Raw genomic sequence first — 143,697 nt, 5'->3', positions numbered from 1 at the left:
TGGTGGTGCATATCTTTAATCCCAGCATTCAGGAGGCAGAGGCAGGCGGATCTCTGTGAGTTCCAGGATATTCAGGGCCACACAGAGAAACCCTGCCCCAAAAAAACAAAACAAGAAGAGAAAAACAAAGCAAAAAGATGTTCCATGATGAAAACAAAAATAACATTTTGGGGGCCAGCAGTGCAGCATGGTGGTGGTGAGCCTCCCAGCGTGTTCAAGGGCATATGGCTCAGGATCCAGTCCCTAGTGCTGCAGATAAAGAGACAGCAGGCTTTGATGCTGCTGTCAGTGTATGAGATGACGAGAGAGGGGACAGTGTTATCAAAGCGCAAACTGGGGGGGGGGGCGCCACGTCTTTAATCCCAGCACTTGGGAGGCAGAGGCAGGCGGATCTCTGTGAGTTGGAGGCCAGCCTGGTCTACAAGAGCTAGTTCCAGCGCAGGCTCCAAAAGCTACAGAGAAACCCTGTCTCGAAAAAACAAAACAAAACAAAGAGTATTCTACACATGTGCGCAAGTGCCCTACTGAAACCCATTGTTTTGTACGGTTAAATTCGGTTTCTAGAGCAAGGAATTACAAGCCTGTAGTCAGAAGCCTGAGGCAGAGGGCTTACTGAAAGTTCAAGGTCAACCTGAACTACAAACTAGAGACCCAGTCTCAGAAATACCTCTGTCCCCCTAAAATCTCCAACCGGACAAAAAGCTACTATAAAAAGAATGGAGAGTGAGGGAACCTCAGTCTGAGGAAAAGGGAACCCTCACCCCTGTTGGTGAGAATGTGAACTGGGGCAGCCACCGTGGAAAGAGTACAGAGGTTCCTCATTGCTAAAAGTAGAATCGCTGTCACGTGATTCAGTGATACCAGCCCTGGGAATACACGAAAGGGGCCTGAGTCAGCACACCACAGGCCTGCAGCTCTGCTCACGGCTGTTAAGATACAGGACAGGCAAGATGTCCATCAGCAGACAAACCAGGGGGGCCGGGGGCGGGGGACGGTCCATAGACACAAGAGATGCTGTTGTTTGTCTTCTCACTCCTAGTCCAGCTGACCTGGAACTTAGTCCGAGCTAGCTCTGTGCTCATTACTGTAGCCTGTCTACCTCAGCCTCCTGAGTGCTGGGATTACAGGTATAAGCCCCGTGCCATAGAGAATCAAATGACATCATTTGCAGGGAAATGGATGTAACTGGAGATTGCCAAGTTAAGCAAAATAAGCCAGACCCAGAGAAATATTGCATGCTTGCTCTCATTTGAGGAACTAGATTTAAACACGCACATACACACACACATACACACACACACACACACGCACATGCACAAATATAGAACGGGGACCATGTGAGAGGAAAAGAACGTGCTAATGGGATAAGAAAGACAAAGTATTGTATTTTTCATTCAGATGTAGATCTAGATTTAATAATTATGTACGTGTATAATAATATTTATGTATTTTATATATAATACGACATGAAAGAGGAAGGGGACTTGTGGTTGGAGAGGAAGGTACCAGCTGGAAAATGGGGATTTTACAGCAAAGGCTAGACTGTGTTAGATAAATAAGAAAAAAAGCACAAGGATACGTATGTCCTGGTATGAAAACATCATGATGAAACTCATTTATTTCTATTTTATTATCTTTTAGAGACAGAAGCTTACTATGTAGTTCTGATAGGCCCAGAACTTGCTATTTTAGACCAGGCCAGCCTGGAACACACCAAGATCTTCCTGCCCCTGTCCCCGTTCCTGTGAGTGCTACGGTTAAAGGACTATGTCAGCACCCTACAAAACGCAATTTTCCCATGCCTTTTATTTTATATATAATACATATATTTGTGTGGCTATATGTATATACATATATTTAGTTTTTAGAGACAGGGTTTCTCTGTAGCTTTGGAGCCTGTCCTGGAACTAGCTCTTGTAGACCAAGCTGGCCTCGAACTCATAGAGATCCACCTGCCTCTGCCTCCCAAGTGCTGGGATTAAAGGCGTGCGCCACCACTGCCCATATATTTTTTGAGATTTTAATTACATTATTCTCCCTATTCCCTCCTCCCTCTAACCTCTTCCATGTAAACCCCCATCACTCTCTTTTAAAACTCATGGCCTCTTTAATTGTTGTTACATTTGTGTGTGTGTATGCATGCGTGAGTGTGTGTGCATGTGTATGCATGCATGTGTGTGCTCAGAATGTAGAAATGCAGCCTTCTCAGTCCATATAATGTCACTTATTTATACTTGTTGTCAGTACTGACCTCGCATCCCTTAGTCCTCTACAGTTCTTTGTCTAGGATTCCCCGAGGATCGCCCTTTCCATGTTGTTGGCATCCTTATTCGGGTCTTGTTTAGGTAACAGTGTTTGTGAGACTTCATGACAGTAAGCACTCTGCTTTTTTTCTTTAAGATCTATTTATTTATTATATAGTGTTTTGTCTGCATATATGCCTGTAGGCCAGAAGAGGGCACCAGATCTCATTTTTAAATGGTTGCTGGGAATTGAACTCAGGACCTTTGGAAGAGCAGGCAGTACTCTTAACCTCTGAGCCATCTCTTCAGCCCGTTTTTTTTGTTGTTGTTGTTGTTGTTTTGTTTTGTTTTTTTTGAGAAAGGGTTTCTCTGTGTAGCTTGAGTGCTGGGATTAAAGGAGTGCACCACCATCACAGCAGGCATCTCTGATATTTCTAGGATACAGTCTCACAGCAAATTCCTTGGTCCCGTGGCTCTTACAATCTTCCTGCCCCCTCTTCTGGAACTATCCCTGAGCCTTAGGGAAGGAGTTGTTTGTAGATGTTTCGGTTGGGACTGGGCTTCACCACTCTGCATTTCAATTGGTTGTGGTTTCCTGTAAGGGTCTCTGTCTATTGCAAAATGAAGTTTCCTTGGTAAGGGTTAAGGACTACACTTATCTATGGGTATAAGGATAAATATGTAGGATGCAGTTAGGAATTATGCCAGTTTAGTAAGCTGGTAGTTATAGGTTCTTCTCCAAGATCCACGACTTCACTAGTCCAGGGTGGTAGGCTATGTTTCCAATACCAAGCATGATTTTCCTCATTTAGTGACCCTAAGTCCAATTAGAAAGCTGTTTGTTATCACCCAGGTGTGTGTGCCACTATTGCACACTTAGGGATATCACACCATGCTGGCTATTGTTGTGATAGGCATCATATCTGGGAAGGAATACTTCAAGTGTGCACGGTGCCTTCTGGTTCCACAAAAAATGGTCCTCAGGAAGGAGGCTTTCAGACCAGATCCAGCTCTGAGCTTCTGAGCCTTGTGTCCAAAGTGTACGATATTCTCAGTAATAGGGTCTCACCTTCTGCTGCCAGAGGGACAAGGATGTCAGCAGTAGCCTGGGATGTAAGTATATATTGCCCCGGAACAACTACCAAAATAAAACAAACGAAATGTACAGTTGATGCAGTTAAAATACAGTACATGTGTTTATTTAAATAAGGCACTAAAAGTGTTCAAATAATGCCAACATAGGCAGGTAAAGAAAACAGAGAGGTAACAACATCTAAGGCAAATGACTGAATCCCCAGGAAAACAAATAACAAAACAGTAGGTACCCAGCCCTTAGGAGGAATGGGATAGACAGACTCCCAATGGATGGACACAACTGGGAGGATTGAAGTATATACCTTTATGAGTGGTGTATGTGTATTTTTAATTTTAAAAGTGTTTTTGAGATGGGTTATTACTGTGTAGCTCTAGCTGGCCTTGATCTTAATATGTAGACGAGGCTGACACAGAGATCAAACTGCCTCTGCTTCCCCAGTGCTGGAGTTACAGTTGTGTGTATTACCGTGCCTGACCTGGCTTGATTGTGATTGTGTGTGTGTGCGTGTGTGTGTGTGTGCGTGTGTGTACGTCAGAGAACAATTTGCTGGAGTTGGTTCTCTCCGTCCACATATGGGTCCAGGGAATGAACTTAGGTTGTCAGGCTTGGCAGCAAACACCTTTTACCAGCTGAGTCATTCCTCTGGCCCATCACTTTTTGAGACAGGTCCTTCACTGACTCTGGAGTTCACAGATTGGCTAGCAGCCAGCTAGCTGACTCCAGGAATCCACCGTCTTTGCCAAGCCAGCACTGGGATTACTGGCACACACTGGCTTACAAGCAGGTTCTAGGGTCCTACCCAGGTCCTGTGCTTGTGGGGTAAGCACTTGATGGGCTGAGCCACCTTCCCAGCTCCTATGCATGTATTTTTTATATGTGCATGGATTGCTTCGATACTGCAAAAGAATTCCCTCCACCAGGATACCACCATTTTAAGTGAGGTTGAGTGTGGGTCCATGTGAATTCAAGAGCCAAGAGAACCCCCATTTTTGTAAACTGAGGTGCCAAGAGCAACTCCTTGTTTAAAAATCTGGTACTTGGGGACTCCTAGATTAGTGTCCTCACAAGTGTAGGTTTGGGAGTTGAAGGCCACCAGAGAAACAAAAATGGGGAGTGGAAGTAAGGTTAAAGTTGTTTGTTTGTTTGTTTTGCATTTTTCGAGACAGGGTTTCTCCGTAACTTTTGGTTCCTGTCCTGGAACTAGCTCTTGTAGACCAGGCTGGCCTCGAACTCACAGAGATCCGCCTGCCTCTGCCTCCCGAGTGCTGGGATTAAAGGCCTGCGCACCACCGCTCGGCTGTTTTTTAAAGCCCTGACATGCTGCCCTCTAGAGGCAGAATAAGAAGGTTGGAAATAGCCCCACTTATAAGTCTCCACACCCTCATTCCTATGGCCGTTATTTGGGGATGCCTTCACACCCCCATTCTCCCAGCCGTTATTTGGGGATGCCTTCACACCCCCATTCTCCCAGCCGTTATTTGGGAATGCCTTCTGCCATCCTCAGGATCAATTGAATAAGGATAAGAAATACGGGCAAGTGATTTACGTGTTTATTTATCGAGACAGGCTTTCACCATGTAGTCTTGGCTGGCTTGGGATTTGCTGTATAGACCATGTAGCCCTCGAACTCACAGAGATCGCTGTCTCTGTTTCCTTGAATGCTGGGTTTAAAGGTGTGAGCCATCATGCCCGCCCCACTCCTCACCCCCTTTAAAAAAACATTATTTCTTTCATGTGTAGGCTGTGTGCCTGCCATCTGCCTTCTCCCTCTGTCTGGATCAGGCTGATGTTAGGCGTGGACTAGTATAGATTGGCAGAAGGTCTCTGCAGAAGGCCGACCTGGATCCCTGAACTCTGGAGAGAAGAGGAAGGCTGGTCTGAATATTAACATATCAGCCACCAGAGGGCAGTGCTGGATCTCATCAACGGCCCTGATAAATCCCCCCTCCGTCCCTGGAAAGTGCACAGACCTTGGCTATCCTCAGCCCAGGCTTCTTTTCTGAAATATCTGAAGCACCTCATTCGATCCTTGAGCCTCTGTGTGAAGGGACAACATCGACCTTGAAGCCAGTCTCGGTTCCCTGACTGGTAGGAATTTTGGAAAAAATACCAGGATAGGCCACAAGAGGGAGATAGGGAGCTGAGCGCTTGGTTTCAAGGATGAACTATTTTCAAAAAGACTACAAAAGGAGGGCTTAGTGATGCACGGCTGGAAACCCCAATGCTCAAGAGATAGAGGTTGGACGATCGCCCAAATTAGGGACCTGAAATACCCTGACTCAGAATAGAATAGGGATAGGCAGGTTACATAGTGAGACCTTGACTGTGAAATAAAATAAAGATTAGGGGTTTGATTTTATACAGAGAGACTGTATAGCTAAGCTATACTGCTCTTGCAGAGGACCTGAGTTCTGTTCCCAGCACTATGCTCACGCCACTTGTAACTCCAGCTCCATGGGATCCCATGCCCTCGTCTGGTCTCCATGGGCACCTGTGCTCACAAGACACATATCTATATGAAGACACACATACACACGCATAATTTTTAATTTTTAAAAATTAATTAGCTTATTTATTTACTTATTTCAGGTTTTTTTGAGACAGAGTTTCTCTGTGTAGCCCTGGCTGTCCTGGAACTTACTCTGTAGACCAGGTTGGCCTCAAACTAAAGAGATCTGCCTGATTCTGCTTCCTGCGTGAGGGATTAAACGAGTGCACTACCATCTGGCAATAAAATATTTTTTAAACAAACCAGGAATGGTGGCGCAGTCCTTTAATCCCAGCACTCAGGAGGCAGAGGCAGGAAGATCTCTGAGTTCGAGGCCGGCCTGGTTTACATTGTGATTTCCAGGACAGCCAGGGATACATAAAGAGACTGTCTCAAAAAAAAAAAAAAAAAAAAAAAAACAATAGGGGCTCGAGAGATGGCTCAGTGGTTAAGAGCACTGGCTGCTCTACCAGAGGTCCTGAGCTCAATTCCCAGCAACCACATGATGGCTCATAACCATCTGTACTGAGATCTGACGCCCTCTTCTGGCCTGCAGGCGTTTATGCAGGTGGAACAGTGTATATGTAATAAATCATTTTTTTTTTAAAAGCAATAAAAAAAGAATAGGGTGCTGTGTGGAGGCCCAAAGAGGCCAAAGATCAGAGAGTTTGGGACTTGTTTTTAGTTCATTCAAGGTTATTGTGCTTCTAACTCAAAGGCTCCACATAGTTGTGAAACAGAGAGCTCAGCTTTCACCGTCAACAGGTGTGGCTAGGTGCCAGCCCTTGTGCTCCTGGAACGGGGAAGTCATTGTTTCCTGCCTAAAACAAAAGTCTAAGGATCCAACTAAGTTCTAGTTCCCTTTGTGGAAATAACTTGGGATTGTAGCCAGGGAGTGATTTGCCTACAGAGTGTTTGGTCTAGGGCGTGAGTCTAGGGCATACATGTGGTAGACATACGTACATACGGCAAACACTCTACAGGTAAAAGAAGAAAAGCAGTAAATCTAAAATAAAGTAAAATGAAAACAGGCCTTTTTGTGCTTATTGATCTCAGAGGCCAAGGGACGGCTGGTGAGCGTGGCTGTGCCAATGGGTCTGTGTTTTGTTAGGGTCGCAGAACAGATCGGAGCCCCTGAATAGCTCACACAGCAAAGCTCACAGCATCAAGAAAGACCTGCTCATAATTGTCCGTTTTTGTTTGGTTATTTGTTTTTACTCTTTGCTCTTTGGGGGCCCACTACCCAGCTCCCAAATAAATACACAGAGTCTTATTACTTACAAATGCCTGGCCTTAACTTATTTCTAGCTAGATTTTCTTAATTATCCCATTTCTCATCTTCTCAGCTTTGCCTCTGGCTTTTACCTTTCTCTATTCTGTATACCTCTCTTTTCTTCCTACTCCGTGGCTGGCCCCTGGAGTCTTTATCTCCTTCTCCTTTTCTCGCTCCTCTTTCTTCTTTCTTCTCCTGTTTATTCTGTCTGCCAGCCCTGCCTAGCCTCTCTCTCTCTCCTGCCTTGCTATTGGCCATTCAGCTCTTCATCAGACTAATCAGGTGTTTTAGGCACTAAAGTAACACAGCTCTACGGAGTTAAACAAATGCAACATAAAAGAATGCAACACATCTTTGCGTCATTAAACAAATGTTCCACAGCCTAAAATAATGTTACACATTTTTTACTTATATTCCACAACACCCAGCACAGGCCCTTGGCAACTTGGCAAAGGCTCTGAACTTGAGCCTCAGCTAGAAAGACTAGCCTGTTTGTCCAGCCTCAGGAAGATGGACACATGCTGGTCCGGGCGTGCTGTTTTACTTCCCAGTCTTCTCCTGAGCCCTCACCACCCTGTACAGCTGCTCTGTATGTGCGCTCACTGCCTCCCTCTACTGGAGACAACAAGCTAAAGCAGGGCTCTATGTTTCTTCCTGGGGTGTGGCTATGGCTGTGAGCAGTGCTCAACTTCTGCCATAGGCTCTCCTGAGTGAGTGAACGAACCACAGCGACAGCGACAGGCGGATGCGGAGTGCTAAGGAGCATCTGTGCCCAGAGCCCCGCAGCCCGGGCAACTGGTCTTTTTGTAGCTGTTACATCTCTGTCCCGGGGGGTCGCCTTGCTCGTGAGTCTTTGCACCTGGGGTCGTTCCCCTCCTAGAAGCATGGATTTGGTCTTCATTCCACACCACGGCTGAGAGTCCAACCTGCCCATTCAAAAGATGCTGAGGGTTCCAGATAACCTGTGAGCTGCCCCACTTCCACTCTTCATAGTAGCTGAGTTTCTTTCTAGACATCTGAGAAACGGGAAGCACCGTCATGTATGGCGGGTTTTGAGTAGGCTGGCGAGAGACACGATCCCATTTCTCCAAGACAAAGGTTGCTGTCTTCTGTAACTCCAGGTTGCTCCCACTTCAAACCAGCGTGGTGGAGGGTGAGGACCAGGTGGAAAGTACCTTTCCAGGGGGAGAAAAGAGCAGGGCTGGGGACTTTCAACCTTATTATGAAACAGGTCACACGTACAAGAGAAAATGTCACTCATGCCAACAACCTGAAACAGCAAAACCCATGTGCCCATCACTCAACTCAGAGTGCACTCCCAGCCCCACCCCGGGGTCCACATCCCCTCCTACCAGAAGGAGACACGATGTTGGGATTTTCTCTTTCTTTTCCTTTCTTCTCCCCTGACCTCTGAACCTCTCTGTGTCTTGACCGTGTCTTGAGACTCAAACTCAAAATGTAGTTGAGGAGCACTTTGACCCTCCTGCTTCTGCTTCCTGAGTGCCAGGATTGGCACCACTACATTCAGTTCTATGCGATGCTCAATGCTGGGGCTCAAGTCTAGATCTTTGTGCACACCAGGCAGGCACTTTACCTGCCCCCTCCTTTTAGTTAATCATTTCTTTGTTATTCTTTTTTTTTTTTTAATGTTTATTTATTTATTATGTATACAATGTTCTGTCTGTGTGTATGCCTGCAGGCCAGAAGAGGGCACCAGACCTCATTACAGATGGTTGTGAGCCACCATGTGGTTGCTGGGAATTGAACTCAGGACCTTTGGAAGAGCAGGCAATGCTCTTAACCACTGAGCCATCTCTCCAGCCCCTCTTTGTTATTCTTTAAAGTTTCATCACATATGAAAATATATTGATAATATATATTATTTCATTTTGCCTATGGGGGGGCTGCAGGGAACTTTTTGTTTGTTTCTTTTATGGATACAGGTGTTTTGTCTGCCTGTATGTCTGTACCACATGCGTGCCGGGTGTCCTCAGAGACCAGAAGAGGGCCTCGGATCCCCTGGGACTGGATTATAGACTGTTGTGAGACACCATGTGGGTGCTGGAAATGGAACCTGAGTCTTTTGGAAGAGCATCCAGTGTTGTGGGAGATTCGTTTGCTCTGTTCCCCAAAACTGTCAACAAACTGAACCTTGATTTGGAGGACGGAGTCCACGCTCAGCTGACCAGAATAAACCACAGAGTTTTTGTGGCTGACTCAGATGGGGAACAAACACATGGAGGAAGGAGGAGAGGCTTAGAGGTTTCTTGGGCCCTTTTGGATCTTGGAAAAGCAGAGAGGAGGGTCAGCTGGGCTTTTTTCCATTGCTTTGTGGATCTACCAGGTTCATACCCTACTATCTGACTCTTAAGTTTTTATTAACAATAGAATAATTTAGATAATTGTTACAGTCCAGGACTCTTAACCACTTAGACATCTCTTCAGCCCCCAGGTGCAGTGAACTTTACTGATAGTATTGGAAAGAATGGGCTCCTGAAGTCACCTCCTCTTCTGGGAGCTGGGATGGAAACTGTGAGAGGAGATGCTCAGTGCATTGGAGACGCAGTGCATTGGAGGAAGGGACTTTCCAGGAGCTGAGGTCCTCTCTCTTCCCCTCTTGTTCTTGCTGGGTGGGTGGTCCAGGGCTTCTTACTCGTTGGAGGCCATGGTCCACCACCTTGTTTCTATAGCTGAATTCTTTGTCATACCAGAAAATGAGTCTGTCAAGTAGCCTTTGAGAGCAATGTTACCAATCACCAAGGACGAATACTGTCACTGTTGAAGTCACAAGAGACAGCCTGGATTCCCTGTCGAGGTCCCCGCATGCCTGCTTCATCACAATTTTGATGTTATCACATTGGGCAGCTCTCTCCAGGCAGCAGGGCAGATTCATGATGGACATACTGGAGTGTGAAAGGCCATGCCAGTGGGTTTTCTGCTTAGCTCTGGGATGACTGCCCACAGCCTTGGCTTCACCAGTAGATGTAGGGATGATGTTCTGGGGATTCCCCCAAATAATCACACCTCAGTTTCCCAAAAGGGTGGCTCTCAGTCTTCTGGGGGGAGTTGTTATTGGTGTGGTCTGTGATCATTAGTCCCTCAATAATGCCAAAGTTGTTGTGGTGGTTTGATTCAGAGGACTCAGAGGATGGAGTTCACGCTCAGCTGACCAAAACAAACCAAAGGGAGTGGCACTAATAGGAGGTGTGGCCTTGTTGGAGGAAGTGTGTCACTATAGGGGTGGGCTTTGAGGTCTCATATGTTCAAGCTACACCCAGTTATACAGACTACTTCCTCTTGCCTTCAAGTCAATATGTAGGACTCTGAGCTACTTTCCCTAGTATTAGGTCTGCCCCCAAGCCACCATGTCACACCATGATGATAGTTAACTAAACCTCTGAATTGTAGGTGAGTCACCCCAATTTAATGCCATAGTCACCATATCTCTTGACAGCAATAGAAACCCTAACTAAGACAGTTGTCATGGATGACCTTGGCCAGAGGGATGGTCTCAGTTTTCTGTTGCTGTGATGAAATACTCTGACCAAGGCAACTTATAAAAAAGAGAGTTTATTGGGGCTCATAGTTCGAGAAGGTTAGAGGCCATGATCATCAGGAGTATGGCAGCAGGCAGACAGGTAAGGTTGCTGTAGCAGTAGCTGAGAGCTTACATCCTGATCTATAGGCACAAGGCAGAAACACAGAGAGGGGGGAGAGCTAACTAGGAATTTCATGGACTTTGAAACCTCAATATCTGACCCTAGTGACATTCCTCCTCCAACAAAGTCATCCCTAACAATCCTTCCCAAACAGTTCCACCAAATGGGGACCAAACATACAAATATATAAACCTTTGGGGGCCATTCTCAATCAAACCACAGGAGCTAAGCACTTACTGGTGCAGGTAGCATTGCTGATGATCTTTTTTTTTTCTTTTTATTTATTTATTTATTTATTTATTTATTTATTTATTTATTATGTATACAATATTCTGTGTGTCTGCAGCCAGAAGAGGGCATCAGATCTCATTTCAGATGGTTGTGAGCCACCATGTGGTTGCTGGGAATTGAACTCAGGACCTTTGGAAGAGCAGGCAGTGCTCTTAACCTCTGAGCCATCTCTCCAGCCCCCTGCTGATGATCTTGAGTGAGTTGTCATCCTCCTCATGGTTCACATCCATCACACACATGGATACATCCGCGGAAGAGGCAGGGATGATGACCTTTTGTCTCCGCCCATCTACAGGGCCCCCAGCGTTCTCCATGGTAGTGTGGACAGCAGTAGACTCCACAGCAGACATCACCCCATTTGGTGTTGGCAGGCTCTCAGTCCTGGAAGATGGAGACTGAATTAGCCAAAGTGACTCCAAGAAGGTGTGCAAAGGCTGACGTTGGGCTAATGAATGCAGATCAACATGGGACAGGCAAGGTGACCCTTCGCTGTCAGTGAACTCCTTAGGGGACCTCTTGCAGGCCCCCATGTCAAATTTGATTCAATTACTCCCTGTCAGCATGAGGGGGACTCCTCCACAGAGCAATTCTAAGACTTAATACCTGTTTCGAAAAACCATACTGCCCTGGATGACAGAGCAGCTTCAGGAAATAAAACATTCCTCCAATCCCAGAAACAAGCCATAAATCAATGTATGCTTCTGAGGAAAATTATAAAAGGTATTATTAGGAACAGTCACTTACCATTCAGGTTGAACATAAGCAGTATACAAAAAACTGCTGATCTCTCAAAGGTACCAACATCCCTCCCTTTAAAATGGTAAGGTATTATTAGGAACAGTCACTTACCATTCAGGTTGAACATAAGCAGTATACAAAAAACTGCTGATCTCTCAAAGGTACCAACATCCCTCCCTTTAAAATGGTTAACTGACAAACCTGTCTGGGTGGAACAATTGCCTTTGGCATCAGAAAAATTACAGGTGTTAGGGTGGCTGATACTAGAGGAGCTAAATGCTCAACATATTGACGAATCAACCAGTCCATGGAATTCCCCTAAATTTGTCATTAAAAAGAAATCTGGAAAATGAAGAATGGTAACAGATCTAAGAGCTATTAATAAAGTGATCCAACCAATGGGATCTTTACAGCCTGGAATTGCCTTGCCTTCTTTATTACATAAGGGATGGTCTATTACAGTGATTGACTTAAAAGATTGCTTTTTTAGTATACCTTTACACGAGAAAAATTTATAGAGAAAAATTTGCTTTCACAGTGCCTACTTATAATAATTCTCAGCCTGTTGGAAGGTGTAAATAGAAAATTCTAGTTATTCTATTGTGGAATTGTGTTTCACAAGGGAAACAGCCCCACCTAGTGTTAATATTTTGTACAACAGCCATGGAAATAATTCATAAACAGTTTCATCAATCTATAATTTATCATTATATGGATAATATCTTACTAGGTGATTCAGACTCAGATACCTTAGGAAAAAAAATGATTGAAGAGGAAAAGAAAATTTTGTATTGTTGGGGAATATAAATTGCTCCTAAAAATACAAAAAGGAGATTCTATTAATTACCTATGATATAATATAGGTTTACAAAAGATTCAACCACAGAAAGTACAAGTCAGGAGAGATCAGTTGTAAACTCTTAATGATTTTCAAAAATTTCTGGGAAATATTGTCTGGCTATGTCCCACAATTGGATTGACAACTCAAGAACTAAGTACTTTATTTCAAACTTTTCAAGGTGATAAGGACTTCAATAATCCAAGAAAACTATTAGTTGAGGCTGAGGGAGGATTGGCTTTGGTAAAGGAAATAAAGGATGCACATGTGATTTCTTGGATCCAGGGCTTGATTGTATCCTGGCCATACTCTCTTCTATGAATTCTCCTACAGGAATCCTTATGCAGAGAGAAGAGACTATCTTAGAATGGGTATTTTTACACACAAGCAAAGTAAAAAATTAAAGACCTATGTACAAAAGTTTTCTGAATTGATTCTGAAAGGAAAATTGAGACTTCATTAGTTATCAGGGATAGACTTAGCCGAAATTGTGGTACCTTTTACTAATGCTGAAATTGCCTCGTTATGGGTAGAAAATGAACACTGGCAAAGAGTTCACATTAATTTTTGGGAGAGACTAGCGACAAATATCCCAAAAGAAGGAGACTTTTAGTTTACAAAGAGAACTAATTAGATCCTTCCTCGTGTTGTATGGGGAACACCAAACTTTTGGAGCCCCTACATTCTATACTAATGCAAATAAATCAGGAAAGGCAGGTTATAAGTCAGGAAATTGTAGTAGCATTTCAATTGTATTTTAATAAATAAAGCTTGCCTGGGGATTGGGAGAGTAAAACAGCCTCACTGGTCAGTCTTACAGCCAGGCAGTGGTCACACACACCTTTAATCCCAGTAGCCACACTAATTGCCATAGAAACCAGGCAGTGCATGCTTTTAATCCCAGTGGTGCGTGCCTTTAATCCCAGGACTAGAGAGGATTATAAAACGAGAGGAAACAGTTCTCAGGCACAGTCTCATTCTGAGATTCCTGGAAGCAGGATCACCATTTTGGACTGAGGTTGAAGTAAGATCCAGTGGCTGACTGCTTTGCTTTTCAGGTCTTCAGGTTGAACCCCAGTTTCTCTGATTTTTATTAATTGTGCTTCAGGAAATTTAAGTAAAATGGCTCAAAACCCTTATGATTCTGTTCAAAAGTCATAATTACATGCTATTCTCATGGTATTATTATATTTTCCAGAACCTCTTAATATAGTTACTGACTCTTGGTATGCAGAAAGGGTCGTTTTTTCATATCGAAACCACTGAACTTATTTCAGATGATTCAAAATTAACTTTGTTATTTATTCAGTTATAAGAAATAGTCAGAACTGGAAATCACCCCTTGTATGTTGTATATATCAGGTCCCATACAGGCCTAGCAAGCCTTCTAGCATAGGGGAATGATCAAATTGCTCAGCTATTGGTAGGAATTAAGCTAGAAGCCTCAGAATTTCATAAGAAATACTATGTTAATAGCAAAAGTTTGAAAAATTATTCCTCTATTACTTGACAACAAGCCAAGGAAATTATCAGGGAATGTCCTGTTTGTTCTTTGTATAATCAAACTTCATTACCTGCAGGAAATAACCCAAAGGGTACTCAAAGAAATAAAATGTTGTAAATGGATGTGTTTCATTTTGCAGTTTGAAAAATTAAAATACGTACACCATGCCATAGATACATATTCAGGATTTCAATGGGAAACTGCTTTAAGTTCTGAAAGGGTTGATTCTGTGATTACACACCTAGTAGAAGTCAAGACCATTATGGGAATACCTGTACAAGTTAAGACTGACAAAACTCCAACATATAAACTGTTTCATATAAGATGAAACAGTTTTTTTATATTACAACATAAAGCATATTACAGGTGTACCACACAATCCCACAGGACAAGCATCTGTAGAAAGATCTAATCACACTTGAAAAGTTATACTTAATACACAGAAAGGGGTAATAAAGACCCCAGAGATAGATTACACAATGCTTTACTGACTTTAAATTGTTTAAATGCTAATGAGAAGGGAACAACAGATGCAGAGAGACATTGACTAGTAGAAAAAACTACTGCTGTATACTTTAAAGATGTGTTGACCGCAGAATGGAAGCCAGGATGTGTGTTGGGGAAGAGGTTTTGTTTTTATTTCCACAGGAAAAGAAAAGCTATGGATACCATCAAAATTGATGAAGACTAGATTTGAAGAGGAGAGGCATCTTGATTAGGAGAGGTGATAGTTCATCAACAGCATGATTAGGAGAGGTGACAGTTCATCAACAGCATGACCATTCAATCTGCACTAACTTCAAGACTAATAAATGCCTTTCATTTGATCAGACATAACCCCCCCCCCCAAAAAAAAGAAATTCCCCCAAATTAGGGTTGGGGCAGGGTTTTGTTTTTGTCTTCCCAGGAGAATAAAAGCATCCAACTAAGGAATCCAGATAACACTGGCCAAATGAGATATCTGAAGACAAAGAATGAATCATCCAGAGAAAATTTCCCAAGAAAAAGAGTAAATTGGCCTAATGATGTAGCACATTTCCAACAGGATAAAATTTCATGAATCTTCCCAAACGGTTGTTTCTGCTGTTCTCTACAGACGTATAAGGCAAATGGTCTTTTTGTATTCACAATTCAATTAAAATTAAAGCTGGCTTTGGAGTTGGAATATGGCTCTCTCCTTCTCTAAACCCAAGCATGCTTGTTAAAGGAAAATCCAAAATCTCTGTCTCATGTCAGAAGAGCCACCTGATATGGGACAGAAGAAAAACCAAATTTAAGGGCTATAGTCACTAATTTCATAATCCTTTGGTTTCATTCTGACTCTTTAAAACTTTTCATAAGATATAATCTCAAAATTATTAAGATTAATATATATGTGTAAACTTCTGTTGTGATATTAATGGTCATATGGAGCAATAATTAATTCTAGAAATAGGCTTCATCTAGCTTTCTGTATGAGATTTCAGGCTTGAGTCTGAATCAGATAACTAGGAATTAAGCTTGTATACCCCAGATGTATTTAATAAATTATGATCCTTTAATTTCTCCAAGATCTGCTCCATATGGCATTTAAAATGTTTAAGTTTTCTGCAGTTAACTGTGACCATTCCTAACAGTGACCTTTGAAGTCTCCAAAAGGATGAGGAGCCCCACCGTGATGATTCCACGTGGATTGTGGTGACATCACACAAAGATCAGCTTTGAATGACAAACTGCTCCAGACAATTTCAAAGTGGTTAGCTGAGACGGCTCAGCCTCACAGACTACTCCAGCCAGGACTTCAGATAATCCCTGCACTTTCCTTTACCCCTGAACAACAGCTATCTCTCCCAGGACTTGATCATTATCTCAACAGGTCCCCTAAAGATGCTGTCACTCCAGACAGCAGGAAGTAATTTAAAGAACATGTTGCCTATATTCTCAAGGTGGGGTGGTGGTTTTTGGTTATCCTGTGGATTATGGGTATTTATCATTGTTTGGGGGAAGTTGGTTACAGGTTGTTATTCGTCATAGTCAGGGAGGAAACTAAGCAAAGGAGATTAGATTCAGTCATCTCATTCTGAAAAGGAAAGGGAGATATAGAAATGATAGGATAAAAAGGTAGATTAGTGAATTTACTTTGAAACTGAAAAATCAGCTACTAGTCTTAAATTTAAAATTATTTTGCTTTAACATGCTGTATATATGTTTCTACTCTTGTTTAAGGTATTGTACTTATGCAGTTCATTTTAAAATGTTAAGTTCTACTTCTTAAAGACAATTATTACAAACTGTTTAAGCTAGTTAGGTAGTGAGTCATTGATAACAAATTTGTGGCCATGTTAGGTTAGGTATGTTTTCTTTTTTTTTTTTTTTTTTTTTTTTTGGTTTTTCGAGACAGGGTTTCTCTGTGGTTTTGGAGCCTGTCCTGGAACTAGCTCTGTAGACCAGGCTGGTCTCGAACTCACAGAGATCCACCTGCCTCTGCCTCCCAAGTGCTGGGATTAAAGGCGTGCGCCACCACCGCCCGGCTAGGTATGTTTTCAAGGTCAGACATATATATATATATATATATATATATATATATATATATATATATATGGTCTTCAAACACTTCAAAGACCTATGGGATATGGCATTTAAGATGTTTTAATAACATAAGGCTTTTCATGACAGTGAGACACATCTGCTCCTGGCAGCATCAATTTACTTCAAAAAAAAAGGATGATGGGCATTGAAGAACCTCCATGTGGAGTTTGCTTTCACTGTGTCAAAACTAGCCACCGGGCAAGAGACTGCCCTTATCTTGACTGTTGACAGTATACTGTTCAAACTGGACAAGCAGGACAAAAAAGAAAGTGACTGCTGAACTTTGCCAAGACAAGGTAGAACAGTTCTTCAAAATTCCTGCTAAAAAAGTCTGTCAGATATTCTAGGCCTGTAGATCAAAGATGGATGCCCCAACATTGCAGAGGAATATTGGGTGACTGTCCAGGAAGCCAAATGTTTCTGTTGTTTCTATAATTTTGGAAGTTGTTTGCTATGCACTTCCTGTTTACTCAGGTAATATATCTTTCTTGGGTCTCTGATGGGGTTGAATACTAAATAATTAAAGTTATAGTTTTCTTTGTTACCAAATTCAGAAAAGAAACTGACAAAGAGAGGTGTAAAGAATATAAGGTTGAGAGAGATAACAGCCTAAATTGTTTGCATAAGGAAATGTTTTAAGGTCTAAAAAGATCATTTTGGGTTGGTAATACAAGTTAGGATAAAAAGTATGGTTTAAGTATAAAACTTTGAACTCCCTAAAACAGGCTAGATAATGGAATAATTTCTCCACATTTGTCAAAGGAAATGGGATAGATATTGTAAATGTAATTCTTAACCTGATTTTTGTTCTTATTATACATAGTTTTACTGTGTCAGAGTTAAACCCTTTCCTTTTTATTTAGACAAAAGGGGGAAATGTTGCAGAATATTTGCTTACACTATGAAGAGATAAGTTTTTGCTAAGGTATCATCTGATTGGTTTAATAAAAAGCTGAATGACCAATAACTAAGCATGAGAGAATAGGCAAGATTTCTGAGCAGAGAGAGGCCAAAGGGATGAGTCTAGGCACAGGAGAGATGCCAGTGGGGATGAGGAACAAGTCAGGACACAGGAAAGGTAACAAGCTGCAAGATAGAATAAAGATTACTAGAAACAGGTTAATTAAGTTATAAGAGCTAGTTAGAAAAAAGCCTAAGTTAAGGCCAAGCTTTCATAATTAATAATAAGTCTACATGTCAGCTGTGTGGTGGTGGCACACGCCTTTAATCCCGGCACTTGGAAGACAGAGGCTGTCGAATCTCAGTGAGTTCAAGGCTAGCCTGATCTACAAAGTGAGTTCCAGGACGGGACTGTTACACAGAGAAATCCTGCTTCAAAAAAAAAGCCTACATGTTGTTGTTTGGGATGGAGAAAAAGAAAGTCCAACTCCATCTCCCTTACACCCTTTCTCTTTCCCCAAACTGCTCTGCCGGCCTTGCTAAGCACATCCAACTAAGCAGAACGTTCTCAAGCCGCCACACCGGTGGTTCCAGGAGATCCTTTGTCTAACAACATAGAACAAATTGTTTCAATCAACTGAACTGCAACTTTCGAAACCTCAGTCTCCCCTGCTATCTCACCCCTGACACACCTACCTTTTGTGCGATGTAATTAAATATAATGCTGAGGGCTAGGGAGTGTATATATGTGCGGTGGTATACATATGCGAAGCCCTGGGTTTAATCCTGAGCATCCAAAAAGATGCTACAAATAGAATATGAGATAGACAGAAAATCTGGGTACAATGCGGCTTTTAGTTAAGTTCAGTATCTCCACACCACACTTAGAGTTCAGGGAAGACAGCATAGGTGGGGATGCTACTCTAGTTGAATAATTCTGTTTAAATCTGAAATCACCCCAGAATTTAAAAACTTTACTTAGGCCTGGAGAGATGGTTAAGAGCCTTGGCTGCTCTTCCAAAGGACCTGGGTTTCGTTCTATTCTCAGCACCCACCCGTTGGCTCACCATGATCTATAAATTCCAATTCCAGGGGATCCAATGCCCTCTTCTGACCTTCTCTGATACCAGACAAGTATGTGGTGACAGACATACATTCAGGCAAAAATATTCATATGCATAAAATAATAAAATTTTAAACATTTATTTAAGTGGGAAATGATGGCATATACCTGTAATCCCAGCATTTGGGAAGCAGGAAGAGCCAGATTATTTTGACCAACCGACATCGTGTTCAAGACCAGCGTGGATGACATGAGACCCTGCTTTGAGGAGGTGGGGGGCTCCTGGCTAGGCTTTATCTAGAGCACATGTTGGGTTGAAATTCAGGGTCACAGGGTGCTTGCACCTGAAATGGTTGCTACTAGGAACTGGCTTTCAAAAGTACCAGTTTATTCCCTCGGGTGATGTGTCAGAATTCCTTTTATTTCACATCTGGGCAGATGTGTAGTATCTGACTTTTTGATTTCTGCCAGTCAGGTGGGTGGGACGTGTTATCTCCCTGTGGTTTAATTTTGCATTTCCCTGGCAACTAACTCAGTGTGCATCTCTTCCTGTGTTTACTGACCATTTGCATTTCCTGTTCTGAGCAATGCTGACTCATGCCTTTTACTCTTTTTTTTTTTTTTCTTGAGTGGGTTATGTATCTTTTTCTGATTAGTTAGGAGAACTTTGTGGTGATGCTTTCTGGAAACTGATCCATTGTCTTTAATATTTTTCCTACCTTGTGGCACATCTTCACAAATGTCAGACTGGATGATGTTGAATGAGGTGATTGTTTCCTTCATAGTCTGTACTGGGAGGGCTTCCCCCTATTAATCCCTCCGTGGGGTGGGACTGCCTGCTTCTCCAGCACTCTCAGCTCTCTTTAGCCTCTCCTGGGTCCTTGGAGGTGGACCTCAGTGGATAAAATTAATGAGTTCTTTTCCTTTTTAAACTCCTTATTTATTTATTTAGTGTGTAAACATTCTACATGTATATCTGCAAGCCAGAAGAAGGCATCATGGTAATCACCTATTATAGATGGTTGTAAGCCATGGTTGCTGGGAATTGAACTCAGGACCTCTGGAAGAGCAGCCAGGGCTCTTAACTGTTGAGCCATCTCTCCAGCCCCCTTTAGATTCCTTTTTAAATTATGTTTACTTAGCCCGGTGTTGGAGGGCATGTGTGCCACAGCATACAACTGGAGGTCCACAGTTGGTTTTCCTGCTTTCTGTGTAGGTTCGGGGGTCATCAGGTTCAACAACAAATGCCTTTGTTCGCTGAACCATTTCACAGCCTCATTGTGGAAGAGTTCTTTGTCCATGGATTTGGCAGTGGGTTGGCCAGCACTGAGCAGTGATTAAAGGGTGGGAGGAACACGGAGTCAGGATGCTTATCTTGACTCCTCCTTGTAAACCGAGACTGCTGTTTTGTTCCCAGCTGCCCAGACCCAAATAAGCACATAGAAACTATATTAATTATAACACTGCTTGGCCTATTAGCTCAGGATTCTTATTAACTAACTTTTACATCTTAAATTAACTAATTTCTATTAATCTATATATTACCACAAGGCCGAGACTACCGGCAAGTTTCTGGAGTCTGTCTCCTTCAGCAGCTACATGGTATCTCTCTGACTCTGCCTACTCTCTCTCACCTCTTCCAGCCTGGCTATATTCTGTCCATAGGCCAAAGTAGCTTTATTCATTAACCAATAAAAACAACACATATACAGAAGGACATCCCACATCATCTCCCCTTTTCTATCTAAATAAAAAAGGTTTTAACTTTAACATAGTAAAATTACATGTACAAAACAGTTATCAAGCAAGAATTATAGTTACAATATTTAGTCCACTTATATTTGGCAAATTAAAGAAACTACTCTATCATCTATCCTATCTTTGTGAGTTTTTATATCTAGTTTATTCTTTATCATAACTAAGGAAAACTATAACTGTCTTCAACTCTTCAAAGACCTCAGAAGGATATATTACCTAAGTAAACAGGAAGTGCATTGTAAGCAACTTCCAAAGTTCTAGAATTGACAGAGACATCTTGCTGCCTAGATAGTCACCCAAAGTTCTTCTGGAATGTTGGGGCATCCATCTTCAGCCTACAGGCCCATAGTATTCAGCAGATTTTTCCATGAAGCAGGAAATTTAAAGATTTGTTCTGCCTTGTAATGACAAAGTTTATCAGTTGCTTTCTTCTGTGTCCTGCAGAATGCCTGGCAGTTTCTTTTCTTTTCTTTTTTAGAGGGGATGTTTTGAGACAGGGTTTCTCTGTAGCTTTGAGGCCTGTCCTGGAACTAGCTCTTGTAGACCAGACTGGTCTTGAACTCACAGAGATCTGCCTGCCTCTGCCTCCCAAGTGCCTGGATTAAAGGCGTGCACCACCACTGCCCAGCCTGTCTGACAGTTTCTTCTGTGAAGCAGGAACCCTGAAGGACCATTCCATCTTTTGGAAGGTTTAGCAATCACTTATCTGTGGGTCCTGCATGTCCAGTTCATATAGCATATCATTAAGCAGTCCAGGCAAGAGCAGTTTCTTGCCCAAATGTCTAGCCATGTCACATTGAAGGCAAATTCCATATCAAGTTTCTTTGATGCTATCAACCTCTCTGAAGTAGATTGATGCTATCAGGAGACGTGTCTCGCTGTCAAGAAAAGTTTAAGTTCTTAAAACATTTTAAATGCCATATTCTGTAGGTCTTTGAAGTGTTGAGGATTATCTGTCTAACTGAAATATATCTCTGTTTATATGTAGAAAACCTAACATGACTAAAAGTTTGATTGTTATAAATGACTATCTATTAATCTGTATTCCTTAATTTTATATTATATTTTTTAATGAGCTGCACAAACATATACCCTAAACAAGAGCAGAAATACATATACACAGTGTAACAAAATTGACCTTAGTTTGTATCAATAGACCAAGATCCATACTAATGTAAAGTATTCATCTATATCATATTCCCCAATATTATTTTTTTAGAAATTGACCATGACCATTATGATTTATAATTAACCCCTTTAAAATGAAAATAAACATTTATAAATAATCATTTTGGGAATTTGGGTATAGTTTTCTCCAAACTGCTTCCTGCTATTTGCTGGGTGCAGTATTTTTAGGGTTCATGGGGACCTTTCAGGGGGTCTCCTTCCATCAAATCATATTAGCCTAGAAGGAATCCACAGGTTCTTATCTTCTGTGGAAACAAAAACCGAACCTATTTTCTAAAGTAACATATCCTTAGAATCAAATTTTGAAGTCAAGATACCTTTAAGATATATATGTTGTTTTAGCTTAGCAGTCTAGAATCAAATGTTTCTCTGTAGTCACAGTCAAAAAATTCAAAGAAAGCACAATAATATACATAATCCAAACTGTTTGTGTGTTTTTCATTTTTACGCAACGTTTTTACTCTATTGTTTTTTAATATTTTTTTACTCCTTTAATTTACGTCTGTCCTCTTATTTTTTTAAAACTATTTATTTCTTTTTTATAACTGTCTATACTCTTTTCTCTCTCATTCCCAAGCCTACATACATTTTTAAACACACTGTGACCCATTTATAGGTTCATTTCTTTCTGAATCTGTCTTTATTGGCTACTGTAATCATTTTCTGATCAGGAGCACCTTTTTTAAAAAATATTTAATGCTAAGCAGGCATGACTAGGACTAATTCCATGGCCCTGCCTGTTTGCTTCATCCTGTCCAATATGGCAGAGGTATGTTCACTGCCTCTGCTAGCCATGTTCACTACCCTAGGTCCAGGGACGCAGCGGGTCTATGTCACCATTAAGCAACTAGTAGCATGCTGCTCACAAACTCGATTTAAATGCTCAGTCTCCTGAAAGAGTCAGAGCTGTTCATGCTGCCAGCATGAACCAGGAAGCCATCTCTCAAAGAAGCCACACAGTTTTTGCTGCTAATGCCAAGTCAGGACACCTTCTCTTAAAGGAGCCATGCCTCTGTTCGCCACCAGCAAACAGAGTCTATCTGGAAAAAAAAAAAAATGCAGCTACCAAGAAGCTGCACTTGGCTCCCATTTTTGTGGGTCTAGAAGCCTTCTTGTTTTTCTTAACCCTTTTTTTATGTCTAATGTGGATTCATGCCCCAGACTGTGGGCGCCATTTTGTAAACAGAGACTTCCCTTTTGTTTGTGGCTGCTCACACCTGAATAATCACACAGAAACTATATTAATTATAACACTCCTTGGCCTATTAGCTCAGGATTATTATTAATTAACTCTTACATCTTAAATTAACCCATTTCTATTAATCTATGTATCACCACAAGGTTGTGGTCTACTGGTAAGTATCTTATGTCTGTCTCCTTTGGCAGCTACATGGTGTCTCTCTGACTCTGCCTACTCTCTTTCTATATCTCTTCCAGCCTGGCTATATTCTACCCTGCCATAGGTGAAAACAGTTTTATTCATTAACCAATAAAAGCAACACATATACAGAAGGACATCCCACATCACCTCCTCCTCCTCGTGAAGTCATTGCAGGCTGTCCAGGTGTCTTAATTGGAAGTCCCAGTGTCACAAAGTGCCCCTCCACACATAACTCTCTGCACCCCTGAGTCTCAGAAGTAAATGACTCGTCTGGTACCACTCCTGTGGCTATTAGCTCCAGATAGGTTTCTTTCCCTACATCCTGGTCTCATTTTTAGGAATTCCCTCATTAACTACTCTCTCAAGGTATTCTGTGAGATGGCTCGTTCCAATGTCAACTTGACACAACCTAGAATCACTTGAAAAGGGAGTCTCAATGTGGAACCTACCAGTGCCTGGCCTGTGGCCATGCTGGCCTGGGGGTTGTCCTGATCACCTTCATTGATGTGGGAAGATGCAGACCGAAAGTGTCAGCACCAGTTTTGAGCTCTCCACTGTAGACTAGAAGTTAGGTGAGTACTAAGCATGTATGCATTCATTTCTCTCTGCTCTTAAAAAAAAATGGTTCTTTGAAAATTTCCAACAATGTTTTGCTCATATTCAACCCTCCCCAACTCTTTTCAGATCCGCCCCCTTGCCTACCCACCCGATTTGTATTTGGGTTTTGTTTTGTTTTGCTCTTCAGCCCATCAAGTCTAGTTTGTGCTGTCCATATACTCTTGGATATGTGGCCCTCCACTGACACATGGCCAACCCACCAGGGGCTACATTCTTGCAGAACACTGACTCTTCATCTCGCAACACCTATCAGTTGCCAATAGTTCCTCTGCTAGAGGTGGGACTTGGTGCCGATCATCTCTCCATGCTGAAGGTTGGTCAGGCTTACACGGGTCTAGTGCATACTGTCACAATTGCTGAGTTCACATATGTAGCTGTCCTACTGTGTCTGTGCTTCCTTGGAATCACCCACTACCTCAGGGGCTTATGCTCCTTCCACTTCCTCTTCTGTAATGATCTCTGATCCTTGGGGAGGGGTGTATGATATAGATGCCCCATGTAAGGCTGAGCATCCCACAGTCTCTCATTCTCTACACCTTGACCAGTTGTGGATCTCTGTGTTAATCTCCAACTACTGCCAGTATAAGTTTCTGGAGAGCTGAGAGATGCATTGTATAGGAATTATGGTAAGTCATTAGGAGTCAGTTTAATGCTATGTTTGTGAATAGATGGGTCATAGTCCCTACTATTATTCTGCTAAGTAGAGAGAGTATTAACCTGGCCGCCTCTCCTCTTGACTGGATGTGGCATGACGAGTTATTCCTGTTGCCTTGACGTCTCTGCAGTGATGGACCGTAACCTGGACTGTGAAGGAAAATAAACCCTTTCTCCCCTGGCTTCCTTTTGGTCAGCTCATTTTATCACAGCAGTGGAAATGAAACTGAGACATCCAGTGTAAAGTTTCTAGTAGTGTCTTGCCAGGAATGCTCACCCAGAGGGCAACATGTGGGAGCTGTCTCTCTATCATGTGGGAACCCAGGATTGAACTTCGGTTATCAAACTTGGTGGCCAGCCCCGGAGCCATATCACCAACCCCATCTCCCTCTTACTATGTCATCATTCTAGTGGTTAATTTTCTCTAGAAAACCCTGACACAGGAAGTAAGACTATAAAAGGACATCATATGTCATCAGGGAATTTCAAGTTAAAGCCAGAGACCACTATACACTTATTGGAATGGCCCAGATCCAAAATCCTGTCGACACCAGATTCTAGTGACGATGCACACCAAGCAGAAACTCTGATTCGTTGCGGGTGTAGATGCAGCGTGGTGCAGGGAACGGTGGGCAGTTTCTTGCAGAGCTAAGCAGGCTTTCACCAGACTCCACAGAGTGTGCTTTTTGTTTTCTATCCAAAGGAGGGGGAAATGTACATCGATTGAAAAACCTACATATGGATGTTCATAGAGGCCTCATTTATAATGACCAAACCTGAAAGTAATCACAATGTCTGCTCAGTGGATGGATGCCCGCCATGGGACATCCAGTTCACAGAATGTTAAGTTCAGTGTTAAAAAGGACACCTGCTCAACTATGTTCATAGCAGCATTATTCATAATAGCCAGAACGTGGAAACAACCTAGATGCCCCTCAACTGAAGAATGGATAAATAAAATATGGTACATTTACACAATAGAGTGTTACATAGTTGTTAAGAAATAATAACATCATGAAATTTGCAAGCAAATGGATGGAGCTAGAAAAAAATCATCCTGAGTGAGGTAACCCAGACCCAGAAAGACAAACATGGTATGTGCTCTCTCATACATGGACACTAGATGTAAAGCAAAGGATAACCAGGCTACAACCCACAGCTCCAGAGAAGCTAGGTAACGAGGACCCTAAGAGGGACTCATGGATCCCCCCTGGGAAGGGGAAATAGATGAGATCTCTTGAGTAAACTGGGGATAGGGGTGGTAGAGGGGAGGGATTGAGGATGAGAACGTGAGGGAATGGGATGGTTGATTTAGGGGAGGGACAGAGTGGGGGAGCAGTGAAAGACAGATCTTGATAGAGGGAGCCACTATGGGGCTAGGCAGAAACCGGGTGCTAGGGAGATTCCAGGAATCCACACGGATGACCCCAGCTAAGACTCCTAGCAATAGTGGAGAGGGCGCCTGAAGCGGCCTTCCCTGTAATCAGATTGGTGACTACCCCAACTGTCATCATACAGTCTTCATCTAGTAACTGATGGAAGCAGATGCAGAGATCCCCAGCCAAGCACCAGGCCAAGTTCAAAGAGAGAGAGGAAGGATTATATGAGCAAGGCGGAGGCAGGAGGGAATCTGTCAAGATCATGAAGAGGAACACCACAGAAACAGCCAACCCGAGCTCGTGGGAATTCAACAGCTGGGGAGCCTGCATGGGCCCGAGCTAGGCCCTCTGCATGTGGCCGATAGTTGTGTAGTTTAGTCTGTTTGAGAGGCCCCTGGCTGTGGGACCAGGATTTATCCCTGGTGCATGAACTGGCTTTGCCTTGTTCAGCCTTGATGCCGGGGAGAGGGGCTGGGTCCTGCCTCGACTTAATGTGCCAGGCTTTGTTGACTCCCCATGGGAGGCCTTACACTTTTGGAGGAGCAGATGGGGGGCTTGGGGGAGAAGATGGGTGGGAAGGGGAACTGTGGTTGGTATGTAAAATGAATAAAAAATTTTTAGGAGCCGGGCGGTGGTGGCGCACGCCTTTAATCCCAGCACTTGGGAGGCAGAGGTAGGCGGATCTCTGTGAGTTCGAGACCAGCCTGGTCTACAAGAGCTAGTTCCAGGACAGGTTCCAAAGCCACAGAGAAACCCTGTCTCGAAAAACCAAAAAAAAAAAAAAAAAATTTTTAGGAAATGGCCAGTCGGTGGTGGCACACGCCTTTAATCCCAGCACTCAGGAGACAGAGCAGGTGGATCTCTGTGAGTTTGAGGCCAGCCTGGTCTACAAGAGCTAGTTCCGGGACAGGCCCCCAAAGCTACAGAAAAACCCTGTCTCAAAAAACCAACCAACCAAACAAACAAACAAACAAAAACCAGACTCGGCCTGGGGCAAGGCCTCACCATGTAAAATGCCTGCCTGGAAAGCACGAGGAGCTGAGCATCTGAGCACCCACATGTAAAAACCAGGCAAAGCTGGCACACATCTAGGGGGCAGAGTTGGGGGAGGAGTCAGGGATTGCTGGGCAGCAAATGTTACACAATGGTGAGCTCCAATCAGTGAGTTTAGTGAGTGACCTTGTCTCAAAAACTAAATTGAGGGGCAGTAGAGGAAGGCACTCAATGTTGACCTCTGGCCCCTGCACGTACTCACACGCGTGCATGTACACACTCACATACTACACACAGAGAGAGAAGAAATAAGAGACACTGGAGATGTATCTTGGTGGTAGGTGGTAGAATGCAGACCTAGTGTGTTCAAGGTCTTGAGTTCTTGTCCTGGGAAGGCAGGGGGAGGGGATAAAGGGGAGGAAGGGTTCAATGCAAAAGGTGTGGAGGGCTCTGCCGGGTGACTAAGCAGGAGGAGTGTGAGTTCAAGGTCAAGGCCAGTCTAGGTTACGTAGAAAAACCTGTCTAAACACACACCCACACACACACAAAGCCCAAATATGAATCACTAGTGAAAAGAGCCAACCTGAAAAGTCTCTCTGTGCATCATCCTGGAAGCATTAAAGCTGTCAGCACCGTGCGATAGCAGTAGTTGTCAGTGCTTGGGCAGGCAGGAATGAGTAGGCAAGGCACAGGAGGTTTCTGGGTCAGTGAAATGACTGGGTGTGATTACAGCAGTGGTAATCTGTTATTACACATCATGGGTCTCTGGGTTTTGTGGGTCTCTCTACCCATGGAATGTACGCCACCCAGAGGGATATAGTTAACCATGAACTTGGAGTGTTAATTATAGGTCAACGTTGGGTCAACAGTTGACAGTGGGCAGGAAAATACAACTACCAGGGCTGGGGAGAAGGCTTAGCTGTTAAGAGAGCTCGCTGACCGTACAGGGACCCCAGTCTGGTTCCCAGCACCACATTAGGTGTTTCACAACCACCCATAACTCCGGCTCCTGGGAGTCTGATGCCTCTTCTAGCCTCTGTTGGCATCTACACTTGAGCACACATACCCTTCCAGAGACACATAACATATACATAAATACAAAAGAAAAATCTTGGGGCTGGAGAGATGACTCAGTGGTTAAGAGGCCCTCTTAACCTTTTGCAGAGGACCTGAGTTCGATTCCTAGCACCCACATGGCAATCCTCAACTGTCTGTAATTCAGGTTCTAAGAGAATCTGACACCCTCTCTGGCCTCTGTGGGCATCAGGTATGCATAACGTGGAGGCAAAGCACACATAAGAAATAAAATGCACATTTAAAAGAGACAGCTGTTCCAGAACAGGTAGAACGGTATACAAAAGGCACAAAGGGATCTGGAGATGCAGCGTGGTTGGTAGAGTGTTTGCCTAGCATGCTTGGAGCCCTGGGTTCAATTCCTAGCGTGCTATGAACCAGGTGTGATGGCACTGCCTGCAGTCTCAGTGCTCAGAAGGTGGATCAGTAATTCAAGGTTGCCCTTAGCTATATTAAGAATTCGAGGGCTAGAGAGACGATGGCTCAGTGATTAAGAGCACTAGCTGCTCTTCCAGAGGTCCTGAGTTCAATTCCCAGCAACTACATGGTGGCTCACAACCATCTATAGTGGATTCTAATGTCCTCTTCTGGCCTGCAGGTGTACATGCAGAACACTCATACATAGAATATAAATAAATAAAATTTAAATAAAAAGAACTTGAGGCTAACCTGGGCTACATGAGAAGGTGTAAAAAAAAAGGCAAAGGTATGAAAATTCATGGGGTGTTCTAGAAAGAGTCATTATTCCTACTGAGCAATAATTCTTCAATAACTACTTTCTACCTAGAGTGTTTATTCATAGGTGATTTTCCATCGAAATTTTTTGAGAGACATATTTTTAATTAATTAATTTATTTTATATATATGATATTCTGCCTACATGGATCCTTGTGGGCCAGAAGAGGGCACCAGATCTCATTACAGATGGTTGTGAGCCACCATGTGGTTGCTGGGAATCGAACTCAGGACCTCTGGAAGAGCAGCCACTACTCTTATCCTCTGAGCCATCTCGCCAGCCCCCTGAGAGATATATTTATATTCCCCAAATATTACATTTTTTGAGACAAAGCTTCATGATGTAACTTAGGTTGGCCTCAAACTCACTGTGTAGCTCAGACTGACCTAAATTTCAGTCTTCCCTCCTCACCCTCCTGATGCTGAAATTACAGGCATGTGCCATGTCTCCTATCTAATATTGCAAGCTTTTGTTTTGTTTCTTTAAATTCTTATAAATTTATTTATTTTACATGTATGAAATTCTTGCCTGTATGTGTGTGTGCACCACATGCATTCCTGGTGCCTGCCAAGGACAGAAAATGTGGTGATCCAGTATGAGGAAGACATCTCTTCCATTCTCAGAGACTGGGACTTTTGCTGGACCTCAAAGCTGAGCTAATAATACACCCAAAAGTCACTTAAGACTTAAGTCTGCTAGCAGGGAATGGTGGCACACACCTTTAATCCCAGGACTCGAGAGGCAGAGGCAGGAAGATCTTTGAATCTGAGGATAGCCTGGTCTACAGAGGGAGTTCCAGGACAACCAGGGCTACACAGAGAAGCCCTGTCTCAGAGAGGAAAAAAGACCAAATGAAGCCCTTTGTCAGGGACAGACACACAACAGATGCAGGGACAGATTCACAAATCAGTCCTTAGGCAGGCACAGATCAGACTCATGCAACAGACAGGAGGTGGAAGGTACAGAGATGAAGAAGTAGGGAGTTTAACTCAGTACTCATTCTTGGTCACATGACTCCAAGGGGAAGCTCTTTCATTTCTTTTATTAATGTGATCCTGATACTTTGTTGGTGACTCAGAGTTACTCACTAATGTGCTTAATCCTTGCAAGCAAACCATTTTCTGGCAACCTCCAACCTGGAGTTAGGGATGGCTGTGAGCCACATGGACCAGAACTCAGGTCCTCTGCCGGCACAAGTGCTCTTAACCACTAAGCCATCACTTCAGACCCTGGATTGTGTCTTTGAGATGGGTCTCCTCATATATCTTAGGCTGCTTTGAACTTGAAGTCATCTTCCTATCTCAGCTTTCCAAGTGTGTACCGCCATGCCTAGCTAACAGTTCGCCTTTTTAAATAAAAGAATGAAGGCAGTCAATGGAGAAAACTTGCTATAGTTTGGACTTAAAATGTTCACCCAGAGGCCCAGGCTTACCCCAACCTGTGGTGCTATTAGGACATTTTGGGACTTTTCAAAGGTGGGAGCTATTAGAGGAAGTTGGATCATTGCAGGCTTGTCGTTGAAGAGGATTGTAGAATCCCACCCTTCCTCCTCTTTCTGTTTCCCTGACACCATGGGGTAAAGAGTTTCTTTTCCCGTGCACTGCTACCATGTTGTGCTGCTTACAGACCCAAACAGCAGGGTCAATCAAGCAAGGGCTAATGCCTGCAAAACTGCAACCCTAAATAAACACTTCAGTTGTAAAGTTAGTTACCTCTGGTATTTGTTACAGTAACAACAGAAAAACCAACCTCAAGTCTTTAGGTTCATCCTCAGTACAATCGCTCCTCCTGATAAGGCAGGCCTGTGACCCAGGTACCAGAAGCCTGAGACAGAAAGATGGCGGATTTCAAGACCTGTCTGGACCACACAGTGAGTTCAAAGGTAGCCTGGGCAACTTAGTGTGACATTGTCTTAAGAAATTAAAATAAGAAATAATAATTTCTTTATAATTTTATAAGAAAATTTTTATCAAATTTTATAAAAACCTTATAAGGCACTCATAAAATAAGAAATTAAAAAGAGAGCTGGGAATATAGCTCAGTGATTGAACGTGTCTGAGGTGTGCAAGGAAAAAGCAAGCAAATACAGTTAATAGCACATCAGAATTCTCTGTCTCTCTCTCTCTCTCTCTCTCTCTCTCTCTCTCTCACACACACACACACACACACACACACACACCTGGAGAGGTTCTGAATATCAACTAGAGGACATGTAGCATATTATATAAACAAAGCAACAACCACACTTGCTACTCACGATCAGGAAGCATTGCTTTAAGCATTACCTCTTTAATGGGGCATGGTGGTTCGTGTTTTTAATTCCAACAACTTGGGAGTCCAAGGCAGGAGAATCATGAGTTTGAGACCAAGTCCAAAAAATACCCTGGACCCTGCATACTAAAATACCAACCTGCCCGGCCAGGTGGTCCCACTGATGCAAGAGCAGCATGACTTTTTTGGAGGGGTGGTAAACAACCATGGTTTCTGATCATATTTAAGGCCTGCTCTACAGGGGAGAATGCATTGTTTGGCACTGTAAATCTAGTCAGAAGCCCATGGACCCCAGAAGTCATAGACCCTCCGGGGAACCTTCTGTTGTTTTACTGAATGATCACGTTGTCAAACTGCCTTCTATGCTTGTATGTATGTTTCTACCATAGAGTAGTGTTGTTTTTATCTGTCATCGGAGAAGCTCTTTTCTTGTAGTAATGCAGAGAGTCCTAACTGCTCAATGTGCTGAGAATAAGTGACTGTGTATGTTCATTCCTGAATGAGACACCTGTAACACACACACACATCAAAGCTTAAGGAACAAGATGAAGGTGTGTTCACCCCTAACGAGATACCTGTAACACACATACATGCACACACGCACACACACACACACACATGCACACACACATCAAAGCTTAAGGAACAAGATGAAAGAGGGGGCGGCAAGAATGTGAGCGCCGGAGACTGTGGAGGAGTACAGGGAAATGTTCTCTTCTGGATATGACACGGCCAGTGTCCTCGACCTCACAGCGGGAGTGGGTTATCTGTACACGATCGAGCCAATCAGAGTTTCAGCATGAGTGAGGAGGGAAACTCGCAAGGCTCCTCTCCTAGGAGGGTCTGTTGGTGGCTGCTGGGGGAGGAGAACAAGTTTTCTTGGGGGATGTGGCCACGGGTAGGCGGCCCATGCTTGAGTGGATGCCACATACCCGTGAGCATTGGGGCAGCACTAACTGGACTCAGCGGGTTAAAAAAGAAGAGGGGGGAAGATTTGAAATTGGGAGGAGGACATACGGGGGAGCCCAGGAGGAGTTTGAGCAGGAGTAGGTATGACCAAAATATATTACACAGAGGTGTGAAATTCTCAAGGAAAAATATTATATTGAAAAATAAAATTGAACATGTAAGTAAGCATATAAATAAACATACCTTTATTTTATCACAATTTAAAAAGCCAAGTACATGCTTTAAAAAAAAATACTAAGGAGCTGGGAGTTGCTCCCATGGGTAAGGGTGCTTGCCGGGTAACCCTGAGGACCAGAGTTTGAGTCTCTAGCAACCGCATAAAAAGCCAGACATGGCCATGCCTGCCTGTAACAACAATGGGGCTAATTGAGCAGAAACAGAGGGTTCACTGGGGCTTGCTGGCTGCCAGTCTAGCCAAAAATGGGAAATTCCATGCTCAGCAAGAGACTCTGTCTCAAAGGAAGGAGGTGGAGTGATGGAGAACAACACCCAGCATCTTCCTCCGGCCCCCACAGGCCCATGCACATACAACACGCATGCTCAGACATTTCGTGTTGTAAGAAATGGGATGAAGAGTTAGAGTGAGATATAATACACAAAAATGTTCCTATTTGAAAGAAAAGACACGAGGTTCCTGGGCAGAGTTCACCATTATATGACTTGGGAAGGAGCTTGAACAGTATTAGGCCACAGAGGTTTTTATGCCCAGTGACATGGGGACTCAGTGACTCTTGTAGCTAGAGCTGGGGAGACATGACACTCAGCTTTGTGGGGAGAGAGAACTTCCCCTGGGCACAAAGCCATCAACAAAAACATTTCTAGTTTCCTTCGGGAGCTGGGCTTGAACCTGATCAGCCAAATTCTCAGTAGTTGGGAGAAATTAAACTATGGGTTCCCAAACCTGCCCGTCTCGGGTAAGCTTTAACACACATGTTAATTCTAGATCCAGTCCTGAGGGAAGGACCCATATATTCTCTCTCCTCTCTCTCTTTCTCTCTCTCTCTCTCTCTCTCTCTCTCTGAAAGCGGAGGCCAGCCATCAACCTCAGGTGTCCTTCCTCAGGATACCATCCACCTTGCTTTTTGAGACAGGATCTCTCATTGATCCAGAACTCACCAATTCATCTAGGGTGGAAGACTAGAGAACCCCAGGGTGCGCCCATCTCTGCCTCCCAGAGCTGGGATTACACGCATGGCCCCCACCGTACCCTCCTTTCTGCAGTGCGTGCGCAGCAAGTACTTCACCAGCGGAGCCATTTCCCCATTCGTTCATCCTCTCATTCATTCCTTTGCTCTTAAACTCACTCATCTAGTCATACAGTTTGCGCAGGGAGATCCAGGCTCAGTCCCAGCCCCTGTCCCGGCTCCTAATATCTCTACCAAGTCCTGCTGGGTCACTTCCACCTTTGGAACTCCCAGAAACTCTAAGGAGCTAGGGTGCTCAGCCAGCATGTCCTCAGACCCTCCTCTGAACATCATGCAGGGACACTGTATGCCTCCAGCATTAGAAAAGACCAGTAGCAAACTGATTGAGAGTTGCACCTTTCACTTTATTAGAATATCGCATAAATTGCAATAAATATTAACTTACTCAATCCTTAAACACATCATAAATAATATGGACATCTTACAGAATTAAATAAAAGCAAACATCTATTTTTCCTGGAGTAAACTAGAGGGAGACTTCTTCAGTGACCCAGAAGCCTGAATCACATCGCAAGCATTTGGTGCTTTCTGCTTGTGTGGGCTCCTAAAGTTGCAGTATACACAAAGCGTTTACTTTGCTTCTAAAGTTCAGTTACACCGAAAAGCAAGGTCCAACATGTGGTTGGCTCTCATTCTCACTGCACTGAGATGGCCTTTTCCTTCTCCAGTATCTGGCTACTCCAGGCACAGAAGGACGATCCTGACACAATCGGGTTCGTACATAAGAGCATAAGAAAAGTTAACCTCATGGAAATTGGGAGTAGAAGTGGGGTTTCTGGAGACTGGAGAGAACAGCAGGGAGTTGAAGAGAGGCTGGTAATGGGCACTACCCTGAAGTTAGACAGGAGCAGGAAGCCCTGGTGTGGTAGTCCCCACCAAGAGAGCTACCGTCTATCTCAGACGGCCAGGAGAAAGGATGTTGGAGTGGGGGGTGTGATCCTCCTGCTTCTGAATGGATCAGAGTCACCCTTGACTATACACTGAGTCTCCAGAAAGGGGGCGAGGGCTAGGGGATGTAGCTCAGTTGAGCCCAGCCTGAACTACACCAGTTTCTGTTACAGATATACGAGAAGAATGTTAAATATTTGGTTATATGCAAATGATCAGTATTTGAGAACATAGATAGGTTTAACTTGACTACATGGAAACAGTGTGTGGTAACCCTTAATTTTTCAATCTTGTGGCTTTTATGCATCAGTTTTAAAAAAATAACTGCAAATCAAATCTGAAGTCCTGTCTTCACGGAGTCCTGTCTCAGTCCTCCATTGTCCACTCTGTACTCAGCACACCAAGAAATTCCTGCAGGTAATCCAGGAACTGCCGTGTTCTCCGCCTCTCCTCTCCACACCGCTCCTGTGAAAAGAACAGACTGTCATCAGCTCCTGGAGAAGCAGGTGCCGCCAGACCCGCAGGGATCTCGGGAAACTTACTTTCTGGCGGTCAATGTATTTCTTTATTAACGACAAGTTTTGGAATAGTGTTTCCACAGTACCGCCACGGACAGTCTGATTCTTCAGCACGTCTAGCCCCTGGAAGATTTCTCCAATGCACAGCTGGTGCTGAAAGAGGAAGGTTATCAAAAGCCAAGTGGAACAAGGTGAAGCACCAGCTGTATCAGCCAGCCCACAAAGTACACATAGTTCAAAATATCATGCTATATGCAAGGAATGTGTGCAACTAAAATGCATCAGTGTTTAAAAAAAAAAAAGGAAAGCAGGTCATTGGAGAAGTGGGGTTTATCTGTAATCCCAGCATTCAGGAGGTGGAGATAAGAGGATCAAGACCAAGGCTAGCCCCTGAAACACAGAGTTTGAAGACAGCCAGTGCTGTTGGGTCTGTTTCAAAAAGAAAAATCAAAACCAAAGTTAGGCTTTGATCTGGAGAGATGGCTCGGTGGTTACGGTCATTGACTGCCCTTGCAGACGACCTGAGTTCAGTTCCCAGCACCCTTGTGGTGACTCACAACCATCTGAGTCCTGGGACTAAAGGTGAGTGGCCCCACACCCAGCCCAATATTTCTTTTGAATTCCTAGAAAGGCTGGTGATTCCTTTCTATCTAGAATAATGAAATAATGTATTTTACACTAGAATATATATATATATAAAATTACATAGTCATATTCATTTAACCAAGTAGAAGTTACTAATAGAGAGATTCATTATACTTTTTATGTCTACCAATCATTGCCTAAGAATATAGCCCTCTGAGCTGGCGAGGTGGCTCAATGGTTAAAAGCACTTGATGCTCTTGCTGAGGACGCAGGTTCAGTTCCCAGCACCCACATGACCCACAACCATATGTAGTTCCAGTCCCAGGCGATCCAATGCCCAATTAGCTTTCGGGGGCACCAGACACATGTGTGGAACATATACATATATGCAGGCAAAATATTCACACACGTAAAATAAAAATAAATAAAAGGAATCTAACCCTAAGTTATATCCTTAAGTTATCTCTCAGAAAGATTTTAGAGTGGGCTGGGTCTGGAACTCACTGGTAGAGTGCTTATCCTGCACACAGGCCCTGGGCTGATCCTCAGTTATACGAATCAAGAAAAGGAAAATAAAGAAAGGCACTGGGGTGAAGAAAATCATAGGCAGAACCAAACAGAGCCTAGCAGGACCTCTTGTCAAGTGTAGAATCGGGCAGAGAATCTTTGATGAGAGGCTTAGTTAGCTGGAGGGCTGGCAGCTTCACTTGACCACATACATAACAGATTCTGCTAGCTCAAAGTCATTCCTGATAATGATTGGTTAATGGCTTTTGGGCGTCTCATAGCCCAGGCTGGCCTCTGGCTTAATATCTGGCTGCGAATGACCTTGAACCTCTGGTCCTCCTGCTCCCATTTTCCAATGGCTGAGATTACAGACATGCACTACCATGTCTAGTTTATGGGGTGCTAAACCCAAAGCTTTGTGTGTATTAGACACTCTGTTAATGGGGCTATAGCTCCAACCCTCTCGTTTGTTTGTTTGTTTGTTTTTGGTACAGGTTCTGGTTGTGTAATCCAGGTAGGTTTTATATTGCCCAAGCTGGCCTCAGACCCATGCGGCCCTTGCCTCGGCTCTCAAGTACTAGGATAACATCATTTGCCGTTCTGTCCCTTAGCCTTCATATTTATAAGCACATGCCTCCACATTCACCCACATAACAAATGTCAAAGGAAATCAGACAGTTTTAACTGAAAACAAACGATTAGCTAGGTGTGGTGGCCCAGGCCTGTCCCAGCTACTGGTGCTGGGGCAAGAGGATCACTCAAACCCCGGAACTTGGAAGCTGGTGAGATGCCCACCCAGACACAACACCACAAAGCAAGAAGCAAATGACATGTAGATTAGTGTGTGGAGTGGACTTATTCATGCAGCCATGGCGCTGAAACATAACTTACATTTTTATGAGAAGGAACAGGAAGCCTCACCGTCTGCAATAAAGAGAGCATAAGGTCATTTCTAAAGCGTTTGCAGCTGTTTTAAATCCATGCTTGCCCTGACACAGTAATCCCCTGTGCACTAACACACTCATAATTGCATTATGTATAGCAGGTCTTTATGTGTGGGAATGAACTGTCATAAATTATTAATGCTTTTTTTTTTTTTAAAAAAAAAGCTTTTTTGAGTTAGGGTCTCACTGTGTAGCTCTGGCTGGCCCGGAACTTGCTGTGTAGACCAAGCTGGCCTTGAAATCACAAAGATCCACCTGCCTCTGCCTCTGAGTGCTGGCATTAAAGGTGGCCACCACCACACCCAACTATTAAGCATTTTTAAGACCCTGTAGAGGTGGGAGACAGAGGCAAGAGGATCTCCTAGGAACTGGGACAGCTTGGTCTACACAGCAAGTTTGAGGTCAGTCAGGGCTGCACAGCAAGACCCTATCTTGAAAACCAAACCAAACCGCAGAAATAAAAAGTCGTCCTTTACCTCATTGCTTGTTAGGAGAGCTCGGTGCATGGACAGTTGTATCAAGGTCTCTTTCACCACCGTGCTCATGGGAATCTCCATAGCGATGGCCCAGACACAGGCGAGAGTTAGAACACTCCAGTGCAGAAGCACCCTCATGGTTCTGAAGCCTTCAGCGTTGGCCTTTAGCAAAGGAAGAGTGCAGAGCAGGGCTGCATCCCCAAGCAATTTATTCTCTCTTTGAGGAAATGAATAATTTCTAACAATCAGATAGACGATGCCTAATAAAGGCAAGCAGCGAAACTCATTGTTTCCAATCTGTTCCTTGGCTCTTCAGAGAAAAATGCATTTTTTTCTCATACTAGTCAATATCTCTACCCCTACCCCTGTTTAAAAAGCATTTTTTATGACAAAAGAAAATTAGTTTCTATGACCTTGATCCACACTGATAGGAATATTGGGAATGTCTCCCTGGGTGTGGCGATGCACACCAGTGGGTGTGGGAGGTACAATCAGGAGGATCAGGAGGTGAGGGGCATCCTTGGCTGCCCACCAAATGTGAGGTCAGCCTGGAACACATGAGACCCTGTTTCAAGCCACCAAAGAGCAAAAGGAGAGGAAGGGAAGATCTTAGTTGAACTAAACTCCACCGGCTGAAGCTGGAATTATCAGTGCTTCGGAACTGGAAATACTCTGGGGGAAGACATTGATTAGAGAGTCCGGCGGAGTGAAGTTACACGGTGTCGGTTTTGGATCAACATTCTGTCTGTTCTCGATAACTAAAAGTCTAACTCAACCCGGGGGGAAGATAAGCAGAAGGCTTGTTGGTTCCTATAACAGTGCAGGGCAGAGGCTCCTTCCTGTGCTGCTCTGGTGGCTCAACCTTGACCCAGTTTTCAAACAACTCTCAGTGGGGGTCCCAGGGTGACATCAGGACTCCTGGAGCGCGCTCTGCGCTCGCGCGCTCTCTCTCTCTCTCTCTCTCTCTCTCTCTCTCTCTCTCTCTCTCTCTCTCTGTCTCTCTCTCGTCACATGCAGCGGGAAGAATCAAGCTTTGCCTTGCCTTGCCTTTCCCTTCCTTCTTTCTTTCGTGTGTGGTGTGGGTTTCTTGTCCACTCCTGCAGTGTTTCCTGAGCACTGGAGGTCATGATATAGATCCCCCTTTGGGGAATGAGCATCCAATAGTCATTCATTCTCAGGTCCTTGACCAGTTATGGGTCTCTACAATTATAACTGGCCACTTTAAAGAGAAGTGTCCCTGACCAGCCTGACTACGTGGCCCAAACTGTACATGACCACCTGCTCCTGTGGCCTCAGCCTCCCGAGCCCTGTGTCAGGCACGCCCCGCTGCACCTGCCTCCGGTGGTTCTTTTTCTCCTTGTTCAATCAAAACAATTCAGTCTCGGCTGCGCTCCCTGGTTTCAAGGTGCAGAGAAATCAAACTGGAACTAAGTTGAAAACTTTCTCCCAGCTGGCTAGCACTCATAGGACTGGGAAGTATTCTGTTGGCTCCTGAGGGAGAGTTGTATCAATAGTCTTACTGATGGGTCCTGTTTGCACAGGCCAACTGACCAAGCAAGTTGTACCCTCGGGCCTACCAGTGGTAAGTCTGTTACGAGCAACCGGTAGCTTAGTGAGTAGATTTGAGGCCCCTCCTCAGGAAGGAATGCACAGGAAGCCTGGTCTAAAGCTTCCAGCTGGGTGATAGGTCTGAGCAGGGAAAGTGGTGCTGTTGTTTTGTTAAATGGATATGATATACCTGTCAGATTGTCTTCTAAGTAACTATGCGTATCCCGTCGATCAGTGCTGCTGTCAGGCTGGTCAGGGACACTTCTCTTTAAAGTGGCCAGTTATAATTGTAGAGACCCATAACTGGTCAAGGTGCTGAGAATGAATGACTATTGGATGCTCATTCCCCAAAGGGGGAATCTAGATCATGACCTCCAGTGTTCAGGAAACACTGCAGGAGTGGACAAGAAGGAATAGACAAAATGTGAGCGTTTGAGGAAGTGGTAGAAGCTGTGTGGAATGCTGATGTCTGGGCATTATGTAGCCGTAGTGATCACCTGCACTAGATTGGGTACATCAACATCCTATCATACAGGAGAGAGGCTCCTGGGGCCGCACCTGAGGATGTAGACGCCCGTTGCAGTTAATAGTTGATGGGTCACGAAGAGCTGAGTTCTTCAGTGATATCGCCTCTGGCAAGGTGCCTGTGATCCTATTAATAGCCCTAAAGAAAGACTATCACCAGAAGGGAACCAGAAGACAGGAAGGAGTGTTGTTTGGAAAGGGGAGAGGATTGGGAACAAGGGAAACGGGGAGAGTTTGGCTGATGCATCATCTGAGTGTATAAAAATGTCATAATGGAATCCATTACTGTGTATAACTGATTAATGCTAACAGAAACATGGATTAAAAACAAAAAACAGTTCAGTCTCTAGCAAAACATGGTGCCTAAGGTCTATAACCCTGGCATTTGGGAATTTGAAGCAGGAGGATCAGGATTTCAAGGCCAACCTCAGCTACATAGTGAATTTGAGCCTGCATAGATTACATGAGGCTCTGTCTAAAACCCAAAAGCCCAAAACTCAAATAACAATAGCATTTGAACAACCCAACCTCTGTTTGGAAAGAGGAGGGAACTAGCGGGAAGAAAGAAGGAGATGAGAAGGGAAGACGTACAGATGATCAAGAACATTATAAACATGTAAGAAACCCCTTATTTTATACAATTAACATCCAGCAATGAAATAAAGGGAGAAACTCGGAAAGGAGGGTCATGTGCTCACCATGGACCTGTGACTAAGCCTGTGGGATACACTGCTTGTTCTTCCTGAGCGAGAAGCAGACATCATCCCATCCAAATCACACAGCTGAGCATCGTGGAAGCTCAGGTCCATTGTAAGAGGTATGTAGATGCTGGGAAAGAAACAAATATAGCACAAACAGGCAACGTGTGGGCATCGCCTCTCCTGTATGTCCCCCCAAGACTGAGCAGTCCTTTCATATCGAGGGTTGGCTGTGCATGAATATGTGTCATCAGGGGAATCAGTCTTTTGATCCTTAGGTTTAGATCTGTAATCCCAGAATCAAACACAAATTCTTTTTTTAAAAAAAATAATTTATTTTTTTATTTTGTGTGTACTGGTGTGTTTCTGTGCCTAATCTTGGAATTATAGATGGGTGTGAGCTGCCATGTGGATGCTGAGAATCGAACCCGGTCCTCTGGAAGAGCAACCGGTGCTCTTCACCACTGAGCCATCTCTCCAGCCAGCCACAAACACAAATTCTTAGGCAGGATCCTTTTTCAAAGTAGCATATAGCCACCTGTGTACTGTGTGTGTGTGTTACATTTTCATGTATATACTGTGTGGTACATTTTCATGTATTTTCATGTATTTGGGCTCTTGGCTAGACGTGTCTGAGATGAACACTTGAGAGACATTTTCCTTGTGTTGTGGGAGAGATACTGGCTCACTTCATCAAACCTGTTAGCAGTGAATTAGAGACCACAGTGGGCCTAAAATGATGATTTCAAAACCCAAGCTTAGCTCTCTTAGGCCCTGACTTCCCCCAGAGGTTATGAGACAATTTTATTTCCCTTCTGACGCCTACTGACTGCACTGAGAAAGTGTGGGCTTAGATGAAGGCTTCCGGGGAATTGCCAAATAATTTGCAATTGTAGCAACTTCGACAAGCTTTCTGAGTGATTCAAGCCCATGATAGAGTGGCACAGGCTGTGGAGGGAGTAGCAGGTTGAAAAGTCCACACGCTAGCCATAAAGTAAGCAGGGAAAACACAGCAACAGCTCACCGTTTCTAGGGAAGTTCATATTAGCTGGCTTTGAAAAGGATGACATGGGAAAGGCTCTATTTACAAAATGAAGGTGGTAAGGTCGACATTGAAGTATGGCACAGGTCATCTGTTCCAAGTGGACCCTCAGCTGCAGCTCAGCTATTGCCATATGACTTCCATGGGTTCATGTTTCCAGACACTCAGTTTTAAAAAGAAACTCAAGCTGGGTGGTGGTAGCACACACCTTTAATCCCAGCACTTGGGAGTCAGAGACAGGCAGATCTCTGAGTTTGAGGCCAGCCTGATCTACAAGAGCTAGTTCCAGGAGAGCCAGAGCTGTTACACAGAGAACTCCTGTTCTTGAAAAACCAAAACCAACCAACCAAACAAAAAAACCCAAAAACTTAAAACCTCACTTACTATGCATATGCTGATTCCCTACTTAGAAAAAATATTTCCTATTCAAAACTGCATTTTTTGTTCATTTGCTTGTTTGAGATATCCCAGACTGGTTGCGAACTTGCTGTATATTCCTTAAACTTCTGATCCCCGTCTCCGTCTGCTGAGTGCTTGAATGACAGGCGTGTGCTGCCTTGTGGGCTCAACACGCTATTTCTTTAATTTTTTTTTAATTGTAAAGAAATACACTGTAACTTGAAATGTTTCATCTTAGCTAGTAAGTATTGGGTCCAGTAGCATCATATGCAAAAACAAAAGCAAAACAAAACAGACTTGTCATCTTGCAAAACAGAAGAAACTCTGTATCTGTTGTCAGAAATCCTTCCAGCCCCGCCAGTCACCCTTCTGCTTTCTGATTCCCTGGGCTCCACTACAGCCCGATCATACACTGTTGTCTTTTGTGACTTGTCTAGTGCATCTGACTTCAGAGTCCATCGGTGTTCTAGCACATGTGAGAATTATCTGCCCTGCTAAATAACACTCCGATCCTGTTGCTTGTCCATCTTTCTACTGATGGATGCTCAAGTTTCTTCCCTCTTTTTAAAAAAAAATTTATTTCATGTGCATACACGTGTGTGTGTGTCTGAATATGTGTTGTGCACCACATGTTTGCAGGTTCTCATAGAGCCTGGACGAGGATATCAGCTTCCTTGGAACTGGAATTATAGGAAGTTGTCTTCCGCTTGACATGGGTATTGGGAATTGAACCTGGGTCCTCTTTAAAAACAGCAAATGCTCTTAACCACTGAGCCATCTCTCCAGCCCCGGCCATCTCTCTTCCCTCTTTTGACCGCTGTGTATGTACGTGTGTAAAATATTTTTCTTTTCTTTTTCGGATCTAAGGTCTTGCATCTGCTACCCTGGCTCTCACCTCGTTATGTAGCTAAGGATGCTCTTGACCTGACCCTCCTGCCCCCATCTTCCAAGTGCTGGGATTACAGGTGGACATCACTGTACCACGTTCCTTCCCACCTCTCACCTCCCTCTCTTTTCTTTTGAGATGGAGACTGGCAAAATAGCCCAGACGGGCCTCAAACTCTCTATCTCCCAGCTTTAGTGTCTCAATATTGGGAGTACAGATTACAAGAGTGCACCACCCCAGCTCAGAATCACATTTCTCAGAAAGCGATGTTACTAACTTTCCTCTGTGAGTTTAATCTCCTCAGCGTGGTTGCAAGCTATCTTAGAGTAGGCAGAGTATTTATTACCATTGCCTGTGTGTATGTCTATGTGTGCGTGTTTGCGTGCATGGAGGTGTGTATACTTGAGCATGCTAAGGTATGGGGGTAGAGATCAGAGTAGAGCTTGTGGGAGGCAATTCTTTTCTTCTATCATGTGTGTTCAGGTAATAAACTCAGGTCATTAGGCTTGGTAGCAAGCACCTTAATAGGTGAGCCATCTCATATGGATGTCAGAGGACGGCTTTCGGGAATTGGTTCTCTCCTTCTGCCATGTGCGTCTCTGGGTTGAAAGTCAGGTCAGCAGACTGGGGAGTAAGCACACCTTAGGTCACTGGGCCATCTCACCAGCATCCAGTTTAATTATCTTAATCTCCTTTTAGGACAATTTCAAATAAATTACCTAGGGACTCCATTCTCGAAGAGATGGCCGGTGAGCCTTTTCCTTAAGTGCTGATTGCACATACTGTTTTTATTTATAAGATTGATATGAGAGCCAATGGTGGTGGCATATGCCTATAAGTCTAGCAATTAGAAAGCTGAGGCAGGGAGATTTCTACAAAATTGAGGCCAGGATGTGAGGGTGATCTGGTTGTGACATCTGTCACCCCATTGATCGCCAGGGTTGATTCGGCTGAGCTGGCTGGCTAGGCGGGTGTCCCCTTCCTCACCGCTCCATGTGCGTCCCTCCCAAAGCTGCGCGCTCAGTTGAAGACAATCTTCCCCGAATAGAGGAGGACTGGTCTTCGATCAAGGGTATAGGAGTAGCTGCGCTCCCCTGCTGGAACCTCCAAACAAGCTCTCAAAATTGAGGCCAGCCTAGGCTACCTTTTGAGTTCTAGGCCAAATAGGATATAAAATGTGACTCCGTCTTGTCCTGGGAAGGCAGAGGCTATACAGAAGTTTCTAGTCTAGCCTGGCCTACATGAGACCCTACCTCAAAACATTAAGGGTCCCAAACCAAAATAAAGATTAGTCTAGAAAGACGAAGATAAGAGAAAAAACTACAGTGAAGAAATCTGATGAAGACAAGCCTTGACTGGGTAATGATCAACCTGACAGTGATCAGTCATATTATAACACGAACCTTTGATATGACATGATAAGAGTGACATATTATCTCTGTGGTCTTCCTCCTCCAAACCATGACTTCTGCCTAACCATGAGCAAGATACCACACATACCCGAATGGAAAGACACAGTACCTGGCCAGTGCTCACCCAAAGCCATTAAGGTCGTCATGTACAAGGACAGACTCAGACATGGTCACAGCCCGTGGCATCTGCGAGACACAGTGAGTGCTTGGGATGTGCTCCCCTGGTTCAGATCCAGGAATGCAAGCAAAACAACATCCAGAAAACCCCCGAGTCCAGCAGTGTACAGTCTTGGTTCTCCTCTTGTGATGGATGAATGGACCCGTTTCCCAGGGCAGACCTGGATTCTCCACAATACCCTTATCGCTTTTCTGTAAACCTAAGACTGTTTTTTAAAGTCATATAAAAATAAATGCCAGTTGAAAAAGTTAATGAACATTTTTTACTTTTACTGCTAAAAAGATTATGTGGGCCAGTGAGCTGGCTCTGGAGAAAAGACTCTTGCTGCCAAACATGACTTCTGTCCCTGGAATCCACACAGTGGAGGCAGAGTCTACTCTGAAGGTTGTCCTTTGACCTCCATACATGCACCAAGCCACATGCATGCCCACGTCCACACACACAACAGAAATAAATGAACAAATGTATTTTTTTTAAAAAAACGAGGGGCCTAATGGCACAAACAAAATTAAATGCCAGTTAAGTGGGACACCATGGTGGGAGGACGTAAGTTCAAGGCTTCCCTGAATTATTTAGAATTATTTAGTGAGGTCCTGCCTTGAAATAAAAAGGAGGGCTGAGGGTCCGGTATGTAGTGCACACTTTTAATCTTAGCACACTGGGGGCAGAAGCAGTGGAAACTCTGAGTTGGAGGCCAGCAGGGTCTACATAGTGAGCTCCAGGCCAGCCAGGGCTCCATCGTGAGATTCTGTTGTAGACACTCGATATTTACTGAATAAGTAGATGAGCAAGCAGGCTCTTGATTGAAGATGGTATTAGCCGGACAGATTAGTATGAACGCTGTGGAGATTCTTAGCGTCTATTGTCTACAGTTGGGAGACTGAACAAGAACAAGTTTGGGAAGAGTCTTGGCAAAAAGGCTAAGTCGAACTGTAAGGGTCAACTATCGTGACCAAGCCAAGGGAAACGGAAAAAAATTTTAAAACCTGTGTTATTGACCCAAGCATGGTGGTGCAACCCGGAATCCTACCACTTGAGAGGTGGAGGCAGAGATTCAAGGCCAAATTCAGCCACAGAGTAAGGGTGAGGCCAACCTGAGCTACATAAACTGTTTCAAAAACAAAAAAATCCACAAAATAATCTATTTCATTTTTTGATGCAGGGTCTCACTGTGTGGTCCTGGCTGTCCTGGAACTTTATGTGTAGACCAGGCTGGCCTCAATCTCACAGAGATCTGCTGCCTCTGCCTCCTGAGTGCTGGGTTAAAAGTGTTCACCACAACGTCCAATTTATAATCTATAGTATTATACATATAATCTACAGAAATAAATTACCAGTCAGTAATCTGAATCTTTAAGAACTGGTGACTACACAAAAAGACAATGAATGCTATCATCATAATGACACTAAAAATTGAAATAGAAAGAACAAAGTTAATAGTTATTTAGCTGTGTATGTGTGTAGGAACACACATTTGAAAGGGCACACTCGAGGGTGGCATTCATCCTTTCTACCTAAGCCCTTTATCTCCTTTGATGGGTTATAGATTGGCAACGGTCTTTCAACAACTGTGGTTTTCACTATGATAACATTTCAGGTCAGATGACTTTTCCAGGAGCTGATTCTAATCAATCAACTGGGCAGGATCCTCTGAAGTTTCTGCAGTGACAAAATGCAAATTGTCTCTTGACTCTATTTTAACCTTTAGCCTTCCATCCCTAAACCTACCTTTAAGATGAGTGTGAGTGTGTATGTGTGTGGTGTGTGTGTGTGTGTGTGTGTGACGCTCCCTTGGCAGGAGCAGTTATCAGTTTTTTGGTGATTTCCCCTGATCTTTACTAACTTATGGACAATTAAAGGGGTGGTTATCAATGAATATGTGAAGCTTATGTTAATCTTTCCTACCTATTGTTTTTTGTTCATATTTCTGTGTCATTTTCTTAATAGTTTAATGCTCATCTCATATGATATGAAAGTGGTATCTCCATTTGCCTCACCGTTTCCCAGCTTTCTGCTATTACACTTGCCTCCAGGATTTCACAGTCTTAAATAATTCCATCGGAAACCTCCTTGTAGAATTTGTGCTTGACAGCTGTCTGTAACTCCATTCTAGCTGATCCAGCTCCCTCACATGGACATACCTGCAGGCATAACACCAATGCTCATACAATAAAAATAAATTAATTAAAAAAAGAATTCGTGCTTGTTTGTTTTGCTGTTTCTGTTTCTGTTTTTGAGTCATATATCCTAAGCTGGATATATGAGATAAACTCTCTATGTAGCCAGGGTGTTTTGAGATGTGGCCTGGGATGGGCTGGAATTTGCTGTGTAGACCAGGTTGGCCTTAAACATGCAGCAATCCTCTTGCCTCTGTCTCTGTTCCCCCCACCCCACCCCAGTACTAAAATCATGAGCATCCCTAGTCTATTGTGTTCAGCTGTTTGTTTTGAGGCAGAGACTCCTTGTAAAACCCAGACTGATCTCCAACAACAATTCTCCTGCCTCTGCTTCCCCAGTGTTACTTTTTTTTTTCTCCAGACAGGATTTCTCTGTGTAGCCCTGGCTGTCCTGGAATTTGCTTTGTAGACCAAGCTGGCCTCGAACTCACAGAGATCTGTCTGCCTCTGCCTCCCGAGTGCTGGAATTAAAGGTGTGTGCCACCACCACCCAGCTCAGTGTTAGTTTTAAAAGCATGTACTACCATGCCCCGCAATTCTTCGTAGAATTTAAAAAACAAAAAAACAAAAAACAAAAAACAAAAAAACATTTCCTTATGCTGATGAGTGGATAAGATCATTTTCGTAACTGTTGATGCATTTTACCACATTGGCCTTTGAAAATATTCTGTGCACAAAAAAGAAATCTCTTATATCGTCAATGTTTTAAAATTTAGCATACAAGTAAAGTTGTCTTGGCTTTTTTGTATTCACACCCCAATAAACTTTGCTTCTACTCATTCTCTTCCCTCATATTCTTAATATTTCATAACCCATAAAGCATTTCCACAGAAATAGCTTTAATTCTGATATCGGCACTGAAAGAGAATCTTTTCTTAACTAACACTAGCGTTTTGTTTTGTTCTCTTAAGACAAGACTATGTGGAGCCCAGGCTATTACTCATTGTGTAGCCATGCTGCTGTTGATTCTCCTGCTTTTGCCTCCTGAGCGTTGGAATTACAGCTGTGCACACCACATCTGGCCTATGTGGCGATAAGGATTGAACCTGGGGTTTTGTGTGCATGAAACAATCACACTAGCAACTTTGAGACATCCCTAGCCCCGAGCAGGAATTTTTTAAAAAGAGTTTTGCTCACTTGATGAGTGGGAAGATCTCTGAAGGAGGAGCCATGCAAGCAGTAGCGTGACTAGTCTGATCACTGCTGGGAAACCCACACAGCAGCATGTGCAGTTAACTCCCGGGGCTCCACAGTCAAGGCACTTAGAACAAGAACTCCAAAGAGTCGTATGGTGATAGAGGAGGTGAGAGGAATCAATACATCCTAGGTGTCGTGATGTTCACAAGGGTCCTAAAATGATTAACTTTGAACTCAAAAAAGCCATGTGAAATTTTCAAGTAAAACTTCTAAAATAATAGGAAAAAAAAAAGATTTTCTAAGTCAGGTACTAAAACAAAAGAATAAGGACATTCAACCAATCTAGAATACGTAAGGAGTAAGAGAGACCCAAAGCACAGAACGAGACAGGGAAAGTCCAAACGGACCAGAAGCCAGGGGATCTAATCTCAGACAAGCTGAACTCACCTGTTAAAAGGCACACAGTGTGAAACTGCATTAAAGTCATTTATTGGCTCCTTTCAAGGGACACACAATGCAAGTGACAAATAAGACTGAGGAGATGTGAGCCAAGAGGGCTCGGTTCCCAGGATGGGTGACGACAGCTGGCCAGAGAGTACCACAAGGATGCAGAGGTCCCGTGGACAGAAGACAGCATCTCCTGGGAGCGTGGGCCTTTATCGCACTCATTCTGGTCCAAGTAAGACAGAATATTTCCTAGAAGCACTCTGCTGAGAATTAGGGACTTGACTGATCGGTCCTTTGAGTCTTAATGTTTTGTTTTCTTGCTTGTCCTAATCCCTCAGTTTTTCTTCTTAGATTTATAGTTTCTATTATTACAAGGTGGAACTATTTTTTGTAATGGAATGTAACTACCATGACATGTTCATTATTTTTTTTCCAGTTAACTATTTTTTTTCTGAGGTGTTTTTTCAAAATGTGTGTGTGTGTGTGTTTGTGCATGCTTACATGAGGTTCACCCGCTGCTCTTTTGGAGTACTAGAGCGGACCAGAATTCAGTTCCTAGCACCCAGCTCCAAGGCACCCAACACACTCTTCAGTCCTACACACGTGCACATACTCTCACATACATATAAGATTAATAAGATATTTTAAATAGCATGGCACTGCCACTAATACATATGAATCTCAAAAATTCATTTTTAAAAATTGTAAACATTATCATCACATAAATATTACTTAATAAGTATTCTTGTCACCTAATTTCTAGTCTACATTTATAATTCCCCAAGTCCCTCAAAGTTCCTTCACTTTTTGTTTTTTGAGACAAGATCACACATTGTTTTAGCCATGGTTGGGTTAGAACTTGGAGTGATTTTCCTGCCTCAGCTTCTCTAGAACAGGGATTACAGGCCTGGCTCACAGGGCCTGGCTGATGTGGCTGTTGTTGCTGCTGCTCCTCCTCCTTTCTTTTTTTTTTTTTTTTCTCTTCACCTTCTCTTTCTTCTCCTTCTCCTTCTGAATTTAAGCATAAAGCCAGGTGTGGGTGGCATACACCTTTGAGCCTTGCACTTGGGAGGCAGAGGCAGACCACCTCTGAGTTTTAAGCTAGCCTGGTCTACATACTGCATTCCAGGCAGCCAGAATTACATGATGAGACCATGTCATGAAATCACAACAGGAGAATTAAAATATAATTACTGTAATGGTCTGTCCTGTCCCTTTAAGAGAGAAGCCCTGCCACTCCCCCCCCAGGTCTGCTGAGACAAGCAGATTGTCCTTCAGCTTCCAGCCTGAGTCTCTCTCTCTCTCTCTCTCTCTCTCTCTCTCTCTCTCTCTCTCTCTCTCTCTCTCAGCTTCTGCCTCTCTCCCTTCTCCCCACTTCTCCTCTTCCCCCTCCCCCTCTGTTTCTCTCTCTCTCTCTCTCTCTCTCTCTCTCTCTCTGCCTTTCTCTTCGTCCCCCTTCTCCCTCCCTTCCTCTCCCATTTCTCTTCCCTTCCATAACCCACTAAATAAATATTCAACCTCACTCTGCATGGTGTGCCTGTCTCTGTCTCTCACCCTCCACATGGCTCCCTGCCTGGGATTTGCTGCTCCTTGTGGCCTGCTGCCCGCTGCTGCCACTTGGGGGAATGGTGCCTTTTTATTTTTATCATAACAATTACATCATTTCCTCCTTGTCTTTCCTCCCTCTAACCCCTCTCCATGTATTGCTTCCCTGTGCTATCAAATTCCTGGCCTCTGTGTTGTTGTTCTTGAAGTCCTAGTCTCCGGTCCCTGTGCGCACCAAGCCTTGACCCCTCCCCAGAGGAGGGTCGAGACAGCAGCCAAAATCTTGACCAGTCCCCCAGTCTATTTACCCCTCCAACCTCCCCACCCCCCACCCCCGCCCTGTTGCTGTGTTTCAAGCTTCCCAGTCCCCTAGGGGCTACCCAAGAGCGCAGGAATCCCATTAAACCTGGCTTGATTGAGATTTTTGAGTCGGCAGAGAGCTTGCATTAAGAAAATTCCTAATAGTTCTTACATATATACACACACTCACACGCACACTGAGTCCATTTATTGTTATTTGGGCGTACATGATTTCAGGGCTAACCACTTGGTATTGGATATATTGGATAGCCAACTAGGGGCTCCTCCCCAGAGAAGACTGTTTCTTCTGCTCTCGGAGTCCTTGTTTGCCTTCTAGGTCTTTATCCAGTTTCCCTCTTCCATGTTAGCATGTCTATTAATATTGGACTTGTTCGGGTCTTGTTTAGGCAGCCATATTGCTAAGGTATCATGTGTGAAGCTTCCCTGTGGTTTCTAGGAGACACATCTCACAGGTGTCTTGGTCCTCTGGCTCTTACAATCTTTTTGTCCCCTTTTCTGGGATGTTTCCCTGAGCCTTAGGTGCAGGAGTTGTACTGTGGCTATATGAACTGGAGTTGGGCACTCAGGGCCAGGGTTTTTTTGTTTGTTTGTTTGCTTGTTTGTTTCTTGAGACAGAGTTTCTCTGTGTAGCTTTGGAGCCTGTCATGGCCCTCACTCTGTAGACCAGGCTGGCCTTGAACTCACAGAGATCCTCCTGCCTCTGCCCCTCAAGTGCTGGGATTAAAGGTGTGTGCCACCACCGCCCAGAAAGGCTTTTATTTATTCATTTTTTTGGTTTTTTTATTATTTTTTTTTTATTTTTTGAGACAGGGTTTCTCTGTGGTTTTGGAGCCTGTCCCGGCTATTTATTCATTTATTATGAGACAGTGTTTCACTCTGTTCAGGCTGATGGTTAGAGATGATCCTCCTGCCTCAGTCACTTAAGTGCTGGAATTACAGGCCTGAGCCTCCACAACAAGCCCTTTCTCCTATTTTGAAAACAATCCGTTTCTACCTTTCATAACAGCACCCAGTTTGGGGTCTACAGTAGCAGTCCCCAGACTTGTGTTTTGTCTTAAACATCCTTTTGCATTCTTAGACACTGCTGAGGGTAGAGGTGTATGTATATTATTGATAACTCAGTGACAAAGCTTAAAAAAATCCACATATATGTATTTTATGTGTGTTTTGCCTGTCTATGCCTAGTACCTGGAGAGGTCAGAAGAGGGTATCAGATCCCTATGAAATGGAGTTACAGATGGTTGGGAGGCACCATGTGGGTGCTGCGAACTGAACCCAGGTCCTCTGCAAAGAGCAAGTGTTCTTAACTGCTGAGCCACAAAGCCTTTGCCCAGTACACAAAAGGCCCCTGCAAGAATCTCAGTACAAACCTTTAGTGTAAGCATTAACTAGCAATAGTGCATCTTACTAGGAATTAAAACTGATTTGTTCTAAAGCACAAATATATAGATACCGTCGTTTGTGATGGCATTACATGGGATTATGTGATCACGAGAAACTACTTGCCATTATTTGGGTCTGGGCAGCAGGGAAAAATGAACGAGCAGGGGCTGGAGAGATGGTTCAGTGGTTAAGAGCACTGACTGCTCTTCCAGAGGACCTGAGTTCAATTCCCAGCAACCACAAGGAGGCTCACAACCATCTGTAATGAGATCTGGCACCTTCATCTGGCCTGCAGGCATACATGGAGGCAGACTGTTGTATACATAATAAATAAATAAAATCTAAAAAAACAAAAAACGAGCAGTCTCTGTTTACAGAAAGTGACAGTGAAAATATAATTAAACAGTGTTGTCGGTAACGCAGATGTCAAAACACTTCTCCAAAAGCACCCAGGGATCCAAGAGCGGAGAGTCAAGTCTTGGCCTTTTCCACTTAAAAAGTTACTCTTTCCAAACCGGGATAGGTGACTTTAACACTCGAAAGGGTGAGGCAGGAGAGTCCCGAGTTCGAGGTCAACATGGCCCACAGAGAGCGCCTGTCTCAAAACACCAAAGCAAACCAAACAGTTAAGCCGAGAAATCAGAAATGACCGCACAGCCTTTTAAGGAACCACCCCGGGGAGCCCTTCTAGTGAACCGTAGGCTTCCCACTTCCCGGCATGCCCCGGGCGTGCGTGCGAGAGGCGTGGCCAAGGGCGCGCGCGTCCCACGTGACCCCAGGTCAAGCGGAGCGGGAATCTGCGAGCTTGCGGTTGCTGGGTCGCTTGGCTTTCTTCAGCCGCGGGTCTGCACCCCTGAACCGGCCCGTGCCCTCCGGGAAGGAAGCCCGCGAGACAGGAAGTGCTCCCGCCCGCAGCTCGCAGCTAGTGTTCCGAACTTTCCGGGCCTCCCGTGGCGTCCGCTTCCCGGCTTGCCCTGCTTGCCCTGCTTCCGCCTGAGCTGAATCTTGTTCCTGGCACTCTGCTACGAAACGTGGTGCAAAAATGTCCCGGATCGAAAAGATGAGCATTCTGGGCGTGCGGAGTTTTGGGATAGAGGATAAAGATAAGCAAATTATCACTTTCTTCAGTCCCCTCACAATTTTGGTTGGACCCAATGGGGCGGGGAAGACGGTAAGTCCTGAGGCGAGGGCCCCAGAAGGTGCTTGGGGTGCCGCTTTGCATGGCGCGTGGACCTCAGCGACCCCGGAGCCGACACGGCCCAGCCACTTTTGGGCTTGGCCCTTATTACCGTGGAAGGTCCCGCCCCCATGTTCCCGAAGCTTAGCTGTCACTCCGCGTTAGTTTTTCTCAACACTCCACCCCCGCCTCCGCCGCCGCAAAGGTATAAAATGTGAGAAATACGTAACCTAGAGTTTCAAAACATGTCTACTGGTAAAGCATAACGAATGAAAAATAAATGATTTAATGTCAAGATGAACTGATGGAGTGAGCCTTAAACTGGAAAACTTTTGTTATCATGCTAATAAAAATTTGGTCTGTGCATTGTGACACATAACCTTTAATGCTAGATTGGCAGAGGCATGCCCATTTTTGTGAGTTGCAGGCTAGCCAGAAATGCCACGTTGGGTGTTGAGGCCTGGGGGTGGACCTTTATATGGAAATGTGTGGTGAATGTCTATTATGTTCTTAACATCGTACCCGCTGCAGTCAAGCATTAGTCTCCTGGAAGAAAGACCTAGTAAAGCGTTTATAACCACTAGCTGCATAAATGTGTATGTTATTATTTTGTTTATTTTGGAGACAGCATCCCAGGTAGCTCAGGCTGACCTTGAATGCTTGATCTTTCCTGCCTTCCACCTAAGTGCTGGAATTGTAGGCGTGCATCACCACACCTGGATGTGAATATTTGTCATAAACATCTCTTTATGACTAAATAACACAATTTTCTATTTCTTTAGACCATCATTGAATGTCTAAAGTATATTTGTACTGGAGATTTCCCTCCTGGAACCAAAGGAAATACATTTGTTCATGATCCCAAGGTAATGGTGTTTATAAAGTTTCATATTTAAAAAAAATGAAATTTTTGTAATTATAAAAGTACTAGTTGCTTATCGGAGAGGACTTAAGTCATCTACAGTCTAAGCACCCCGGGATAACCATTGTTGGTGTTTTTATTAATTTTTCTCCCTATGTGTAATGTTTTGCAGAGCTGAGATCATAGTCCTGTGTAATGATGCATTCAGGTTTTCCCCACTGAGCGTTGCCGTCCAGTGTGAGGTTACTAAAACACTATAGGACTGACACAAGGGGTTCAGCTATGCAAGTCAGACTTGTGAAGGTGGAAGGAGAGAATGGATGCTGCAGAGTTGTCCTCTGACCTCTACACATGTGCCCACACACAAACATGCACATTTGCACATCACACTCAAAGTAGTAAAAAATATTGGTATTTGGGATGTGTTTTCAGTCTTTGTACTTTTTTTTTTTAGCTGAAGTCTTTATTTAAAATTTGTGATGCTGTATAAATAGCGTTAATATTTGCGTTATTGTTTGCATTTCGATTGCTTTAGTTTTTCCCTTTATTCTACCTTGATGAAAATCTTAGTGAAGCTTTGCTTGAATTGCAGGATTTTTATTACTAGTGTGTATATAGTATATTGTGTTTGGCCTATAGGTTTTTCTTATTGCATATCTATATATAACAAGAATATGAATTTATTTAGTCCCATTAAATCTCAATAAGTTAAGGTTTTATTCTTAAATTCTTTCTGTACTTGTAAAACCATGTCTTTGTGTGTTTATATATACACTTGCATATTTATATTTTAGTGTATCCCTAGAAATTTTTTTATACAAGTTAGGTTAGTGGTGTGCTATACATGTTAATAACAAGACACACTTGCTGTTTTTAGTTTCCATGAATACTCTGTTGAGTTTATAGGGTTATTGTTTGTTTACTTTAAAACAAAGTCTCACTGTATAGTCTTGGCTGATCTGAAACTAGCTACGTAACCAGACTGGCCTTGAATTTAACAGAGATTAACCTGCCTTTGCCTTCTGAATTAAGGACACGTGCCACTACTACCAGGCCTAGTTTATTTAACCAACACCTGTTATTTAAATTGTATCTTTAAATGCGACTTTAAACTTTAATCCTGATATGCTGCCACATGCCATTAATCCAGTACTCTGGAAATGGAGACAGAAGGATCAGGAGATTGAGTACAGATTGGGCTACATGAGACCTTGTCTCAAATGAACGAAACATCTTAGACATACCTGGGATAAGAGAACCTCAATTGAGGAATTGCCTACATCAGATTGGGCTGTGAGCCTATCTGTGGGGCATTTGTTTTTGATTGCTGATTGGTATGGGAGGGCTTGGGAGGTCCTAGCCCTTCCAGCCCATTGTGGGTAATACCATCCTCGGGCAGGTGAACCTGATCTATGTAAGAAAGCCAATAAACAGCATTCCTCCATGGTCTCTGCTGCAGTTCCTGCCTCCAGATTCCTTGCTGTGGGAAGTGCTTCTGTATATATTTTGCTTTTATTGGTTAATGAATAAAGAATCTGCCTTGGCTGTAATGGGGTAGCTGGGAAGGGGAGGAGAGACACTGGACAGGACTAAACTGAATGCTGGGAGAAAGAAGGCAGAATCAGGAGACTCCATGGAGCCAACAGAGGGGAAAGACGGGAGCTGCCAGCTGGAACCTTGCAGGTAGGCCACGAGCCTAATATAAAATAATAGAAATGGGTTAATTTAATATGGAAGAGCTTGCAAGGAATATGCTATAGTGATTGGCCAAGCAGTGATTGAATTAATATACTTTCTGTGTGGTTATTTTGGGGGTCTGGGCGGCTGGCAAACAAGCGGTCTGCTACTGCAGTTCCTGCTTGATCTCCTACCCTGGCTTCCTGAGACAAAACTTGGAAGCCAGAATACTTCCCCAAACTGGTTTTTGTCAGTGTTCTATCAAAACACTCCTAGTGTGACTTTAAACTTTGATGTGACTAAAGATAATGCTGGAATTATGAAAGAAATAGTCATACTGCTAGGAAGTACACTTTTACTGAGTCCTCTAAACTGGCTGCCTGCTCAGACCTTCTCTTTCCTAAATTTATAATCTCCTCTGCATGGTTAATGCTTTTGACTTTTACTTTATTGATGGAGGGATCAGATGAAAATTCCTTCAGTTTTTAACAAAAATCTACCGAGCTACCCTACATTTGTGTCAATACTGTTCATTGTGTTTAGTATAAATTATGACTAATTCCCTATGCTTACCTGTACTCACATCGTTCCCCTGTTTTCAGTCCTGGTTCTACCTCTGAAACTCCAGTTTAAGTAAATGATAGCATTGTCCACACATTTTTTTTTTCCTATACCAAAACTTGTGTGTTGAGGCCGCCAGGTAGTGGTGGCAGACACCTTAAGTTCAGCACCGGAGGCAGAGGCAGGTGGATCTCTGTGAGCTCGAGGCCAGCTTGTTCTACAAACAGGTTCCAGGACAACCAGAGCTGTTACACACAAAGAAACCCTGTCTTGAAAAACCAGCCAAACAAAAAAGCTGTGGACTGGCCTTAATGAATCGGTTTCTTTGTCTTACCCCATTTCCAGTTCACAAGCCAGTCTTTGCTGCTCCTTAGCATGTATCCAGGATTTTCCCTCCATTCTGCCGCCACCAGCTGTGATTTGAGCTGTCAGGGATCCCCTAAGTTGTTTTCTTGCCTGCATTCTTTTTTTTGAGACAGGGTTTCTCTGTGGTTTTGGAGCCTGTCCTGGATCTAGCTCTTGTAGACCAGGCTGGTCTCGAACTCACAGAGATCCGCCTGCCTCTGCCTCCCAATCTTGCCTGCATTCTTGAAGTAAGTTCCAGACCATCCAGGGCTACATAGAGAGACCCAGTCTCAAAAACAGTCAAACAAGACACAATTTTTTTTTCTTTTACATAGCTAGCAACCCCTGTAAATATTTGTTCAAGAGGAAGAGAGTTCCTTAAAGTCTGGGGAAGATGGTTCCATTCACTGTTAATACTGAGTGCAGAGTCCCTGAAATGGAAACACGCTGAGTGCTCAAAGACTCGGAGGAGCAAAGTGGTGAAGGCAGACATAGAAAGCCAAGTCAGAGTTAGAAGACACTAGGTTCAGTGGGGCCTCAGCCTGCTAGGTGAGTGCTTCTCTGCTGACCTTTAGCCTCAGCCCAGCTCTTAAACAGACATTTAGAAGCTTTTGAGTAGAGAAAACATACAGTTTGAGCTATGTGTTAAAGGATCAGTCTGTTGCTGACACTTCTTATGACTGTGTTTTTCTGTTTACCATCAAAGGTTGCTCAAGAAACAGATGTGCGAGCCCAGATTCGCCTGCAGTTTCGAGATGTCAACGGAGAGGTGGTGGCTGTGCAGAGGTCTATGCTTTGTAGCCAGAAAAGCAAAAAAACAGAATTTAAAACCCTGGAAGGAATCATTACTAGAAGGAAGTAGGTACCCAGCTTGTTTTGGAGAGCTGCTCACATCCATCTCCTGGCCTAGAAGTCCTTCTCTCGCTACTGTTTTATTTTAGGAGAATGTATTACTTTTTTTTCAGCAGGATTTTGTTTTCCTTTTTGGTATAGTCTTTTTTTTTTTTTTTTTTTTCTTTTTTCTTTTTGAGATAAGGGCTTATACTGAAGCTCAGCCTGACCTGGAACTCGCTGTGTCACCCAGAGTGTCCTCAAACTCAAAAGGATGCTTCTGCCTCAGCCTTGTGAGTGCTGGGGTTATAGGCACACATCTCCACACCTGACCTCAGGCTTTATTTTTTAGAATAATTTTGTAGTTACAGTGTAATTGAATACAGAGTAGAGTTCCCATCTATTCCATGCCTCTACATGTACAGAGTCTCAGCCATTATTAACATTTAGGTTTTTTTGATACTATTTATCTTGAAATAGAATGATTTTTTTTTCGATTTCTTTTTACATTTATATATATATATATATAGTGTGTGTGTATGAATATTTTGCCTCCATGTATGCAATAACAGTAGGTTAGAAGAAAACATCAGATAAATCTCTTGGAGCTGGAGTTTTAGATAGTTGTGAGCCACCATGTTGGTGCTAGGAATCAAACCAAGTCCTCTGCAAGAGCAATGAATGCTCTAAACCACTGAGCTGTCTTTCCAGCCCAGAAATAGAATGATCTTGTTAAAGATTTATCAATAATATTCCATTGCCTTATTATTGTCATGTATGAATGGTTGTTGTAATTGAGAGTGTATAACTGTCCAAGCACAGGTTGAAAAAATGCTATTTTCATGTTTCATAGGTGAGGCAAAAAGTAAACAAGTAGGGAAGACCAATAACTTATTATCCCTTTTGACCGTTATCAGTGTGTTAAAGTTGATATTCCCTCTTAATGGGTATGAATTTGGAACGTAGGCTTTATCAGAAAAGAATGTCAGAAGCTTGCTTTATATATCTGGGATTTGTTTTATTTTATGAGATAAGGGTCTCATGTCATCTAGGTTTGAAACTTCCTATGTAGCCAAGGATGACTTGAACTTCTGGGCTTCCTGCTTCCACCTCCCAAGAAGAGATTATAGGCTTGTCCTACTACATCTAGTTTGTGACAGCCCAGGCTGGCCTCAGACTCATAGTAGTCTGCCTGCCTTAGCCTCCCTAATGCTCAGATTACAGATGTGAGCCACCACAGCCAGTCACATACCTGGATTTTTAAGTATGATAATTTGAAATAATTCGTATATAATAGATAGGAAGTATTCTTCCATCCCCAGGACTAGAAACACAAGAGACCAAAGTGAATAAAATATGGTATGGTCATCAGTAGCAGACAAGGAAAGGTGAATAAACAGAAGCACAAATAATGTGGGTTAGGAAATGGGTTTCATCACTTCTCAGCCTTTTGACTAAGATCAAGTGTAGGAAATTGTTATTGGGGCCAGACAGAGGACTCAGTGGTTAGGAGCACTTGCATTCTCCAGAGGACACGAGTTTGGTTCTCAGCACCTGCATCAGGTCACTCACAGTCACCTGTAACTTCAGTTCCAGAGGGTCTGATATCATCTGCTCACACCCACAAGTATGTTCACTTGGACTATTTTAAATTTGTTGTTCAAAATTTAAAATATGGGAAGATATTTGCCAAAGAAGAATGAACAACCAAGTTTGATTCTCAGCACCCATGGAAAACCAGATGTGATCATGTATGCTCGTAATTCCAGCTCTGGGGAAGCAGAGACAGGAGGATCTTGGAACTTGGCTGGCTACTCAGTCAGCTGAATCAGTGTACTCCAGATTTAGTGGCAAGATTCTTTGTCTCAGAAGAAAAGTGGAAATTAATTGAGAAAGACACCTGGCTTTTGGCCACACAGACATTACACACAAAAACAAACACATAGATCCAAAAAAGTCCTACTATGTCTTTTAAAAATTCTTACCTTCTTTCTTGTAGTACCTGATTTATTTAACCTCATCTGTGAACTTTTGACCGTGAAGAGTTAGCTTTTTTTCCGTGTGTGTGTGTGTGTGTGTTTATTTCTGTGGTCTGTCTGCAGGTGTGCTTGTGTTTGAAGAAGCCAGAGTTCAGCCTTGGGTATGGTTCTTCTGGAGCCACTTACCTTTTTTTTTTTGAGTCAGTCATTTATTGATCTGGAGCTTGCTAATTCAACTAGCCTGTGAGTCCCAGCCAGGAGTTCTGTCTTTGCCTCCTCAGCACTGAGACTACAAGTGCATCCCACCACCTGAACGTTCTGTTACAGTGTGCTGGGGATTGGACTCCAGTCCTGATGCTTGGATGGCAAGCACTTCACCAACCAATCCACCCTTGCTCCATGAGTTTTCTTGGCAGGAGGACAGTGTTTTAATGGACAGATAAAGTGTAAAGAATAGCATGTTGAAGATGAAGTATACAATCTTCAGCTCGATGTCCAGCACCATATAGACTGGGTGTGGTGGCAGACCCTTGTAATCCTAGCACTTGGGGTTTGGGGGTAGTTAGATTGTTCTTAGCTACACACTGACTTTGAGGCCAGACTGGTCTACGAGAGCTAGCTCCAAGACAAGCTCCAAAGCTACAGAGAAACCCTGTCTCGGTGGGGAGGGGGATTAAACAGAAGAGGAGGTACCTCCAAAGGTTGTTTCACTGATAGCCCTGATTCTCAACTTTGTAGGCATGGTGAAAAAGTCAGTCTGAGCTCCAAATGTGCAGAAATCGACCGAGAAATGATAAGCTGCCTTGGGGTTTCCAAGGCTGTGCTAAATAATGTCATTTTCTGTCACCAAGAAGACTCCAACTGGCCTTTAAGTGAAGGAAAGGCCCTGAAGCAAAAGTTTGATGAGATTTTTTCTGCAACAAGGTTTGTAACTGTGGACTTTGTAGCTGTGGAATTATTAGTCATGTTGTGTTTTGTGAGGCTGTGCTTGATTCAGGTCCTCATGCCAAGTGCCTGTGTTTCACCGGAGTTAGATCCCCAGTCTGGGTAGGCGCTCCTGTTGGTTTTATTGCCCAGGCTGCCCTCAAATTTTTGTGCTCACCCAGCGTCTGAAGCTTTAGGTGCCACTGTGGCCACCTTGATGCTCTTTTATAAAAGAAAAAATTAAAAAGCAAAAAGGGTCAGTGTGCAATACTCCACCACGTGGTAACCATTGGCTGTACTTCCTTTCATTTTCTTGCTGTGCATGTTTAGCTGATAGAATAAATGTAATTTTTTTCACTTAGCCATGATGTCATAACCATTTTCCAGGTTATTAACTCTAAATGTAATATTAATGTTTGCCTAATACTCTGTTGTAATTTACTCAACCAGAAATTTTACTTTTATTTCATATCTTCAAAGGTACATTAAAGCCTTAGAAACACTTCGACAGGTACGTCAGACACAAGGTCAGAAGGTAAAAGAGTGTCAAACAGAATTGAAATATCTGAAGCAAAATAAGGAGAAAGCTTGTGAGATTCGTGATCAGATCACTAGTAAGGAAGCCCAGTTAAAGTCTTCACAGGAAATTGTCAAGTCCTATGAGAATGACCTTGAGCCGCTGAAGGTAACTGATGTTTTTCGTATGGGCAGATTAAAATTTTGTGTATTTGTGACATATAATATGATCTCATATGAGTATTTGCTGTAGGGATGGGTATAGCCAGCTAACTAACATTGTGTTATGTCATATCTCTTCTTTGTGTTGGTAGGAGCTCTTAAGATTTATTTTCTCAGCAGTTTACACAACAGTTAGTTATGATTGTATTTTCCGTGGTGGCAATTGCTGTTATCTAGCATGCTAAGAAATCCCTCTCCCCCGCTACGATATCATTTACCCTTAAGTACTTTTATTTATTTCTTTATTTTGGTTTTTCGAGACAGGATTTCTCTGTATAGCCCTGACTCTCTTGGAACTCACTCTGTAGACCAGGCTGGCCTTGAATTCAGGGGTCCATTTCCCTCTGCTTCTCAAGTACTTAGATTAAAGTTGTATGCCACCATCTTTCAGCCTAAAGTACCTTTTATTTATTTTTAAGTATGTCAGTGTTTTCCCTGCATGTATGTCTGTGCACTGTGTGCATGCAGTGCCAGTGGAGGCCAGAGAAGGGTGTCTGGTCCCCTGGAACTGGAGTCACAGACATTATGAGTTGCCATGTGAGTGGTGGGAATCAATCTGCTTTTACCTTCAAAGCCATATCTCTTTCCCCATTAAACCCTGTATCTTTATATGGCCTTCAGGAGCATGTATATGTCTTTAAAATTACCAGAAACTCAGTTCTGTCCAAAGTCTTAGGTCTGTGTTAGACAGTCAGTCATTCTTATTTACTTATTTAGGTTTTTCCATACAGGCTTTTTCTATGTAGCCCTGGCTGTCCTAGAACTCACTCTGTAGACCAGGGTGGCCTCTGCTGGCCTCCACCTGCCTCTGCTATCATGCCCAGCTTAGACAGTTGGTCTTTAAATTTCCTGATGAGGTTGGATTTGAGAGCAAGTAGATCGTCATTGAGTGGTTGGCACTGGTCCTAACTGTTAAGCACTGCTACAGCTAACCGACTTTACAATTGTTTTCTCTCTTTGGAGATTTTCAAATCGACAGGTCTTTGTAGAGAATTTTTGTAATTTTAAAGGTGTTCTTGACATTTGTACAAAATTTAGACTTCATCCATGACATATATACAAATTAGTGTACCTTTCTAGGCCCTGTTTGTTGTTGTTTAAGCAGCTTACAGATTAGCAGGTTTTCTTACCGCATTTTCATGCATACCTGGCTTTCATTGTTCCTTCTTCCTACCCTCTTCTGGGTTTTAGTATTTATCTCTGAGACAGGATCTTAGCCATTTGCCCAGGCTGACCGTAGGTAAACTCCTGGGCTAGGATCAAGGAATCCTTTTCCCTACCTCCTTTCCAGAGCCTGGATGAGGGCAGCAGTTGAAGGCTGTGGTTTATAAGAAAGGACTTCAGGAAATGCATGCCTTTGGGAATATTTACCCAGCGCCTCCTGTGTGCCATGCTTCAGTCTGCAAACTCAAGGAGGACTTGCATTCCAGTCTTACTTCCCGGTCTTGTCATATTGTCGGCCACGACAGACAGGTGTCCACCACCACGCCTGCTTCCAGCCTGGTCCGCAGCTTTGTCCAAGTTGCTCAAGTCTTCTGACTGTGCTGCTTAGCATGTGTTCTTCTAGTAGTGTCTGGAACACAGTAGGCTTTACTCAGTGATATGGCCATTATTATTTGTAAGATTACTTGTTCAGACCTTCCTATTAGCTAACATTAAACATTTTGGGGATATAGGAGGCAACAACGTAAAGGAAGTTCCTGCTTGTATGGTGATTACAGACTATCCATTAGTATATAGAACATAAGATATATTACTGGCATGATTTATTTTGCTCCTTATATTTTATGTGTGTGAGTATTTTGCCTGTATGTATATCTGTGCAGCACATTTATGCCTGGTGCACTTGATGAGTGGAGGCAGAAAGATTGGAATTTAAAGTCGTCTTGACTACATAGTGAGTTTAAAACCAGTATGGGCTACATGAGATCCTGTGTAAACTAGAACAATGTGGCAAGGAGGGCTCCTTTGTCCCGGCTGCCCAGAACCAAAATAATCACACAGAAACTATTATTTAAAACACTACTTGGCCTATTAGCTCTAGCTTCTTATTGACTAACTCTTACATATTAATTTAACCCATCTCTATTAATCTGTGTATTGCCATGTGGTGGTGGCTTACCAGTTCTATCTGGCTCCGGCAGGGCTACATGGCTTCTCTCTGACTCTACCCTTCTTTCTCCCAGCATTGTTTAGTTTTCCCTGCCTAACAACAAGAAGGGCTGGAACTATATAGCTCAGTGTTAAAATGCTTGCCTGTTATGTATGAAGCCCTAGGACCAAGCCTCAGCACTTCGTCATTATCATCTCTAGACATTTGAGAATTCTGTTCTTAAAATACATCATTTCAGAGGCTAGATTGAAGGCTCAGCAGTTACAACGGCTCACTGTTCTTGTAGAAGATCCAAGTTCATTTCCCGACATTAATATCAAATAGCTCACAATTGCCTGTAACTCTAGCTCCAGGGAGTCTAACACCTGTCTGACATCCTTGGGATGTACACAAACATACATGTATACATAATTAATAACAAATCACTTCTTGGTCTTTTGATTTGGAGAAAGTGTAGTATCTGTTCTTATCAGGGTAGCAAAAATAGTTAAAATGTGGCATTTTACAGACTGTGGCTGTCATACTTTAGGAACAAATGACTCACGTGGGAGTTGATGAAAGCAGGGTATGGGCTTTATGGTGTTCTGAGCGCTTCACATAGTGTTAGCCCTAAATGGTGGTGTCTTATTAAATGGTCCTTGCATAACTTAAATCCATTTCTCAGTGATGGAAACTACAATGGAGTCATTCATGTAGAATTTCTCTTTATTTTCAGAATCGTCTGAAAGAAATTGAACACAACCTTTCTAAAATCATGAGACTTGACAATGAAATTAAAGCCTTGGATAGCCGAAAGAAACAAATGGAGAAAGATAACAGTGAATTAGAACAGAAAATGGAAAAGGTTTGTGGTCGTAAGTTTTGTTCTGTTTGAAAATCAAGGACTATCATAATGAATTGCATTGAAAAACACTTTCATCTCCACATTTTGGGGAAAAAGTAAACCTGAATCTTGATGTTCGTGATACCGCTACTAAAATGGATATTGACTAAAATTTTATTTATATTTGATGTGTCAGGGTGGTTGTCATAGTAACACAGTACGCCGTCTATTTTGGTTTGACACAGGTTTTTCAAGGGACAGACGAGCAACTGAATGACTTGTATCACAACCATCAGAGAACAGTGAGGGAGAAAGAGAGGCGCTTGGTAGACTGTCAGCGAGAACTGGAGAAGCTGAATAAAGAAGCCCGGCTCCTCAGCCAGGAAAGAGAAGAGCTGCTGGTGGAGCAGGGTGAGGCACAGACCTTCTAGCATATTCATTTCCTGCAAGAATCTCCACAGCATTCAGTCTCAAAAGGCTGTTTGGTGGGCTTCATTTCTATAGTATATTCTGAAATGTTAAAGTTGAGGACATAGGATACAGCACCCAAAACACGTGGTTGCTAGGGATAGTGGAGAGAAGGGACAGGAGAAGCCAGGTGTGCTTATGGCTACATAACAAGAAGGTTCTTAAGGTGTTGAAACTGTTTAGTATCTGCACTGCTGTTTGGATATGTAAACTGACATGGATGAAATTATATAGAATTTGGGCTTAGATGGTTCAGTGGTTAAGAGCACTTACTGCTCTTCCAGAGAACTTGAGTTTGGTTCTCAGCACCCACATTCTGTGACTTACAGGCACCTGTAATTCCAGTTCCAAGGATCTAGGGCCCTCTTGTCTCCATGGGCACTCACACACATGTGGCACAGACACACATAGACATACAAATTTTAAATCTTTTTTTAAAAGTTACATGAAACAGTGCATGCACACAAATAAGTACAACTAACACTGGGGATTAAGATAGACCTAATAGGTTCAACAATGTCAGGATACAGTTTAGACTTTATACAGCAGTTTTACATTTTTCATTAGAGCAAAATGGGCAGAGATTTTTTTTTACAAGTACATATGAATTTACTGTTAAATTTAAAAAGTTAAAAAAAAAACAACTAAAAGGAGGGATTTTTTTTTGTTTTTTAATAAAGGTCGTCTACAACAACAGGCAGATCGCCATCAAGAGCACATTCGAGCCAGAGATTCATTAATCCAGTCTTTAGCAACACATCTCGAATTGGATGGTTTTGAGCATGGACCCTTTAGTGAAAGACAGATTACAAATTTTCATGAACTTGTGAGAGAGAAACAGGAAAGAGAAGCTAAAACTGCCAGCCAGCTCTTGGTAAGTATCTTGAAATCCAGGTTCCCTAGGTGATTTGATAAACTTTTTGTTATTTGTTTGTTTTTTGAAACAGGGTTTCTCTGTGTCGTCCTGGCACTCGCTCTGTAGATCAGGCTGGTCTCAAACTCAGAAATCCGCCTGCCTATGCTGGAATTAAAGGTGTATGCCACCACACCTGTGTAATTCGATAAACTTTTTAAGTGAACCTGACTCTGTCATATTTTTAGGTGAATGTTTGGCTATTAAGTAGAAAAGAAAAGTTTTAGAAACATTTAATTAATTTATAAGGCTATAAATAGGATCAAAGTGTAGAGCTATGGTTTTTTAAGCGAAATTTATTTTTGAGGATAACTACAAAAACCTTGGCTCACAATTACTGATGGTCACTTCTGGGCAGTGCTTTTCACAGTTTTAGAAATTATTTCTTGTGTTTTTTATGTTACTTTAAAGGGAAGTTTCCTTAGTGGCTTAATGAAAGACTTACTAATGTGCGTTCTTGGCATTTAGAATGACCTTACAGAGAAAGAAACTTTGAAGCAGAAGCAGATTGATGAGATAAGGGACAAGAAGAGTGGACTGGGAAGAGTGATCGAGCTGAAAACAGAACTCCTCACCAAGAAACAGAGCGAGCTGAGGAACGTGAAGAATGAGCTTCAGCGGCTGGAGGGCTCATCGGACAGGATTCTGGAGCTGGACCAGGAGCTCACAAAAGCGGTGAGCTGTCCAAGTGACAGTCTCGTGGCTAAGAAACCTGGAATCTTCCATTCTGAAGTGTCTTCTATCGCTTGCCCTGGGATTACGCCCCTTCAGTTAATAATCCACATAAATGAGATACTTAAATATCTTGGTCATCAGCTCTTTGATTCTAGAAACCGGTGGGTTAAAAATGAGAATCAACAAGAAAGAAAACTTTAAAAAATACTTGTGTTCAAACTTTCAAGCTTTAGATTCTCGAAATCAAAGTCTCCTTTGAGTGTGTTTGAGAGATGTATGTTCCAAACACAACCACGTGAGGTAATTATTACAAGTCCTCGGTATTTGACCTGAGTTAAAAATTGGGTATTTTTTTTCAATTAGTTTCCACACTGAGATTTTTTGTGATCAACTTGCTACTGCTTTTTCTATGGTAAACAAATTTATCTGGCCATTTTCTTCACGAGTTTTGAGTTTTCTTCCTTGCTTCTGTCCTCTTCTGTCACATCTCCGTCTCTCTTCAGAGTAAACATCCTAATGCACGTCAGAACTCTGGGTCCCACCTCCGTGACTTGAGTGAACTGCTGTTTCTGTGTAACTGGCCACTGCAGTGTACATTTTTATCAGTTTGAAGTGTATCACAGTGTTGCCAGGATGGGGAAGTGCCAGTGAGGGGTCACATCACAGTATCTGTGGTTTCTACATGCCAAGAAATGTAGTGAGCGCTATAGGAACTTAATGAACACCTAAATGGTGACTAAGTTACTAACCCATCTTCATGGATACATTTCTCCTAATTCTTTTCTTTTTCAAAAGATTTATTTTTTGTTATGCATATATTTGTGTGGGTATGTGCAAGGGATTCCAGGTGCTGAACGAGGCCAAAGGCTTTGGATCTGTAGCTGCGAGCTGCCTGACCTGGGTTCTGGGAATTGAACTCAGGTCCTCTGGAAAAGGAGGATATGCTCTTAACCACCCAACCATCTCTCTAGCCCCTCCTATATATATATATTTTTTCTAATTTTCATTTCTCCTTTCTGTTAGACCCTTCTAGGTTTATTTACTAATTTTCTGGCATTCCAGTTCGTACAGTAACCTGAATAAGTGTTTTCCCAAAGCGTATTTAAGGGTTTTTTCCCCTCTTTTGTAATTAGCAAGAAATAGTATTTTGATGCTCTTAGGAATGATTTTTGGTTTTAGTGGCAAAACTGAAGGTTTATTAAAAGAAAGAACAACACATCCTCCAAAAGTGGAAAGAGCTTCTTCAAAGCAGGTGACCCTGAGAAGTGATTTCCATTACACTCTGTCATTATCTTAATTCTGGTGCAAAATATGTAAATGTGCATGTGTTTCAATTATTGATTAGGAACGTGAACTAAGCAAGGCTGAGAAAAATAGCAATGTAGAAGCCCTAAAAGCGGAGGTAATAAGCCTCCAAAATGAGAAAGCTGACCTGGACAGAAGCTTGCGGAAACTGGACCAGGAGATGGAGCAGTTAAATCACCATACAACAACACTTACGCAGATGGAGATGCTGACCAAAAACAAAGTATGATTTTCCTTCTGTGTTCGCTATATTAATTAGTGTTTAAAATAGCTCTTCTGTGAAGTATTGATTTGGTATTGGCTTTGTATTTACAGGTTATAAGAATGGGCTTATAAAATAGACATTTGTTTTTGTTTTTTGTTTTTTCAAGACAAGGTTTCTCTGTAGCTTTTAAAGCCTGTCCTGAAACTCGCTCTGTAGACCAGGCTGGCCTTGCCTCCTGGGTGCTGGGATTAAAGGCGTGCGCCACCACTTCCTGGCTAAAATAGACTTTTAAACTTAAAACTTTTGTTTTCCTTTTTAGTTGTTGTCACTGTTTTTGAGATGAGCTGTAGCCTGTCCTGTTGTCCTTGCTGGCCTCTGACTGTGGACTTAAGTGTTTCTCCTGCCTCAGCTTCCTAACTGGGAATATAAGCATATGCCATTGCCTATATATGTCTTAATAACAGAAAGCCCAGAAATACAAACACAAAAATGTGTTCATTGTTGGTAACTTTTAACATGCAGATGTTTAAAATTTTTATGACATTAGAATTGTTGTTCTGGCTTTAAAAGACCATCCTGGAACCTGGGAGGTGATTTGAAGGTAAAGACACTTGCTACCAAGTCTTCCCACCTGAATTTAATCCTGGAACTCACACAATAGAAGGAAAGAGCTGACTCCAGAGTTGTCTGCTCTCCACATGTGTGCATACAATTTTTTTAATTTTTATTTTTAATTTTTTTTAAAGATTTATTTAGTTTACAGTATTCTGTCTGCATGTATGCCTGCAGGCCACAAGAGGGCACCAGATCTCATTACAGACGGTTGTGAGTCACCATATGGTTGCTGGGAACTGAACAGAGGACCTCTGGAAGAACAACCAGTGCTCTTAACCTCTGAGCCATCTCTCCAGCCCCCTACAATTTTTTTTTAAAAAGGCAGTCATCACTTCAAGTCTTTTAGAAGTTTTGTATTTTCTGCTTGAATTTTTATACTTTTCATTTTTTAAAAAAAATATTTATTTATTATGTATACAATAATCTGTCTGCATGTTTGCAGATCAGAAGAGGGCACCAGACCCCATTACATACTGGAACCTTACTCATCCCAGAATTTATTTATTCAATTTAATTCATTTTAAAAATTCTATTATTTAGTATGTGTTTCTGAACACACACTTGCTTTCCCCTGTTATGTTGCACACCTATAACTCCAACAGCAGAAGTAGACAGATCTCTGTGAGTTGCTGGTCAGCCCGGTCTACATGATGCATTACAGGCCAGTCAGCACTACTGAGTGATTCTCTGTCTCAAAAAAGATAAACAGTGTTTGAAGTTGGCGCTCTCCTTTCCTTCATGTGGGTATCAGGAATGAACTCAGTTCCTCAGGCTTTTGTGCAAATGCTTTGACCTGCTGAGTCATTATGCCAATCCCCAGAATTATTTATGTTCTTAATAAAATGTGGAGGTACAGGCTTGACTTTTTAAAGTTGATTTGCTTATTTTATATTTTCATTATAGACTGACAAAGATGAACAAATCAGAAAAATAAAGTCTAGGCACAGCAGTGAACTGACTTCACTGTTGGGGTATTTTCCTAACAAGAAACAGCTTGAAGACTGGCTTCATTCTAAATCCAAAGAAATCAATCAGACCAGGGACAGACTTGCCAACCTGAAGTGAGTTGCTAAAACATTGCCATTGATATAAATCTCCTTATTTCGTGCTTTTATTTTTAGTTTTTTTCAACATTCATTATCATGGAATGATATATTCAGTTGACTTTTCTTCTTCTGGCAATTTAAATAAAGTATAATTGGAGTAGATGGGGCCTCTTGTCTCTTAAAGCTGTAGAGAAGAATCGACACCTGAAAGTTGCATTCTGTCTCTGAACAGCACATTGCTGAGACTTCCACAGATGTTCCAGTAAGTGGTTGCTAGGTAACAGTATTTCTCATAAAATTTCTAGGGAGATAGTAGATTTAATTTTGGCTATATTAAGTTTATGGTGTTTCATTTTTTTGTTTGTTTGAACAGGGTTTTACAGTGTAGCCCAAGCTGATCTCCAACTTGAGGTCCTCTGGCCTCAGCTTTGGAGTATTGGAATTATAAGGTATATATCACAGTGTCTGGCTCAAATTTGTATCTTTGGAAGAGTCTTTTAGTGAATAGAATATTTAAGTTCAGGAAATTGCAAGTTTTTGCAGTTTGTTAGAAAGGATAATCAAAGTAATTGATATAAGTCATGTCACTTTGAAAGAATTGTACAAAAAAAGGGGCAAGTAAGATGTCTCATAGGGTACCTTTACTGCCAAGTCTCAAGACCTCAGTTCCATCCCAAGGACCCACATGATAGGAGAAAACTGATTCCTGCAGATTGCCCTCTGACCTCACATGCATGCCCCCCACAATGACAAAAGGGAGGTGCAGCTAAATACTAGGAATAATCGCCATTGGCCAGCTAAGGAAAGGAAGCTAGCAGTGGAAGCAGTGGCTATTTGGGGAACCCAGATGAGCCAGCAGGAGTGGTGTCTGGGGTGCCCTGGGAAGATGTTTCCTCAAGGAGAGGTTAGCAGTATTTGGTGCTTCCTGGAGACTGGATAGTTTGAAGACTGCACTTGGGCTTTAGGTTATTTGTGTGACGGAAGCATCTTCTGTAGTCCTTTTTGTGCAGAGCTTGCAGTGACTCACAGTGGACAGTACTAAGTTCCATCTGTTCTGTTGTGTTCTTTCCCACTTGGTTTTAAAGAATATGGTGAATACAACACACAGAATTTCGAGACTCTTGTGCGTCATGACTTAGAAAGCTAAAATCTCCAACACATGAGCATTGAGATTGGCTAGGATGATGATTAAGAATTGAGATACTAATGAGTTGTTTTAGTAAACAATTTGTTGTTGTTGTTTTTGTTGTTGTTTGTTTTCGAGACAGTGTTTCTCTGTAGTTTTGGAGCTGGCCTGGAACTAGCTCTTGTAGACCAGGCTGGCCTCGAACTTACAGAGATCCACCTGCCTCTGCCTCCCAAGTGCTGGGCTTAAAGTCGTGCACCACCACCACCCAGTTTAGTAAACAAAATTTTGATGAATGAGGGGGAATGAGTGAGCGGGGCAAGGAGATGACAACAACAAGAAAGGCGAGGCAGGCGTTTAGAGGCGAGTCAGGAGTGCTCTGAAGGAGGCCTAGTGGAGGGGCGTGCTCTGCTAATCTTTTCTGTGTCTCCTGAGAGCCAGCAGGTGGCTTCCACTTGCTCAGGCCTAGAATCTAGAATCTAAGACCGTGAGCCCCAGAAATACAGCACAATTCTGCTTCTATACATTTATCTGGGAGTGGGTCCATGCTTAGGATTGGCAAATGGGTCGGTGTCCTAATGGGAACATTCAACTAGAAGATTCAATTAGAGCATTCAGCTTGTTCCTCTGACTTCTAAAGAAAGAGTGTGACTGGAGTGTAGCTCAGTGGTAGAGCATGCTTGAGGTCCTGAGTTCTATCTCCAGCATAAAACTATAAAAGATAAAGGAAAGAGGACTGAAGAAATGGCTCAGAGGTCCTGAGTTCAATTCCCAGCAAACACATGGTGACTCACAACCATCTGTACTGAGATCTGTGCCCTCTTCTGGCCTGTAGACACAGTACAGAGCACTGTACATAATAAATAAAGATTTATAAGGGTTGGAGAGATGGCTCAGTGGTTAAGAGCACTGCCTGTTCTCACAACCATCTACAGTGAGATCTGGTGCCCTCTTCTGGTCTGCCAGCATACATGCAGACAGAGCACTATATACATAATACATAAATAAACCTTTAAAAATATATAGGTATTTGGTCATACCTAACTCTTTTAAATGATTTTTGGCAAAATTTATTTTGTATCTCCTTTATCAAATTTTTCATATTCTAGGAAGCTGGAGAGAGGGCTCAGTGGCTAAGAGCGCTGGTTGGTTGCTCTTGTATTGGACCTGGGTTTAGTACCCAGCATATACATGGCGGCTCGCCACACCTCTAACTAGTTCCAAGGCATTTGACGCCCCTTTCTGACTTCTTTGGGTAGAAGGCATGTACATGGTGCACATGCCTACATGGAGGCAAAACATTAATACACATGAACTAAATCTAAAAAAATTTAAAAATTTTTCAAATATCCTACTTTTGTTTTTATTTTAGCAAAGAACTAGCTTCAGCTGAACAGAATAAAAACCATACAACTAATGAGCTGAAGAAAAAAGAAGAACAGTTGTCCAGTTATGAATATAAGTTGTTTGATGTTTGTGGTAGCCAGGATTTTGATAGTGATTTAGACCGGCTTAAAGAAGACATTGAAAAGTCCTCAAAGCAGCGAGGTAAGTCGTCACAGTTTCTATTTTCAAGGATCTTTGCCTTTTGGACATTGCACAGGTAACTGCTGAGGGTCAAATTATTTTTATTTGTGTGTATGCGCATATGAGTCGAGTGTCCACAAAGGACAGAGGTGTCCGATCTCCCCTGGAAGTAGAGTTGCAAGTGACTGTGAGCTGTCCAGGCTAGGTGCTAAGAGCTAACCGGTCCTCTGTCAACACACCAAGTGCTCTTAACTGCTGAGCCACCCCTAAGGCCCTAGGTTAGATTTTATTTTATTTGTTTGTTTAGGTTTTTTGAGACAGAGCTTCCCTGTATAGCCCTGGCTGTTCTGGAAATCACTTCATAGACCAGGCTGATCTTGAACTCAGAGATCCTCCTGCCTCTGCCTCCTGAGTGCTGGGACTAAATGTTTGTACCACTACCACCACCTCCTAGCAAGGACAGGAGATTTTATAACTTTGTTATGGATCCTGACTTGAGCTCATTCCTGACTGCAGCTCACTGTGTGAGTTGTGGCTTTTGGGCTTACTGAATCAGATTTATCATCTATAAACCAAAAACAAAGCTATAAATCATGTAGGATGTTAAAAAGGAGTAAATGGGGGCTGGAGAGATGGCTCAGTGGTTGAGAGTACTGACTGCTCTTCCAGAGGACCCAGGTTCTATTCCCAGCACCCACATGGCAGCTCACAACTGTCTGAAGATCCAGTTGCAGGGGATCTGACACCTTCACACTAATGCACATAAAATAAAGTTGAATAAACTATAAAAAGTATTTAAAAAAAAAAAAAGTCAGTCAGATGCCATGTAGCTGCTGAAGGAGAGAAATGCAGGAACTTTACCAGTAGGCCACAGCCTAGTGATATACAGATTAATAGAAATGGATTAATTTAAAAAAAATAAAAAGGAGTAAATGAAATTATGTGTGTAGGGAATGCCCGACACATAGAAAGATTTCAGTAAAATGCTATTATGCTTTTTGTATGATACCAAAAAATTGTAAGAAAAATGATTATATAAGAAAATATATGTATGTCTGACTGGAGATTTCTTTATTTTTTAAATAGCCATGCTGGCTGGAGCCACAGCCGTTTACTCCCAGTTCATTACTCAGCTGACAGATGAAAACCAGTCCTGTTGCCCAGTCTGTCAGAGAGTATTTCAGACAGAGGCTGAGTTACAAGAAGTCATCAGTGACTTGCAGTCCAAGCTGAGGCTTGCTCCAGATAAGCTCAAGTCAACAGAATCAGAACTAAAAAAGAAAGAGCGGCGCCGTGATGAAATGCTTAGGCTTGTGCCCATGAGGTAAACCTAAAGTAGTCATGGGGTTGGTGTAGCCTTTTCTCAGGGTGTGTCCTGAGACTTGGCTCAAGTCATAAGTTGTGACAGCTTTTCAACTGGTTACTGATGGCATTTTCCAAACCTCACAAACAAAATATGAAAAGTTCTTCCAAAAGATGACTCATGCGCGCCCCCCCCAAAAAAAGAAAACCCAATTTTTTAAAATTATATTTTAAAATTATATTTTAAAATTGTTGGAATGGGTATGGGTGTACCTTGCCATTTGTGTGGTAGTCAGAGGACAACATTGGGAAGTCTGTTCAGACTTCCACCATGTGAGTCCTGGGGGTCAAACTTGATGGCACTTTTACCCACCAAGCAATTTTGCTCATCAGCCCCAAAAGACAACTTTAGAGTATATTTTATCTTGTTCCCACTTTTGAAGAAGCACAGATTATTTCTGCTACTGTGTCTTTCATATATACTAGAAATTTAGGCAATAGTCTGTTAAGTGAAATCTCATGAGGAAATACATGATTCCTATCCTAGTGTCTCCTAGAACATAGACACGTACACAGGAGCTGGTGGTCTGTCAAGGAGGCAAGCTCTCAGAATTAGACAGAGCTGGGCTTAATAGAAGCACTTGAAAATGGTGCAGACAGAAGTGCTACTTCAGAAGAAAGGAGCCTGGGGGTGTAAGAATGAGATAAGCTTTTTGAAAACATGGCAGGAAAGGGGGTGTAATGCCTTGAGAAGTTTGTGTGACTTAGTTATCAGGACAATAATAGGGGAATTTGAACCATGTACAAACAAGAGAGGAACTTACCCTAGACTACATCCAAAATGTTATCTCAGGACTGAGGCATGATTTTTATGCCTGGTTCCTGTAAGTTGGAAAGATGGGGCTGTATTATGTTCACACCTCCTATGACTCCTGCTAGATGATAAGGAGCCACCCTAAAGTCTTGATTGTGTTTATTAATGTGTTGAATAGATCAGGGTGAGAAAATCTCTGGAAGCTGAGAAGTCAGAATCTGTTGTCCAGAAAAACTACAGAAGAGTTTCAGGAAAATGAGGAAAGTCTAAGGAGATTGCTTTATGGCAGCCAGCTTCTAAAGTGGACCCCATAGTCCCTCGGTGTTCATGTGTGGCAGGATTGGTCTGTGTGAATTGAGAAAGGCCAGAAGTAGCTTTACCTAGTGGTTCATACCTGTAGTCACAACACTTCACAGGTGAAGTCAGCAAAATTCAGGGTCATCCTCTTCTGCATAGTAAGGTCAGTGCCAAATTGGACTACAAGGGACTTGTCACAATCAATCAATAAGAAAGAAGCGATAGCCTGCCCTTGCAAGATTATGTTACCTAAGGTACCGTGTCTGTCAACCATTCTAGTCTGCCGTGTTCACATAACTCTATGGAGAAGTCTGCATAGTGCGGACTGGAGGCCTTCTTACTGAATAGTGAGTGTGGAAGCAGAATTTGTAGCAGTTGATCTTGAGATGACTGTAGCCCTGGCCAAAGGGCTTGGCTTCACCTCCCTGAGAGACTGTGTCAGAAGACCTCCTGATCCTCTTATCTGTGAGCAATAACTGGTACTCTTTTTTAAAAGCTGCTTGGTTTGGGGGTACTTATTATGCAACAATAGATAACTACCATATGCATCAAGAGAGAAAAACCAGACTGTTAGAGCCACAGAGAAGGTGATAAGAACATACAGCAGTAACTTGCGATTGAAAAGGAAGAATAAGGTAATATCTAGAAAAAAAGATCAAATAAAAGATAAAATTAAAGCTGATAGAAAGTGCACACAGAAAATATGAAGTTGTTCTATCATACTGAAATATTTCAAATGGTGCAAGGTAGCATGCTGCTATATTTCAGGGCTCGGCACAGCTCCCCTTCTCAGAATAGCATTTCTTAATCATTGCCATGTCCTGTGACTGGTTACTTTGCTGAATGAGGGATGGTACTATTTATTCTAGTCACTGCTGTGTCACTAAATAACAGAGAAGACCTACTGTCCTTCCTCATGGTTCTGTAGGATGGCTGTCATCTGGGTCTTGCAGGAAACAGCAGTCATCTTATAGTTTGCTGGTGCTGGACATTCAGGATGGCTGATCCTGACTGCTGGCCGGGAACCCAACTGAGGGATGTCATACAGCATGCTTTCACATGGCCTCTGCATGTGTCCTGGGCTTTGGCCAGCAGTACGGCTTGGTAATCAAGTACAATTATACCAAGAGATGGGAAGCTGATGCTTTGTGTAGTGTCTGTCTGTCTGTCTGTCTCTCTCTCTCTCTCTTTCTCTCTCTCCCCCTTTGGCTTTTTGAGACAGGGTTTCTCTATAGCTTTGGAGCCTGTCCTGGAACTAGCTCTTGTAGACCAGGTTGGCCTCGAACTCACAGAGATCTGTCTGCCTTTGCCTCCCGAGTGCCGGGGGTTAAGGCGTGTGCCACCACCACCTGGCATCTCTCTTTTTTTTTTTTTTTTTTTTTTTTTTTTCGAGACAGGGTTTCTCTGTGGCTTTGGAGCCTGTCCTGGAACTAGCTCTTGTAGACCAGGCTGGTCTCAAACTCACAGAGATCCGCCTGCCTCTGCCTCCCAAGTGCTGGGATTAAATGCGTGCGCCACCACCGCCTGGCCCATTTCTCATTTTTAAGGATTTATATTTTTGTTGTTTTTATTTAGGTATACATGTTGAGAGGGCGTATGTATACACCCATAGAGGTCATAGGCATTGAATACCCTGGGAGCTGGAGTTACAGATATTTGTGAGCAGCCTGATGTGGGTGCTGGGAACTGAACTCAGCAACAGTGCTATTTCGTCAGTTTTCTCATCCCTGTTCTTAGGATCCTACACGGCATTTAGTTCTTTCCCCATAGGCGTGTACAGTCTGTGTGCAGCAACAGTGCATTAGCCTTTGGTCTCTTTCATGGCCTTGAGGAAGCTTTTGATGGGTACAATCAGTTAGTTTGTAAAATGTCTCTGCTTGGCAACATCCCCATAATAATACTGCAAAGTTAGCAATGGCTACTAGCATCAGTAGGTAGATGTCTGAAAAACAGGATATTCACCTATTCTAAGTGTATTTCTTTTAAGAGTTTTTTTTTTTTAATACAAAGAAAAAAGTAAAGCCAGGCGGTTGGTGGTGCGTGCCTTTAATCCCAGCACTTGGGTGGCAGAGGCAGGTGGATCTCTGTAAGTTCAAGGCCAGCCTGGTCTACAAGAGCTAGTTCCAGGACAGGCTCCAAAGCCACAGAGAAACCCTATGTCAAAAAAGAAAGAAAAAAGTAGGCATTTTACAGTGGAAAAACATGGCTAACACCACTATGATCAAGTGAATAAGGTAGACCTCACAAATAATAGACATGTTGACATCATTGTGCTACTACAGGATGTCCTGGAAAGGGCTAGCATAATAACCTCATTTTCATTATGAAGAATGTCAGCTAGATTGATTTCATTGTGTTTTCTCTTAAGGGAAAGCATAATTGATTTGAAGGAGAAGGAAATACCAGGATTAAGAAACAAACTGCAGAGTGTCAGTGGAGACATACAGAACCTGAAGACTGGCATAGAAGAACAGGAGACACTCTTGGGAACAATAATGCCTGAAGAAGAAAGTGCTAAAGTATGCCTGACAGATGTTACAATTATGGAGAGGCTCCAGGTAAGCTTACTGCAGCTTAAAGTAGAAAAATTGACCTGTAGGGCTTGAATGTGAAATGTTAATGTATTTATAAACAGTAGCCTGTAGGGCTTGAATGTGAAATGTTAATGTGTTATAAACAGTAGCTGGAGCCCCGGGCAGTGGTGGCGTGCTCTTAGTTGAGCACTCTGGAGATAGAGGCAGGCAGATCAAATTCCAGAACAATCAGAGCTACACAGAGAAACTCTTCTCTTTAAAAAAAAAAAATCGCTGGGCGGTGGTGGTGCATGCTTTTAATCCCAGCACTCAGGAGGCAGAGGCAGGCGGATCTCTGTGAGTTCAAGGCCAGCCTGGTCTACAAGAGCTAGTTCCAGAACAGGAACCAAAAAGCTACGGAGAAACCCTGTCTCAAAAAAATCCAAAAAAAAAAAAAAAAACAACAACAAAAAGCAGTAGCTGGGCATGATGGCTCACACCTTTAATCCCAGTGCTGGGGAGGCAGAGGCAGGTGGATCTCTGTAAGTTCAGTACCGGCCTGGTCTACATAGCAAGTGCCAGGCCAGTCATGAGTCATGGCTACACAGTGAGACACACATTCCCTCCCTCCCTCCCTCCCTCCCTCCCTCCCTCCCTCCCTCCCTCCCTCCCTCCCTCCCTCCCTCCCTCCCTCCCTCCCTACCTCCCTACCTCCCTTCCTCCCTCTCTCCACAGTAGCTAATTTTCAGGTACAGATAACTGATTAACTGATTTGTATAGATCCTAGGCTTAAAGTATTTATAAACTACGGAAATCGAGGCATAGTTCATTTACCTTATTTGAAGTACCAGACCTTAATTTCACTTTTTATCCTGTTAAACTTGGCTTTAAAAGGGCTTGAATCATGATAGTGCAGTGAGTCTCTTAGAAGTGACTGTTCTGTTCTTAAGATGGAGCTGAAAGATGTTGAAAGGAAAATTGCACAGCAGGCAGCTAAACTGCAAGGGGTAGACGTGGATCGAACTGTCCAGCAGGTTAACCAGGAAAAACAGGAAAAACAACACAAAGTGGATACAGGTAATGAGTGTTTGCTCACACCCCACAAAGACGTCAGTGCTGCCCCACATGCATTCATTCTCCCGTTCCTTTCCAAGTGTGCCACTTCTGCTTCTTTGCCTTGTGCAACAGACCTGGAATTGTAGAGTCTGATGAGCTGTGCTCTTTCTCAGTTGTGCCTGCCCTGTGACTGGGTGGGGATAGCGAGCAGGGCACCCTTGTTGCATGTTGGAGCCCACTGCATTTCAGCCTCTGAATTCTTTACACTGTAAGAACTCAGAGGGTGATAACAGTGCTTTCTGTACTCATCCATATGTTTCTGTTCAGTTTCCAGTAAGATTGAATTGAACCGTAAGCTTATACAGGACCAGCAGGAGCAAATTCAGTGCCTGAAAAGTAAAACAAATGAACTGAAATCAGAGAAACTGCAGATATCCACGAATTTGCAACGTCGTCAGCAAATGGAGGAGCAGACTGTGGAGTTGTCCACTGAAGTTCAGTCTTTATACAGAGAGATAAAGGTAGGAATGCACATACATGTTGTTTTGTAACTTAGTCCAGACACAAAATTCCCTCTATTGGTGTTAAGAGACATAACTACCGTTATTGTGAGACTCAAGTGAAAGTGTTATGATGATTCTTCATGTGTAGTGTTTTTTGCGGGGGTGGGAGGGTTTCAAGGCAGGGTTCCACTGTAGCTTTGGAGCCTGTCCTGGAACTAGCTCTTGTAGACCAAGCTGGGCTTGAACTCACAGAGATCTGCCTACCTCTACCTCCCAAGTGCTGGGATTAAAGGCGCGTGCCACCACTGCCTGGCTTCATGTGATTTTTGAGTGGCAGAAAGATTTGGAAGAAAGAGTTGGGTCGTGTAAAGAAGAACCAAGTATCTAGTTAGATAGTGAATTTCATGTGACTAGAAGTGGTCAGATGGTGGCTGGCTATAGTTACATATGAATTCTTGTCCCCAAGTGTTGTATCTATGACAGACACCCGTATGTTAGCACTGCTCCATTCAATCCCACATGTGATTTCAGCCTGCTTGCCAGGGCATGGGGTGCTGCAGGCCCTGGAGTGCACCTGCTGGCTTTATCTCAGTGCATCAAAGCAATGTCCTAATCCCGGTTTTCATGATTACAACCACTCATTCAGTAGGTACTACACATGTTACCCAGTCTATTTAGCAGTGATTTCTATAAATGCTCCTTTATTTCTTAAATAATTCTGGATTAAATAATTTGGATTTATACTACAAAGTAGTATTACCTTGCACTAGTCTTAACTGGTTATAAATGATTTTTACTTAAAACATTGAGTATCTCCCAGCCCTGTTGATAGATAACAAAGATTTCAGAATGCCCATGGCTGTCCAGAGAAAGCAAGGTTGATGGTTAGAAAGGTCTTCTGGTGGGAAGGCACTTGGCTCTCTACCACACCACCTCCTCCCTGCATGAGAAAACACACCAGTGTTGAAGTCACAAATGTCTGTGTCTTCCTTGTAATCTTTTAGGTTCGGAACATGCTTTAAGAGTTCAAGGTTTAGCTGGGCGATAGTGGCGCACGCCTTTAATCCCAGCACACAGGAGGCAGAGGCAGGCAGATCTCTGTGAGTTCGAGACCAGCCTGGTCTACAGAGTAGTTCCAGGACAGGCTCCAAAGCCACAGAGAAGCCCTGTCTCGAAAAACCAAAAAAAAAAAAAAAAAAGAGTTCAAGGTTCATTTTTTAAACTGTGGTTATCATGTGTGCATGTTCAACGCAATGTCACAAGGGACTTCTGATTAGTACAATAGTTTGTCATTTGAAAGTCCCCTTTCTTCCAGAAAAGGTGTGGGCACACCGCTGTCAATCGGTGTGCTGTTACTACCATGAAAATAACTGCTTAGCTGACATGTAAAGAAGAATGCTGCACTGAGCAAACCTTCCTCGTCTTTGATCACATAGAGCTGACATAGTTCCCTATTGAACTCTTGAAGATCCATGCATAAGCTATATGGTATAATTGGGATCATATGGCTAGATGAAAAATGTAGTCATTTTGGTAGTCATTTCTGGAGCTGGGCTAGGTTAGACTCTTGGCTACTACATTTACTTTTGTGACCTTGAACAAGTTACTGTTTGTTTGCTTCTCTGAAGCATGTGGATAAAAATATCAGTGCCATCTTCACAACCCTGTCAAGAGATACAAATAAGTTAAAGCCTGACACCTGGGATGTGTTTTACTGAGGCTGTGGAGCCTGGCATCTGAAATAAGGTAATGAAGTGTTGTATGACTGGTCTGGCTTTGTGTGTGCTCAGGATGCTAAAGAGCAAATAAACCCTTTGGAGACAGCACTGGAAAAGTTCCAGCAGGAAAAAGAAGAATTAATCCACAGAAAACATACAAGTAACAAAATGGCTCAGGATAAAGTAAGTTCTTGTTTACATATTTTGCTTTCCCAATGCCTGTATTTACCATTTATAGCACTATTATTTTACATAAATTAAATAACTAGATAAAGTAAATAGTAGTTTCAGGTTTGTGATACTATTTCTGTTTTTGGATGCTGGATATTAAACTCAGGGCCTTGTGAATGCTAGAGTAGCACACTTATCACCAAGCTACATCCCTCGCCCTCATGACGGGTGTGTGGGTATGTGTGCGCGTGCGCGCAGTTGAGGGGGGCATCCACGTGAGTGTTCCAGTGTGCATGCCCATGCATGTACACACAGGACAGAGCTGGAGGTCTTCTTCTGTCGCTCTCCAGCTTGTCTCCTTGAGGCAGTCTCTTACTGGAGCTGCCTGGTGAGCTTCCAGGATCTGCTGCCCCCATCCCATCCCACCCCGCCATGCTGAGGTTACAGGCACACACAGCCATGCCCAGTTGTTTTTGTTGGTTTGTTTTTTGTTTTTTTTTTTTTCACATGGTTGCTGGGAATTTGAAATCGGGTCCTCGGGCAAGTATAGCAAGTACTCTTACCCACTGAGCCATGTTATAGTTTTGGATTTAGAAAATTCTTGAGAAAAGATTAAACTTACCAGCACTCAGGAGGCAGGGGCAGGCAGATCTCTGTGAGTTCAAGGCCAGTCCTTTAGGGTATGGTTCACCTACCAGGAGCCCCATCCTTAGAGAAAACTGACTGCCTCTGGTTTCTGATTTCCAAACCAGTGTTCCATTATGCTCTCTTACTGATCCCCTTTATCAGATCCTGGTGATTTTTTTAAATTATTTAGTTACTTGTTTGTTTTCTTGAGGCAGAGTCTCAGTATGTAGCCCGGGCACTTGATACGTAGACCTGGCTGGCCTTGGAGTCATAGTGATTCTCCCTCCCAAGTACTAGGATTTTGGACATGTGCTACTATTCCTAACTCATCTAGTGTATAATTTGTTTGGTTTTGTGTGTACATGTATAAACTTAATAAATGTCTTCCTGCAGATCAGTGATATCAAAGAGAAGGTTAAAAATATTAATGGTTACATGAAAGACATAGAGAATTATATTCAAGATGGAAAAGATGACTATAAAAAGGTAATTTAGAATAAAATTATTACTTGTTTGTTTTTATTTTCATGCACTTAATGAATCTTTTTTCTTTTTTAGCAAAAGGAAGCCGAACTTAATGAAGTTGTAGCTCAACTAAATGACTGTGACAAACACAAAGAAAAGATAAATAAAGAAATGGGAACCATGAGGCAAGATATTGACACACAGAAGGTAGGGCTTTCTACTACGATAGCACAGCACTGTTTCTGCAGTAAATTTTTTATAATAGAAAATAAATTAGATGGAAATGCAAATGGGGAAAATACATTTTTTTCTTCTTCCTTTTTTTTTTTTTGTTTTTTTTGCTTTTTGCTTTCTCTTTTGATTTTTTTTGAGACAGGGTTTCTCTGTGTAGCCCTGACTGTCATGGAACTCACTCTGTAGACCAGGCTGGCCTCGAACTCACAGAAATCTGCCTGCTTCTGTCTCCTAAGTGCTAGGATTAAAGGCATGCGCCACCACCACCTGGCTCATTTTTATTTTCAACAAAGGGCTCTCAGTAGTAAAAGTTTAAACATATAAAAGGCCAGGCATGGTGGAACAAGCCTTTAGCTCTAGCACTCAGAAGGGAGAGGCAGTTGGATCTGTGTGAGTTGCAGCTACGTGGTGAGATCCTGTCTATTAAAAACAAAACAAAGATAAAGATAAAAAATTAAATGCCCCCTCCTATTTCCAATCTTCTTCCTAAATGTTGCTACTATTAGATTCTTATTTGATCTTAAAGATGTGTTTTATTTCTGTATCAGTCTGTCAGATGGATAAGTGAGGTTTATATGCATATTTATACTTAAGTTTATATGTATATCTTACATTTGAATTATTTTCTGTCTTTTCAGCTAATATATTTTGATCTTACATATTAGCTCATAGGCTTTTTTTTTTAAAGTTTTAGACAGGTCTCATGTAAACTAGGCATAGGGCCTTAGTTCCTTATCTATAAGGAAAATATAATGTTCATTTTAGAGTTGATATGTGTCATTTTCTCTATTAAAATTAATTTCTACAGTAAGATTAGATTGAGATGTTATCTTTGGCAGTAGCCCAAGCCTTTTATCCCGGCAGAGGCAGTTGGATTTCTAAGCCTGCCTGGTCTACAGAGCCAGAGCAAGGACAGGACAGCCAGGTTTCTTCTACACAGAGAAGAAACCCTGTCTCAAAAAACTTAAAAAACAAAAACAAAACCCTTACCTTTTAAGTATTAGCCTGTTTGTTTCTTTGAAACAAAGTCTTGCAGTCCAGACTGACCTATAACCAGTTGTATGCTGGGCACCTTGAACTCCTGAAATCTTCTCCCACCTCCCCCACCCCCTGTCTTCATATCCCAAGTCCTACGATTATAGGTACACACAATCACTCCCAGGCTTTTCAAAAATGAAATATCAATACAAGGCTTATCTGCCTGACCTAATACATATATCTGGAATGTCTGCCTGCAGGGTGAGCCTTCCAGTTGGCTGGGAGCCTGGATAGGACAGAAAAGGATGTCATCTGTGTCTCTTGAGCTAAGATATATTATATATGTATGTGCATGAGAATTTATATGCCTGCCAGGACTTTAGATAAAGAAGACTTTAGATTCATTGGATCTGGAGTTACAGATGGTTGTGAGCTAATCAGTATGGGTGCCAGGAACCAAATTCCATCCTCTCCAAGAGCAGCTCTTGTTCTTAACTGCTAGACCATCTTTCCAGCCTTTTAGAACACACTTCTTTTGCTCTTGGACATCAGAACTCCAGGCTCTTTGGCTAGAGATGTAGCACACAAGGGGCTTGGATCTGATCTCTAGCACTGCATAAACTGCATGCTGTCACACACACAATTCCTGCACTAGAGTGGTAGAAGCGGGAGAAAGAAAGAGTCCAGAACTTAGATGAGTGACCCCTCAGGTTCTCAGGCTTGTACTGAGCTGTGTTTCTGGCATCCTGGAATTGTTGAGTTTGCAGACCACTGGTAATGAGTTTCATTACCCTCTATAATTGTAGGGGTCAACTGTCCTAACAAATCCCCCCATCTGTGTCCTATGGGCTCTGTCTCTCTGGAAGTCACCATGGCCAACTGTGTGCATTGCTGTATCAGCTGAACTCTGTGGCTGGGAACTCACTAATTTATGTGCTAGTTTAAGTCCAGTCAAGTTTTATCTTAAGTAAATTGACTGGCTGGAGAGATGGCTTAGTGGTTAAGAGCACTGGCTACTCTTCCAGAGGTCCTGAGTTCAATTCCTAGCAACCACATGGTGGTTCAAACCATCTGTCATGAGAGCCGGTGCCCTCTTCAGGCAGAACACTGTATACATACTAAATAAATCTTGGGTGAGGGGAGTAATTTGAAATCTGCCTCCCTTTTTTCAGTGACGGCATATATATGAAGGGGGGAAGTAGAGCTGATATTACTGGTGAGCAGCAAGCATAGCGGCACACACTTAGAATCACAGTGCTGGGGAGGCAGTGAATGGCTGTGCCTAGTGCTCACTGGTGAGTTCCAGTGTCCCTGAGAGACCATGCCTCAAAAACAAGCAAACAAAAAATACTGAAGTAGATTGTGAAGAGTGACACTCAAGGTTTTCTTGGCTGCCACACATACGTAGAGATGTTTGTGACACACACCCAAAAACCATCAAATAAACAACCATCAAATAGAGCCTAACAAAGATGAACTTTTAAGTGTTAACCTATTTTTTCCCTTTCTTTATCTTATTCTTTATATTTTATGAGCTACAATTAGAATTCCAAAGGAAAATTGGACCCCACAGCTTTTTACAACCAGTTACTGAGCCAAATACTGTTCTGACTTAGCCTTCAGAATAACACTTTACAGTAGGTAGCATTATCACCATAGTCCACGCAAACTAAAGTAAGACTGGAAGCTAACCTAAAAGAAATACTTGTCTGATGATTGTGTGCTGTCAGATTGGGAATGCTGCATAAGAATCAGTCTTAACTACAGTGTGTGATGGCCCTTTATAAAGTGCCCTTACATGCTGTCATGAAAATCAGTTCAAATGTTAGATCACACGAGATGAAAGCAGCCTTTCCATGTTCCTAATAAGGATAAGAGCTCGGTTCTCCATGGCAAGGCTTCAGCGAGCACAGCTGTCTTCAGTGTGTCTTGCGTTGCCTCAGCCACTGTACCTTCACAGCCACGTCACCTGGCTGCCTTTAGCTGTTTACAGTAATGCCTTTCATGAGTTTGCACAGTGGTAGCCTTCACTTTTCCCTTTCTTCTCTGGCTGACCTAGAACTCGTGATGTAGACCAGACTGACCTTGAACTCACAGAAAAGCTCTTGCCTCTGCCTCCCAAGTGCTGTGATTAAAAGTGTGCACTACCACACTCAGTTCTACCATTCTTCTTAATAATTTTTTAAATAATATTTTTAATAATTCTTAATAATTTTTAATAATAATTTTATTATTAAGGCAGTGGTGGCGCATGCCTTTAATCCCAGCACTCGGGAGGCAGAGGCACGTGGATCTCTGTGAGTTCGAGGCTAGCCTAGACAGGCTACAAAGCTACAGAGAAACCCTGTCTCGAAACAATAATAATAATTTTTTAAAAACTAAAAATAGTGTTTCTTGGGAGCACAGTTTGATTTGAACCTTTAGCACATGAGAGAAAGCCTTGTCTCCTACCACCCAGATACTTCACAGTTGGAAGCAAGGTAGTGTCAAAACTTTCCCTCCTGCTCCTACAGCACTGAGTTTCTGCAAGACTTTTTCCCCTAAATTCCAGTGTCGGCTTCTAAATTGTCTCCTAATGTGTGTCTCTTGTAATTCATTGTAATCACTAGGAAAACTATCAAGGTAGTTGTTTCTCATTCTTGCCAGGTAACGGAATGTCTTTTTAAGGATTAAGAGCACTCAGCATCAACAGCCAGTTTCTCTTTCTCTCTCTTTTTTTCCTTTTTTCTTTCTTTTTCTTTTTTTTTCTCTTTCTTTCTTTTGTTTTTTTCTTTTTGAGACAGTGTTTCTCTGTGTAACTGCTCTGGCTTTCCTGCTCTATAGCCCCTGGTGGCCTTAAACTCACAGAGATCCATCTGCCTATCTCTGCCTCCCAAGTACTGGGACTAAAGGTGTGCACCACCTAGCCACAGCCTGTTTCTTACTATTGCAGGTCAACAGGCAGAAACATCTCAGATTCACAGCTATGTGTTACTTCCCACTCCCTTGTGAGATTATGGGTGAAGTAGCCCTCATTCAAAGTGCTTGGCCTTAGCAGTGTTTTCCATCTTGTATTTCTTTATATCTTTTAATAATTACATAGACTCTATGAGTTGAGCATCCTTAACCCAAAAATCTGAAATGCTGCCAAACCCATTGAGGATTTTGGATGTTCAGAGTAGGAACATTCAACTTGTGTTTGCCAGCCTAGAGGCAGAGATTGTGTCTGACACATATTCTAAAGTGTCTGATAGTCTGGACACACGTGAGGAGACAAATAAGACCAGGGAGTAACATAGGGAAGACTTCAACAATTTATATTGATCTCTTGATTTGTTAAGGTTTTATTTTTATACCATAGGAACATAAATATTATGTATGTTAATGAAATCTTATACTCTAGATCAGCAGGATATGTAGCAGGGTTTCTGGGGAAGATGATTAAGGTTGTAGGCATGAAATAATGTCTGGGCCTGGTGTGGTGATACACACCTTTATCCCAGCAGTTTGAGACAAAAAGAAAATAACATCTGGTTAATTTTTCCATTATCCATTTTGTGTATATAAAATGATCACGTTTTATGACTTTTTACCAAATATGTCAGTATTTTATAAATAAGTACAAAAATACATGCTCTACTCAGTTATTAAGAGGCTCACCTCTGCCGAAGAAGAGCTCTTGCGTCATAGTCATGAAGGGGCAGTGCAAGCTGCTCTCTCCTTCTGGCCCCTCCTGTCCCACTGGCTGAGTCTCCTTCTGGTCAGTTTAACGTGATTTGTGGAGAAGGCAGTGTTATCACTGTCTGTCTGCACGTGCCTGTTAGCTTGTTTATTTTTGTTAACTGATACAGTGTTTATGTCTAGATACAAGAAAGGTGGCTACAGGATAACCTTACACTAAGGAAAAGAAGGGAGGAACTAAAAGAAGTTGAAGAAGAAAGAAAACAACATTTGAAGGAGATGGGACAAATGCAAGTTTTACAAATGAAAAAGTATGTTTCAGTAAATAGTGTTTATTGTTTATTTTTGAGGTCTCCCTAAACAGCCCAGGCTGGTCCCAAACTCATGGTGTTCCTGCCTCTACCACTCAAGGGCTAAAATTACGTGCATGGTCACTGTACTCAACACAAAATAGTGTTTTTGTTTCAGTGAAGGTCTTTACTGTTAGGAGCTGGAGAGATGGCTTAGTAGTTAAGAATACTGGCTGCTCTTCCAGGGACCCAGGTTAGATTCCCAGGGCCCACTTATCTACAATGGAGCATCCTCCCATATCCTTTCCCCCAATATTATGTTCTTCCTCTTTCAAAAAAATATTTTGTTTGAAACCCACACACATACACACAAGAAAATAAAAACAAACAAAAGACCAATAAGTTAAAAAATACCGAACCAAAATGAAACAAAAAACCCACCAAAGCTAAGCGGTGGTGGCACTGATCTTTAATCCCAGTAACCGGGAGGCAGAGGCAGGTGGATTTCTGTGAGTTCTGGGACAGCCTGGTCTACATAAAGAGACCCTATTTCAAAACAACAGCAACAACAGAAAACCGTGAACTTCTTTTGGGTTGGCCAGCTACTCCTGGGCATCAGGCCTGCCCTGGAATATATGGTTGATGTCCCCAGTGACACTCCATTGTAGAAAACTGATTCTCCTGTTGCCGGCCGGTATTTATTGCAAATAGCTTCTGGTTAGGAGTGGAACTTGGTGTCCATTTAATTTTCTCAGGGCTAGGACCTCATCTCAACTCAGATTTTCTTTTTAATTTATTTATTTTATGAGTATTTTGCCCACTTGTATGTATGTGTGCCACATTCATATAGTGCGTGTAGAGGCGAATAGATGGTGTTGGGTTCCCTGGAACTGGTGTTAGGTGATTGCGAGCCACTATGTGGAGTCCTGGGAGTTAAACCAGGATCCTCTGGAAAAGCAGCCAGTGCTCTGACCTGCTGAGCCATCTCTCCAGCCCAAGATAGATTTTTTTTTAAAAAAAATACTTTTGTGATTAAACTTAGCAATTTTTAAAGACAGATTCTCACTGACTGTCCCCTGACTGTCCCGGAACTCACTATATGGACCTGACAGGCCTTGAATTCACAGAGATCCACCAACTTTTACCTCCCATGTGTGAGATTAAAGGTGTCCATGACCATACCTGGCTGAACATGCTTCAGACTGCATAATTCATCTATTCCTCAACACATCTTCCACTACTAGGAAGTGGCAGAACCATCAACCAGATAGATAAACTATGTAATGATGTCCATAGACTTGTGAGCAATATCTAGCACAGAATGTGTGCTTAACAAGTAAGTAAATGAAGAAATTTAAGGCATATATTAAAGTCTGTATAATCTACCAGGGTACTAGAAAATTTTGAGTACTTTTTGGTCAGAATTGTGATTTTTATACTTTTGCAACAGAAACAGAATTTTTAATGCATTTTACTGTAGAAAATGACTAGTTTATTGCAGATAAAATTGCATTGTGTCTTTGACACTTTGACATTTGTAAGTAAAATTGACTGAAACCTGTTACCAGTAACTTCTCATTGTTGGCAGTTGTTGCCTCCTCAGTTCTTTCTAATGCAGAAGTGTGTGATTTTGTTGCGTGAATCCCCAGTAGTGCTTTACATTGTCAGCATCTAAAACCCAGGGACTGTTATGATGCTCATGTGTTATGAGGATTCTTTATTTAGCACATAAAAATTAACTTCTTCAGAAACCTAAATACTGCAGAAGTTTGAAAGGAAAAGAACTAGCTCAAAAGCCTTAGGAAGCCCGGAGCCTCTGCTGTGTGCTCATCATCGAGAATGACACCTGTCTTAGGGACTTTCTGCTTAGGTTGCCAAAAGCTGAACAGTGGTTCTCACTAATCATTTCCCCTTTTCTAGTGAGCATCAGAAGTTGGAAGAGAACATAGACACTATAAAACGAAACCACAGTTTGGCATTGGGGCGGCAGAAGGGCTATGAAGAAGAAATTCTTCACTTTAAGAAGGAGCTCCGAGAACCTCAGTTTCGGGATGCCGAGGAGAAGTATAGAGAAATGATGATTGTCATGAGAACCACAGAGCTGGTGAACAAGGACCTGGACATCTACTACAAGACTCTCGACCAGTAAGTCCTCGGCGCTTGTGCTCACTGCAGTGATAGCAGGTAGCGCACTGTGGTCGTCTTTTTTCCTGCTTTTGTCTTTTCAGTATATGACATTTCATATATGCCATGGAATGAAAAATACTTCAGCATCCTCCCCTAGCCAGTCCAAGAACTTCGTGTTTACTACTGACTGGCATCCATTAAGATGCTCTCCCATTTCAGTCTTCAGCATCTACTCCCTATCTCAGGAACAAAGATGTTTGCTTTCTCTGCTCTTAAAAACCAGGTTTAAGCCGGGCGGTGGTGGCGCACGCCTTTAATCCCAGCACTTGGGAGGCAGAGGCAGGCGGATCTCTGTGAGTTCGAGACCAGCCTGGTCTACAAGAGCTAGTTCCAGGACAGGCTCCAAAACCACAAAGAAACCCTGTCTCGAAAAACCAAAAAAAAAAAAAAAAAAAACCAGGTTTAATACACGTGTGTTGTATTCAAGCTTTTAAAAGTGGCATCCCATTTCAGGTACTCTTCCAGGAGTTGCTGTTCTGGTTTTGTCCATTTTGATATGGCTGTAGTTCATCCATTCTCTCATGTACAGAATCCTACCATGAATCACTGCTGTGCCCATCTCCCAAACTCTATGACATTTTCTGACAAAGAGATAGACTAACGCTATATATGTGGCAATGAGTTGTAGGATATGCTTGATTTTTACAGAATGCTGTATTTCTTTTTTATGGTTTTACTAGCTCAATATGGTGGCTCAGTTGCCTATAATCCCAGTAGGTAACAGGCTGTAGCAAGTGAATTGATGAGTTTAATGTAATGGGTTTAAAATGAGAAACAGTTGTGACCTTTGTGGACAGTCCTCTCATTTATTTTTTATTTATTTTTTTAAGAATAAAGTATTTTTGGGCCGGGCGGTGGTGGTGCACACCTTTAATCCCAGCATTCAGGAGGCAGAGGCAGACAGATCTCTGAGTTTGAGGCCAACCTGGTCTACAAGAGCTAGTTCCAGGACAGGTCCCAAAGCTACAGAGAAGCCCTGTCTCGAAAAATAAAACAAAAACAAAAAAGAATAGAGTATTTTTGTAGCCGGGACTTTAATCCCAGCATTCAGTAGGCTGAGGTAGATGGATCTCTGAGTTTGGGGCCAGCCTGGCCTACAGAGTGAGTTTCGGGACAGCCAGGACTACACAGAGAAACTGTTTCTACCTTAACTCCCATCCCCCTCAAAAAAAAAGAAAGTATTTAAAATTGTTTTTGGTTTTGGTTTTTCAAGACAGGGTTAATCATGCATATTAATGGGGTCAGTATGATAATTTCCACATATGTATATGATATGCATGGGTTAGATCTCCTCTAGTTATGAGTGTTCTAGTTTCAGGATTTAGTGCGGAGCTGATCTCTCATTCCTGACTAGCCCGGAACTTTGCTATGTAGACCAGGCTGTCCTCAAATTCGGAGATCTGCCTGCCTCTCTGCCTTCCAAGGTCTGGGATTAAATGCATGCGCCACCACACTCAACCTCTTCAGGACACTTCAACTTTCTCCCGCTATCACCTGGGAGTGAGATAGCTGGGTAGTATCGTCAGTCTATCTCTTGGTGTGTTTGGGGGTTTTATTTTTAAACATAAGTATTTCTGTTGTATATTTATAAGAGGGGTGTGTGTGTGTGTGTGTGAGTGTGTGTGTGTGTGTGAGAGAGAGTGTGTGTGTGTGAGAGAGAGAGTGTGTGTGTGTGTAGAGGAGCCATAGCACCTCTGTGGAGGTCAGAGAACAACTTTTTGGAGTGGTTCTCATCTATCTTTGCACAGGTTCCTCTGACTGAGTGCAGGCCATCAGGCTTTTGCAGGAAGTGTGTGATCCACTGAGCTGTCTTGCTAGCCCTATCTTTGGAGGGGGTGTTGTTTTTGGTTTTGCTTGTTCTAAGGCTGACCTTAGACTAACAGAATTGACTGCTAGGATTAAAGATGTGGATGTCTTTTAGAGAATCTTCAAACTGATCTCCTCCTGCATCCTCGTCAGCACTTGTTTTATGGGAGTCATTCTAACTGGAGTGAGCTGGTCTGTCACATGTGGACCGTGTGTGTTCTAACTGGAGTGAGCCGGTCTGTCACAATGTGGACCATGTGTGTTTCACTAATGGCAAATGATAGCAGTGTGTTTTCATGTTTGCTGATCATTTGTATTTTGAGAGGTACGTATGTAGCTCATTTGCCCCTTCTTTAGTTTATTGAATCACTCATTTTTTTTGTTGTTGTTTGTTTGAGACAGGGTTTTTCTGTGCAGCCCTGACTATTCTGGAATTCACTACGTAAATTCAGGATGACCTTGAACTCTGCCTTCCTCTGCCTCCTGAGTGCTGGGATTAAAGCTGTGTATCCCCACCACTCAGCAGACTATTCATTTTTAAGTTCCGCATATGTTCTAGATGTTTACCCTGCCAGATGAATGGGTAACATCATTTTTTCCCATTCTGTAGACTCTTTATTGATTCTTTCCTTTACTGGGCAGAAGCTTTTTGATTTGATGTAATTTTTGTCTACTTTTGTTTTTGTTTTTAGTACTTTTAGTATCTTGTCCCAAAAAACAAACCCTTGCCTTTTGCAGAGTTGTAAAGCAATGCTCCTTGTGCTTCCTTCTGCAGTCTGAGTTTCAGGTGTTAAATGTTTTCTGTTGTTGATTATGGTATGTAGGAAGAGACAGGTCTAGTTCATACTCTGCATCTAGATTCCCAGCTTTCCCTGTCCTTTGCCCACTGTCTGTTGTTAGCACCGTCATTGAAGACCAGCTAACAGTAGAGACGTGTATTACATTCCTAGACTCTCTGTTCCATTTTACTGATCTGGTATCTATCTCTTTGTCACTTCTGTGCTCTTCAGATTGCTGTAGCTTTTAGACTATTCTCTGTTGTCCTTTTTGTTCAAGATTGCTTTGACTACTTGGGTTTTGTCTGCTTGGTTCCTCATTTTATAGGTCCATATTAATCGAGGACTTTTTCCCTAGTTATCTGAAGGATGTCTTTGATACTTTGCTATGAATTGCACTAAATCTATGTGTCAGTTGGAAAAGCAAGGGGACAATTCAACAATACTTATGCCTAGTCTATGAATATGAACATGGGCTGTCTTTCTACTCTTGTGTTTTCTTTGAGTTCTGTTGTTATTTATAGTGTTTCATAGTGATCATTCTCCTCTTTATTTAAACATATTCTCAGGTTTTGTTTCTATAGCTGTTGTAAATGAGGTTGTTTTCATATAATTTGTAGTTGATATATGAAAAACTGATATGTTGATACTTTTGATGATACTCTGTGATCTTGTCAACCTGACTGCATTTAGAAGCATCTTGAAATCTTGGAGCCTGGGTGTGGTGGCTCATGCCTTCAATCGCAGATTTTGGAGGCAGTCACATCTCTGTGAGTTTGAGGCAGCCAGGTATATATAGACTCTATCTTTTTTTTTTAATTTTTTATGATTTATTTATCTTTATTTTATGTGCATTGGTGTGAAGGTGTCAGATCCCCTGGAACTGGATTTTCAGACAGTTGTGAGCTGCCATGTGGGTGCTGGGAATTGAACTCGGGTCCTCTGGAAGAGCAGTCAGTGCTCTTAACTGCTGAGCCATTTCTCTAGCCCCTAGACTCTATCTTTAAAAAAAAAAAAAAAAAAGGCTATCTTAGTTCAGTCCCCACAATCTTCATGGTTGAAGGGTAGCACCAACTCCTGTAAGTTATCCTCTGTCCTCCACATACTCTGTGGCATAGGCAGGCAGGCAGGCAAGCTAGCATGTGTACATGCACATGTATACACACACTAACAAGAATACAAACACAAATACAAAAGAAGCACTAGATTGGTAAAGCACACCAGTGTGTCTGTGAGGGTATTTCTACAGGCAGCTAGATATCAAGGCTCTATTCTAATAGACATTTGTTTAATCCATTTAAAATTTGAAGCCAGAGATAATAGTGCACTCTGTTAATCCCAGTACTTAAGAGGTGGAGGCAGGAGGATCAGCTCCAGCCATATAGTGACTTAAGGCTACCCTAAGCTTCAAGAGACATTGACTCAAAAATGTTTGGGGTAAGTTGTTGGGAAGTTGTAGAACTCAAGGCCTTCCTGAAGGAAGTGGGTCACTAAGAGCCTGCCTTGGAAGACAGTGTCTGAGCCTGGCCTCTTCTCATTACTTTTCTTTGCTGCCTGACTACCATGAAGTGAATTAGCTTCTTCATGCCTTGCCTCTGTGTTTCTGCCTTGCCACAGACCTAACAAACCATGGAGTCAGCTGACCATGGAGTGAAACTGAGCCAAATAATCACCTCTCCCTTGAGTTTTTTATCTCAGGGATTTGATCACAACAGAAACTTACTAAACAATCTTGTCTGCCACATCTCTAATTAGAATCTAATTAAGGGGGCTGGCGAGATGGCTCAAGGGGCTGGCGATATGGTTCAGAGGATACGAGCACTGGCTGCTCTTCCAGAGGTCCTGAGTTCAATTCCCAGCAACCACATGATGACTCATGACCATCTGTAATGAGATCTGGTGCCCTCTTCTGGCCCGCAGGGATACATGCAGGCAGAATATTGGATATATAATAAATAAATCTTTAAAAAAAATAATCTAATTAAGGTTTTAAAACAGACCAACTATTAGAGAGCCCTTGCCCATAGACTATGTTCATTTGTCTGCTTCCGAGTAATTCTCTGTCCTCGCTGCTACTTCCTGTATGCCTTTGGAGGGTGTTGTGTTCTTCTGCTTGTTTTGTTTAGTTCTTTAATAACATGTGCTGTGGATCTAGTAGCCCTCGCACCAACTTTCGTTGTGCAGTAAGAACAGGATTCTGCTGGCAAGGGTATTGAAACGGTTCAGAACAGATTGTCAGTAAGAAGCTACCATGTGGATTACAGTCAAAGATATCATGGAAAGTAAAACTGGGGATGACTTAGCAGGGTAGACGTTCTCTGAAAGTTGACAAATTTGATCTTCACCAGGCCTGCCAAACCTATAACGTAACTAAAAGTACTGTCTCTGGAAAAAGAATTTTAACCCTGTTGTATTAGGTAACTATTTACCACATCTTTATAGATGTTTCCTCATCTATAAAATGGGGATTAAAAAATATATACTAACATTCACTATAGAGATAGTTACAGGACAAACTCTAAGACAATGTAGAATTAATCCAGCTTCCACAGCATTTTCCTTTCTCCTGTCCTTCCCTTCCCTTCCTCTTGTGTGTGTGTGTGTGTGTGTGTGTGTGTGTGTGTGTGTGTGTTTAGAGACAGGATTTCACACATACTCAGGTTTTCTTGAACCTTCCACTATGTAGCCCAGGAATTTATACTAGTTTTCCTCCCTGGATCTCTCAAGACTCAAAGAATTCTGGGTCTGAGCCATTCCTGGCTCTGTGCTCCAGTGTTGAAGTTCCTAAACTCTCTGTTCTCTACTGACTTCAGGAACTAACTCTGAGCTAGGCTGTGGTGGCTCACGTCTTTAATCTCAGCACTCAGATGGCAGAGGCAGGCAGATCTGTGTGAGTTCGAGGCCAGCCTGGTCTACAAGAGCTAGTTCCAGGACAGGCTCCAAAGCTACAGAGAAACCCTGTTCTGAAACACGCACATACACACACACAAAAATTAACTCTGTTAAGGAAACATAGGTTTCCATTGCTATATTTCAGTATTTTTGGAGATTAAATGTCCCAACGTTGGAAGCTTTGCAGAGGAGAGACCAAATTCTAAGTATTTACTATGTTGGCCATAATCAAATTCTTTTTGTTCATCAGTAAAAGAGTATCACATACTGTGTTTACTAGAGAGATTAAGCAGCCTGCCCAAGATTACCCAAGTAACTAGCAGATAAGATTAGACTTCAGAAACAGGACTTTCTATTCTGGTATTGCCAAGCTGCTACCATGATAGCCCTTTTAAAGCCTTTAAAGGAAAAGCCTGCACTTACATAATTTGTAGTTGTAGACATGTTTATATTGTATAAATGTGGCCCTAACTCAACTTTCTAATAGCCGTGATATTTGACTAAGTTTGCTTTATTTTATAACTCCTTAGGTGGATGTTTACATGAAATACAAAATTGTCATTTATATTAAGCTTTTGTTTGCTGATATAGATATACTTTATCTGTCTATATGTTCTAGATAAAGTATATACAAATAAAGAAACAAGAAAAAGAAGCAGCTGGGTGTAGTGGCACACACTTTAATCCCAGCACTTAGGAGGCAGAGGCAGCTGGATCGCTGTGAGTTTGAGAAAAAAAACCAAACCAAAGAAGGCAAGAAAATAGCAAGTAATGGTGGGTGCTACTGTGCAAATGAACAGCGTAGGTAACTGAGGGAGCAGGGCGTGCACGGTGGGGAGACACAGCCATGCCAGGTACACAGGAGTGGGTACTATAGCCCCAAGAGCAGGAGAAGCAGGACATCTGGTGGAACAGATGACAGGCTAAGAACAGTTTGGTTCCTGAAAGTCCATTGCAAAGCATGACAGTCATACTGCCTGGTGTGTGAAGAATGGATTATAATACTTAGGATCAGAAGCTACAAGGCCAGTGAGAAAAGACTGACATGGTGACCAAAGAGATAGCAGTGGAAGACTTGAGTGTAGCCATGGAAATGGGGAACAGTGATACCGATGGAGCTGAGGGAAGAGAAGGCTTGAGGAGTGCGTCTGTATATTCTCACTTATGCAGCAGGCTCTCAGGGAATAAGGTACTGTTCCTGAAACATGCATGGTTTGGGAAAGGAAAGGAAGAGTTCTGTGCTGGGTACTTTAATGCTTGTGTAGACTTCCAAATAAAGAATTCAATCAGGGCCGGGCGGTGATGGCGCAGGCCTTTAATCCCAGCATTTGGGAGGCAGAGGCAGGCGGATCTCTGGACAAGAGCTAGTTCCAGGACAGGCTCCAAAACCACAGAGAAACTCTGTCTCGAAAAAGCAAAAAAAAAAAAAAAAAAAAAAGAGAGAGAGAGAGAGAGAAAGAATTCAATCAGGGAGTTAAATACAGAATCCAGGGTCTAGAGCATGCTTGTGGCTTTTGTTGCATATGGAAAGGGTGTAGCTACGAAGAAGGGTACAGAGACTAGTTTACAAGTGAATCAGAAACCAGTGCAGTGGGCAAGTTTGTTGCAAGGGAGAGGGATGCTTGTTCATCCTGGCTGCCCGGCTAGCTTAGTCCCAAAATAACCACACAGAAATTGTATTAAAATACTGCTTGGCCATTAGCTCTAACTTCTTATTGGCTAACTCTTACATATTAGTTTAACCCATCTCCATTAATCTGTGTATCGCCATGTGGCAGTGACTTACCGGAGATTCTAACCAGCTACCGTCTCAGGCGGAGGACCCATGGCTTCTCTGACCCTGCCCTTATTCCTCCCAGCATTCAGTTCTGTTTTCCCCACCTACCTAAGTTTTGTCCTATCAAAAGGCCAAGGCAGTTTCTTTATTCATTAACCAATGAAAGTAACACATAAACAGAAGGACCTTCTACACCACAAATTGTTAAAGGTTGCTGTAACTTGCAGCCCAAGTGAAGCAAACATTACAAGAGTCATTAACTCCTAAGATGTTGAATAAGAATAAGACAAGCTGAAAGGTGACCTTGAGTTTGACAGACTGGAGGTTTATGACTGGAAAGCCAACAGTTGAAACTAAAGTCTAGTTGTAGTTGAGTGAGGAGAAAATGATAGGGGAGACGGCGATAGCACATCCTGCTGTAAAGAGAACTTGGGATCACATCTAGAGGAACTGGGTGGGAGGGTCTGCTGTGAATCCAGTCCTTGCCTACAGTATGTGGCTCACAGACCTGGGCTTTGTGTGTGTTAACTGTTAGACTACTCTGTCCAGAAGCCCTCTGGTCATCACTCAGTGAGGCACCACGTGGTTACACATACATTAAAATGGTCATAGAAGACTGCCATAACCTGTCCTGTCCCTAAACTGCCGAGTCAGCCAGCGGAATAGATGCCTTGGTAGGTTTGCCAAGCTATCTGGCCTGGGGAAGACAGGGCGTATCCGCAGAGGAACGTGAGGTATTGCACTGAGTATGCCAGGAGGAGCTGGGAGCTCTATGAAGCCAGCCAGGAGTGGGCGGAGGCGAGGAGATGCAGGGGTGCTTTCCTTCTATAAATTTAGCTGCTTCAGAAGCAAAGCCAGACTGTTCAGTAAGGTCTTTTATCAGATGTAGTCTTCTAAATACAAAAAATAGTAGTAAAATTTTCTCCAAATGGAGTCTGGGGGTTTATCCTGCAAACAGGAGATCTCAAGATTTATGTTGTGATCCTTAAGTTTGCCTCTTACCCCTGCCAAAAAAAAAGGATCAAGAATGCTGTCGATGTCATTGTTGCACAGTGGTCTATTTAAGGTAACACAGGAAACTAGCAGTGCATTTTCGAGAAGAGCTGATTAGCATCTGTTATTAGTAATCATCTGAAGCAGCAGTAAGCAGAGGCTTTGGCAGAAACACTGGTCATTAGTAGGAAACATGCATGGCTTAGGATGTGCGGCCCCACACATAGTACCACAGTTTGGTTTTTTCTTTTCATTTTTCGAGACGGGTTTCTCAGTAGCTTTGGAGCCTGTCCTGGAACTAGCTCGTGTAGACCAGGCTTGTCTTGAACTCGTAGAGATCTGCCTGCCAAGTGCTGGAATTGAAGGCAGCGTGTGCCACCACCATCCAGCCACAGCGCCACAGTTTAAATGAAACTGGGATAAATCACTTGCCCAGAATGCTGTTTGGTATTCTGTTTCCCAAATATAAAACTGTGTGTGTTATATCATATTGCTTCTGAGACTCATGAAGCATACAACTCCCATAGCTTTGTATCTGAGGCAGCCTGCTCCCTGCCAGACTGTAGAGAGCACGGGTCTGGGCCTTCAAGGGGAGCTCTAGTTGAGAACTTTATTCAGGACTCATCCTGCGCTGACCACAGTGCACTATGGTTTCATACAGTAGCATCCTGTAAGGGATTGATTACAAACCCAAAGATAGCCAATGGCATTTCACATCTACTGCAGGGTCGTTGTTTTGTTCATCTTGTGATAATGGTTAAACCATTGCCTAATGTTAAGAGCTGATTTAGGAGACTGGAAATGAGTTTAATAAAGTCATAATAAGCCGGGCGGTGGTGGCGCACGCCTTTAATCCCAGCACTTGGGAGGCAGAGGCAGGCGGATCTCTGTGAGTTCGAGACCAGCCTGGTCTACAAGAGCTAGTTCCAGGACAGGCTCCAAAACCACAGAGAAACCCTGTCTCGAAAAACCAAATAAATAAATAAATAAATAAATAAAGTCATAATAATTTTAACTTGGAAAAAAGTCACTTAAATTTTCCAAATTAAGAATTTTGAGTTCAGCAAGAAGAAATTCTAATTCATTTGGAACATGGTACTCACAACACTGTTTCTGTTGGGCGGGAGGACTTCTGCTGCCCAAATGTAAGGAGGCAGGAAGTTCTCCTGGTATGGAGTTCTGGGGCAGTAGGAATATTAGTCGGCATTAAAAAAAGCTAATCATTGGGCTGGAGAGATGGCTCAGAGGTTAAGAGCACTGGCTGCTCTTCCAGAGGTCCTGAGTTCAATTCCCAGCAACCACATGGTGGCTCACAACCATCTGTACTGAGATCTGGCGCCCTCCTCTGGCATGTGGGCATACATCGAGGCAGAATGTTGAATACATAATAAATAAATCTTAAAAAAAAAAAAAAAGCTAATCATGGAGGCTGGAGAGACAGTTCAGCAGTTAAGAGCATGTGTTGCTCCTGCAGAACTGAGTTCAGTTCCCTGCACCCATATCAGGAGACTTAGAACTGCTTGTAACTCCAGCTCCAGGGGATCCTATGCATCTGGGCTCCTTGGGCACCTACACTCATGTACATATGCTCACACAAACATATACACATAATTAAACATAAAAAGTATTTTTAAGGCTAATAAAGCCTAGCCAGTTTTTGGCAACCTATGTATCAAGTTTAGAACAGTTTTAAATGCAAAGATGAAAATAGTGTATTTTGGAAAATGCCTTTGAAAGTACCTTTACTGCTTTTTTTCAAGCTCAGTTTTCATTAACTTAGTTTTTATGCTTCCAGATTAGAATAATAATTACAAAAAAAGTCCATATGTATTGGTCTTTCTAGTTATTAGTCAGAGAGACAGCTTGAGGTATGGGGAAATCTGGGTCAGGGCTTGCCTTTGTTTGTATACTTGCTATTTTGAGCAGTAATCCAGATTTTGCATTGATTGCTTGTCTTCTTTGCTTGAATCCTGTAGATGGTTTGAGGAGGGAAGGAAGCAAGAACTGAATAGGCCTTGAGGGAGGAGAAACTTGGGCCTCATAGATGCTGCTGCTCTAACCTCTTAGGCACTTGGTTTTTCATGGCTGAATCTTAAGCATTTGATTCTGTGCTATTGGTCAGATGCTGAGGTGGAAAGTAGCCTTTAAAGCAACAGCAGGAGACCTGGTGTGCTGCTCCACTTGTGGCATAAGGCTGGAAGCTGTGTGTGCTAGTGAAGAGGGTAACTCGGGTTCTCAGAAGCCTCTTGTTGAAAGAGCAAGTGTGGGAGGCAGGTGACTGGCTTTTCCCTGCTGGGGTAAAAGCTCTGGAGCAGAGATGCTGGAGTGGCAGGCAGTACAGCCCTGGCACCTAATGTCTGCCCTTGTGAAGAAGCAGAGGGTGTGTGCAATAACAGGGTTTCTCTGTGGTTTTGGAGCCTGTCCTGGAACTAGCTCTTGTAGACCAGGCTGGTCTCGAACTCACAGAGATCCGCCTGCCTCTGCCTCCCAAATGCTGGGATTAAAGGCGTGCGCCACCACCGCCCGGCTCCTTTAATTATGTTTTAGAACAGTTTTAGGTCTGTAACAAAACTGAGCAGAAAGTAAGTACAGAGATTTCTTACATCCCAACAACGCCCATCCAGGCACAGCTGCGTCCACCATCTGCTTCCTCCTCTGGAGCTAGCAGCGAGCCTGTGTTGATGGCACTGCCATCAGAGTGTGGTGTGCGTCCATTCACAGTTGGTGCTGTACATTCTGCAGCGAGAACGGTGTTTAAGATATGCCTCCTGCCACAGCAGCTTCATTAGCACAAGACTTGGCTTTATGGCCACATGACGCTGCCTTTCAAATGGGAACATCTGTAATTTGGAAGATCACATTCTAAGTCTCAGGACCACCAGAATTACCATTCATCGTCACAAAATGCAGTTGAGTATTGGAGAATTCTTAAGGAATTCTTTTCAAGCTGTTAGTGAATATTTAATTATAAGACTAAGTTTATAAATTGTTGTTTTCTTAGATCTTAGCAATTCTTATTATCTTTTGAGAACCAATTTTTACGAGAAAAAGCATGCTAATTCGCATGTGTTATTGTGAATTTAGCTGATAGACAGCACTCTAGGCCACAGCAGGACTATATATTTGCCAGACAACCACTGTCCTCAACTGTCTGAAGCCTGTGACATTTAAATTGTTGCCTTAGGAGAAATCATAGATTTCTAGGGTCATCCTTTTATTTGTTTTAGGGATAGGGTTTCATGTATGCTGTGACGCTGGCTGGCCTTCAACTTGCTGTATGGCCAAGGCTGGTCTTGAACTGATTCTCATATTTCCACCACACCCCCCACGCCAGGATTACAGACACACACTACAACTCATGGCTTTATGCAGTACTGGCAATCACACCCAGGGTTTTGTGCATGGTAAGCAAGTGCTCTTCCATGGAGCCACATCCCCAGTTCCTGTGGGTCATTCTTTATACCTAGTATTGAGTACCTGGAACAAGTGCTGGAGAAAGTGGTGTGACTCGGGCCATTGACAGCTTCAGTTTGTACTGACTGCTTCAGAGCGGCTTCCCTTCCATCAGCTTGAGCCTGTCACTCACGGGCTACTGTGGGGTCGTCCCCACTCTGCGCTCTCATCTCAGTCTCACCCCTGCATGCCCCACTGTTTCTCTGCTATGTTAATAAGTGGTTCCTGTTGTCATAATAGGAAAGACTTCCATCCTTGCCTTCCCCATTTGATCCCACAGTGCCCCTCACCAAGCTGAACACTTTTTGTTCTCTTTTTTTTTTCTTTTTTTTTTCTTTTTTTTTTTTTTTTTTTTTGGTTTTTTGAGACAGGGTTTCTCTGTGGTTTTGGAGCCTGTCCTGGAACTAGCTCTTGTAGACCAGGCTGGTCTCGAACTCACAGAGATCCGCCTGCCTCTGCCTCCCAAGTGCACTTTTTGTTCTCTTAACACCCACTTTTCCTGTGTTGTTTCTCCTCCTTGGAATGTTCCCTTTACCTTTCCCAAGTGGACGTGATTGTTCCTCCCTTTCAGTCCATATTATTGGGACCGCATGTGTTACAGGTAATTTGTGCTTCTCCATACTTCGCATCTACAAGTCACAGAACACATGTCAGGACAGGCCAGGATTCACCTGGTGATATTGCCTAATACTCAACAAGGTGCTCCTGCATCACTAACCCCGGTGTAGCCCTGGCTGTCCTGGAGCTGCCTCTGCCTCCAAAGTTCTGGGATTAGAGGGGTGCACCACTGCCTGGCACACTCTGTTCTTTTTTTTTTTTCCACGTAACTGTAATTCTTTTGTGTTAATAGAGGTGTGTGCTTTGTTACTTTTAATGTCTGTATAATTCATAAAATTATTTTGCCTATTTCAACCTTTGACATTAGGAAGCTTTAAGATTTGGTCACCACTGATGGTGCTGTATGTATGTCTTTGTATGCTTATGCAGATATACCAGAAAGATAACTTCTTAGAAATGAAGCTACTAGGTCAGAGGGTATGATCATCTTTAACTTGTTAGTGCTAGATTGGCTCCCAAAAGCACTTATAAAGCATGTGTTTCCATGTGTAGTGTATGAACATAACCATCTCCATGTCTGTGTCATCATGACCCCTTGCTGCATGGAAATGCCCTGGTTAAAATTGACACTTGTCTATCATTTTAGTATCTGATTCATCGCACGTCCGTCCACTGTCTTCATGGCATTTCTTCATAGTTCTGTGCCTTATTCAGAGCTTCTCAGTCCAGAGACTACAGAAATACTTCTCTTCTGGATATTCTCCAGTGGTCTTCCTGACCAGCCTCCTGAATAGCAGGTGTGTGTGTGAGAGAGAGACAGATACACATGTGTCACAATACTCATGCAGAGGTCACTTGGTGTGTAAGACCTTGCTTTGATGCAGGGTCTCTTTTTTTTTTTTTTCTTTCCAACAGGGTTTCTCTGTAGCTTTGGAGCCTGTCCTGGGACTAGCTCTTGTAGACCAGGCTGGCCTCAAACTCAGAGATCTGCCTGCCTCTGCCTCCCGAGTGCTGGGATTAAAGGTGCACGCCACCACCGCCCGGCTAATGTTGCAGGGTCTCTTAAGTACAGCTGTCCCCTGAGTTTCCAGGGACTAGGCTGTCTCCATTCCCCCTCTCTCTGTACTGAACTTACAGGCACACGCCCCTGCATCCAGGTTTTCTGTGGGCTCTGGGAATCTGAACTCAGAGCCTCACACTCAGCCTGGAAGAGCTTCATTCACTGAGACAGCTTCTCACTTTAACTCTCAGTCATTTGAATTTTATTTTGGAGTTTGACACAAAGTCATGATGCTATTTTTTTCTCCTTTCCAACAGTATTGAAATTTTTCCAATTGATTTGAAATGTCAGTTTTATTATTGTCAAGTTTTTATTTGTGTTAACTTCTAGATTTTCTTCTGTGTCCACCAACTTTTTAATATCTCTTCCTGTCTCAGTACCAGTTTTATTTTTGTGTTTTCTCTCTCAGAATTTTAGAGTCTGTGTACAGATTTCACTGGATTCTCTGTTTAAATCCTTCCAGGGTGTTTTTGCTTTGGTTGCTTCTGTTCATGGAGCACTTGGGAAGAATCTGTCCTTGCAACAAGGATTCTGCTGCTGTGGTTCCTTTAGCATGTGTCTCCTGTTCAGTGATTTCTTTTTGTCCTATTGAAAAGTTTATGGCTTTTTTCTTTAGTGCTGGATATTAATTTCTTCCTGCATATTTTATACTTTTATTGCCATTGTTAATAGGGTGTGTGGTTTGTGTGTGTGAGAGAGAGAATGCATCTGTCCATTTCTTTTTTCTTGAGACAAGGTCTCTCTATGTAGCCTTATTTTTTGGAAGAGGGTTTCGGGGCCCATCACTTCAGCTGGTGGTCATTGAGCTTGAGAGGTTCCTCCTATATACCTCTCCCCAGTGGTATGAGCCACTGTACCTGGCTTTTTATGAGAGTTTCTGGGGTTCTGGAATTAAGACTTTTGGTGACTGACACATCTCTCCCACTATAGGGCCCTCCCTTCACCCCCACCGTTGTCTTTCCTAACAGTGTTAGAAACCAGATAGTAATACTATATAAATTGTTTGTTTTGCAATAGGTCTCACTATGTATGTGGCCTTGACTGGCCAAGGGCTCATTAATTACTGCAGCCTGGCCACAAACTCACAGAGATCCGCCTGCTTCAGCCTCCCGAGGACTGGGATTAAACACCTGTACACTATATCTAGGCCTACATCTGGTTAACTTGAAAATGTTGATATTTCAGTTGTTTTTCTGGAGTTTTTAGGTATCCAGTCAAACCTTAGTACAGAAACAATGACAGATTCTCTTCTATTGTTCATCATTTTCTTTCTCCCATATTTTATCAAGCCACTGTTTCACAGCCCTGTGTTTGCTAACATCTTTCTTGGTTATTGTGGAGAAAATGCTGTGTCTGTCTTAGATTGTATTTGCTGTTGTTGCTATAGATGCTGAGACGTTTTGTAAAAGGAAATTTTTTTCCATTTGTCTCATAATTATGTGTGATTTTGACCAAAACTCGGTGTTACACCAGATGCTTCTTTTATTCCCTGGCTCAGCACAAATTCTAATTGTTCTTAATAATAAAAACCCAGAATCAGATATTAGGGGGTGAAAAGTGAGAGATCAGAGAAGCAGTGCAGGCAGGCACTACAGAGACCTTTTACCTCTACCAATGCTCAGACCAAAGAGGCAATCCCAGACTGCCTCCTCAGACTGCTACAGACTGCACCTCAGACTTCATCCTCAGACTGCATTGAGCTCCTGTCTCCTTCCGCCTTATATTCCTCTATCCGCCTAGCCATATCACTCCTGTCTCTACCTCCCTAGTGCTGGGATTAAAGACGTGGGATCCCAAGTGCTTGGAGATCACCTTTGTGTGAGTTCTGTTTCTCTTTGAAACAGATTTAATCTTCTGTTGCCCAGGGTGGCCTTGAACTAACAGAGAACTGCCTGTCTCCTGGGATTAGAGGTGTGTGCCACCACTCCCTGGCCCCTAGTGGCTTAGCTCTGCACTCTAATCTTAAAGCAAGCTTTATTTGTTAAAACATAAAATATCACTGCAGTTTTTTGTTGTTGTTGGGTTTTTTTGTTTTTTTGGGGGGGGGGGGTGTGTTTGGTTTTTTTTGTTTTGTTTTTTTTGTTTGTTTTGGTTTTTCGAGATAGGGTTTCTCTGTAGCTTTGGAGCCTGTCCTGGAACTAGCTCTTGTAGACCAGGCTGGTCTCGAACTCACAGAGATCCGCCTGGCTCTACCTCCTGAGTGCTGGAATTAAAGGCATACGCCGCCACTGCCCAGCTTGTTTTTGATTTTTATGAGACAGGGTTACTCCGTTTTAGATTTTTCAAGGCAGGATTTCTCTACGTAGCCCTGGCTATCCTGGAACTCATCTTGTAGACCAGTCAGGCCTCAGACTAACAGATTCACCTTCTGGGATTAAAGGCTTGCACCACGACTCCCCCCCCCCACCCATCTGTTTTTCTTTTTTTTTTTTTTTTTTTTTTGGTTTTTCGAGACAGGGTTTCTCTGTGGCTTTGGAGCCTGTCCTGGAACTAGCTCTTGTAGACCAGGCTGGTCTCGAACTCACAGAGATCCGCCTGCCTCTGCCTCCCAAGTGCTGGGATTAAAGGCGTGCGCCACCACCGCCCAGCCCATCTGTTTTTCTTTAGTCTGGTATGCAGTAAGTTACCTTGGACAGCTTTATTCCTGTTGTGCTCTTCTTGCTTTCTAGGGACAAATACCAGTCGGTAGTAACCTGAGATGGTATGCTTACCTAAGATGTGCTTAACCCTGGGTTCTATACCCTGCAGTTACGTGTTCTGTTCAGTGCCCTTAAACTAAACTCAGTTTTATTTATGATGCTGATTTCTGTCATGATAGGCAAAACAGGCCCAAAAGTTTTTGCCCTCTGTTCAGTCTCTCCCTGCTTCATAATACTTTGTATACCCAGAAGGTGGGTACACCTTGAGGATTTGATAATACTCAGAAAACCGTCTTGTCTGCTCACAGCCTTAAAAAAACTATCCTAACCAAAGTATCCTAGCCACTTTCTGTATCCCCTGAAAATTTCCATAGGATCTGTTGCATAGTAACTGGGGGTTGGAGAGATAATGTGTGACTTTGTGCGTGGGTTGTCTTTCAGAAGGTGATGCTCATTATGTCGGTGCTACTCCCTTAGGTGGGCTACTACTCACCTTTGTCATCCCCAGAGGTTGCCTGATGTGCTGTAACTCCCAGAGAGACAGATCTTAGTTGCTGGGCCAGCCAGTAGTAGCCGGAGTCAGCTCTCTGTGACACCCTGAGCGGACTAGCGTTGTGGACTGGAGCTCTCTCCCACCGCTCTGGGTCTCAGCAGAGACTGCACAGTCCTTCCCCACCTGGTGTATAGTCTCCATTCACTGCTCTTTATGTTAGCTATCAATTTGAAAAATAACATTTTTAAGAAGTCTTTTATAAAATTAGGATCATAGAGTATAGAGCTATGAAAAGGTCGTCCTCACACGATAGGTCCCCAGAACATTCTGTGAGGTAGTTTTTTGTTGTGGTTTTCCTTTTTGAAGAAAATGATGGCTGGTTTGTCTACTCTATGAAACAAGCATAAAATGCTAGGCTGAGGTGAGCACGAATGAGAAAATGGAGACTTGGTGAAGCAGTGTTTTCCAGGCTTTACTACTTCAGCAACTCCCCATCTGATATTTAGACGTATTTATGTTGAGTCATTTCTTTCTCTGTAGCTGATGATCAGAAGATCACAAAATGATTGTACAGAGGCAGTGGCATTACGTTTAGTTTCTTTTTTTGTATATATCAGATAAGAGGCCTGCAAGTGGAAGGGAGTCCGCTCACATCCTTGCATGGTGGTAGCCGTGAAACTTGCCTTCTTACCGTGGCAGAGACTTTTGTGCTGATGGTCCTGCCTCCACATCTGAGGTAGCTGGGGCACGCATGGTGTTCAACTTTAACAGGCAGCTCTGGCTTTCACAAACATGTCGTTCGATGTCTAGAGACTGCTGCTGTACAAGAGAATTGGGAGTAAGGGCATTCCTGTGGAGGTCAGCATACTAGGCTAGGACTTGTGACGAAATAAAGGGTCAGGCTTCTAAGTAAGTTATCCTTTTGAGCCAACACTGCCTTTGAGTAGATAAAATTCTCACTGATCTGAGAAATAAAAACATAAGGGGCTGGCTTTTGAACAGTTCTAGAAGGAGTTGGACGATGGTGGCACGTGCCTTTAGTCCCAGCACTCAGGAGGCAGAGGCAGGTGGATCTCTGACTCCAAGGCCAGCCTGATCTACAGAACAGCTCAGGGCTATGTGGAGACCCTGTCTCCAAAAAATAAAAATTAAAAAATTCTAACAGGGCCGGACAACAATTTTAGACTTGCTTCTGCTGTGTAACAAGGGCCCCTGGCTTAGCTGCACCCTTTCAGCTTTAGCACATCATGGGTCTTCTCTACAGCAGCCTACTGCAGGTGCCGGGGAAGCTGTCTCTCCAGTGTGCTCTCAGGGCCTAAGAAAGAAGTCTGTTAGAGACGACTTTTCTGAAAGTTTTTTGGGATTTGTTTTGAGATAGAGTCTCACTGTGTAGCTTTGGGGAACTTGGTGTGTGGATCAAGTTGACCTCAAATTTATGGATATCTGCCTGCCTCTGCCTCCTGAGTGCTGGGATTAAAGGTGTGGGCTGCCACACTCAACTCTGCAGTTTCTGAGCACTTAAAGAAGTACTTGGATTCCCACAGTAAAAACGGAGCCATGTGACTACTTGGGCCTGCCATATGCCTAGCAGTCTAGTACCAGGAAAGTCTAGCACTTTTCATATTCAGCTTTTATAATTGAAAGTACTGGGGCAATGATGTTTTTATTATTATTACTGTATTACATTTAGCATAAACTATTGCACCACTATCCTGTCTTTCATATAAATAGTATATATTGTGCCAAGTAAAAGTGGCTTCCTTTTCCAGAGCAATAATGAAATTTCACAGTATGAAAATGGAAGAAATCAACAAAATTATTCGTGATCTTTGGCGGAGTACTTATCGTGGACAAGGTAATTAATATGGTGTGTCCCAAATGCTTGTTCCAAAGCTCTGTCCACAGCTTCTCTTGTGTGACCTTACCATGCCAGCATTACCTTCTCAAACCCCTTCCTGAGCATTTAAGATTTTTTCTAAGAATTCTTATCTTTGCAATATCTTATAACAAAAAGAAAACGCAAGGTTTCTGTTCCAAAGCCCTGTAGGACTCATATTGTCTGTAGCAGACACAATGAGCTGATGACATAATGGTTTCTGTGAAAGCGCAGATAGGGATAGGCCCAAATGTGATAAGAAAAGTACCCAAAGGAAACTTAGAAAAGGAGCTGGGCCCAGGCTGGGGGCGGGCCATCCAGGCTGCATCTTGGTAGACCACGTGGCTCTAAGCCCTCCTGGCCAGATAGCTTGCAAGGCAGCCAATGCGTTCAGAGCCACCAGACTCACTGTTGTCCCCAGACTTGTGAACGACGTCTATAAGTGACAGAGGTGCAGCGTGGGTCCTCTAAAATACTCTGCTTTCTGTACCAGATATTGAATACATAGAAATTCGATCAGATGCTGATGAAAACGTATCTGCTTCTGACAAAAGGCGGAATTACAACTACCGAGTGGTGATGCTGAAGGGGGACACAGCCTTGGACATGCGGGGACGATGTAGTGCTGGACAGAAGGCAGGTATCTCAGCAACCTACGGAGCCAGCTAAAGAACTGAAGATAGGCCCCATGTTGTGGAAGGCTTAGACTCCCCTTAAGTGAAGGAGAAGCTCCTTACACCTTCCTTGTCACCTTGTGAAGTAGACAGACACAGCTATATCATGGCCCCATCCTGCTGCTGGCTAATATTCCCTGTAGTGCTCTGAAGACAACAAGAAAAAGGGTCAAAGTTACTTAGACCCATTTCACTTCAACAGCACTCCTTCTCAGAGAAAGGGCCCCCAAAGATGCATTCTGGTATCAAAATGGGCAGGAACATCTCAAAATTAATAGTAAGTATACTGCCAGTCATAAATAATACTAGCAGGAGGAGGGATGTGGCTCAGTTGGTAGAGTGCTTGTCCCTCACCACTACCAAAACATGCCTGTCATCCCAGCACTGGGGGTGGAGGCAAGAGAATCAGAAGTTCAAAGTCATCCTTGGCTATAGACTGAGTTTGAGGCCAGCCTGAGCTACACAAGACCCTATCTCAAATGGACAAAGAGCACTAGCAAACTAGACCCTGAGTTAAACCAAATGAGGGATTCTGATCTGTGTCGTTGAGAATATAGCCTTTGCACAGGACTGACTCCCCATCACCAGCACCTCATGTAGCCTTTGTGCTGGACTCTAGACCAATGGCTACATCAGGCCAGTGGCCCTACACGAGGCTCCTGGAGGAGGTAGGTTTGTTTGTAGCACTGGGGAAATCAGAATGAGAAATGTTTCAATAAGGCTGGAACATGAGACCTGCATCCCAGAGCACCTGGGATGCTCTGAGTGTTGATTTTGTTAACCATACACAAGAGTGCAGATTCTGAGCCTTCATAGTAAAGCAGATTTTTCATAAAATTTCACAGGCTTAGGAAAGGATGTCACATTAGTCACACAATTATCCCAGTTATTGCTAGTCCAGACAGCTAACACCAATTTCAGACAATGCAGATTACTATCACAGTCATAGTGTGAAGAAATGACTAGTTTGTGATCTATAAACAGTATCCCTGCTTTCTTGTTTGGTGATGTGTAATATTCATTATAAGTGAGTTTTGAAGTATGGTCTCTGAGCAAAAAGACAGTTTCCTGTAGCTGCTCTTAGATTGTGAAAACTGGCAGTACTTTCTTCCTAGTGGAGGGAGAGGTGTCAGATGAATGGTTTGGTGGTTGTGGGCCAACCAGCAGCCTGCATGTAAGTGGGTGCTGCTAGACTGGCAGGAGTAGGGTTCAAAGACAGGAAGGAAGTATCTGTCCCCCAAAGGGGCACCCGGCTTCTACAATCTGCTGGCCTGCCCTGGACATCAGAAGGAAGGTGTGCACTGCTCTGCGCTCAGAAGCCCAGGACTTCAGCAGGCCCTGAGCAGCACTCACACAAAAGCACTCTGCCCTCCAGGACAGTCTGAGTAGCAGCTGTGTTCCTAGGACACAGCCCTGAGAAGACTAGGACCGAGCCTGAGGGTTTGAGGGTTTGATTTTTAGTCCATGAATGGACTCAGTGGCCTCCTAGAGTACAAATAGAGCTGTGCTCTATTAACTTTCTTTCTCATTGTCACTCTTCAGTGTGATGTAGAACACACTGCCTGGTTTCTCTTTGGAGCCAGAGTCCCTGGGAGGCTCAGGAAAATGTAATGTTTTCCAACAAATTTCATCACTGAGAAGCTATAAGGGTCAAATCAGAAAGTCTTAGGGTTAAGTGTGATGACACACACCTTTTAGTCCTACTGCTCAGAAGGCAGAGGCAGACAGGTCTCTGAGTTTGGTGCCAACCTGGACTACATAGTGAGTTCCAGGTGAATCTTGGACTCGTGTTGATAAATTGTAATGCATCGCCCCTTAGCCTGTGATGTCAGTTTTTAATAGCACTAGGATGCTGGCAGGGCTTCCTCAGTGTTTTATGTCAGTGCAGATGATAGGTTGAGAGAATGTAGCTGATGGCCCACCTTTCAGAAAAGCAGTGGTCTCCACTGAACTGTCCCTAACATCGATGGCCTCTGACCTTTCCCACCTTCTACTACCCTCTTGTTTTTGGCGACAGTCTTCCTGTGTAGCTTGGGTTGGCCTAAAACTCAGATATCCACCTGCTTTTGCCTCTTGATTGCTGGGAACAAAGGTGCAGCCGCCCTACTCAGTTCATTTCACCATCCCCTTCTAAAGAAGTCTGCTGTGCAACTTTTCTCCAGGTGCTAGCCTCTCTCATCATCCGCTTGGCGCTGGCTGAAACCTTCTGTCTGAACTGTGGCATCCTTGCCTTGGATGAGCCAACGACAAATCTTGACCGAGAGAACATTGAATCTCTTGCACATGCTTTGGTTGAGTAAGTATTTCAATTCAAGTTCAGGGCAGATGGCAATTTTTTTCTAAATACCAATAGCAGAGCTGGGTGTGGTGGTGTACACCTTTAATTCCAGCACTTGAAGGCAGAGGCAGGCGGATCTCTGAGTTCAGGGCCAACTTTGTCACATTGTGAATTCCAGGCTAGTCAGTGAGATGCCATTAAGAAATGAAAAGAATCCAGTTGAGACGAGGCTTTGCACTTTGCCTTTTAATAGTAATTCTCCAGATTTTCTTGAAAAGGAACTAACGTCTTCGGAGAGATGACTCGGGATAAGAACACTGACTGTTCTTTCAGAGGACCAGGGTTCAATTCCCAGCACCCACATGACAGCTCACAGCTGTCTCTAAATCCAGTTCCAGGGGATCTGACACCCTCACATACATGCAAACAAAACACCAATGCATGTAAAATAAAAGGAATGAGAGTATTGAGATAGGCATGTTCTGCCTCTCCACAGGTGTTCATAGGGCAGGTAAGGGTGAGCAGTTCTGGGCTTCCTCTAGGTTTCCTGTGAATGCCCCCAGGGCAAGCACAGGAGTCCATAGGTGCCCTGGCCAGACACTTAGAACTGGTGGTAGTGGAGCTAGGACTGTCTGTCACGTGGTTACTGTGGAGGATGAGAGATTTTATGGAAGAAGCATCCTGGTAAGTAGATGATGACAGAGGCTAAATTGTAGTTGTTGTGTGCTCCATTCCCTGACGTCAGAGCCACCCCAGAAGAACTCTTGACAGCACAGGTATCTCCTCCAGCCAGCTCTTCATAGTTCTGGGGGACCAGCAAGGAAGGAGGGGGTTGTGGTATCAAAACATGAAGTGCATCCAGCCCCAGGCAGGTGATAAACAAGTGTGAGTTAAAACTCTTGTTGCATCTCACTCAGAGCTGATACCTCAGCTGCTGATGAGCAAAAATGTCCCCAGTACACCCACTCAGGCCTCTGTGTGTCACAGCACTGATGCATCTAGTGACTGGTGGTGGCAGAATTCTAAGTAGACCCAGCTCTTCAGAAGGCAGTGTTATTCCCCTACATGTTGTCTGCATGAATTACTTTTAGACTTTCAGAGAAGTCTAGCAGCAGCTCAGGAGAGTCTAGGCGGAGGAGCGAGCTGGGCTCTTTTGGCTGTGAATAGTTTAGCTTTTCCTAGAAGACTTTCTCCTGCATGATTAGGATCTTGGGGAACTGGTCCAAATTCTTGACCTGGTTCTTGACCAGATGAGTGGGTCATGAGGCTATGCATCCCTGCATCCCACTGTGTGGGAAGGAGATAGGCTCCTACCTGCCTACGTTGAAGGCCCCAGCCCTCCCCCATTTCCTGCAGGGCAGCCAAAGGCCCTGTCGCTTGTGGCACAGGAAAAGCTTGGTTGGCACACAGCTGTTCTTTTTCCAGTGGTTTTTCCAAATGTAAAAATGGTGTTCTCAATGTACTGTTTCAGGATCATAAAAAGTCGCTCGCAGCAGCGTAACTTCCAGCTTCTGGTAATCACTCATGATGAAGATTTTGTGGAGCTCTTAGGGCGATCTGAGTACGTGGAGAAATTCTACAGGGTGAGGAAGAACATGGACCAGTGCTCGGAGATTGTGACATGCAGCATTAACTCCCTGGTTCACTAACATGTTTTGGTAGGGAAGTAAGTCACGTGAGGTGAGGGGGCTGAGGCTGTCTCTACTGAACTGATGCCTGACGACAGTCCTAGCAACCTCCCCGTTCTTCTCAGCCTTTCATCCTCCTGCCAACTGAAGGCCGTCCAGGTGAATGACACTTCTCAGAGCAGGGCTGACTTGGTGATTTATGGGGTAGGCATTTAAAAACGTTAGTATTTTCTCTGAAGTGAGAAATAATGACCGACTCCACTTTAACATGAATCCATGTATACAAACTGTTTATCTGAGCCTGTGTCTCCCCAACTAAAACTGTAGTCGTTGAGTGGAGGCTGTGGGGCAGAAGCAGAGGTGACCATGTGATAGAATAAATACCCAGTTCCCTCCATGCAGCTGCCAGAGGAAACTCCCCATTCCTGCCCTGCCCATCATGAAGAGCCTGCCACTCTTCTGTCTGTTATGTGTATCCACTTAACCTGGTCACTAATCCCAACTGCTCTTCACAGCAGGTTCCCATGTGGGTGGGAAGCTAGGCTTGCCCACAGCTGGGGCCTGCTCCCCATGAACAGGCAAGGGCAAACCTCATTTTCCCTCCAGAGGCCGATCCTGCTAAAGTCCAGTACAGATTTCCATGGAATTTCCAGCTGAAGCCTTCTGTGGATATTCTCTGTAGACAGGGTACATCAGAGTCCCATGCCTGCAGCGGTCCAGCTGTCACTGAGCTGCTCTCCGCCCTTCTGCAGATCTCTAGAACAGGGCCATTTCCTCCACGCAACCTTTTCTGTCAACTACATAAAACAGATGCATCAATAAAATGCAACTGAAAATAGATAAAGAAAACTAGTTTAAAACAGTTCTTTGATATATATAGATAGGTAGATAGATGTGTATATATACACATACACAGCTTTATCATTAAAGAAAAAAGCAAATATTGTATACTAATGGCATGGATGTACTTGTTTGTTTTGCATATGGAAGTAGTTAAATCTTGATGGAATATTTGATACTTCAGAAGGACATAAAACATCAACTTTTGTTTTTCGAGACAGTATTTCTCTGTGTAGCTTTGGAACCTGTTCTGGCACCCGTTCTGTAGACCAGGTTGGCCTTGAACTCACAGAGATCCGCCTGCCTCTGCTCCCAAGTGCTAGGATTAAAGGCGTGCGCCACCACTACCCGGCCATCTTCATTTTGATAGTCGATTGGTAGTGTGATTTTATAATCAATTTTTAAAGTTGCTTCACATAGCCAGGCGTGATCTAGCAGAGGCAGGAAGGTCTCTGAATTCAAGGCCAGCTGTATATTCAAGCCAAGACTTTGTCTCAGAAAACACTTTTCACAGATACAGTTATAAAATGCAGGGGAATGTTTATATCCATTCTTAACATTTTTGGAAATTCTGTCACTCCCAAACCAAAATTCATTTACTGTGAAAAAGGGCCTCCAATCCAGGCTGATCTTGAACTTGGTGTAGCCAAGGATGGCCTCGAGCTTCTGATCCTCTGCCTCTTCCAAGTGCTTAGATTACAATGTGCATGCACTGATCCTGGTTTATGTGGTGCTGGGGATTGAACCCAGGGTTTCAAGCATGCTAAGCAAACACTCTATTGACTGGGCTACATCACTGGCCCCAAATTGTTTAATGATTGATTACTCTATGAAACTCAAATCAACTCAAATTTTAAAAATCAAGTATTCTAAGATAACACAGCCAAAGCAAATTAATTTGATGTTTGCTTCCTTAGCTACTTTTCTAATGCTGTGATAAGACACCATGACCAAGGCGACTTAGAACAGAAAACATTTAGTTGGGTTTACGGTTCCAGGGGATTAGAGTCTGTGATTTCAGAGCAAAGGCATGGCAGCAGGAACAGCTGAATGCTCACATCTCAAGCAGGAGGCAGAACACTGGGAATCGTGGGAGACCTTTGGAGCAACTGGAGAATGATGGCAGGAGCATCTTTGTTTTCTGTAATTCAGCGACAGTGCAAGTGTGTAGAGTAAGAACACTAATACGTACCCTGCAGTAGTCTCGAGTCAGAGCCAGGGTGCTGTATGCAGCGCAGGTTGCTGGTGTGTGCTGTGGCTACACACCTACAGAGTGTATACGATGTGTTCACAGCTGGGGCTGCAGTGTAGGCAAGCACTGCTGAAACACCCTGGGCTTGTCAGACATCAGATTCTGGACTTTTGGTTCTTGCATGTTCAAACTCCTTTTGAAGTTGTCAGATTTTTGGTGACCCTCATATTCTGGGATTGTGGCCCATATTTAAGAAGCTGAGCTATAAGCTAGGCATAGTGGCACACGTTTAATTTCAGCACTCGGGAAGCAGAGGCAGGCAGGTTTCTGTGAGTTCAAGACCAGCCTGATCTACAGAGTGAATTCCAAGACAGCCAGGGCTACACAGTGAAACCGTGTGTGTGTGTGTGTGTGAGAGAGAGAGAGAGAGAGAGAGAGAGAGAGAGAGAGAGAGAGAGAGAGAGAGAGAGAGAGAGAGACTGACGACTGACTGCCTTCTATAAAGTCTCAGCCCCTAAGATATTCAGATCATCATTCTCAAAACTGAGTTACTTTGCATGGCAAAGGAGTCTTTGCAGAAATGACTGCTAAACATCCTACCTTAGGGAGATTGCCCTGAAAGGTCCCCGTGTGATTTGGAGTATCCTAATAAGATGGTGGTGGGAAGGTGGGATGTGGAGAGAAAGCCTTGTGTGGATGCAGGCTGGAACCGTGCCCTTGGAAAAAGAGAACGGGTTCCAAGCCAAGTGATAAAGCTGCTAGGAGCCAAAAGGGGCAAAGAAACATTCCATTCCACAGAGCCTTTAGAAGGAATGGGTCCTGATGGCACCTAACTTGAACCAGTCAAGCCAGGATGAGAAAATAGGGGCCCAGGAGAGCCATACAACAGGGCCACCCCTCTAGGCGTATGGGCCCTCTCTGTTCCAAGGCCTCTCATGACAAGGTTCATTCACTCAACTCTGTAACACTGACAAAGGTTTCAGGGGAAAGAACAGCAGGCCATTCTCAGAGTAAAGATTCACTTCCTGAAGTCCAGAAGAGCACTCCAATTCTGGTTGCATGCTACACTAATCACTGACCCAGGATGTCTATCCCAAGAACACAAGAGGGTTCAGAAAATCAGCCTGCCCTTTACCACCCTAGGAAAGTCAGAGGCAGATGCACTGGGCAGACCTCTAGCATAAATATTTTCTTGTCATGAAGATGGAATTTAAAGACAATGGCATATAATAGAACACAAACCAGGTGGCGCCTACCAGTAAGCTGTAGGAGCCCAGTCTGCAGTGATTAGGAAAAGGCAATAGCTGGGTGTGGTGGTGCACACCTTTAATCCCTGTTAAAGAGGGAGAGGCAGACAGGTCTCTGAGTTCGAGGCCAGCCTGGTCTACATAGTGAGTTCCAGGACAACCAGGATTAGGGAGAGAGAGAAACCCTGTCTTAGAAGAAAAAGGCAGTACAAGCCAAGTATGGAATGAGAAGCGGCCCCAGTTTCAGATCTGGTAGGCACACACAGGACACCGCTTCCCTTTCACAGCTGCTTTGAGAGCTGCTTTCACTCAACCCCCATACTAGCAAGCTTTGAAGTGGGATAGGTAGGTGCCTTTCTCGTCACTGCTTTTAGCCATTTTTCACTAAATGCTGCCCTTCCCCACTCATGTGACAAACAGGCATCACAGTGGGGCAGAGTACCTGGGCTTAAACCCCAACACCTCCGTTTGCTGACTGAGGAGCCCTGGGGAAGGTGGTCCCTGGCCTCTGTCACTCACCTGTGAAAGGTGGGGAATGATGCCTGCATTGTAGGGTCGTTCCAGGATAAATGATTTCATGTTTGTAAGCACACATAGCACAAATAGGCAGCACCAGCTGTGCATTGCCATGGAAGTCCTCCTTCATCAGTCTGGTCTTGCAGAGTGTGGCCGTCTGTCCTAGTTCCTGTTTATTGTTGGGATAAAACACAACCAACTAAGCCGGGCAGTGGTGGCGCACGCCTTTAATCCCAGCACTTGGGAGGCAGAGGCAGGCGGATCTCTGTGAGTTCGAGGCCAGCCTGGTCTAGTTCCAGCTAGTTCCAGGATAGGAACCAAAAGCTACGGAGAAACCCTGTCTCGAAAATCCAAAAAAACAAAACAAAACAAAACAAAACACCACAACCAACTTGGAAAAGAAAGGGTCTATTTGACTTACCATTTAGAGTCACAGGCTGTCATCAAGAAGCTGGAACAGGAACTCAAGACAGGAGCTGAGGCAGAGGCACCGAGGAACAAACACTGCTTACCAGCTTGTGCTCATGACTTGTTCAGTTTGCTTTCCCTGCCAGGGTTGGCACCACCCACAGTGAGCTGGATTCTTACACATCAATCATCAGTCAAGAAAATGCCTCTCACAGACTTGCCCATGGGCCAGTCTGAAGGAGGCAGTTCCTCAACTGAGGACCCCTCTTGATGATTGGTTTGTATTGGGGGAGGGAACCAACAGGCACAATAGATACCTTGTCACTATTAAGCTATAACTTTTTTATTCCTACACTCTCACAATAATATCACAATATAAATCAGTACAACTTTTTAAAAGTTGCACCGCCCTGGTATCTCCAGCAAGCTGGAGTCTCCACCTGCAAGTGAGGCTATCACAGGCCTCTTTGCAGGTCCTCTAACTCTCAACCTCGGCATCTCTTCCTTATCCCTCATGCCTTCAAAACCAATGACACATGAGAGTCTTACACATTACCAAATTTGGCCGCAGGGGTTGGGGATTAATTCAGTGATAGAGTGCTTGCCTAGCAAGCATAAAAGACCCTGGGTTTGGTCCTCAGCTCAGGAGGTGGGGGGCAACGAAATAGCAAAAAAGACCAAAATGGAAAAAAGAAAAGGAGGCTGGGCAATGGTGGCACATGCCTTTAATCCCAGCACTCAGGAGGCAGAGGCAGGTGAATCCCTGAGTTCAAGGCCAGCCTGGTCTACAAGAGCTAGTTCCAAGACAGTTGGGACTGTTACACAGAGAAACCCTGTCTTGAAAAAACAAAAAATAAAATGAAGAAAACAAGGTAACCAAATTTGACTGCCAACTTAAGGCCCTCTTTGAATCACAGTTGAACCCAGATTTTGCTTCAGTGATGTTGGCTTCTTATTCATCACAGCCAGTTGTTCTTCAGCCTCAGCTGACCTGGAACAGATTCTTAATTCACAGTATCACATGAACAGCCTCAGTAGTCTGCTTCCATTGTCTGCACTGCTTGACATTTCCACTTTCCAAACTCTTAGCCCACTAAAGCTCTGCACACTCAATGGATTTTTCCAGCCCAAAGTCGCAGGTGCCAGCACGGTGCTCTCTAAAGCGGCATGGTTCTGTCACAGAAACACTACACCCTCAGTGCCTGTCTCTGTCTTAGCTTGCTCTGCTGCTGCTGTGCTAAAACACTAACCAAAACCAACTTTAGGAAGGAAGGGGTTTTGGCTTGCCTTTCCACGTCACTGTCCATCATCAGGGGAAACTGAGCAGGGGCTCGAGGCACGAACCTGAGGCAAGAACTAAAACAGACCATGGAAGAGTGCTGCTTACTGGCTTGTGCCGTTTGCTTCCTTACACCACCTAGGACCGCCTGCCCAGTGGCGGCACGACCCACGTGGGCTGGACTCTTCCCATATCCGTCATCCAGAAAATGCACCTTAAGCCAATCTGATGGAGGCACAGCCTCAACTGAGGCTCTCTCTTCCAGGTGCTGGGTGACTTCAGTTTATATAAAGTTAACAAAAGAGAAACAAAACAGTACCACCCCCCTGCTCAGTGAAGATTTTAGCTTCCGGTTAAGTGAGTGCCCTGAGACCCCAGCAGTCCTAGATCCTACTGTGGTCTTGTTCCATTGATTCTACCATCGTCCCATCCTCTTTCCTTCCCCACTTACAGCTTATACTCCATGGTCCCACTGCCATGACTCCTAGCTGTGTTGCCTGTCCTCCATGCCCATTGTCCCCTGGCTGCCTAGCCCTAGGTAAGCCCAGCTGTCCCCCAACATCCGATCCCTTTGCTATTTGTTCCCTAGACCTGCTGTTGCTGGCTTCAACCTGTCTGCAACTCCTTTCTGCACTCCTTTCTCCCCTGATTTTATCAAGCCTCCTAACTTTAGAATTAGTCTCTTGGGTTGTATTCCCCCTGCCGATCCTGAAACAGTTTCAGGTGAAAGTCAGCCAGGATAGGGAGCCATCTGGTAAACCAGCTACCGCAGTGGGAGCTTGATCCCAGAGACTGAGGTGTAAAATTGCACATCAATAGGCTAGCTGAAGAGGGGGTGTTGGCTGTGTGGACCCCCAGAGCTGCAGCCACAGTTAAAAGCTACAAACAAGCCTAACTGGGCAGCAGCAGGCACAGGGCAGATCCTCCCATTTGGCAGGCTCAGAACCCCTGCTAGAGTGGCCTATATGCTGAGGAGCCTCAGTATTGTCTGCAGTCCAGATCTCTTCTAAACTGACTCACCCAGCAGCCTGCGGACAGCTGGACATCCAGACACACTCAGCTATCTAACGAACATCTGAAACTTAAAACGACCCAGGCCACTTCTCCTCCAGAAACTCCAAATTATGATAATACATTCCAATTCCTCCCGCAACTCCAGCACCTTCAGTTTAACTCACAGTTCACATCCATTCCCTCAGCTTAAAGCTCAACTTCAGAAGGGATCCAGAGGACCACCACAATGGCTCAGCAGGTGGAGGTGTCTGCTGCTGGGTCCCGGGCCCCATGTGGGAGAAAGAGAAAACCAACTCCCACAAGTTAGTTTTGAAAAAAAAAAAAAATGTAATTTTAAAATGTTTTTAAAAGTCCTCTAGAGCCAGGCACCTTTAATGTCATCCCTTGGGAGGCAGAGGCAGGCAGATCTTTGAGTTCAAGGCCAGCCTGGTCTACAGAGTAAGTTTCAGGGTTTCTCTGTGTAGCCTTTGCTGTCCTATCTCAAAAGACAAAACCAAAAGAGTAATCTAGGATCTAGGATCAAAGCCAGCAGTGCTCTGGTCCAGGCATCAACATCTCTAACCTGGATGGTTTGAGGAACCACCTAGCTGCCACATTGACTGAGCCTGGCTCAGTTCTGTTCTCACGGAAGTGCGCCTCAGCTCTGAACTGGCAGTAGTCGCAGCTCCATAAGCGCATTGTGAACTGAAAATAGAAGTCAGAGAGACAACAGTTACCCCTGCTCCACCGGTTGTACTGGTCAGCACACAGCAAAAGCTGTTTCCACATCTAGACATGCAACTGAGTGGGCTCAGGGCCCCTGCCCAGCATTGTAACGTTTATAGCATGGGTGGGCTTAGGAAAACTTCAGAATCGAGATTAGAAGTCGTCTCTAGGGCCAGTGAGATGGCTCAGTGGGCAAAGGCGCTTGTCAACAAACCTGACAACCTGAGTTCAATCCCTGAGATCCACATAAAGGAAGATGGGGAGAATCAACTCCACAGTGTCATCCTTTGAGCTCTACATGGCCACGTGCGTGTGCATGCACACACAGTAAGTATGTAAAAATAAAATCTAAACAGAACGGCTTCTACTTTACATGCTCATGGTGCTTTTGCATGATCAGTAAGTCAGAAAATTATAAAACCTAAGTCAGTGCTCAGCTATGTAAGCGAAAGCCAAACACACTGCAGAAACGTGTAATGGTGTTAAGCCGAGAGTTAAAAGGCTGGGGGTGGAGCTTGCTCAGTAGAATTAAAAGACTGGGGGTGGAGCTTGCTCAGTAGAATGCTACGTAGCATTCAGATCCCTGGGTTCCATCCTCAACACCATAAATAAACCAGGCATGACAGTGTTTGCATGCCTGTATTCTAAGTACTCAGGTGGTGGAGGTAAGATCAGAAATTCAAAGGCAGAGCCAGGCAGTGGTGGTGCACACCTTTAATCCCAGCACTCAGGAGGCAGAACAGGTGAATTTCTGTGAGTCTGAGGCCAGCCAGGTCTACAGAGAGTTCCAGGATAGACCCTAAGCTACAGAGAAACCCTGTCTCAAAAAACAAATTCAAAGTCAGCCTTAGCTACATAGCTCTAGGGCAGCCTGGAATACATGAGACTCTGCCTCAAAATAAATAGTTAAGCACGTCACACAAAGAAGGGCCTAGGGCCGATGTCTTCCTGAGTGATGCCTGACTGACATTTAGAGTAATTCAGCATTTTAAACCGCTTCTGAAGAACAGGAAAGGAGAGAGGAATATAGCTGAGTTCATTCTACAAGGTCAGTATTACACTGATAGCAGCCAGGAAACTAGAAAGCAATTACTCTTTTTGTTATAGTTATAGAGTGTACAACAGTAAAGGTGTCACCAGGACTTTGCATGTGGCATTGCACCTCAATCGATCCTCTCCCCTGTGTTCCTTGCCCCAGGGAGGGTCCCCTTCCTTCCCCGCCACTCCACTTCTGCTTTCTTATCTCACAGATTCCATTACCCTTTCTTCTCCTCCAGAGCAGTATCTTATAAAAACAGGCTAGCAAGCCAAATATCTAATACACACACACATACGCACACACGCACCAGAAGCATGGTAGCCAAAGACAGTGCAGGTATACTGAACCACATCAGTGCAGTGCAGGACTCGGTCAGTCGAACAGAAAGGGAATGATTAACAGAGAGACACCAGTGAATCATCTACATGATAGGAGGTGATAGCCCAAGTAGATAGAGAACTCTTACAATGCAGCAAATTTTTAAATGAAGTTTTACTTTATGGGTAGGGGTGTTTGCCTTTCTATATGTCTGTACACCATGTCCATACAGTGCCCATAGAGACCAGGAGAAGGCACTGGATCTACCGGCACTAAACTTACAGACCATTGCAATCCTCCTTACGGGTACTGGGTCCTCTGCAAGACCACCTAGTGTTCTGAACTGCTTAGCCATCTCTAGCCTCCACAATGTGGCAATTCCTAAAAACCAATTTAAAAATGGGCAAAGAACTTGAATATGTATTTGTCAAGAGAAGTTGGGGGGGGGGGATAAAAACCAGGCATGGTGCTTCATACCTGTAATACCAACACTTGGTTTTTTTTTTTTTTTTTTTTTTTTGGTTTTTCGAGACAGGGTTTCTCTGTGGTTTTGGAGCCTGTCCTACTTGGAAGATAGGAACAACAGGGTCAGTAGTAACTCAGGGCCAGCCTGGGATACATAGTAACTTCAAGGGCAGGCTGGACTACAGGAGACCCTGTCTAAATAAATAGGCAAATAGCCAGGCGGTGGTGTACACCTTTAATCCCAGCACTCGGGAGGCAGAGGCAGGTGGATCTCTGTGAGTTCGAGGTCAGCCTGGTCTACAAGAGCTAGTTCCAGGACAGGCTCCAAAGCTACAGAGAAATCCTGTCTCGAAAAACCAAAAAACAAAAAAAACCAAATAGGCAAAGAAACCCACAAGTGATTTTTCAGCATCCTTAAATACTAGAAAAGTGCAAATCTCTGGAGACTGGAGAGACGGTTCAGTGGTTAGCAGCACTGGCTGCCCTTCCAGAGGACTCAGGTTTGATTCCCAGCTCCCACATGCAGGCTCACAACTGTCTGTAACTCCAGTTTCATGAGACCTGATGCCTTCTTCTGACCTCTGTAGGAACCAGGTATGCAAGGTGCTCATCTATATGAAGGCAAAGCCACAACGCAACTCTTTCAGAGCTGTTAGATGCCTGCTAACTCTGTCTCTCTCTCTGACACACACACACACTGGGTGAGATTTAGAGAGTATAGATTCCCCATGTACTATTAGTGGAATGTGAAACCTTTAAACCATTTAAACACTATTCTATTTGCAGTTATATGTGTGTGCACATGTTTGTGTGTGGGTATGTGCACATGAGTGCGGTTCACTTAGAAGAGGCCAGAGGTGTCAGACCCTCTGGAGATGGAGTAGTAGGCAGAAATTCTTAGGAATTATATTCCAGGGGCTAGAGAGATGGCTCAATGGTTAAGAACCTGTACTGCTCTTCTAGACCTAAATTCAGTTCCCAGCACCCACATGGCACCTTACAACTACTTGTAACTCCAGCTCCAGGGGATCTGACACCCCTGTAGCCCCCAGGCATGTGACACACACACAGAGACACATAAGTACAAATAATTTTGATTAGCATAGGATTCATCGGTTCCATTTCTGGAATATACCCAAAGCAACTGAAATCGCTCTCAAAGATCAATGATTGGCACAGCAGCCAAGAGGCAATAGAGGTCACAAGATCTTCATATTGTGAAATATTAGCCCTACAAGGAAGGAAGTTCTGATGCACACAGCAGCATGGATGAGCCTTGGGGACAATAGGCCAAGCACAAAGCCCATCGCAAGAGGAAAACTACTGCACTGGTCCATGTGCACGAGTTACCTAAAACAGTCAGGTTTGTAGAGATCAGAGTCACAGTGATCTCAGGGCCTGAGCAAGGTGGGATCTGGAAAGCGCAGGCTCTGTTTCTGAGGATGGAGAGTCTGGGCTTCAGCTGCTCAGAGCATGCTCAGCAATCCTGAGTTCAACACATAAAAATGGGAGACGGTATTAGCCAGGCAACCGTGGCTCATGCCTTTAAATCCCAGGGTGGCAGAAACAGACGGGTCTCTGAGTTCCAGGACAGCCAGGGCTACACAGAGAAATCCTGTCTCATAAAGGCAAAACTGAATAAATAATGGGAGAAGGTTAGGTTTGTATGTATGCTGCCACAGTTTAATGGAAGCGCAGTGGAGAGGCAGATGAGTACAGTCAGTGGCTCGGTGCGCCTACATGCTAGCTCTGTCGGCTGAGGGGCTAAAGTGTGGTGCCGTGCTGGCGATGATGCACAGGGTGCTGCGTCTTCATCATCTCACAACACCCCTTCAAGGAAACGAGCCAGGCACCTTGAAGAAGCTGATCCAGGACAGAGGGGAAAGAATAAAGGTATAGGCAGGACAAGATAGCCTCAAACTCACAGTTCTTCACTCAAATCTGAGTGCCGAGGTTATAGGTGTGGCTCCTATACCTGGCTTGCTGCTGGGAAATTAAAATAATTTTCAATAAAGAGCATTCAATTTATCCAAAATCATCATCATCATCAAAACAGGACCTCTCTGTCAGTGGTGGCACATATCTTTGATTCTAGTGCACCAGGGGTAGATAGAAGGCAGGTGGTTCTCTGTTGAGTTCAAGGCCAGCCGGGGTTCCACAGTGAGACTCTGTCTCAAACAAACAAACAAAAAAAAGGGGGGGGACCTAACCTTCAATAATTCCTAACCTGGGTCAGGGGCTGGAGCATGGCTCAGTTGGTAAAGTACTTGCTATGCAAATGTAAGGACTAGAGTTCAGATCCACAGCACCCACATCAAACACTGGCCACATCCCTGTGTGCCTGTAATCAAGCACTGGGGAGGCAGAAGCAGGACTCTCTCAGGGGCTAGCTGGAAGCCATTCTAGGGAGTCAGCCCCAGGTTCAGTAAGGAAGCCCACCCTGAGAAAACTAAGGTGGAGATTGCTTGATGAAGACTCCTGGCATCAACCTCTGGCCTCCACCCCTCCACTCACAACTGTGAGCTCAAGTGCACTCAGACACCACTATACAAACAGGCAAACCTCACACACATACACAGCCACACACACACACACAGCCACACACACAGACAGACACACACAGACACAGACAGACACAGACACACACATACACACACAGCCACACACACATACACACACAGCCACACACACATACACACACAGCCACACACACAGCCCCCCCCCACAGTCACACACACATACAGCCATACACACACACATAGCCACACACACACAGCCACACACACAGCCACACACACATAGACACACACACACATAGACACACACACACACAGCCCCCCCCACACACATAGCCACACACACACACAGCCACACACACACATACACACAGCCACACACACACATAGCCACACACACATAGCCACACACACACAGCCACACACACACTTGGGGGAAAGCAATTGGAACCAGTAATGAATGCTTACCTACACTCCAAGGGAAACCTTTAACACAACAAAAGAGGACTGGAGTGCAGCTTGGTGGCAGAGTGCATCCCTGGCATGAGAAAGGCCTTTGGTTCAAGTGCCAATACTAGTAAACAAGCAAACAATAGTGGAGGAAATAAAGACTTAGTTAATAACGTATGGAGAAGGAAATGAACGATTCACAAATTCTTGGATTGCCAAGAAAAAAAGAACATGGTAGTCCCACACCTTCTCCTAGCCCCAAAGAATAAAATACTCTTGGAATAAAAAAAAAAAAAAAAAAGTAAAGCTATGGAAATATACCAACAGAGGGAAATTTGTCCAATGGAAAAAAAGTTGAAGATCAGACTCCAAGAAGCAGAAAACAAAGAAAATCCATAACAGTTCCAATAAGAGTCTCCCTGCTCTCATTTTGTGTGTGTGTGTGTACACACACAATTGTTCTAATCTATGTGCCTTGTGAAGGATAAAAGAAAGAGGAAGATAGGGGGACTTGGTCAGTTTTGGTCAGAGGTCTTTGGATCTCTATCACAGCAGATAAAATCGACCACCCCGAAGCACATCACTGGAAACTGGGGCATGAAGACTAAGAAAACCCATCCACCTTCCCAAGAAAGGCTGAGAGAAGACACAAGCTCAAAAGGACTTGGGCTCTGCAGCCTCAGACAAACCTTTAAAATTCTGAAAGAAACTGTTTCCCATCTACAATGTTATGCTTGGCTAAACTGTGTGCTTATCTGAGATTAAAATAAAGATATTTAGATACACACGTTCTCAAAAGCTTTACCACTTGCACGCCTTCCATTAGGAAGCTCTCAGGAGGAGCTTGGGAGATGGCTCAATGTGCATTAAGTGCTTGCCCTGCGAGCATAAGGGCCCGGGTTCGGATCCTCCACATCCACATATAAAGGCTGGCATCATGAAACACACCCATAGCCCCAGGTTTACTGGCCAGCCAGACTGGCTGAAACAAGCCCCGGTTTCAGTGAGAGACCCTGTCTCAAAGAAATAATAGCAAGTGATAGGAGTAGATATCTATAGTCAAGCGGCTTGTGTGTTCACATACGTACACAGAGAAGAGCACGCACACACACACTAGATAACAAAAGTCAAAACCAAGATTCAAGCATCCCACGGTGTCCACATGTACTGTTCATTACATAGCTCCTCCATTAAAAATATGCACAATTTCTATGATTTTGTATATCAGTTAAAATTAACTTTTTAAAAAAAACACAACCTAAAAGAAAGTTACTACAGGTATCTCCTTGAGAAAGAGGAAAAGCTGGGAACAAGGATTAGGAGAGCACGGGGTGGGGGTGGGATGCGAACAGCAAACTCCCTGTGCCCAGGTGGTCTGGAAGGTTAGAGAGCAGTTCCCAATCAGGGCCATAGGAGACTCCTGAGAAGGAGAATTTAGGCTTAAATCACTGAGAGAAAAACAACAGAAAAAACTACCTGGTTCCCCACACCTAGAATCCCATCATTCGGGGCAGAGGCAGGAGGATGGCTCTGAGTTTGAGGCCAACCAGGTCTACACAGGGAGACTTTGACTCCAAAAACACATAGTAACGACAACAACAAACCCTGTAGTAACCAACATTTCTATACTACTTACAAAATCTGGAGGTCCACTGCCAGTTTAGCAGATACCAGCAGAAGAGGTGTTCTCGGCTCACAGACAGGTAGCACCCCACTTCTCCAAGCAGGGTGTGGGGAGCCAGACCCTCCAGTACACCGTGGCGGAGTGGGAAGCTGGAAGCCCTGGTTTAAGGACCTGGCCTTTTGCTCTGAGGATAATGGACTCTCTTCCTGTGTCGTGTGCTGTGCAGACACCCTTAAAGGGTAAGCCAAACCGGCTCACTTGAAAGTGTGGGAGACCCTGTTGAGAACCAAGAGCCACACCGCCCCACATCTTTTCTGAAATTCCTGGCAAGTAAAACTTCCATAAAAATCAAATAAACAGTTGTACTCACCAAAACAACCACCACAGTCCCAACAGTCGCTCTTCTCCCAATCTGTATCTGCTCTTTGTAAAAGAGACCCAGAGCCTGGGGCAATCCAGAAAGAGTAAGAGTGGGCCTGACGCTCCTGCTGGTACCAAAGCCAGCCGAGGGGCAGGCCGGAACCTACCCCTACCAAGTCACTTCTGGAAAGCTGCAAACTGCCCAGCTGCAGCCCATGGGCCTGAGTGCCCCCAGCACGGGCCACGCTCTGTAAATTGGTTTCTCATGGTGTAAATGGGTAATTGAACCCGGCTGGATATGAAGCCCAGTCCTGGCATTTATCCCAGCCCTCCAAAGACAGAGGCAAAACTGCCAGAACTTCAAGGCCACCTTGGTCTAAAACCGTCTGATAGCGTGGTCTGCAAAGTTCACACTCAAGAACAGCAATGAAGTTACAGACACATAGCTTTTTTGTTTGTTTGTTTATTGATTTCTTTGTGTGGCCCTGGTTGTCCTGTATCTCTTCTGCAGACCATGCTGGCCTCGAACTCAGAGATCCGCCTGCCTCTGTCTCCCAAGCGGCTGGGATAAAGCCTAGACCACCATGGCTCAGCTTTTTTGATTTCTGTTTTTTGAGATAATGTCTAGTTTTGCAGCGCTGGCTGGTTTGGAGTTTCGGCAAGTGTGTCCAACTTGCAGCTATGAAAGCAGTCAAGCACACATGAAAATTTAAAAATAAAACAAGTGTCGGGCGGTGGTGGTGCATGCCTTTAATCCCAGCGTTTAGGAGGCAGAGGTAGGAGAATTTCCAGATTCGAGGACAGCCTGGTCTACATAGTGAGTTCCAGGACAGTCAGGGCTACACAGAGAAACCCTGCCTCGGGGGAAGAAAAAATAAGAAAAGTTCTCAGTTCTTCTCCACTGCAGCGGGCCTGAGGGCAGTGGCCCCTCTCCTGGTGGTGGTGGCAGGGGCAGGCTCAGGCGCTCGATGTTCCAGGGTGCGCAAGGGCACTGGGAACCCGGTTCTGCTTCGCACGGGGGAAGGGAGGTGGTGGCCGCTTCCCCGCGGGGCAGCTCTTGGCCGCGCCTTCCCGGAGACCACGGAGGAGGCGGCGCGCGCGTCCCCTTATCGACCCCATCTCCCGTTACATAAGGCCGCGTCGCTATCTCCGCGGGCCATCGCCGCGCCAGCGCGCCTTCTCCCACGCGCGGGGGCGCCTCCCGCTGCTCCCCGCAAGCCTTCTGCGTGTCTTAAGGGGGCAAGGACGCGTTGACTCATTCATGCACCACCTAAGGTGTTTCCCCTAGCCTTCCCCCACCGAGGAGACCTCCAAGGGATCTGCCACCCACCCTGCCCTCCAGATTAAGAAACTGAAGCCCCATAGGGGTGTCATGAGTCTAGGCAAAGAACTCCCAAGTCCTATAGTGTGTCCAGATTGAGAAACTGAGGCCCGACAGGGGACACTTGTCTAGGAAAAGCACTCCCAAGTCCTGTGAGACCGCCAGAGGTAGAGGCAGGTTTACAGCTCCCTGGTCTGTAGACTGGCTGGGAAAACCTCCACCGTAGACAGGGAGCTGCCAGTGCTGTTCCCAATGAGAAGAGAGCTGAGCCAGGCTGCCTGGTGCAGGAGTGAGGGCGCCAGAGTCCCTTGAGGACCCTTGTGAGGTGAGAAGATGGAGTCTGGCTGAGGGGAAGAAATGGGTGGGGAGAGTCTAAGGAAGAAGAGAGGGGCATGAAGGGGCCGCTGTTGGCCTAAGGGAGGAAGTGGGTGAAGGTGCATCTTGACATCACTACGCAATAAGCAAATGCTGCGGCCTCTGCAGAGGGTGGGTAGCTGAGAACGAGGAAAGAGTAGGGAAAAGGCCATGTGCCGGCACCCCTGCCTCTGAGGGCTGCCTGCAGGAGACAGCCCAGGAGCTGCTGCCCTTTGATCATCCTGAACATTCTGGGAAACCTGAGGCCCTGGAGAGTCAGCCCTGCTTCTGCGGAGACTAGGAGGCAAGTGTGGGTGCCACAGTCTCTGCCATATCAGCGCTGTCACGCTCTCTGACTTGGGCAGGAGTCTGAGCAGCCTGCCCACCCAAGTGAGCTCTAGAGTCCCAGCAGAATGTCCAAGGGAGATCGCCCATCGGCAGAGTTAGCATCACAACAATTTTACAGTTGAAAGGTCAGGGGACAGGTGGCGCACGCCTTTAATCCCAGCACTCGGGAGGCAGAGGCAGGTGGATCTCTGTGAGTTCGAGACCAGCCTGGTCTACAAGAGCTAGTTCCAGGACAGACTCCAAAGCTACAGAGAAACCCTGTCTTGAAAAAAAAAAAGAGAGAGAGAAAGAAAGGCCAGGGGAATACCTGAGCTGACTGCATCTCATTCTGAGCTTCTATAATCCCTCCTACTTGTGAAGTCCAGGAGCCGCAGGGTGGACAGGAGAGAATTTTCCTTACTCTCTTAGTCCTGTTCGAATCCTGTAGCCTTTGATGATTTGTGAGATATGCTCGTTGAAATTAAGAAGGAAGGAAAGGAAAGAAAGAGAAGAAAACATTCCCGATTCTCACAGTAGACTGATATTGCCATGTGCCCAGAGGCTGCCAGGTACTAAATGCCCCAAAGGGGTCAGTATTGGACTGGCTGCCCAGGAGCCTAGGGCGGCCATCAGGTAGAATTACTGGGGCGGAAGTCAGCTTTCTAATACCCACCTGGGAAACAAGCGACCACTATCTTGGAAACTCTGCCCCAGACCGTTCTCAGTCAATCCACTACATCAGACTCTAGACGGCACTGGATTTTCCAAAAAAGCAAAAAAAAAAAAAAAAATCAAGATGAGTAAAGATGTGGTTTTTAGATAATGCCCAACAAAGCAGCGACCAGGGGTGAGGCGTCACCCCTTGGGCCTATAAAAGCTGCTGCAACAGGCTAAGGCCACAAGCCACCAGCTTAGGTCAGCGTACGCTTCTTCTGCTCCTCGCTTCTCTTGTTGGCTCTGGGCTTCATGGCGCTCTGGTTGACGGCAGTCCTGGCTCTCGCCTGCCTCGGTGGTCTCGCTGCCCCAGGCCCGGTGCTGCGATCAGTGTCTCCTTCCTATGTGCCCCTAAGGGAGCTTATTGAGGAGTTGATCAACATCACACAAGACCAGAGGGTGAGTAACACACACACCCCCCTCCCTGGAGCAGGTCGTGAGCAGGCTGAGTCTGGCCCTGTGTGTATGACCGAAGAAGCCCCCAGTCCCCAGGCTCAAAAGTAAGGGAGAAGAGAAGCTAGCTTGGGGAGGGGGCAGCAGTGTGGCCAGTAAAGTGTCCCCTAAAAGAAAGACCTTGACAACTGAGCAGGTTTACGCCAAGAAAACCTGGTGAAGAGAGGTTTGTAGCTGGGAAACCAGACAGCTCTCAGACTCTCACAGTCTAGGGGCAGTTATGGGGACAGGGAAGGGTTGGGATGTGGATCCAGAGCTTGCTAGGACTAATCAAAGAACGGTGAGCGAAAGAGAGTGCCAGGAGATCCTTAAAACTCTGGGATGGCCAGTCATCGTCAGGGGTCTGCAGGAGGAAGGGTGGGAGTGGGGCCGGGGGATGACGACTTTAGCTCTGGAAGGCTGATTACTGTGGTTTCCAGAAGCTGTCCCTGTTTAACCAAAGTGGAGGACTTTCTCAAAATGGCGGGACCATGGCTAACAAATGGACCTTGAAGTAGTTGGCAGGGTCACTAGGGGCCTGGTCCCACTCCTACCAGCTCAACACAAGGGAAAGCAGGACAGGACATCTCCCAATGGGGTTTCCTGTGCCACGACCCAGTCATGATGTCCCAGTCATGACGTCAAGCAGTTGGACAGGACTTGTAGCATCAATTTCCTCCCTACACCGTCTCTGCTTGCACTGTCTGACCGTTGGTGATTGCTAAGCCTGGTGTTATGCTGTGTTGTCCCTACTGGTACCTCTACAGGCAGGCACAGTGGCTTCATTTGGCAAGGTTCAGGGAGGTTAATGTCGGAGTCTAGACTCAGGCCTTGCAAGAATCGTATGAAGCTTTGTGTGTGTCTAACATAGCACCCCACTCAGAGAACAAACTAGGGGTGCATCGGACTCCTACTGCCACAGGTCTGACTTGACCAGGCCAGCAGCAGCCGCTCCCATCCCTCTACCTGACCCCACTCTGACCTTCTCAATAGGCCCCCTTGCTCTTGCCCAGACTATGACAAGCTTCAAAGAAGCCATTGTCCCTGCCAGCAGCCACTCAATGTTCCTCTCTGAGCTCCAGGACTCGAATCCTGCCCCCAGCCCCTCCTGTTGAGTAGACATTGGAGCTCAGGGTGTTGGGGGATTGTCAGGTCTGACTCTATGCTACACTAGGGGTACTTGTGGACCTGGTCTGGCTGGGGCAGGCTCGTGACTCTTGCTACCATCTGCTCATGGTGTTTTTCCTTCCTCAGGCTCCCCTGTGCAATGGCAGCATGGTATGGAGCGTGGACCTGAGAGCTGGCGGGGTAAGGAGCCTGGGCTTCAGGGATGTGGTGGCGGCCAGAGGCCTGGGGTTTCTTTCCTCTATTCCTGCTGCTGGGACTTTGCAAGCAACATTCAGAGCAAGACATGCCTGGACTATCAGGATTTGAGAGGTTGAGGCAGGAGGATTACCATAAGGAATATTACTATATAGGAAGTTCCAGGCTGGCCTGGGCTGCAGAGTGAGAGCCTGCCTCACAGAAATCAACAGTCAAAGCACACCCTAACTCAGTGGTTCTCAGCCTTCCTGATGCTGCGACCCTTTGATACAGCTTCTCATGTAGTGGCGACCCCCAGCCAGAACAGAATATTATTTTCATTGATATTCCATAACTGTAACTTTGCTACTGTTATGAGTCATAATGTAAATATCTGATATGCAGGATATCTGCTATGGGACCCCAAAGGGGTCGTGACCCAGAGGTTGAGGACCACCTCTCGAGGAGCTACCCACTCACTCCTCAGAATCTAGGCTCCTCCTGCCCCCTATACCCATCTGGCCAGCCAACTGCTTTCCTGTAACCTGAGCCAGCCCAACACCTGCCCTCTTCTCCCACAGTTCTGCGCGGCCCTGGATTCCCTGACCAACATCTCCAGTTGCAAACCCATCTACAAGACCCAGAGGATACTGAATGGCCTCTGCACCCGGAAGGCCTCATTGGGGGTAAGGCTTGCTCCACCCCGGCACCCACTCCAGTTAGCCTGCTGAGCACTCCACGGATATGTCGCCCAAGGAGTGGGTTCACTATGGCAGCAGGGTCCCGGATTTAGGGGCTTACAGGTCCTGGGCTCAAGGGCTCCCAACTTTTACCTGAGCTACACTTGTAAAGCAGAGACAAAAACAGAACCCACCTGGCAGGGACTTTTGGGAACATTGTTTGGCACAGCCCCTTGGAAAGTCCCTGACCTTGGCGTCCTGCTAACGGGTGGGGCCTCTCTGCTGTTTTACAGGTTTCCAACCTTCCAGACACCAAAATCGAAGTGGCCCAGTTTATAACAAAACTGCTCGAGTACTCAAGGCTACGTTATCGCCACGACAACAAACACTGAAGACAGAAAAGCACAGACGCAGGCCCTGGGCGTCACAGTTGTGGAGCCATTGCTCTTGCTCAAAGCAGACCTTTCTTGGGGAGACCGGGAGGAGGGCTGGGAATGGATGAGATTGATTTAGCTTTGACCTCAGGCTGCCTGCCTAGTGCCAGGGGGCTCAGCCTGGCAACCTCCTCTGTCCCCCCATCCCTGTGCCTGTGACCCTGCTTCATCCAGGCCAACTGAGGCAGAGAGCAACTTGGACACGTTTCTTCTTGATCTTATTTATTATGGTTGTATGTTATTTAAATGAGTCTGTCAGTATTGGGGTGGGGGAATGGTTTGCTGCCTATGTCCCCAGTGGGCTCTGGGGTCCCTGGCAATAATCACTGTATACACAATTCTGCTACCTCGCTGGGGCCTCCAGGTCTCACCTCAGGCTGGGGACAGGAGGGAAGGCCAGAGCCACACTCCTGTCTGCCAGCAGGCAGCAACCAGCCCTCAGTCATAAAGTAACTTATGGTTTTATCCTTATATTTAAAATATTAAATAGGTTAGCAAAGAGTTAATAATATATGGAAGAAATGTCTGTTACACTTAAGGTGATGTGTGAGGAATGGGGGCAAGGGTTGTCACTGAACATGTTTTTTCATTGACTGTCAAACTAGAAACCAGAAATAAAGATGGTGACAGATAGCCCTGTCTGTTTTTGCTGTCTCTTTTGATCCTTGGGGATGCTGACCTGTGTGGGCTCCAAACTGAGGACCTCAGTATGAGACAGGCTCCTCAAAGGAGGGGGGGGGGAAGGAAAGACCTAGGCTGAAAGCAAACCCTCTGGGCTGGAGGGGAGGGGAGTAGAGGGTACCCTCCCTGTCTACTGTTGGTGAACAGGGGGAGCTTGGGCCAGGAAGTTGGGGTTCAAGGGGGATGTCTAGAGCAGGCGGGGGACCTCTTGGGTATCTCCTGATGACTGGCCAGCTGTGTCTGCACCACCCACACAGTCTCAGGTCTCCCTTGCCACAGGGGGAGTCACAGAAGAGTCTGAGACACGGTGAGGGCAGGAGGCTCGCCCAAGGCACATGCTGGGAGGGAACAACGCCCCACACTGCCTCTCTTCAAAAGCCACTTGCATAAATTCATGGCTCTTCTCTACTGTACTGTCTACTTGGATGCCCACTGTTGAAAGGCCATTCACTACTTACATTTAGCGAAAGCCGGTTCAATTTCTGGACCCCACTCATTGCCACATTGTAAGCCAGGATGAATCAGTTGACATGTGGGGGACTAGGAAGATAGACAAGGGCATAGGAGATGGCACACCAGGGCAGGGGGACTGTCTTCCGCTTGCTGGTCCAGAAGCTGGAGTGGTGAGAGCACCTGCATCAGGAAGCCCTGGCTAACACGATGTCTGCCAGCATCCTTGGGAGATGCTACCCAGAGCAGAAAGAGGCCTAGAAGGGCAGGGTACCTTGGCAGCAGGTGGGAAGTGGGGTTGAGACCACTCAGACTCTGACAGACAGGCAGGCACCCTCCTGGGGCAGGCTGGAACCGGTGCTCACAACCACACGTCAGCCATGCAACACCAGAAGACATGGCAGGAGCTCAGCCAACTCTTGGGAGTCAGTGTTCCCTTCTTGCTTCACTGCCAACAAGGGAAAGAGGGGAAGAGGCCAAGCAGCGACACTGGGAATCGGCCACCCTGGAAGAGAGGGAGAGAATCCCTGCAGAGGGTGTGGGATGTGTGCAGCAGGGCAGGACTGGCTCCCAGTAGTACCAAAGGGATCACGTTTGCTGAGGACGTGGCTGGCACAGTACCAGCCACCTAGACCAGGGACTGCAAGACACAGTAACAGACAGAACTTACAAAGGTGTGTGTGTCGGGGGAATGTTCTCCTCCATCCTCCCTGCTGGGGGGTACTGCTGGAAAGTCAGGGGTAAGCAATGATCTTGGCCTCCTTCTCCATCCATAGCCTAGAATAAAAAAGATAGATGGATTGTTTTGTTTTATTGTTTTTTTTGAGACATGGTTTCTCTGTTAGCCCTGGCTGTACTGGAAAAAACTCTGTGGACCAGGCTGGCCTCGAACTCAGAGATTCACCAGCCTCTGCCTCTCAAGTGCTGGGATCAAAGGTGTGTGCCACCAAAACCATCTTGGTTGATTGTTTAAGAAAAGGGTGGTGTATACAAATGTGTATAAATGTGTATGTATGTATGAATGTGCATGTGTACACATGTATATGATGTGTGTGACTATGCATGTATATGTTTATGTGTGTATTACTGTGTATGCATGTGTGTGTGTGTGTGTGTGTAATAAGCTAGAAGTCAACCTTGGGTGTTGTTCCTCAGGAGTAATCTACCTTGGTATTTTTGTTTGCTTTATTTTTGGTTTTTCAAGACAGGGTTCCCCTGTATAGCTTTGACTGTCCCGAAACTCACTTTGTAGACCAGGTTGGCCTTGAACTCACAGAGATCCTCTTGCCTCTGCTTCCTGAGTGCTGTGATTAAAGGTGTGTACCACCACCGCTAGCTGAACCTTGTTTTTCTATATAGGTCTCTCACTCACTGGTCTAGAACTGGCCTGTTAGGCTCTCTATGTTGGCTGGTCAACAATCCCCAGAGATACTCCAGTCTCTGTCTCCCAGAGTTGAAGTTACAAGTGTGCCCCATCCCACCCTTTATCTCATGCTTCCAAGGTAAATGATTTACCCACTGACCCATCTCCCCAGGCCCCAAGAATGATGATTTTCTGTGCATTCTCTCATCAATATAGTTTCATCTTTACCCTGGTCCTCTCTACCTGACCAAGGTGTCGCCTGTCTGTCCAAAATAAGGGAGATGGTCTGGGGGTAAAAACACTTGCTGTGCAATCCCGATGACCTAAATTCCATCTCTGGAACTTGTGCAGAAGGTCTGAACTGTGGTAGCACCCGTAACCCCAGGACTCTATGGTAATATGGGAGGTAAAGACAGGAGAATTGCCCAGAAGCTCATGGGTCAGCTAACTCCCCAAAAAGACAGAATGACAGGGCTGGAGAGATGGTTCCGGGGTTAAGATCTTCCAGCAGCCCCAGGTTTAATTCCTAGCCCCCACTCACACAGTGGTTTACAACCAACTCTAACTCCAGTACCAGGAGATCTAATGCCCTCTTCTGGCCTCCATGGGCACTGCACACACACTGCACACACAAGCCCTTATCACATAAAATAGAAAAAATCTCGGTAGGGGATGGTGACGCACATCTTTAATCCCAGCATTCGGGAGGCAGAGGCAGCTGGATCTCTGTGAGCTTGAGGCCAGCCTGATCTACAGAGCAAGTTCCAGAACAGGCTCCAAAGCTACACAGAAAAACTCTGTCTTGAAAAAACACAACAAACAAACAAACAAAATGAAACAAAATGAAAAACCTCAAAAAAAATTTTCGGTTTAAAGAAAGAACCAAAAAATTGTTCTTTGACCTCCATGTACACAGTGGCACAGATGCACTGCATGTGAAAATCTGTGTTCACACACACACATACACACACCAATCTCTCTCTCTTCTTTCTCTCTCCCCTCCCTCCCTCTCTCTGCTCTCTCCTCTCTCTCTCTCTCTACATCTTTCTCACTCTCTCCCTCTCCTTTCCTCCTCCCCCTCCTCTCTCTCACTCTCTCCCTTTCCTTTCTCCCTTTCTCTCTCTCTCTCTCTCTCTCTCTCTCTCTCTCTCTCTCTCTCTCTCTCTCTCTCTCTCTCCTCTCTCTCTCTCTCCCATGCCTTTTCTGGCCACCAGGGGTCCACAGCTAGCTGCATCCTCAACCACCACAGCCCAAATCCTTTATACAGGACTGTGTGCCTCAGACAAGGGCAGACCTGTGGTCCTTAATAGGGTACACTGGACCCTTCAGGAACAAAGGAGACTTACATTGCCACAGAATGAAGCTGGCATAGCTGATGGCAAGGAGGTGGCCCAGTCAGGAACAAGAGAAGGAGGAAGAAGCGGGAGAAATGTAAGTTTGAGAGCATCACCTCAAGGCCCTAGAGGGACCATGGCACTCCTGGAAAGCTGCTGGGAGCTTTCTCCCATACATAAGGGCAACTCTCAGCCGTGCCGAGAGACAGGGGCACTGAGAAGAGGTAAAGGCCCCTGAGGAGTGAGGGAGGCAGAGCTGGTCAGGGCATGCATGGGGTGAATGGCTCCTCAGCTCCCCAGGCTCAGGAGGTTTCTCTGAAGGAGGGAGGGAGGGACAGGGGCTCAGATGAGAAGTGAGACACGCACTCTGTTTCCGCTGAACTCAACAGTAAGCACTTGTACCACTCAGGCAAGGTGTTGAAAACAGTCACATCAAGGGCTTCTCTGGGGCCAGTCCCTGAGGTGTTCAGGACAAAGAGGAGCCGGACAAAGGATGAGTCTGTCTGTCCCCTAGAGCTGAGGGCAGCTAGGAGGATGGGCTGGTCCAGCCATCGGCTGTCACATCTATACCACAGTCAGTGCTTCGATCCTGCAGTCAGCTGGTCAGTGGAGGCCAACCTCAGCTAGCCCTGCTTCTTCTCCCTGCTGAGATGGTAGCAGATGCTGCTGGCCGTGTGTCTTGGGGGGGGGCACCCTGGTCCTATGGTCCCATGCTTTAAGCTGTGTCCACGGTCACCCCTCCCCCACACTGCCCTCCCTTACTCTGAAAACTAAAAGTCACCAGGCCTCACTATCTTCATTCATTTCTCAGCTCCACCCAAAAGTGACAGAGTGCATGGCTTACAACGAACTTTCTCAGATCAACTGATTTCTCGGCAGCCAGGGAGGCCCCCCGTGACGTGACGAAGCCGTTCGAAATCCCAGAACCAATTTTCTACTTACGACCTCACTTTCTGTTGCTCTCTCTCTCCCTTCCTCTCCACAGGGCCATCATGAGTGGAAAGTGATCCCCTCACAGAGTGACTGCCGAAGAAATGCCCGCCCCCAGTCCTGCTCTGCCTGGGCTGTTGTGTGGTCAGAGGTGACGCAGGCACCCAAATTAAATATAGCAGATCTCATCATCTCTGCTCTGAGCACCGCAGTGGACCAGTGCGTGGGGGCTGCACAGTTCTTCCTGAAACCCTCCTGGGGAAACAGCCAGGCTGTCCCCTACTGGACTGGCCACCTAGACCCATAGGCCTGTGACCCCTGACCCTACTCAGGCTCACACTGGAGGAGTTCAAGAGACATCACGGAAGATAAAGCAGTTTACTCGCCTGTTTTCTCATGTCTGCTAAATATCTTTTTATCATGAGTATCCATCCATTCCCTAGTGGGGCCAGTGGCAAAGACACATCTCGTATAGAAAACAGAACATTGCTGAGGTTCCTGGAAGGGACAAGTCAGGACTGGGGCTGGAGAAGGAACTAACAGCATCCTGGTCCCCTAAACTCTCTCAGGAGGGGATCATGTCTGGGAAGGCATGGCTGCAGCCTGGCCAGATGAGCCATCTGCTCTCCTGGGCCTCCAGGCCTTCAGATCCATGTTGGGTAGCGAAGGCACAGAAGGGAAGTGTGCCAGGAGGCGCTCATCTACCTGAGTCTGACGCAGAAGTGACACCAAAGTCCTGAGGACCCAGGAGAGCACTGCTGGCTTCAACGACCTTCCTTTCTCTCCTGAGAACTCTTCAATAGACAGTTGTCCACACATGTGACTATTGCTGTTTCTTCTTCCCCTCTTCTCTTGTGCCCATGCTCTGGGGTATCCCCTCTGCGTCTGTGATCATGGTCCTTTGATCCAGACCTTTTGAGGACATAGGTAGACATGTAGCCAAGGGCTCAGGGCGAGGGCTTCAGGATTAAATTAACTCTGACTTCAAGTCCCATGGTGCCCCTGATTACAGAAATTGTTACTTGGGCCAAGTCTCAGGTTTCACGCTAAAGCAGAGCTCCATCCACCCGCCCATCCATCCAACCATTTATCCATCCATCCACCCACCCATCATCCATCCATCCATCCATCCATCCATCCATCCATCCAAACATCCATCCACCCATTCAACAATCCAACCATCCAACCATATATCTAACACCTATCCATCTGTCCATCTATCCACCCATCAATCCATTCATCTATCCCATCTAATCATCCATCCATTCATCCACCCACATATCCATTTGTCCGTCCATCTGTCTGTCCATCTATCCATCTACCCACTCAGTCACCCACCCATTCATCCACCTATCCCATCCAACCACCCAACCATCCATCTGCCCATCCATCCATTCATCCACCCACCCACCTACCCAGCCAATTAGCTAGCCAGCTACCTACCCACCTATCCATCCATCCATCCACCCACCTACCTATCCATCCATCCATTCATACATACATCTGTTCAACTGTCCATCCATCCAACCACTTATCAACCCAATCATCCATCCATCTATCCATCCATCCACCCATCTATCTGTCCATCCATCCATCCAGTCAGCAAGGGTTCACCACAGTCTTCCCACTGATATGGTTCCTGAGCACAGCAAGGGTCAAATCTAGGGAGACAACAGAGCAGACAGCACAGGGATAGCTCTGAAGCCTCAGAGAGAAGCCCAGCAACAGGAGTAGAGTACAGAAATCCAAGAGCGCCTCACTCATGAAATAGCATGAAAACAGAGGTCTGACTGGACAGAGCTCATGTGAGGAAAACTCTTTGCATTAGGAGAAGGGCAGCAGGTGGGCCCAATTCTCAACCAGATGCAGCTGAGGCCTAACTCAGGCACTCTGGAGGTGAGGTAGGAGAATCAGGAGTTTGAGGGCTGTGAGAAAGGGCTCCAGGCCAGGCCATATCTTGTTGATAGAGGTTTCTGTCCCACCTGGTCCCACAGCCATTCAGTCCCAAAGAAACACACAGAGGTCTACATTAATCATAAAACTGGTTGGCCTATTAGCTCAGGCTTCTTATTAATTCTTACACCCTACATTAGCCCATAATTCTTGTCTGTGATAGCCACATGGCTTGGTACCTTTTATCAGCAAGGCATTCTCATCTTGCTTCCTCTGTGTCTGGATGATGACTGCAGACTGAACCTTTCTTCTTCCCAGAATTCTCCTAGTCTGGTCGCCCCGCCTATACTTCCTGTCTGGCTACTGGCCAATCAGCATTTTATTAAACCAGTACACCTGATAAACCTTTACAGGGGACAAGACCATTGTCCCACAGCAATATCTGATTCAAGTTTTGGGGGCTTTATTTGTTTGTTTTGTTTTTGGTGTTTGTATGTTTGAGATAGGGTTCCTCTGTGTAGTCCTGGTTGTCCTGGAACTTGCTTTGTAGAGAAGGCTGGCCTCAAACACACAGATCCACCTGCCTCTAGCCCCCAAATGCTGGGATCAAAGGTGTACGCATCAATGGCCTGGCCTGACTCAGGGTTGTTTGTTTTTCTAATTCAGGTTTTAATAGAGTCATTTTGGTAGCTGTGCAAAGTGGGGGCACGAGGGCGGGGCTAGGAAGACTGCTTACCCGGCTCCTGTAGAGACCCAGGTGGGAAAGGTAGGCAGAATATCAGCAGAGGAGTAAGAGATGATCTAATTCTGGAGAGGCATGTTGTGTGAGCAATATGAGTGCAAATTACATAGTTATGCTCAATATTATACAAAGTAAACATAAAATATGTACTGCATGTTACTACAAACATATGGCTTTTTGTTTGTTTGCTTTTTTACTTTTGGTTGTGAGCCTAGCCTTTAACGGCTGAGCCATCCCTCCAGGCCTTGTTTGCTTTTTTAGACAGGGTTTCTCTGTGTAGCTTTGGAGCCTGTCCTGGAATTCGCTCTGTAGACAAGACTGGGCTCGAACTCACAGAGATCTGCCTGCCTTTGCCTCCTGAGTGCTGGGAGTAAAGGCTTGTATCACTACCACCTGACTCATGAATATGGTTTTTATGATTTTCTACTTGTGGGTGGGGTGGACACCTTCTGGGGAGCCGAACTCAGGTTCCCATGCCTGCTCAGCAAACTCTCTTACCCTTGAGACATCTTCCCAGCCTCATATATTTAAATTTATTATCCATACACACTTTTCTGCAGAGCCAGAGGTGAAACTCAGGGCTTTACACATTAACCGAGTGTTCTACCATGGAGCTACACCTCTGAGCCTCATATCCATGTTTTGTTTCTGGTGTCTGGTTTTCTGAGACAAGATACTCCTGACTGTCCTAGAGTTTGCTGTGTAGACCAAGCTTGCCTTGAACTCTAAGAGATCCTCCTGCCTCTGCTGCCTAAGTATTGGTATTAAAGGCATGAGCCACCATGTCCAGGACCCCATATCAGTTTTTTTTAAAAATCTTTAACTTTTAAAAAGTTATGTTTGTAATGTGTGTGTGCATTGCCCCCAGGAGACCAGAAGTGGGTGTCTGATCCCGTGGGGCTGCAGCTACTTACAGGTGGTTGTAAATTACCTGATGTGGTTGCTGGGAACCTAACTGGGTCCTCTGCAAGCACAGTACATGCTCTTAACTGCTGAGTCACCTCTGAGTCACCAACTGTTGAGCCACCTCTTCACCCTTAAAGAAATTTATTATAATCTGAGTGGTGGTGGCACACACCTTTAATCCCAGCAGTTGGGAGGCAGAGGCAGGTGGATCTCTGTGAGTCTGAGGCCAGCCTGGTCTATGGAGCCAGCTCTACAGAGTTCTAGGACAGCCAGGGCTACACAGAGGAACACATAGAAAATTTCAAATATTTACAAAAGTGCTGTTCTAGTATTGATTACCAGCCTCAGTGGTTAGCGTGTGGGCATCATGTTGGTCTCATCTCGGTTCTCCTTACTCCCCTGTTAACAATGATCAACCCAGGTGCGAGCAGGGGCTGGGATGGGCCGGACGCAGCAGGTGAAGTTTGTGTGTCCTGTGCGTGAGGAACCTGAGCTCAGGTGTACCCCATCAAAGCTGAATTAAAGACGCCATGTGCCTCCCTGAAGCCTGAGCCTGGCACAGCCTGCCCTCCCTCGTGTGAGGCCACGTCACAGCGTCTATGTCATCTAAGTCCTTCCATTCTACCTCTGTCCCCATTGCACTGGGAAGCCACCGTGCTGCCGTCACCATTTTATCAGTTCCTCGCTCTTATCTCCCATCACCTTCCACTGGCCATGCTGACCGTGACCCCTCACTTCTGCTTCTTGGGACTGGGCTTCCGACCCTGCCTGTGCAGGACTCCTAGCCAGGTCCCTACCCCTCTTCCGGCATCACTGGAAGGTCACTAGTGGGTCACTTCTTATCCCTACATGTTTCTCAACCCAGTAGAAGTCTGTTGATGAAAACTCCCCCATCGGCAGAGCCACAGAGGCCCCTCAGCTTAGCATTGCCGACCTCCGACCCTATCTTGCACCTTCTAACCTCTCCCAGAAGGACAGAAACCCAAGTCACCTACAGCTGTCTCCTCACTCACGTCAAAGTGCATTCAGTTCAAGTGATGTTGCCACCACGGATGCAGCATGATCACAGCTGGGTTTGGGGGTTATTTTAGGTTTATTTTCATATGTGTTTATGCGTGTGCTTTTCTCCTGCTGTGCCAGGTACCTCACCAACTCTCTCTTGATACTTATTACCACATACACAGTTTTCCCACACCCTACTCTACTGTCAGCCAGGCTTCACTAGGACACCCAGACAGAATAACTTTCCCAAAGTCACTCAGAAAGTCATCTGGAGCTGGATTCAGAGGAGGTTGATTTCAATCTTTCTTAGATATGTGTGCATATACATGTATGTGCATTCGTGTGTGTGTATAGAAGTGTGTGCATACGCATGTGTGTATAGATGTGTGTACATACGCATGTGTGTATATAAGTATGTGCATATGCATGTGTGTCTAGATGTGTGTGCATACGCATGTGTGTAGATGCGTGGGCATATGCATGTGTGTATAGATGTGTGTGCATACACAGGTGTGTATAGATGCGTGTGCATATGCATGTGTGTGTAGATGTGTGCATATGCATGTGTGTAGAGATGTGTGCATATGCATGTGTGTAGAGATGTGTGCATATGCATGTGTGTAGAGATGTGTGCATATGCATGTGTGTCTAGATGTGTGTGCATGTGCATGTGTGTCTAGATACGTGTGCATATGTATGTGTGTAGATGTGTATATATGCATGTGTGTAGAGATATGTGTGCATACACATGTGTGTAGATGTGTATATATGCATGTGTGTAGAGATGTGTGCATATGCCTGTGTGTAGAGATGTGTGCATATGCCTGTGTGTAGAGATGTGTGCATATGCATGTGTGTATAGATTTGTGTATATGCATGTATATATATAAATATGTGTGAAAGTCAGGGGGCAACTTGCAGGGAGCCGGTTTCCTTCTTCTGTGTGGGCCCTGGGGATTAAACTCACGTCATCAGACTTCGATCCACTGAGTCATCTCACTAGCCCCCAACTCTGGGTCTTTTTTTGTTTCTCTGGTTTTTGTTTTTCAAGACAGGCTTTCTCTGCGCCTACCTCCCTTTACTGAATGAAGTGCCCATGGCAAGACAGAACCATTTTCCTCTGCTAGGCAGGTCTATAAATCTCTGGGAGTTGAAGAGTCGACACTCCAACTCTTCAGAAACAAGCACAGGGGCCCAAAGACTTAAAAGGAGATACATATAGGAGGGACACGTGTGGACAACGTCCAGGTAACAAAGCTCGAATGTCCAGACTTGAGTACTATAAAGAGTACTATAGTCATTCACCCAATCAAAATATGATCAATTATAAAGTACCCTGACTCAGAGCCCAATGTGTCCTGGATGCTTATCTAAGTACCTGAACTTAGTACTCAGGACAACCTCAAAAACCAAGTACAGCTCTTCAGTTTGGGGATCGTGGCTGAGGGTTTGCCCAAGGCCACAGGCGAAGACACAGAGCAACCAGCCCAGAGTCTTCCTTCTTAGCACATCCCTTGTGGCTACCCTTTCCATGGCTCCCTGACTGCCCACAGGAGCCCTGCAGGGAGGAGGCATGCAGCTTCCTCTCCCCTTTGTGGGAACTGAGGCCCAGAGTTAACGCTCTCCCATGGTCACAGTCACGAGGAGCTGCCTGCTGGACTCCACACTCGAGTGCACACACTGCTTAGTGGCTCTCGGCTGACATGAAGGGCAGGAAAAGGTCTGTGACAGTCACCTGCCTGCCCTGTCCAGTCGCTGCTCACAACCCCTGAAAGGCTGCTGCCTTCCACTCTCCCTCGTCCCAGACAGGGCAAGCACCAGCTTTTCCCACCTCGTCAGCTCCATTCACAGCCACCTGTCACCATGGGGTGACTTGAGGAAGACTTGCTGGTGTCTGAGAAGTTCACCCTCTTCCCTCTGGCCTCATCCAAACATCGAATGGAACTTCGCTCCTGAGCGGAGAGTCCCCACATTGTGCCCTTTCTGACTCCCTGTCCTTCCCACATGGCCACAGCAGCCGAGTGCTCAGAGGAACCCTACTGCGTCCCTTAGCAGGGTTCCTCCAGTCCCGGAGGATAAGCTCCTGCTGGGTCCCATTTTCCCAATGCCCCACCCCTGCTCACCTGCAAGTTCAACCCCAGCCAATCTCCTCAACCCAAGCAGAACAACTGCTTGTCCTAGAGATAACCCGCCAAATGCTCTTCTCAAGAACCCCACTCTTGGCCTGGCGGTGGTGGTGCACGCCTTTAATCCCAGCACTGGGAGGCAGTGGTGGGCAGATCTCAGTGCATTCGAGCCAGCCTGGTCTACAAAGTGAGATCCAGGACAGCTTGGACTGATACACAGAGAAACCCTGTCTAGAAAAACAAAAAATAAAACAAAAAGAACCCCACCCTTTTGTGACTGCTCCTGGGTTAAGAGCACTTGCCGCCGCTCTACCAGAGGACCCTGGTTCAGTTCCTGGCACCAGCAAGGAGGCTCACAACCATCTGTAATTTCAGTTCCAGGGGTTCCAACACCCTCTTCAAGTCCCAGCAGGCACCAGGCATGCATTTCATACACACATGAAAGCAAAATACTCAGACACCCAAAACATAGAAATGATTCTAAAAACAAAATGAAGCAGAGATGACCCCGCCTCCATCTGCACAGTGGAGAATCAACCTAAGAGCTGCCAGGACACTCAGCAGGGACAGGTCTGCGGCCGCGAGGCTGAGCATAGGACACACAGAGAAGTGGGAGGGAGAAAACCAATGCTGAGCAATAATTCATTTATTTGGTTGGGCTTTTTTTTTTTTTTTTTTTTTTTTTTTCGAGACAGGGTTTCTCTGTGGTTTTGGAGCCTGTCCTGGAACTAGCTCTTGTAGACCAGGCTGGTCTCGCACTCACAGAGATCCGCCTGCCTCTGCCTCCCAAGTGCTGGGATTAAAGGCGTGCACCAGCACCGCCCGGCTGCCTGGCATTTCTTTATTTTTTAATGGATCTCCTTCCATATTTCTTTAGTACTTCAGGAACATGTCGCTGTGTCCAGCTTAACAACAGGTACATTTTAACCAATAGGTGTGGTGGTGGCTCATACCGATAATCCCAACACTTGGGAGGTAGAAGCAGGAGAATTTCCATGAATCTGAGGCCAGCCTTACCTACATGACTTCCAAGCTAGCCTGGGCTTCAGTGTGAGCCCTTTAAACATTTTTATTTTAAAAATTAAAAAGAAAAATAAAAAGAAAGAAGGGGCCGGGCGATGGTGGCGCACACCTTTAATCCCAGCACTCGGGAGGCAGAGGCAGGCGGATCTCTGTGAGTTAGAGACCAGCCTGGTCTACAGAGCTAGTTCCAGGACAGGCTCCAAAGCCACAGAGAAACCCTGTCTCGAAAAACCAAAAAAAGAAAAAAAAAGAAAAAAAAAAAGAGAGAAGGGAGGAAGGGAAGAAGGAAGGCAGGCTTGTGTACTGTAAACATATTCAATTTTTATTAATTAAATAAAAATAATGGGAAAGTAATCCAACAGTAACAACTGTAGCAACATATGTTTCCTGACTTCTAGAAGAAGTCAGGAATTCTGAACCGAGGCAGGAATCCCAGAGTAAGAACTAGGGGGATGCTGCATGGGAGTAGGAAGAGCCCCTTACGGCAGATGGGAGCCAAGGGGTCACGGCAAAGAGATCTTCACTTGTAGGCACACTGCAGGGTCAGTGTGTTTACTGCTGGTGTGGGGCCATGGGCCCCTCACCAGGGCCCAGACTCATTAGATTAAGACAGCTGGGGAAGTGGGGAGACTCAGCTGGCTGTTTTCTGATTAGCTAGGACGCGTTTAAGTTCCCTGAAGAGCAGCCAGCAATTCTCGGGCCAGTGAGGTGGCTTAGTAGGGAAAGGCGCTTGCCGCCAAGCCAGCAAACGGGTATTCACTTCCCAGGACCCTGCATAGTGGAAGGAGAGAACTGACCACTCCCCCCAGGCCACCCTCTGACCTGCACACTCACGCTGTATAGGATGCACAGATACACACACACACAAAAAATAAATGCTTAATCTGTAAAACTTTCTTTTTTGAGACAGGGTGTCTCTGAGTTTAAATTTTTTATTTTTGTTTTTATTTCTTAAACTTTTTTATTTTTTTCCTTTTTTGAATTTTTTAAAAATTTATTTATTATGTATATAGTGTTTTGGGCACCAGATCTCATTATAGATGGTTGTGAGCCATTATGTGGTTGCTGGGAATTGAACTCAGGACCTCCAGAACAGCAGTCAGTTCTCTTAACCTCTGAGCCATCTCTCCAGCCCAACATTTTTATTTTTAACAATCATTGGCTTTTAGTTTTGTTTCAATTTAAAATTATAGATGCTTGTGAGCCGCATGTAGGTGCTGGGAATTGAACCCAGGTCCTCTGGAAGAGCAGTCAGTGCTCTTAATCATTGAGCCATCTCTGTACCTCCTTAAAACACTTTTTTCAAAAGCAACCGTTTCTCAAGCTTCTACCTCGGGAGGGGTAACTGTCAATCTTTCCCAGGACTTCCGTATTTGTAAAGACCTCATGGTCCTGCTCGTCCCAAACAAGGCCCTACTTGATGTCACCTGTCTGTCTCCAAAGACCTCAAACTTTTAAGACCAACTGGACTAGAACAGAAGTTCTGCCTCCGTCATCCCCCTATCAGCGAAGAACCCAGAGTCAGCCTTCCCAAGACACCAGAGTTTCCAAGGTGCCCCCATAGCAGGAAGCAGCCAAA

The 143,697-nt window shown here is 44.4% G+C and overlaps 3 protein-coding genes across 4 annotated transcripts; 2 read left to right on the top strand and 1 right to left on the bottom strand.

Moving 5' to 3' along the window:
- Positions 1 to 34,141: 34,141 nt before the first annotated feature.
- Positions 34,142 to 36,943, bottom strand: Il5 (interleukin 5). The gene is made up of 4 exons (XM_057773467.1): positions 36,806 to 36,943; positions 36,277 to 36,309; positions 34,318 to 34,446; positions 34,142 to 34,240 (listed from the first exon to the last, which is right to left on the bottom strand). Exons 1-4 carry the CDS (start codon positions 36,941 to 36,943, stop codon positions 34,142 to 34,144), a joined length of 399 nt encoding a protein of 132 aa, XP_057629450.1.
- A 14,335-nt stretch (positions 36,944 to 51,278) lies between these two features.
- Positions 51,279 to 111,169, top strand: Rad50 (RAD50 double strand break repair protein). 2 transcript variants are annotated; one of them, XM_057775666.1, is made up of 25 exons: positions 51,279 to 51,674; positions 52,463 to 52,546; positions 55,832 to 55,983; positions 58,674 to 58,859; positions 59,340 to 59,544; positions 62,426 to 62,554; positions 62,779 to 62,944; positions 63,682 to 63,875; positions 64,383 to 64,589; positions 65,935 to 66,117; positions 67,618 to 67,775; positions 70,259 to 70,434; positions 71,500 to 71,737; positions 75,195 to 75,384; positions 76,290 to 76,416; positions 76,723 to 76,916; positions 78,689 to 78,799; positions 79,808 to 79,900; positions 79,973 to 80,086; positions 84,935 to 85,062; positions 86,962 to 87,186; positions 105,445 to 105,530; positions 106,045 to 106,187; positions 108,388 to 108,521; positions 109,975 to 111,169. In XM_057775666.1, the coding sequence occupies exons 1-25, from the start codon at positions 51,546 to 51,548 to the stop codon at positions 110,150 to 110,152; spliced, it is 3,930 nt and encodes a 1,309-aa protein (XP_057631649.1). In that variant the 5' UTR covers positions 51,279 to 51,545; the 3' UTR covers positions 110,153 to 111,169. The 2 variants fall into 2 exon arrangements, with proteins under 2 accessions (XP_057631649.1, XP_057631650.1); XM_057775667.1 differs by lacking the exons at positions 51,279 to 51,674; positions 52,463 to 52,546 and adding an exon at positions 55,659 to 55,674.
- A 15,888-nt stretch (positions 111,170 to 127,057) lies between these two features.
- On the top strand, positions 127,058 to 129,660 carry Il13 (interleukin 13). The gene is made up of 4 exons (XM_057776947.1): positions 127,058 to 127,219; positions 128,507 to 128,560; positions 129,136 to 129,240; positions 129,528 to 129,660. Exons 1-4 carry the CDS (start codon positions 127,073 to 127,075, stop codon positions 129,624 to 129,626), a joined length of 405 nt encoding a protein of 134 aa, XP_057632930.1. The 5' UTR covers positions 127,058 to 127,072; the 3' UTR covers positions 129,627 to 129,660.
- The last annotated feature ends 14,037 nt before the right edge of the window (positions 129,661 to 143,697 follow it).

Source organism: Chionomys nivalis, chromosome 7, assembly GCF_950005125.1.
Source record: "Chionomys nivalis chromosome 7, mChiNiv1.1, whole genome shotgun sequence".
NCBI classification, from domain to species: Eukaryota; Metazoa; Chordata; class Mammalia; order Rodentia; family Cricetidae; genus Chionomys; species Chionomys nivalis.
This window is presented reverse-complemented; position numbering and strand designations above follow the sequence as displayed.

Bases quoted from the DNA above. Each gene is read 5' to 3' on its own strand.
- Il13 (XM_057776947.1), top strand. From the start codon at position 127,073: ATGGCGCTCTGGTTGACGGCAGTCCTGGCTCTCGCCTGCCTCGGTGGT. The intron at 127,220-128,506 runs GTGAGTAACACA...TTCCTTCCTCAG, and splicing joins ACATCACACAAGACCAGAGG to GCTCCCCTGTGCAATGGCAG. The intron at 128,561-129,135 runs GTAAGGAGCCTG...CTTCTCCCACAG, and splicing joins TGGACCTGAGAGCTGGCGGG to TTCTGCGCGGCCCTGGATTC.
- Il5 (XM_057773467.1), bottom strand. From the start codon at position 36,943: ATGAGGGTGCTTCTGCACTGGAGTGTTCTAACTCTCGCCTGTGTCTGG. The intron at 36,310-36,805 runs GTAAAGGACGAC...TCTTTATTGCAG, and splicing joins CTCTCCTAACAAGCAATGAG to ACGGTGAGGCTTCCTGTTCC. The intron at 34,447-36,276 runs GTAAGTTATGTT...TTCCTCTTTCAG, and splicing joins CTGTTCCTTCTCATAAAAAT to CACCAGCTGTGCATTGGAGA.
- Rad50 (XM_057775666.1), top strand. From the start codon at position 51,546: ATGTCCCGGATCGAAAAGATGAGCATTCTGGGCGTGCGGAGTTTTGGG. The intron at 58,860-59,339 runs GTTTGTAACTGT...ATATCTTCAAAG, and splicing joins GAGATTTTTTCTGCAACAAG to GTACATTAAAGCCTTAGAAA. The intron at 64,590-65,934 runs GTGAGCTGTCCA...ATTATTGATTAG, and splicing joins ACCAGGAGCTCACAAAAGCG to GAACGTGAACTAAGCAAGGC.